General features: G+C 39.8%; 1 protein-coding gene and 1 long non-coding RNA gene across 3 annotated transcripts; one reads left to right on the top strand and one right to left on the bottom strand.

Annotated features, from left to right (window-relative positions):
- The first annotated feature begins 37,990 nt into the window (after positions 1-37,990).
- Snx7 (sorting nexin 7) lies at positions 37,991-125,430 on the top strand. Of its 2 annotated transcripts, NM_029655.3 has the most exons (9): positions 37,991-38,183; positions 60,231-60,413; positions 66,889-66,999; positions 67,943-68,107; positions 69,591-69,789; positions 73,888-74,087; positions 77,264-77,350; positions 105,934-106,086; positions 124,551-125,430. In NM_029655.3, exons 1-9 carry the CDS (start codon positions 38,022-38,024, stop codon positions 124,626-124,628), a joined length of 1,338 nt encoding a protein of 445 aa, NP_083931.2. In that variant the 5' UTR covers positions 37,991-38,021; the 3' UTR covers positions 124,629-125,430. The 2 variants fall into 2 exon arrangements, with proteins under 2 accessions (NP_083931.2, NP_001177085.1); NM_001190156.1 differs by lacking the exon at positions 105,934-106,086.
- Gm52614 lies at positions 44,780-51,082 on the bottom strand. Its single transcript, XR_003954545.1, has 3 exons — positions 50,713-51,082; positions 45,580-45,692; positions 44,780-45,432 (listed from the first exon to the last, which is right to left on the bottom strand). It is a non-coding gene; the product is annotated as a predicted gene, 52614 (long non-coding RNA).
- Positions 125,431-144,179: the final 18,749 nt, after the last annotated feature.

The raw sequence follows: 144,179 nt of genomic DNA, 5'->3' as shown, positions 1-144,179 counted from the left end.
AGTCCCCCAGACCCTCCCCCCCACTCCCCTATGCACCCACTCTCACTTCTTGGCCCTGGCGTTCCCCCGTACTGAGGCATATAAAGTTTGCAAAACCAATGGGCCTATCTTCCCAATGATGGCCAACTAGGTCATCTTCTGATACATATTCAGCTAGAGACACGAGCTCCAGCGGGGTACTGGTTAGTTCATATTGTTTCACCTATAGGGTTGCAGACCCCTTTATCTCCTTGGGTACTTTCTCTAGCTCCTCCATTGGGGGCCCTGTGTTCCATCCAATAGCTGACTGTGAGCATCCACTTCTGTGTTTGCCAGGCCCCGGCATAGTCTCACAAGAGACAGCTATATACTTCTGCTTACTTGTTCTACCTCTTCCTTCTAAACACCTTGGGAACTGTGTATACCTATCTCTATTTTTCAAAACTTGAATCCAGTTGGTTCTGGCTTCCAGAATATTCATTGCTCAGCCCATCCCCTCTGCTGTAACAGACCTCACACTTCCTAAGAGTAACTTGGAAAAGTCTGGGAGAAACATGAATTGGGACCACCCAGTGCTCTCCTGTGGAAGGTGCAGTTTGTCTCCATCCATCCACCTCCTCTCTGGTTTTGGTACTTCCCTCATCTCCTGGCTAGTGGACCACCCTTAAGAAATAAGCCAATTGATGTGTTGCTAAAGCAATGAGATCCTCTCATTTAAGGAATTTGCAATTTAGCACCTTGACTTGCATTAACTTGTTTAATTACCATAAGAATCTTATGGGAAATGTATTATTCCAATCCTCTCTTTACAAATAAAGAAAATGCCATTCAAAGAATTTCACAAGCTTGCACCCTACTGGTGGCTGATGAGGCTGGCCAGCATTCCTGCTTTAAAACCCAAACCCAGATGATAATCAATGGGGCTCTTACAGAGAATGAAATCAGACAAATGGAGCTAATTTCACACAGGCCATGTTCAGAAGTGATGAATATCTGCTGTCTACAGCAGAAACCTTATTCATTTTCCGTGTGATTCTGTGTTCATCTTCCAGGTTACATTGGTTGTTCAATTACTATTCTCTAAATGACAGTGTTTTGCCCTTTGGTTTATCTTTTCTATATTCCACATCTGTTAACATTTTCCTCAGATACCTTTGAAAACATCAATTGGTCTGCAAGTTATTTGATGAAAATGTAGAGCCCATGTTTTCTCTATTTTTAACATACATATGCTTAATTTTAACTAACAAATGAAGTGTGTGTGTGTGTGTGTGTGTATTTGTGTATGTGTGTGTGTGTGTGTGTATTTGTGTGTGTGTGTGTGTGTGTGTAAATACAGCATGGTGCTATGGATATGTGCATATGTACATGTTGTATATGCATGTATGTGTAACTGGTGAGGTATCAAAATAATAAAATAGCTAAAAACAATTCGGAAGAAGGCAAAGATCAAAGAGTCACTATTTGGTGTCTACGCTGATATAAATGTTACAATTACGAAATAATGAAACAGGAAAAGGACCCAACATGAAGATTACACAGATATTTGCGAAACAACAGGAGCCTGAAGATGAACCTAAGTGGCCTCATCAGCTGACCCTGTGCAAAGAGGCAAGGGCACAGCAGAGAAAGCCGTTTTTGCAAAAGTTGTTGGGTTCACCATAAGACCTCACATGAAAAAGTGAATCTAAACAAAGGATTATTAGCAATAGTTAACTCAAAATAGAATCATAGACAGGGTGTATAAACTAAAAACACTAAAGTTGTTAAAAAAAATCACCAGTTTTCAAAAGAATTTTTTAGAATTAGTACAAAGAAAATAGCCTTTAATAGAATGGACATTATCAAGATTAAAATCTTGGGTGTGTTCCGGTAAATGTACCAATATAAATCTCACAATACCATTTTATTACCCAAATGAACTGAAATGCTTTGTTCATACACAAGTGTTTATAAAGTTATTTACAAAAACTTTTTTTCATAATCACAATCATCTAGTACTGGCAACTGCACAACTGACCTCCGGTGGATGTGACAACTGTCACATCACAGGCATGCAGTGGAATGTAGACATGTTACTGGGGAAGGAATGAGCCTCTGGGATATTAGAAGGGTGAACCTGGTGCCACTGAAAACAAAGATTTAAATGGGCAAAAACAAAGCAATAGAGGCTTGCCAAGCAAAAAGAACTGCTAGCATTAATAAAATACTAAAATTAGATTACTACAGAAAATATAACACAGGTAAGAGTTACTAACATAATATGAGATTATAACTTGAAATATGAATAATTACCCAGGAGCTTACATTATACTAGTGAGAAGTGTTAACTAACGGTACGTTTAAATAAACAGTAAACATTCCAAGCACTACTGCAAGATTTGCCATCTTGCTTTGACAGAAACCAAGATTTTATAAAAGTTATGTTTCTTTTCTTCTTTTTTACACAGGCTCTCACTATGTAGCCCGTGTAGACTACAAATCATGATCTGGCCTCAGCCTCCTGAGTTCTGACCTTGCAAAACTAGGATTATATGCATAGACTTCCATGCTTGGCCCAATTCATAGTTTTTACTATTAAATAAATACTCAGTACTCAGAAAATTCATAAACTATTTGAATTGAAACTTTCCTCCAAACATGGAAATCATATGCTCTTGTATTTCTTCTAGATTTGTGAAAGGAATGAAAGAAGGAAAGAAGGAAGGAAGGGACAAACAGAAGAAAAGGCTGAAGGCACAAAAGGGACATATCACATTTCTTTAATTATTTAGAGAAATTTGATAGAGAGCTCCTATTTTCCATTAAATAGTCGGTAGAATTTACTAGAAAAAGAAAACAATTAGATCTGAACTTTCCTTTGTGGGATGGACTTTAACTATAAATCCATTTCCTTTGAAAGTAGGCTGCTGTTCAGTCGACATATTGCTCTCTGTCAGTTATAGACTCCATTTCATCTAGGTTGCTAATTGGCTTAGCAGAGTTTCATAAGGTTTGATTCTAATGTATTTAATAATTAGAGAAACTATAATTCATATCAGGCTACTTCTCCCATTTCTAAGGTTGGTAATTTGTATCCTTTCTGTTCTTTTCTTGGTCAATCAGAACCTCCCCTGACTATATTATTCAATTCACTATTAGCTTGAGTTTCGAATTTTTTCCATTTTTTTTCAACTTTCAAGGTAAGAGCTGACTTTTTTTCCTCTTCCAACGCAAATGTTTAGTGATGTAATTTTCTCTTAAGCACTATATTTTTCCTCATTCCACTAACATAATCTATTAAAAATTAGTCAGCTACAGATTTATACCTGATTTCCCTCACAACTTTGTGACTGAGCAGTAATTCACTTAGATTTGTGTCATGTAGTTCAGATGATGGTTAACTTTCTATCTTCTTCACTTGGACACAGTTTTGAAAAGCATTGTCTGGTCAAACCCTGGTGTATGTGTTTTTCAGATAGAATTGACAGGAAAGAAAACAATGCTTTTGGCATAATGTGAATGGATTTCACCTGGTCAGATGATATCTCTCAAAGTAGAACTCTGACTTCAGATCTCACAGAGGGAGTCTGCTGGAGTTTCAACCTTCACATTGGAAATTGACGTCTTCTATAGCCTATTGGTCATTGCTCTCTCTCTCTCTCTCTCTCTCTCTCCCACTGATTCTCTTTCTCTGCGGAATCGTGAAGGAAGCGGTCTTTAGAGGCTGGGAGAAGAGCAGGCTGACACATGCCTGTAATCCCAGTGCTAGGCGAGCAGAATGGGTGGACACCCAGGACTTGCTGCTCAGCCAGCCCTATCTTCCCTGAACCCCAGGATGATAAGAGTCTGTCTAGAAAATAAGATGGACAATTCTGTAAAAACGACCCTGAAGTCTGACCTCTGCACACAAATGCATGCATGTGTGCATGTTCCCCTTTACAGGTGAACAAACCACGGACAGGAAAAGTTTTTTTTTTTTCAAATATTTAAGGATATTTAAAAGATCGTGGTATTCTGTGGAATAGTTAGTGTGTTCAAACAAAATATTTTAGGTTATTTGATTCCTTTGAAATTTATTAAAACTAGTTGATAAGAATGACCTATGTGAGAAAATATTAAGTGTGCAGTTTTAAAATAGTCCATTCTACTATTTGGGGGTAGAATGTTCCAGAAATGCAACTGATGTCAGCCAATTGAGGTGCTTGGTTCAACTTTATTTGTTTAGTATTCCTTTGGGAAATGCTGAGATTCCAACCATGGATCTGAGCATGCCAGGCAGACAGTACACTTAGCTACATGTTCAGCCAACCATATAAAATGCTTACCTTATTATCTTCTCTTTTTGAAATAGGAGCATGAACGTGCAGTACAACAATTGTACATTTGGCTGGCTATTTCTCCAGTTTTATTAATTTCCCTTTATTATTTTCACATTGTTATGGATAAATAAAATGTTTAGGGATGTGATGTCAGACTTCGACTTAGCATCCTTATGACTATAAAACGACTTTCTTTTCCCATGATAATGTTTTTATTCAACTGAGTTTTACATTTTTCAAATTAAAATAGCCCTTCCAGCTTTCTTTGGATTAGTGTAGCATTGGCTTTATATTTGCTCCTTCTGTTCTCCTTATTCTCCCAGTTTGCCTTTTCTCCGAGTGTTTCTAGTTCAAGAATTATGAATATTTTATTCTACTTGGGGTATGTTAACATATTATCTATAAGTTGTCCGTGTGCATGTGTGTGTGCATGTGTATGTGTATGCTTGTGCAGGTACATGTGTGCAAATGCATTTGTGTGCCTGTGTATGTGTGTGATTGATATACGGATATATAGGTGCTCGTGAGAGTGCATACGCATCTGTGCACTTGGATTTGGAGGCCACAGAACATCCTTGAGTGGCATTTTTTTAGGTGCCATATACATAATCTTATTATTTTATGAAATAAAGATTCTCATTGGTCAGGGGCGTTCCAAATAGACTAGGATGGATGGCCAGCCAGAGAGCTTTGCCTATTTGCATCTTGTATCTTCCAGCCCTGGGATTTCAAGAACTCAGTACTATGTGCTAGGAATCAGATCCCTCCTCATGCCTACAAGACATTCTCTGTACTGACTGGGCTAAGTCTTCAGCCCCTTTGGGTCTGCTTATTGCTAATTGTAATGATCCATTTAGCACTGGCAGAATATATCTACTCATCACAGCTTTATTCGGATAACATTAAATCCACCATAACTTGAGCATGATTTTCTTATACCAGTTTCCTTTCATTTTCTTCTCCCAATATTTGTACATGCTGAAATTTCCTTTGCCTGTTTTAAGCTCCCACACACAAAGAACTCAGTCCTCAACATGGTACATTTTGTTCTGAAGCAGATTTTCATGGCAAGATACTGTACTGATGGTCAAACTGGATCTCCCCCCTTTAGATAGGAAAAGATGACCTCTCCTTATTCATACCTAAATAAACTCCCCACCAGAAGAGACAAACTGAGGTTCCCAATGCTGTTAGCAAATGATCTTCCACTTGAACATAACTATTAAGTTAATGTAGAGTTTGATCTGTTTTGACAACCTTCAGCTGAGGGGTTTTCCTTTTCTTTTTTTTCTTTCAATGATAGTAATCAATACACACACTTGCATATAGTGACCTTGTACTTTACTTGACATTTTGTGTGTTATCACTAATAATTAGTAGGTGATTGCTATGAGCATGCAATCCTTGTCTTTTAATATTAAAATCTCTATATTATGGAGCACTTAACATGTCACCTCCTTTGCATCTTAATGCAATCCACATGATGGTTATGGAAATCGTGGGAACACCAGAATCTCTTGGCCCAGACACTTGATAAATTAGTTCATGTCCTCTGGAAAAAAAATGGATATAATCACTGGCAAGTACATGGCATAGCTCAAGTAATGAATCATTGGGCTCATTAATTATTATATGAAAAGACAATGAAATACATGAGTAAGTGAATAAATCATTCCAGTATCTTAGCAAATTAAAATGTAACTGAGTGACATATGCTGTACCACAAAAGGCAATTTGAACAAGGAAAATGCACACTTATTATTGAAAACCATAGAATTTTATTGCAACATATGACCCAAATAAAGGTTAAAATGACCCATGGTCAGCTGTTATTTGATCCAATGTCTTTAAAGTAGCAATCCTTTACAAATTTATATATTTTTGTGTACACCCATATAGATAATGGTGTCAAATTACATGGAATGTGCTTGGTAAAATAAATTTTTAATTGCACAAAATCATAGAAAATTCATAGGAAAGAACAAATGTATGACGATTTTTAAGGGATTGGCTTACTAAGAAGAATTAAGTAGATCTAGATAATAACTTGGGAAGACAAATGGGCTGTATTTGATTGAACACTTTATATTCACACCTATATATTCATATACCAGTAATAGCATATTCCTCATTGAAAATGGATATGTGTTTGGCTGCATCTGTTTATGCTAGAGAAAACTTGGAAAGGTTATAGATCAAATTATCTTCAGCAATACATACTGATGATCTATATGGCAAGGCTTGGTGAGATATTTAAATCACTGCTTCATTAAATCCTTGGAAACATTTGCTGGCGTTGCAGTGAGTGGCTGTTCCTACGGTCCAGGTTCAAACTCCTGCCATAAAGGATGAACCAGCAAGCAGCGATGCTTCCAAAATAACTTCTTGTCCTTAATTTGCCTTTCTTGAAAACTGTGAAGGGGAAATGTAGCTCAAAAATCACACTCCCTGCAGTCCGTATGTTCCACTTCCTCACACACAGACTACTCCTTCAGTATTCACTTCTTTGAACCTCTCCCAGACCGAAGCCTAAATGCACAAATCTTGGCCTCTCGATCGTACGCACTTCCCACACCATTCTGTTTCACCAAACCAAAACAGGAAAACTCTGAAAACTGTTTAATCAAATGTAACATACTGAAACCAATTTCCTCACTCAAAAATTTCATAGGGGATATGTGTTTGTCTCATGTATTGACATTATGCCTCTCCAGCAACACATTATGACCAGTGACCATGTACCTTCTAACACATTCCATGTTCAACAGCAATACAACAGAGAGACAGCCATAAAGCATAGCAGACCACCTACCAGGAGGCTTTAACAAAGCTTTGAGACTTGAAGTGATGGCCCTCTGCCCAGGGATGACACCACCTACAGTGGGCTGGGTCTTCCCACATCAATCATTAATAGAGAAGATACCCCTACAGATATGACCACAGGCCAATATAATGGAGGCAATTTATCCAATGGGAGTCTCTCTTTCCAGGTGATTCTAGTTTCTATTAAGCTAACAAAAAATGAACTAGCACAGAACATTTCCCAGAAAACAAACGAAAAAAAAAATCAGATGTTTAAATATTTTGTAATTGCTTTCTTACTTATGAAGAGATACAGAACAAAAGCAGCTCTGCCCACTCATCTATTACTTCAGGAATGGACATAAATGTTCTACAAACTGCATTGCTAGAGAAAGGGGTGCTCCGACACTACCGGCGGGGCTGTCAATTGACTGGATAAAATTCTCAATAAGAATGCCTCTATTTTAATGAATGTGTCACTTTATCACAGGGAGGCAGGAGAGAAAGGGAGACACAGGCAGGACACTGTACGACCACCTGCAGAAGACAGAGGCATTCTAAACAGAGACATCTACTTGACAGGAATCACAACTGAGCGACAGGAAAGAATTTCAGGATGAACTGGTATAAAGCAGACTTGGAGTTTCTTACACAAAAGATTTTTACACAGATTTAAGTGTGGGAGTTAGTAGGAAGAGAAGCACACTGAAAATGAGGGGTGTGTAGGGGCATGTGTGTGTGTGTGTGTGTGTGTGTGTGTGTGTGTGTGTGTGTGAGAGAGAGAGAGAGAGAGAGAGAGAGAGAGAATCAGATGCCATAACAATAGCCATATGTATGGTTTTGTGGCTTCTAAAGTTATATACCAAAAGGTATATAACTAAGCAAAAATGGTTTTAAAAATCCTCCCAAAAAAATGAGATAATAGGGTGATTTGGGAGGTGCTCCAGCTAGGATTACAATCTAATGAGGTGAAACTTTCACTCATAAAAGTTCCAAAACAGGGCTTAAACATGACTTTTGCTGTAGTTAAAGCCTGACTTCCCATTTCCTGTGATTCCTAGAGAATTCTAGCCCCGAAGCACAAAGGCCATGCACCTTCTCTCTGAGACTTCAAAATCTAAATTTTAAAATGTTCTTTATCTTTTCTTGTTTTACTCTGAGCTTTCCTCCTGAATTCATGTCTTATTTTGTCCTGTCTGTGTGTCCTTCTGTGTCCTGTCAGTCCTTCACCTCCCTGCTAAGGCCCCACTCTAGTTATACCCTGATCTGTCAATTTGATATGGCCATGTGAGATCATCTGTGGGTTTGTGTATATTGTCTAATTTTTGTCTTACTTTCAATCAGAAAATTCTTTCATTTTCTAGGATTTTTATTCCTGTATCATTTTAGCATCAGAGATGTATAAGCACATTGAAGCTAATGAGGGGTCAGGGTGATGCCCGCTTCTCCTAGAGATTTATATTTGCTTATCTATCCCTCTGCTTGGGAGGTAATTTTCTTTATCCTCTTTTACAGTGAAGTTGGAAACCTGTTTTAAGTTTGGGGGAGCAATAACTAACTTACTTTGTATCGTTATTCCTTGGGATCCCAGCTGAATATCTTGGTGGAAAGTTCCAGGCTCCTCATCCCTTGCAAATTTTGAGTTACTCTTGCTCTCTCTCTTTCTGAAAGTTCTGATAGATTCCTCACACACTCACCTGGTGCTTTCTGCCTGACTTCTTACTCTTTGCTGCAGCTTCCAAAGCTGTGCAAGAAGAGCAGTGCAGCCACACGTGCAGTTGGCTCCACCACTGCATGTCTTTTAAGAAGTTATAGACACCCACATCCTGGATGCCTTGCCAGTCTATAATGGATATGGATAATTTTAATGTTTTCTTCTATAAATCTTTCTGAGTATTCATTTTAGAAATATTGTTCTAACACACTTAGCTGCTGATAGGCCAATTAGAAATATCAAATCATTATAGCTTTAAAATAGGTATTTCTCTTTTTATTCTTTTTGTTTTAATATATTTGAGAGTCAGGGCATCATGTCGGTCAAGTTAGCCTCAAACTCACAATATAGCCAAGATTGACTTCACACCCCTTATAAGCATGTATGACCACACTAAGTTTCTTTGGTACTGAGGACTGAATCTGGTATCTCTTTCATACTAGATTAGCACTCAACCATCTGAGCCACATCCTCAATCTCCAGTACATGTTTCATAGATACATATTTTTTACCACTATCCTCAAGTAACACTAATACATTAAATTCCTTGATTGTATACACTATAAAAATCCATCTAAAACTTATCTCTCTGAGGAATGACAAGAATTACATGCAAAACTAAAAAGAAAACATAAGAGAATAAAGAGCAATGAAAATCAAGAGGCAAATGATATTCAAGAATATATAGATATTGAAAAAAGAATAGGGATGAGATTTATTTGTTGACAGATTCTGAGAAGTTAGGTAAGGGAAAGAAAGGAACTTGCACAATCGCAGTGATGACTGTAGTTACTGAAATACTAATTACTGAGCCATTTTTACTGCAAGGTTGATTACAGTGTGAAGTTTCTAAAATAAACAAAATAAATAAAAAAATAATGAAAGCCCATAATTAGACATGGAAGCCATACAGCCTCAAGTTTCATCATTTTATTCAAATAAGCTGGCATAAGCCATTGAAACAATGAATTAAATAACTTAGTGAAATCATAACCATTAATTAATTAATTAATTAATTAGCTTCTGAAACCTCTCTGCTGCTTCAATAATCAGGTGGTTCCTCCTTTAGCTCTTCTCCAGGACCACCAAGGAAGACTATTGATGAAAGCCTTACTGAAGGATGGAAAGTTACCTGTGGTGAGAAAGGAAGGCATTAGCAAAGACCATGACAGTACCAAGCTTACTATTGATAATTCCATATTGATAACTTGAGTTTGCATAATACTATAAACATGTATTTTCCCAAGTGAAGAGTGACTTATTTGAAGTTTTCCACCTTTATTTTTTTTATATATTTATGCCAACACACTATCCATTTGGAAGAGATGAAGAGAATCTATTTTCCAAACACAAGCCAATTTTCTCTCATAAACAATGACTTCACATACATCCAAGTTTCAAATAGGTATAATTACTAACTAAAAACTGAAAAAAAATAGAGGTGGTTGACTCAGAAACAGAATGGGCAGAGTGGATGACAAAGGATTCCGTCTGGTGTGTATCACAGGATGGCTAAGTCTTAAGATAAGGACGCTCCCTAGCACCCAGGGATCTTCCCGCCCTGCCATCAAAGTGCACACTAATTATGCTTTCATTTAGGAGATGAAATGGTTCTGTTTGAGCTCTAATGAGAAACCTGCATCCATGCTTGTAAGTGGACAATCCAAACCTAATTGCCTTTCTGTGGGATGTAATCAGGCTTCCTTTGTTTTGTCTACTGCCACTCTGATAATACTTCTAGGTAAAAATTGGCTTTCAAAAGCTAAGAACTGAAGTGCTCAGCCACATCTCCGAGGGAACACTTTACAGCACATACGATTCTACTAAGAGAGGAGACTTTGGAAGTCTTTGCTGATTTTCAGGCTAATATTATTTCATCAGAAAAACTTTTAGATTTACTTTCCAACTCATTTTAGATTCTTAGACTAAATATTTTAATCTTAGTTCATCAACAGCCAATTAAATGTCCATCAAAATGCTGAGTACATTTTTCTATTGACAATTAACATTTCTGCTTTTAAATTTTAGGCAGATATGCAGAATATATAAGTTTTTCTTTGGTTGTAACTAAAGACATGTTTTCCTACTGATTTAACTTTTTAAAAAATTTTTTATTAGGTATTTTCCTCATTTACATTTCCAATGCTATCCCAAAAGTCCCCCATACCCACCCACCCCCACTCCCCTACCCACTCACTCCCCCTTTTTGGCCCTGGCGTTCCCCTGTACTGGGGCATATAAAGTTTGCAAGTCCAATGGGCCTCTCTTTCCAGTGATGGCCAACTAGGCCATCTTCTGATACATATACAGCTAGAGACACGAGCTCCGGGGGTTACTGGTTAGTTCATATTGTTGTTCCACCTATAGGGTTGCAGATCCCTTTAGCTCCTTGGGTACTTTCTCCATCTCCTTCATTGGGGGCCCTGTGATCCATCCAATAGCTGACTGTGAGCATCTACTTCTGTGTTTGCTAGGCTCCGGCATAGTCTCACAAGAATCAGCTCCCAAACGCTGACACCATTGCATACATTAGCAAGATTTTGCTGAAAGGACCCAGATATAGCTGTCTCTGATTTAACTTTTAATGATCCCACAGTCTTAGCACAATGATGGGCTAGTCACAGATGCAAATTGATTGTCTAGGGGTTGAAGATGTCCCCTAGATGTCATGTCTTCAAAACTTAGCCTCAAAGTAATTTTACTGGCATTTGAATGTGAGGGTCTAAAGGGTAACTAGAGGATGGTATCCATGATAGAATTAAAGGTCTGATCTAACATTCTAGGCAATGCTGACTCAAGGTGAATAACACAATGTAAAAATGTCATCAGACCTTTAAGGTTTGGTATTTTAATATGCATTACACGTCAGAGTTAACAATTTAACATATTATTTTATTTCTTACCCACTAAACTAATTAAAGTTTATGGGTTTTGTTTTGTCTTGTTTTATCTTTTGCAGTAGTTGCTGAGTTTCCTATTACTTGGAACTGAAGGTGCTATTTTAAGCTTTTTAATTCCTGCTAGCAACATGGACAAATTCTAAGGCAGTGTCTGTAGGTCTTGACTTTGCTTTTTTTGCTTGTTTGGTTTTTTTTTTTCCTAGAGAAAAACAAATGTTCTAATTATCCACCCAAGTTTCAATATAATATCATAATTCTCTCAAGAATGCTATCATTAAAATTAAAATAAAAAATCCAAAGTCTCTCATAAATGCACATAAAACCAGTTTGAGTGGAAGCACAAATCTAAAACTTTTGGCTATTCTACTCCAGATTTAGGTTTTTAAACTAATAGAAATTAAGCTAACCGGAAATTAAACTAATAGAAAAAACAATGTAATAGCCATAAGGTTATTTTTGTTTGTTTGTTTATATTTTTGGTTTTTTTTAGTTCCTAGGTGACAACGTGCTCTAAGGAAACAATTGTTACCACTCCCTCTACTTCTTAGAGGATAGTTCTAAAAAAGAGGTCAGAAAGAATGTGAGAGCCACAACACAGAGACAGGCAGTTAAATCACACCTTCTGGGCATTACACAACCAAGCAGTCAGGAACTTTTAACAGATATGGTGACTATACAGGGTCTGTACCAGCATGGCCTTTCTACACTTAGGGGTGAATGGACAGATGAGGTACTCAGTCCATATATCCTCTGGAGAATGGGCTTGCAGGAAGAAGGTAGAGCTGATAGGGAGGAAGGGAGACAAATAGGGTAGAAAGTGATATAGACAGAGTATACTCTCTCTCTCTCTCTCTCTGTCTCTGTCTCTGTGTGTGTGTGGTGTGGTGTGTGTGTGTGTGTGTGTGTGTGTGTGTGTGTGTGTGTGTGTGTGTAAATGTCAAAAGGGATACTTGATTAACTAAAATTCCTTAAACCCTTAACTGCACTTGTTCATTCCACAGATATCTATTGCATACCCCCAATTAATCAGTCCCTGCATCAGATAGAACAAATGAAATGTGTCCTTGTGGACCCCTCTTTAGATTCAGGGATGGCAAACAGTAAGTATGCATTGCTGTGGCTAAACAACTATATGGTTTTGATAAGAGCTAAACAGAAAAAGAAGCCCCCCAAAAGGGGGGATAATGGGTGACGAAATGCAAAGGATGAACTCAGATGTGTGAATGGAGTTACTTTCATTCAAACCAGCACTGTGCTTAGTTATCAGGAACTGAAGGCCATCGTTGGCACAGTGGAAGGACAGCTGAGATGACTCAGGACTTCACTGAGTAGTCCAGGGAAACAGTTTGCATTATATTAGACACTATCCTCCCCATGTGCCTCCTTAGTTCAATTGCCTCTGCACTGATTTGTCCTGTAATCTATTCTGCCCACAGCCATCAGAGCAGATGTAATTTTCTATATTGGACTATGCTATTCTTTTTCTTTCCTTCTTGAAAGATTCCAAGCTGGCTTCAAACTCACGATCCCCCTCCCTCTGCCTTCCTTCAACAAATTCTACCAGCAAGTGGTCACCACAAACAAAGAGACAAATATGATCAGTGTGTTGCTTGGTCATTAACGGAGAAGCTTTCTCTTGCAGCAGATGGGAATAAATAGAGACTCACAGCTGGCCAATGTGGAGACTGAGTGTCCTTAGAGCACCCAGATGTAACTGAGGTGTCTCTTCCAAACTCCCCTTGAGCCTCGGGGCACTCTGCTCAGATCTTCTAGCAGCAGAAGGACTGACACATGAAGTCACAGAGACTATGGTGTCGTACATGGGGTCTTTACAGGTTCAAGCCAGATGGGATCCTAGTACTGAGATGGGGAAGCATACACAAGCCCTAGTGTCTAACCAAGAATCTATCTCCAACTGATAATTACTCACAAAGGAATAATTAGTTTTTTCCAATGGAGTCTCACAGGGTATAACCACACTCCAGGGCAGGTTCCATGCCCTGCAGTAAACTGGAAACTCAAAATGAATGCAACGTTTTTGAGAAGATATTTTTTGTCCCATACTGCTTTTTTTTTTGTTGTTGTCATTTTTGTTAGTTTTAAAACCTTACAGGTACTTTGCTTACATATGCTAGTTTCTCGTTTTGCGTTTGTATGTGGTGTTTTTGTTTCTCAGCATGTGTATGTGTTTGTGTTTTCCTTTTTCTCGGTTTGTTTGTTTATTTCCACTCTTTTTGTTTTTTGGATCTGGAAGGAGATGACAAAGGGTGGCCAGAATATATTGCATGGGGAAAAATGTATTTTCAATAGGCAAAATAAATAAAAGTTTAAAAGTCCAAAGAACATGAAAATGCTGAAACAAAGTAGATTAGGAATTTTAAAGTTTATATGAATAGTTTTTTTAAATTTCCTATTTAACAAAAAACTAAGCTTATAAACAAGCATTCTTAGGAGAACCCATTGCAGCACTCCCACCCTCCATGCCTCCTGCTCTCCATCTCTCCCTCACTCCATCCCTCCCACACTTCATCCCTCTAATTATTTTTCCTAATCTTCCCAGTGAATAGTGAGAATTTCTGCCCTTTGACTTCAAATATTTCTCTTAAGAGCTTATTTGTCTGTGTGTGAGTGTTTTGTCTGCATGTATGTCTGTGTTACCAGTGTACATGTGTCTCCAGAAGTCAGAGAGGGAGTAGAGTCTCCTAAGACTGAAACTACAGATGTTTGTGAGCTACCTCGGATGCTGAACACCAAACCTAGGTCATATCTGCAAGGTCAAGTGTTCTTAACTGCTGAGTCAACTCCCAGGCCTCTAGATTTCAAGTATTTTAAATTTTAAGGACAAACTAATTCTATGGTGGCTATAAACATGTCCTTTTATAACCAACTAGTTCTTTTTTTTCCTATTACACAGAAAGACCACCTATTATATGTGGATATGACCATATCTTTTTTAGTTTGATGTCAAGAAACAAATTGTTCCTTCAATTCCTTTTTATCCACATCAAATTTCAAATATCACTTTAAAAACAAATTTATTTATTTTTATTTAATATGCATTTCTGTTTTAACTGCATGTATGTCTCTAAGAGGGCATGACATTCCCTGGAGCTGGAGTTTACAGATCATTGTGAGCTGCCATGTGGGTGCTGAGAATTGAACCCAGGTCCTCTGGAAGAACAGCCACTGCTCTTAACCATAGAGCCATATCTCCAGCCCCCTTGAATATCACTTTGACACCCACATTTGGGTGTCAATATGGATGAGGGTGAGGGGGACACAGTGCCTTATCTTCTCTCCCTGTGACAGTGAGATCTTAGATCAGAATATGTGTTTCTCATACCTTCTGTTTTGCCATTGCTTCACTGAAGAAACAGAATGAGATAATAATGCTTAAATGTATATTCCATGTAAAAGGTTAGGAGGAGGGAGTTTATATAGACAATTCCTGATATGTCATTAGTTAGATTGTCAGACCTTCTGCTGTTATCTAGAAATAGGAGTACAATCCTAACTGGGGATAGGTAAGTTAGATTGTCAACTTGACCACATTTAGCATCACTCAAGAGGCAAACACCAAGCATGTTCCTGTGAGGGGATTCTTAGAGAGTTTTAACTGATGTAAGAAGGTACAACCTGAATGTGAGGGGTATCAGATTAGTGAGAAAGGAGAGAGAGTGAACTAAGCCCCCATCTTTCCCTGTTTCCTAGCTGCAAACACAACACTGCAGCTGACTCCAAAAGTGAAACAGAATAAGTTCCTTAATTTGTTTTTGTTGGATATTTTATAACAGCAAAGAGAATAACCAGGGAGGTAAACCACAAATTAAACATCACTATCAAACTGACTCAAAGAAAACTATTCTGATAGGATGCAAAATTTTTGTCTTCTAGGAAGGTGGGAGTAAAAATCATAGTGTTTTATAAAAAGCAAAAATAACTGACAAATTTCTGTCATATTCTTGTAAAGAAAAATTCTACTTTTGTGTTGGGATTTAATACTAGACCTTTGTTGAAAACTCTGATAAATGAACAACAAATCTTAGCTTTGACCTTCAGAAATAAATTCATTTTCTCTAAGGTTTATATAAGCTTTTGTATCCATTTGGTTTTGTTCCATATTCCCCCTTTCGCCTTCTAGAAGAGCCTACCATTTTACTTTGGACAAAAATCAATCTTGTTCTGTAATAGAGAGGCAATCTATACACCTTGTATAAATAATGTATTGTGAATCTGAGGTTTGAGGTTAGCAAAAGATACTGCAGGCTTTTTTTCACTGACATGATATCCAAACAACATAATGGTGGTTGAAATGAAAGTCTGGCAGAGTAAGTTTGTCTTCACCCATTTCTGAGAATACGAGGAGTAGCCAGGCTTCAATGTAGTAAGAAAAAGTGTCAGATGTGGTGATGAGATGGGAAAGATCTTAGGTGTACTGCTTTGAGAACCCCAATTTCCTAAAGAGTCCACTGAAGTTCTTAGTTGTCTTTGATAAAACTTATCTGTTCTGTGTATGGTGGCAGAGGGAGGTGTCCTGTCTATAACAGTCAGAGGGAGTACACCAAGCAGGAGTCAGTTTTCTCCCTCTGTTCTGTAGGCCCCAGGGATAGAAGCCCAGGGATTAGTCATAGACTTAAGAATCCTTACCTACTGACCCATAGCGCCAGGCCAAAAGACGTATCCTTTGAAAAAGACATCAAACTGAGTCTATGACAGGGTGGGTCGTGTTAAATGAGGCCAATGCAGAAGAAGGATAAAATTTTATAGAGTAAGGGCTACCTTTGGGCTAATACAGAGTTACGACTGATAACCAAGGGAATTCCTATGCACAAGCTTTGATTTTCAGGGAGCTTATGAAATTCCCATAACTCCTAGACAAGAAGGTCCTAGAAAAATACTTACAAAGAAGAAATAAATCTATATTTTCATAAATAATAAGAGAAGCATACAGAAATGTGTCCCCAGACTAGATTAGAGTACCCATGACCCATCACAATGATCTTGATGTAGCCAATCAGTAGAGGACGTGCAGGTGTGAGAAGGTAGCATGAATTCCATGCTTACAAGAGCAGGTTCAGGGACACCGTTAAGCTACCCAAAGCGCAGTATTGCTAATGTCAAACAAAAACATCAGTATTTAATGAAGCAAAGAGGTTATTTCAACCGATTCTTGTAAAGATATGACAGGAAATGAGGGTTATAGCAATAATGGGAAGAGATAACTTGATAGGAAGAACATTCACTATGAAAGATCTGCGGTATGTGAATTTAAGCTTTAAAATAATTAGTATTCTACATGAGAAACGGTCTGCAGGCAGATTTGTTAATCTGGGGCTTAAAAAGAAATCTCAAAGTTCAGATTAGTATTTGTTGGCTTGTAGAAGTAACTGAAACGCTGAGTAATTGGCATACTTAGGGGAGAATGTGTAAAAACAGAAGAGGTTTATGGGAGCAGAGGGCATCGTGAGTGATTATGTATTGTTGATGTGGGCACAGCCATGTCAAAGACTCTAATGCCTCAGACTCACAGGAGTGGCAACTCTTCTTGGGGAAGGCTAAAAGGAAGGGCAAAGTCCTCCTCTGCTCCAAATACAAGGGTTTAGGAATGACTGACCAGAAGCCACCATAGTCCTTCTAAATGACTGCAACCTGAGACTGCTCTCTACAGAGACCTCCCACTGACATTAGTCAATACCTCCTCCTTGCTGAATACAATTTATGCACTCAACAGGCATAATTAGCATCCTGGGTTTCTAAATTTTGTAGCAGGTGCCCACCATTAAAGCAAGCACAGCCCTTTTCTGTATGTGTGCCTGAGATTTCTTCAGTGCCTGTAGTTTCTTTTTTTTTCCCTACATCATCCAAATAACCAGGTTAGCCAGGGGAAGTCATTTAATGGCAGAGGGTAAAAAAAATGAAATTCTGAATAGCACCAACATTCAAGGAAAGGGTGAGGATGGAGGGCCTTAAAGAGAGAGCAGCAAGGAGTCACTAAGAAATGAGGACACAAATCTAGATCAGTGTCCACCAATTCCAATTAAACAGGTGCTTTCAGAAAAAAAAAAAAAGAAATGTAGACTTGTAGAATAAGAATAATGAATACAATTGTGACATCAATTAGTAATGAAATGATAATTCAGAATCCCGACTTGACTTGTGCATCTGGGAAACCCCATCGTTGCCGTTCCCCTGGTTGGCCATGTGGAGGTTGAAAGATGCCTGGAGTTAGTGTAAAAGATGTTGAGCAGCAGGAGTTCCTTAGAGTTTTGGCAACCTTCCCCAGAAAGTCCAGAAAATTGAAAGTTTCCCGAATGGGTGGACCCGATCAAGCTGGCCAAACATAAAGAGCTCACCTCCTGTGATGAGAATGGATTCTACAAAGGAGCTGCTTCCACAACAGGGCACCTGTAAGTCTGTGGTGTGCAGGGGTGGGTTCATAACCAAGATCTACATCTTGTGGAGGACAGCAGAGAAACAGTGTCATGCCCAGCCACTTCAGCAGAGGCTCCAGGAGTGTGTCCTGTCTGGTTCTCCGGGCCCTAGAGGACCTGAAAATAGTGGAAAAGGACCAAGATGGGGGCTGCAAGCTAACACTTCAGGGTCAGAGAGATCCGGTAAAGGATCGCTGGACAGATGGCAGCTGTCAACAAGAAGCAGCATTAGAACAACAGATGCTGGGTTAATGAATTGCCTCATTCATTAAAAGAGAAGAAAGGAAAAAGAAAAAGAAAGTAAGAAAAAAGAAAAAAGAAAAAAGAAATTGTAATACAGGTATCATATGAAATAAACTTAGAAAGTAGAAAACTAGGACTATGAACCCAGAAACCCCAGGGAAAGTGGTAGCATGACTAGAAAATACCACAATCTTGCCCACAGTTATGGTCTCAGATGCTGCAAGTCATTGTTTAGGAAGTTTATGAACATGCTGCTCATTCAGCAAATGGTCTCTCACAGTGGCTGCAAGCACATGGTATGTCAGACACTTACGACATGGAATTTTGAATGACCAAAGTCACTTAGCCATATAATGCAGATCACACTATGTTATCTTTGCCTGTTTACCTAGAATGCAGGTACTGTGAGCCCTATACACACACCTATTTTTTGTTCTTTTTCTTTTCTTTTTTTTTCTTTTTTTTTTTCTGAGACAGGGTTTCTCTGTGTAGCACTGGCTGTCCTGGAATTCACTTTGTAGACCAGGCTGGCCTCAAACTCAGAAATCTGACTGCCTCTGCCTCCCAAGTGCTGGGATTACAGGCATGGGCCACCACTGTCCGGCTTTTATATATATATATATATATATATATATATATATATATATATATATATATATTATGTATGGGTACACTGTAGCTGTCTTCAGACACACCAGAGGAGGGCATCAGATCCCATTACAGATGATTGTGAGCCACCATGTGGTTGCTGGGAATTGATCTCAGGACCTCTAGGAAGAGCAGTCAGTGCTCTTAACCTCTGAGCCATCTCTCCAGCCCATCTGTTTTCTTAACATTGTACCCAAAATTAAGAATATTTACACTGAATATTTAAGTGTATATTGAATCTATATGTATGGAATTAATCAATATGCATACATTGGGACATCCATTTAAATACTTGGGGGGGTGTCTTAGACAAACCTTCTGTCTTTATAGAACTCACCACTACACGTCCAAGACACTGGAAGATCATATGAAATACTATTATGGAAAGAAGATACTTTTACACATTTATTCATAGTTTAGAGTTATCACCTTGTATTCTGGAGTAATTCAATTATTTCTATTAAGCCTCTAAATATTAATCATTGTAACGACTAAAAAATGTATGTTTGGGGGGTTCTATGCAGAACAGGCTGCAATGTGTAACTGACTACCATGGCAGGCTCAGAGGAAGGTGGGCTTCCTCCTTTGATCTGTATCTTCTCTCCCCATCAGTCTGTGCAGATATGTTCATGTGCTTCTTTAAAGAAATGATTTAGCTGAGTTGGTATCCTCTACACACACATCCTTTCCATTTTTTTTTACTAAAATTACCAGAGAAATACAATTCTTAAGATGCATAGAAAAGGATAAAAAGAAGTATTTATCTAGAAATTATCCACAAAGAAAGTTTAAAATATGCACATATGGTAAATGTATTATAGTTTAAGTCAAATTTAGTGAGTTTCAATGATTTTCTTAATATATGACAAATGGTACCGATGAATGTTTTGACTGATGAACATATTTTATATCATGACTTGGGCTATGGTTATACAGCTACATATAATTGTCAAAACTCATCAGAATGTACATTTAAAATTGTAGAATATATTGAATATGAGTAATAAGCCATTAAGGCTATTTTAAGCATAAAAGGCTATGACAGCATGGATTTCCAGTAGTATGAGATTGGGTATTTCAGATAGAGTTCTCCACTGGAAAAATAAAGATGAATTAGGTACTCAAAATATATGAGATGTGCATTTGTCTTAAAGTCATGTGACAGCCAAAAATATAGTAATTTTGCCTGTAGAAATAGGCAAAAAAAATGCGTGTGCCAATTAATATTGGTGGCTACTTGGAGAACCCCATCTCATTTACAGCAATAAACTGGGCTTCCAAAATGCTACAAATCTGCTATGCGTGTATCTGAACTGGGATTACCAAATTAGCTAATTCAAAATACCCATAAATTCAGTAGATTTCAGGATAAGCCTAGGTACTGAAAAAAAAAGCAAGGGAAAATAGAAATAACTTAATAGACCCACAGATTATTCATTTCTTCTATACAACTATAGGATTTCTGATATAGACATGCTAAATTAAAACACTAAATACCATCACTGTTAATCCATAGATTTTTTCTCATCTTACATTGACTACCTTCACAATGTCAACTTTCTTTTCAGAATATCTTCCTACAGTTTCAAAGAGGTCCCCAGGGTTCAGATGGCATTTCCAGAACGGGAAACCTTTTAATCTTTATGCTACTTCAAGAAGGCAGAGCCTTACATGTGGGAAGACATGAATTAACCTCTGTGTTTCAAATGGTTGAGCATTACTTTCTTTAGAAAATAGTAGATGAAGTGATTTGGTGGCAGAAGAAAGGTTAGCCATCCAAGGCTATGAAGATATTTTAAATTGGTCATCATAGGGAGTGATAATCAGAGATGAACAAAACCCACAATGGAATGTGCATCAGTAAGGAGGCAAGTGAACCAACCGGCTTATACCATTATCACGTCAACCATCTATCATGATGCCCAGTGACTCTGTTGCTCTAGGAGCTCAGAGCTCCTTGGTTGTGAATAATTACTTGGGTTAGAGAAAACAGAGGGATATGCATCAGAAATGGAGATGAGTGATAGAGTATTAAAATGATGCCCCATAATGAAGAAGTTAGATATGTCAATTGCATGGAGATGTATTAGAGAGATGGGAGGAGAGCCTTGTGCTAAGGGCCCAGTGAATGACAGAGTGGGATCAGAAGGAATACTTGTGAGAATAAATCAAAACAGGACTGGAGATGTAGCTCTGGTGTAAGATGCTTGCTTGAATCAATGATAAAGACACTTGGTTCAAAGCCTGGTACCATACAGAGAAAAAAATTCTAGAGCAATAGGAAACTTTCGTTAGACAACACAATGATTGAATGAGATGAAAACATAAACTTTTAATAATTTAAGATTCTTTATAAATCAAGAAGCATTAATGTGCTCTTTAAAGTTTATAGAAAATTCAAAATTCTTTGATGCATTTGAGAAAAAGCTAGTTTTAAAAATATGCATCACCTTTCTTGCTTCTCTTCTGGAAATCACAAACATATATTTCATGTGCACTAAATATATAGAAAACATTTTATAATTTATATAGATGCTATTCATACATATTCTGAAACTTGGCTTCACTTGTATCCTGTGCATTAATAATCACATTTGATTCATGAATCTACCCTCTGTTCATTTCTTGAACATACCATATCATTTCATCATAGGACTAGCTATGATATCACTAATGAATTTAGTCATTCTTTTCATTGGGAAAATGGTACATTTATGCATCAGCAGTGCCTTTTTGTATGTATCAGGGTTGTGCCCACTCAAGAAGTAAACAACTGTATGAATTGTAATCATTAAGATAAAGTAGAATTGGACTTAAAATACTGGAGAGGCTTGAAATAAAAGCTCTTCACTAGGTTTTTCAGGAATGTCTCTCAAAACAACAACAACAACACTAACTGACCAGTAAAAGCATATACTGTACAGAAGTTACAACACTACAACACCTTCCACTGCTTCTCCCAAAAGTAGTGCTCAGTGTGTAGGAAGCTGGAAAATGGGTCCTGAGAGACTGCTGCTGTGGGAAACATTCAAACAGCAAAACTGCATCATTCCACTAGTTTTCTCAAGCAATGAGAGGATGGTTGGAGAGTTGACTTTAGCTGTTATGGCAGAAGACCTCGAAGGCTCATAACTGTCTGTAACTGCAGACCCACGGGCCCTTGTAGAGGATTAAGTAGGTATGGCCCTATAGACTCGAGTGTTTGAATGCTTGACCCATAGGGAGTGGCACTATTAAGAGTGCCTGCCTTGTTAGAGGAAGTGTGTCACTGTGGGGGCAGACATTGAGGTCTCTTATGCTCAAGCTAAGCCTAATGTGGTACACAGGCTCCTTCTGTAGAACTCTCAAGTCCTCCAGAACCATGTCTTTTTGCACATTTCCATGCTTCCTGCCAGGATGATAATTGAACAGAACCTGTGAAATTGTAAGCTAGCCTCAATAAAACGTTTTTCTTTATAAGAGTTGCCTTGCTCATGGTGTCTCTTCTTGGCAATGGAAACCCTAAAATAGCCCTCTTCTGGTGTTTATGGACATCACACATCTCCACACAAGCACACAAATATATGCAGGCAAAACCATCTATATACATAAAAATAAAAGTAAACAAATCTTTAACATAAATAAATAAAGGAGATGAAAGAGATACCCCCCATTTATGCCTTCCAAATTTAAATGAGTGCACCTTATTGATTAATACTAATTTGTGCCAGAATTCTAGCTGCAACAGTCTATAATAGATTTGCTTTCTGACTTTTAATAAGACATAAAATGACATTCAACTTAATGAATCTCTTTACCATATCAAAAACCACTGGTGTTCATTTGAGTTAGTCTCAATTCTTTCCTTCCAGCTGTAGAAATGTGGTAGGGAGTCACTCTATTTGACCGTGTGTGTGTGTGTGTGTGTGTGTGTGTGTGTGTGTGTGCATGCACATGTGTCTATGTGTGTGATTATGTGTGTGTCTGTGTGTGTGCATGTGTCTCTGCATGTCTGCACGTGTGTGTTTCTGTGTGCATGTTTGTGTGTATGTGTGTGTCTGCATGTGTGTTCCAAAGACGTTTTGCTAAATTATACTATATAGAAAGAATTTTGAAAGCACAAGTTCATGTTTTCTTTTTTGGGTACGTGTATAAATAAAAATTTATTTTGTAAATTTCATCCAAATTTTGTATGTGTTTGAGGAATTTGTATATATTTAATTTTTCCTATAGTTTTTGTGAGCTAAAAAACAAAGTAAATATCTGAATTGGATTAAGACGTAAAATCCAGAGCTGGAGACAAGAATTTAGAGGCCATCATGATTCTTAGATTAATTTAAGAAATAAAGTCTGTCGGATTTGAATCTGAAAGAAAGAAATAATTGTGGAGTTGATAATATAGGTCAATAACAGAGAATTTGCCTAGGGTGTCTGAAAATCTGGATTCCACCTGCAGTGAAGCAAGGAAGGAGGGAAGAGGGAAAGAGAGGGAAGGGAGGGAAAAGGGGAAAGGCAGAGATAAAAAGGAAGGAAGGGAAGGAAAGAAAGTAGAAAGATTGGAAGAAAGGGAAGACCATTAGCTTTATTATAACAATCAAGAAGAAAAACAAAGAAAACAGAGGAGAAGGAGGAGGGAGATGAGGAGGAGGGAGAGGAAGAGGAAGAGGAGGGAGAGAGGAAGAAGAGGAGGAGGGAGAGGAAGAGGAGGAGAGAGAGGAGGAGGAGGAGAAGGTGAAGGAGAAGGAGAAGGAGAAGGAGGAGGAGGAGAAGGAGAAGGAGAAAGAAGGAGAGAAGGAGAAGGAGAAGGAGAAGGAGAAGGAGGAGAAGGAGAAGGAGAATGAAGGAGAGAAGGAGAAGGAGAAAGAATGAGAGAAGGAGATGGTGACAACAGTGAATACTAAGAGGAAGAGTGGAAAAGGAAGAAAGCACTCCCCCAAAACCAGGCAATGCATACTACATCAAAATGGCATTAGCCACAGAGGGATGTGGACATGTGTGGTTACACAGCTCATCAATATCCTTTGAGTTTTTCGGAAAGGCTGTGTGCCAAGTTTGAAATACTTTCTCAGATCACCAGGGTTGCTATAATTATAAAATTTTCGATACAGCTATTCAAAAAAGAGATAAACTTATTTTTTCTTTTACAAGAGAAAACATGAAGGTTTTGCCTTAAAAGACCAAATTCTTTCATAAGAGTCTGTATCAATATTCAACATAAGAACTGCCACTTTTTCCCAGAAGAACAAAGTCAAAGTGAAAACCTTTGCTGATTATTTATGAACATTCAGCCTCGTTGCCTCTGCTCTCCAAATATTTTAGCATTTACTGGACATGGCTTATTTCCCTCAGAAGATTCTAAAAGTGTGAATATATTATCTATGTATGTCTTTCTTCTTATGTATTCCATCTTGGATAAACATTTTTTTTAATTGGTGATGAAAAGACAGTTTGAGGAAAGAATCTACTGGTATCTACAGCATGTACCACTTCCCTCCACCCCAGGTCCTGTCTGGCTTCAGGAGGTGGCCACTTCAGGTTCTATGTCCCTGCTGTTAGGCATCTAGGCTAAGGTCATCTATATTGACTCCTGAGAGCCTCTCCCATCCCAGGTCTCTAGGACTTCCTAGAGACTCTCAACCTCACCCCCTGGCAGCCACATATTTCCATTCACTCTCCTGGACCTATAGGCTTCTTTCCTTTTTCTCCCCATACCTCATCCTGCCTCCCTATTTCCCTCACACTACCCTCTCTCACCCAGATCCCTTCCTCCCTCTGTCTCCATAACTGTTTTGTCCCCCCTTCTAAGTGGGAGTCAGGCATCCTTACTTGGGCCTTCCTTCTTGATTAACTTCTATGGATTGTGGAATGTTTCAGGGGTATTTTGGCTAATATCGCCTACAAAACTTTTGACTCCAAATTTATCCGATATAAAAGAAATACACAGACAAAGATGGAGCAGAGACAAAAATAATGGCTGATTGGCCCAACTTGAGACTCATCCCATGGTCAGGCACCAATCCCTGACTATTAGTGATGTCCTGTTGTGCTTTCAGAAAGGAACTTAGCATTTCTATCCTCTGAGAGGCTCTACCCAGCAGCTAACTGAGACAGATGCAGATACTCACAGCCAAACATTGGATGGAGGTCAGAGACCCCAATGGAAGAATTAGGAGAAGGATTGAAGTCCCTGAAGGGTATGGCAACTCCACAGGAAGACCAACAGTGTCAACTAGTCTGGATCAACCAAAGAGTGTACACAGGCTGATCCAAGGTGCATATGTAGCAGAGGGAGTGGATGCACCTAATTATTCAGAGACTTGATGCACCATGGTGGGGAGATAAATGAGTGAGGCACCCTCGCAGAGGAGAAGGGGGAGGATAAGAGGGGAACTCTGGAAGGAAGGACCAGGATTGGGAATGACACTTAGGATGTAAATTAATTGATTGATTGATTGATTAATTAATAAAAGGGGAAATGTATCATTTCACATATTTAATTAGTGAGCACACAAATGCAATAAAATATTTGCAGGATTTTGCTCAAAAAGAGAGTTTTTTTCCCCCAGACATTATCATCAAATTTCCTGGTCACCAATTTTCTAGTAATTTTCCTGTTAAGTCCTTTGACCATTCAAATGTAACAAGTGAAACTGTATAATTCATATCTGCTATTTTTCCCTTCCCAGACAAGTAAGCTTCTGTTCTAGTCAGCCCTTTAACTGATTAAATGAGGTGTATCTAACTACCAGAGGACAGTGGCAATTTGGTTGACCCAGACTACAACCTACAAGTGTATGAGTACCAGCTAGATTCACATAAAATATTAACAATGACTCATATGCAACTGCCTGGCTGTGATCTCCAATAATGCCGATGAGAAATTAGCACTTTATTCTTGATTTTATCAGAGTGAAATTTTGTTGACTGCTTTTCATCATGAATAAACTGGGATTTTCCCAGATTTTGGTAAACTGATCATGGGGTTTGCCCTCAGAGTGTAGAACTATCCAGTGACTATGTAGTCTGAGAATGACGTGATCCCTAGTATTTTTGCCCAGCTAGATGGCAAATAGGACCACCCATGTATAGAATCTTGGCAAGGTTCTCAAAGAGGGTCTTCATGCATAAAGCCTTGCATATTTAAATTTTGTGTGGTTTCCTATTCCACAAGTAGAATATACCAGTTCGGGGGAGGGGGAGAAACATGTTGGGGAAAAAAAGTGCTATCTTCAGTGATTTGCTGGCAAAATGTTGCTTCTTGGGCTCTTATCTGTCTTGCTAGAAGAAGTCTAAGTTACAGAGGGAGAAATGTTTCTGCCAGGGAACCCAACAATGACTCCATTGAGTTGGGGGTTAAGATTTCTGCATGCTTCTCTTGAACCAGGAGGAAAAGAAAGAAGCTACTGTGTTGACTGCTGAGGTTGATACTGATGAAAACACCAATAAATAGTTAATGGTTCTCTAGAGAGTAACAGTTGAGAAGACTAGAACACTGAAGTGGGAATATGTGCCATAGTAAACCATGGGCATATACAAAGAGTTTATGGCCAAAGGAGCCGTCTAGAGATAAAAATGAGGAGGATTGCGTCAAATGCTTTCAAACAATTCTCTTTGGACACAATCATTAATAAGAACAGTGCTATCAGTTTGAGGTTGAACAGAGAGTTGCAAAGCATGCCATTGTCTAATCATTTTTTATGAGGCTGTGCTAGCTTCTATGCCCACTGGTGGTTTTGATCACCTTTTGTGACAGCTGCTATCATGTAACCAGAACCTCCTGGGATTCAACTCTTTCTATTCTTAGGTATTTACTTATTTAGTTAGAATTGAAACAAATGCCTCAGCTTTGATTTTACTGACTTTCGAGTAAGCAACCAAGAGGAAATTAGACTGTTCCACCATATAATTAAGGAGTAAGAAAAATTATGTCTAGAAGACAAAGGAATCCTTGGGGCATATATTACTAATATACATTAAAGATAATTAAGGTCAATTATGATGGGGAGTAATAGAAAATTACAACTCAATGCTCATAAGACTGCTAATGGTCTAGCCCACTCTGGTGTGAAGACATAGGTCACACACAGAAGTAAAATGATACAACTAGCTGAGGCACTTGCTTAAGGCAAAGGGAAGACAGAGTAGAAAGTGACAGAGGTGTCACAGGGTAATTATGAGTTGCTAGTGACTACAAAGCAATGACAGAAATATGGAATAAAGAATAAAGACAGAAGTGTGGACTACAATTTTCATGAATATTTATTCATTTGTTTTGAATATATTATTATATGTGTCAAATGCAAATATCTTGCCTTTCTTTCCTCTTTTTTTTCTTTTATTATGTGATGCATTGAACTTTATTGCAGCATTTCAAAATCAGTGACTTTTATATCATATTGTATGCACCCATGGATTTTTGCTATGGATTATTTGAGTCTCCTGAAGAACCATGTGTTAAAGCCTTAGTTACTGATATACCATGGTGTTCTATCTTTCCACGAGCAGAAGCACAGATTAAACTATCTGAAACCTTGAAACAAAATAGACCTTTCCTCCTTATAACCTTATTAATTCTGGTATTTTATCATGACAGTTCAAAGCTGCCTAACACAGTCATCAAAGATAATAGCCATCACTACTTTAGCCTGATTGGTCCTTCTTTCAGAGAAAGTCATTTGTGCATTTACAGTTGTATTTGGGGTAGTTGTGGCATGTGAGGGAGAATCATGACTGTATTATTATCTGTATGAATGATGTAAGCATGGGATAAGGATATATTTAAAGATGCCATGAAGGAGAACCCCTGATTTTCTTCCACACTCTCAGTTCTTTACTGTGACACAGAACAGTAATTTCTACTGCACATCAACTCGGTTTAATTCTCTAGACACAATCAAGTGGATACTCCACAACTGAATGTAGTTGTGAAACCCAGAAGAGAGTCAAATCTCAAAGGGTATGGTCTCATACCCACAATACTTCCACTGTCTGCGCAGATGCCCATTGCATGAAGTTCTCCTTCAGATAACCTAAAACATTTGCCAATTAGAAGTTCCCCTAATGCTATTCTTGGTTTAGTCAGTTGGCTAAAATAGCTCACAGAAGTGAGAAAAACAGATTACTTATTGTTGATATTTTATAAAAGGTATGACTTAGAAATAGCTAGGTGGAAGAGGGTAAAGCCAAGGTATGTGAGAACACATGTCATCAGTACCTCAGCCCCAGAAGTGTTGTGCTCACTCTTCCTCTACAAGTTCATTGGTTCAAATACTCTCTGAATCTCACCCTTTAGGGTTTGTGCAAGGCTTCATTATAGAGGTGTGGCCAATTAAATCATTATGCGCTGGTAGTTAGGTGGATCTCTGGGCATTCTTCCCTCTCTAGAGATTGGGAGTCATGGTTCAAAGTTCCAGCCTTCTAATCTTATATCTGGTTCCCCTGGCAACCACACTTCATACATGCAAAAATTACCTTAGAAACTCAAGGGTGGTTGAAAGGAGTTTGTTATGTATGACAAAAGATATTCCTTTCACCCGTCCGTACCACTCACCACTTTCCTGGACATATACAAGGACATTTAAATTTCTAGACAAAAGTCTTGAAGACCAAATACGTCACTGTGAGGCTGACAAAGATGAAATTTATGCTCATCAATTTGACTGGGTCATGAGGTGCCTAGCTATCTCCTCATACAGACCATACCCAAGCTGTCGATGGGCTGAACAGAGTCATAGTCCACCATGAAAAATGGAAATCTTCCTGATTCTCTTTATGCTTGAACATTGTTTTTGGTTAAGTTTCTGCCTTTAAGCCCAAACACTTATAACTGTTGCTGAGTCATAAACTAGAAAATATGACAATAATATTAATTTTTAAAAGCTTTAGTCATCATTAATATTTGTGTGTGTGTGTATGTGGGGGAGGGGGGAGTTTGTGAAGGGTAGATGGGCATATTCATGTTCTACCACACACACATGAAGGTTAGAGGACAACTTTCTAAATTTCTCTGTTTACATCTTTACTGACTGATCCATTTCATTGTCCCCTTATCATTAAATATTTTGTGTTTCTAGCTTGTCAACTGAAGATATTGGGATATATGAGCTTATACAGCCTTAGGAGCCAATACCTTTTTAAAAGAAATCTCTTTATATACATAGATGGCTAGATGGAAGATAGATGAGAGCTAGAAAGATACATACATAGATATATAGATTACACACCAATTCTATTTTTAACCTTATTAAGAAAATTAAATTAAGGCCTTCTTCACTGGAAGATAACAAGTGAAACCATGTTTACAGGTTACCTGACTTTGTAATTGAAAGTCCTAGATTCATTTAGCTATTAGATCTAATAACCTAATAACTGAGGTACTAAAGATTAGAGAAAAGAAAAATCAACATTTTAAACGTCTTACTTATAAATAAATAATAACAGTGAATGAAAAATAAAAGTATGAATGCAATTCCAATTTCATTAATGTCACATGAATAAAATAGCTAGGAATAAGCTCAGTACAAAGACTGAATATATATGGTGCAAGACATCAAAGGTTTTCAAAAGAAATTAAGTAACTAAATTAATGGAACATATTCACTGTTTGAGGAAGGAAAACAATATTAAGATGGCTTTTCCCCTCAGAGTTCAAAAGACTCAAAGCAATCAACCTCAAAGCTTACCCATGTTTGTTTATTTGTTAGAAATTGGCAAGTAATTCCTACTCAGAGGAATTCACTATCATTCAAGCTATAAGACTCAAACCCAGGGACCCTGAAATGCATGATATTCCTATTTTGAAACTGCATTCTTTCTAAAGTGTTAACTCAGTCTAATGCATTCTTTTTAAAGTGTTAACTCAGTCTGGTATCAATGTAAGGGTCTACAGTCTAAAGTTTTGTCTAGCTCAGAGATGAGTGAGAATCAAGGTCTGAGTCATTCCAACACCAAATCTTACTGAACGCTGAACCCGGGAAATCCAATACCTCCTGCACGTCTAAAATACAGAGCATGCACAGCCACTGCCATTTAAAAGAGAGAAGTAAGGAAGAAGAGAAAATTTCCATATAAGTAAACAACAGGGCCAGCGGTGTGGTCCCAGGGCTTGATCAAAACCTTTGATGGGATGCACCAGGTCTTGTTCCTGGGAAATCAGCGCTCAGCAGTCATTGGTTGCAACCATAGCAGCTAATCTCTTAAGCCAGAGTCATAGGCCATTGGTTGGACTAATCTGAGATCATGTAATTGGGCCTCTTTTCATGGCCTCACTGGATATTTTTCTACTTAGAAGATACTGGTTTTGGTTTTGTTTTGTTTTTTAATTAATTAATTAATTTACTTATTTTTTTATTAGATATTTTCTTTATATAAATTTCAAATGTTATCCCAAAAGTTCCCTATACCCTCCCTCCGCCCTGCTCCCCTACCCACCCACGCCCACTTCTTGGCCCCGGCATGCCCCTGTACTGGGGCATATAAAGTTTGCGATACCAAGGGGCCTCTCTTCCCAGTGATGGCAGATTAGACCATGTTCTGCAACATCCTTAATCATCAGGAAAATGCAAATCAAAACAACCCTGAGATTCCACCTCACACCAGTCAGAATGGCTAAGATCAAAAATTCAGGTGACAGCAGATGCTGGTGAAGATGTGGAGAAAGAGGAACACTTCTCCACTGCTGGTGGGATTGCAAGCTTGTACAACCACTCTGGAAGTCAGTCTGGTGGTTCCTCAGAAAATTGGACACCATACTACTGGAAGATCCAGCAATACCTCTCCTGGGCATATACCCAAAAGAAGTTCCAACTGGTAATAAGAACACATGTACCATTATGTTCATAGCAGCCTTATTTATAATAGTCAGAATCTGGAAAGAACCCAGATGTCCCTCGACAGAAGAATGGATACAGAAAATGTGGTACATTTACACAATGGAGTACTACTCAACTATTAAAAACAATGGATTTATGAAATTCTTGGACAAATGGGTGTATCTGGAGGATATCATCCTTAGTGAGGTAAACCAATCACAAAAGAAGTGCACTCACTGATAAGTGGATATTAGCCCAGAAACTTCCCATTTTCTCTGGAAGTTCTTGGCTTTTGTTGTAGTTTTGTTTTGTTTTTGTTTGGGTCTTTGTTTAATAGAAAAGCTAAAATTCTCCGACAATTTTGAGTTCTGCTTTCCTTTTGTGTATCTGTTCTAGGTCATCTTTTTTCCTGCCCTCAAGGATAAAACCACCAGGCCCCATTGATGCTGTCCTTAGCAGTCACCCTTGCCAAACATTCCATTTCATGTCTCATGGGATTTACAAAGCATCGAGCTCTGAACATGATTCAGCCATGGTTTTGCTATTTAATAGTCAGCTTTCTTCTGCTTTCTAACAGCATCTTCTCATTTCTAGCTGAGATCCTGCACCACGCCTGTGTTCACTGTATGTACCTCCTTCCTCTCCTGACCCCTCCCAGCATAATCATTTGGAACTGTTGATTCATAGTATCTTCCTAACTTAGACATCACGTCTCTTTCAGTGTCTGCCTCTTACTCAATTTCAAAGCCATTTCACGTGTTTTATGCATTTCTTACAGCTGCAGCCAACCTTATGAGTAATAATTTTCAGGCTATTATGAGAAAAATATCATGGACTGTGTGGTTAATAAACAACAGAAATTTACTTTTCATAGTTCTAGAGTCCAAATCAAGGTGCAGACGAGTATCTAACAAAGGCCAACTTGTTAATTAATGAACTTTCATGAAAGGGCTATTTTTGGAAATACAGACAGACATATTTACATCTCTGTATAACATAAAAGTTTATTAAATAACAATAAATTCATGAGCTGTAGTATTTTTATGCCTTTAATTCATCAAGTACTTTTAATTTAATGTGGTAAACATGACCATTGGCAGTCTCAGGTTCATTTTTTCTAATATTAATTACTAACATTAACTCTCAGATTTCATGTTACATTTCAGGAGATGCTTATACACATGTACACACACATGTGCACACACATGTACACACATGCATATGTATTATAGAATCAATGTGAAAGAATGAAATAAGTTTCTGTGTTCTAAGAGGGCTGTCCTCAGGCATAGAGCTGATACAATGGCATGGAGAGTCATGGGAGTTGAGCCTTGAAAACATCATGCCAAATGATAGAATTCAGTCACAAAAGACCTACAAATTACTCAAATATATATATTTGGTGAAATGTGCACACTGGGTAAATTTAGAGATTTAAAAATTAGATTATCAGTTCTAAGAGCTGCACCTGGAAGTACATAGGAATGAATATTAATGTAGGCAGAGCCTCCCTTTGGGTGTGATGAAAAAGTCCTATAATTTATGTTGTCAGTGGCTGAACAAACCATGATTGTAAACTACTGAGTTGAGTATTTTAAACAGGCAAATTAAATGCTGTGTAAATTAAACTCCAATAAAGATATTTTTAAAAAGAAGACAGAACTGTCATTAGCCTCAGTTTTATGATATGCTTCCTATCTAAGAACATCTTCCTTCAACACTATCAGCAGACTATAGCAATACCTTGATGACCAGAATATTCTACAGAAGTCATTTTTGCCAACTTTAAGTGAAGAAAATATCTTTAAGGGAACTGCAGATAAGTTTGACTCTGAATAAAATTCTGAGGTAGCAAAGTTCTGATGAATATCTTTGTCAACACAGCAAGACGAAGAGGCCAGAAAAACAACTGGAATTTGTTTTTATTTACAAATAAATCAACACTTTAGAAACAAACTTGACAACAGCAAGCTGTTATAAAAGCATTCCATTCATAAAATCGGGTAACATTTTTTGAACAATGATCAACTATCTCTAGAAGTCAACCTCCCTCTGAGTTTTCCATGGTGTTAAATAATATGTTGGCTTCAAGTTCTGGCTGATGATCAGCCTGAATCCCTGTACTTGATAGCAGGCTTAAAATGGATGTAGGCTACTTTGATCATAGAATTACAAGTGTACTCTATGCTTGTTGAAGTTTCCTAAGTTAAAGATGTTTAAAATGATGCATATTTATTATTTCACTGTGTTTTTATTTGTTGCAAAAAAAGACAATATTTCTCATGCAATTTCCAGCATACTACAACACTAAGGAGCACCTTTTGACAACACACATTTTTAGTGGAAGCTGTATTGCTTGGGACTCTAAATGCAATTACAGGGCAAATGTGGCAGTCTGATACTACTACTTAAGTCAATAACGCTAGCAGTAAAAGCAATAAAACAATTAAGATTTAGATAGATACTCAGTCCATGCATATTACTTTGATCTTCATAACCTTTGATGTATCTATTATTAACTATCCCAACTTTGCTGATGAGAAAATTGAAGTTAATAACTTGAAATACACGCCTGAGTTCTCAAAGCCAGTAAGAAATTTCACGTAAAGAACTGTGTACTTTCAGATAATTGGGTAATAATCACAGCTTTGAGGTCATAGCCCCTGTATTAGCTTGTCTTTGCCTCGTGTTAAGCACCTAGAATTAACTGCTGAAAGGTTACAACTGTCATTTGTGCTATTAAAAACAGTCTTGACTCACTGCCTACTGAACACACAGAGAGACTGTACTTCATCGCTCTCTTTCTATTTAATAGTGCCATGTGATCTGTCCTGGCCAATGATTTGTGACCCAACTAATAATAATAATAGCATAATACTAATGATGATGGGTTACTTCTGAGCCAGAAGGATAGATGGAAACGGAAGCGCATGTTCTGGTGTTATGAGGGATACAGTGACTACATCACTCTTACTTTCATTCATCTATCATGGGCCCATGTGCTCCATCCACATGAAGTCATGCATGCACATGATTTAGCCTATAGCTATGCTTGGTACAAACTACATCTTCTTAGAACCCTGCAAGGAACACGGTTCACTAAGCCAGTCCATATTTCGTTCATTGTAATGTCTAGGCTATGGGAATGTATGATGAGCTGATTTCTTGCCTATGAGCCCATGGTGACTCCCTAGGCTGCAAAATGTGCTTTTTGATCAGATGTAATATTATATGAAATGCTTATATTGAGTATGATTAAGACATCATATGTATGTATCCATTCATGGAGATGCCAGCAGAAATGTTAATGACAAGGAAAGCACATTCGTATCTGGAATGTGTGCATTTTGAGTGAGCATGAATCTCCACCCAATCCTCAAGAACAGAAGTCCAATGTAATCAGTCTGCTGCCGGATGGGGATGCTGGCTATGTCCCACATACCAGCAAGCTGCTCTACAAAGGGTGTCATTATTGGTCTGTGTTGTATACAGGCAGATGAGACATGCAACAGTAGAATCTAGCAGGTCAGCATTGTGAAGAAATTCCTATAATAATGACCTGCATATGAGCTCTTTCTTGGGAGAGTTATCCCGGAGTGCATTACTCTGTCTACCTTATCTTTGAGTCACCTTTTAGGGATATTTCACATACCAAAAGAAAAAAAAAAAAAAAAAACCTTAGGTCGTGAACCTTCCGAAAAGACCATTCCCAGGCTTCCTTTGGATCTCTTCACCAATGAGGCTTTCCATTCATTGACAACTCAACCCAGTCATTTGCAAGTAGCCATGATTTGATATAGATTTAATTTTCTAGGCTTTTCTCTCTCAAGGCAGAGTATACAACCAAATGGCATACTAGAAGAGCAGTTCTCAGCTCGGGGGGTAGTGAACCCTAGCAAAACTATAGTTATGAACTAGCAACATAAATAAATTTACAGCTGGGGCTCACCACGACATGAGGAACTATATTAAAGGGTTGGAGCATATGTACTCACTGATAAGTGGATATTAGCCCAAAACCTAGGATACCCAAGCTATAAGATACAATTTGCTAAACACATGAAACTCAAGAAGAATGAAGTGTGGACACTATGCCCCTCCTTAGAATTGGGAAAAAAAAACACCCATGGAAGGAGTTACAGACACAAAGTTTGGAGCTGAGACGAAAGGATGGATCATGTAGAGACTGCCATATCCAGGGATCCACCCCATAATCAGCATCCAAACGCTGACACCATTGCATACACTAGCAAGATTTTATCGAAAGGACCCAGATGTAGCTGTCTCTTGTGAGACTATGCCGGGGCCTAGCAAACACAGAAGTAGATGCTCACAGTCAGCTATTGGATGGATCACAGGGCTCCCAATGGAGGAGCTAGAGAAAGTACCCAAGGAGCTAAAGGGATCTGCAACCCTATAGGTGGAACAACATTATGAACTAACCAGTACCCCGGAGCTCTTGACTCTAGCTGCATATGTATCAAAAGATGGCCTAGTTGGCCATCACTGGAAAGAGAGGCCCATTGGACACGCAAACTTTATATGCCCCAGTACAGGGGAATGCCAGGGCCAAAAAAAAAAAAAAAAAAAAAAAAATGGGAATGAGTGGGGAGGGAAGTGAGGGGGAGGGTATGGGGGACTTTTGGGATAGCATTGGAAATGTAATTGAGGAAAATATGTAATTAAAAAAAAAGAAAAGAAAAGAACTGCTGTACTAGAAGTGTTACCTCCAAGGAGGGTGCACCTTCATCACTCTCCTCAGGTTTGCCCCTCAGTGGGACTTTTTATCTTTTTCTTCACCATTCTAATTGCTATTAGCCTATTATGAAGACTAGCAATCATGCAAATATTCTGGGAAATAAAATGACAGGACAGAGTTTCATTATGGTACCACTACTCAAAGGTTTGGACCTTGTTAATTTAAAGGCTTTAGTACCAAATAAGAATTCCTCCATTGAAGAATCCTGCAACAGCCCCTTTTAATGGGAAGCAGAGATTTCAGGAGTCTAATAGAGCAGATAGCAGATACTGAGTGATGCACATACTGGACAGGCTTCTCAGAGGCGTTCCCCCTTTTCAGCTAACAACTCAAGTCCTGGGTATCTGAGGCACAGTGGACTTGTATTTTACATTAAGATGGGGTTGAGTATCAGATTTGCCTGTTGGAGACTGAGGAGTGAATTAATTATAGTAGAATTTTCCTATTTCCTCTTATTGTCCTCCCCTTCCCCCCTCCTTTCATCTTTGATGACAAGGATCAGTATGATTTTCTCTGCCTTGTGAAAATTCATGATACCAGATGACTTGAGTCAAGCATGGGGGATAAAGGAATAGAACAATGGGACCATTTTTAATGACAATTGTAGGGATGTTCTTTAAAAAAAAAAAAAGCATAATGCTGATATCAGGGACAAATCAGGGATATCCTTGTCCATAGCAACATGGGAAGGTGGTTTGGCTGTTCAAAACCAGACAATACTCCCCAATGTATTTACATTAATGCACAGGGCATGTTTTAGGCTGTGATTTGAGCTGTGTATCTGCCATTTTTTTCTATTGATCTTTCAGAGTCTCTTTTATTTATTTATTTATTTATTTATTTATTTATTTATTTATTTATTTTTTTATGCTGTCTGGGTAATTCTGTGAGTCACAGTATCATTAAGAGTTTCCTGGTTCAAAGTCTGCCAATTAGAAACTTCAGACGTCTCTCCATAGCGACAGTAAGATCAGAGAGGAAAACATAAATTGTTTTAATAACTTGCATCCTTTGTAGGGCTCAGCAAAGAGTCATTTTGAATGAGTATGTCTCATAATGCGCTTTACTAAGATATTTCATGGTTCTCAACCTAAAACCCATTATGGTTTGTTTACTAAGGAATGTAAGACACACAATCTGTATGATAAAACCAAAGGAGAAACTGGGACCAGACTGTCATTTCACAAGTCTTACTAAAATTGATGGGACTATAGATAATTCCTGGAAGACTGGCAGAACACAGTATTTTGAGGACACCAACCATAAGGCAAAGGAACATTTTGTACATTTAAGTAGCCGGTGACCAGGCTGGATGCTATGTGGGTCATATCCTGAAACACACTGGAGGTCCTTAAATAGTTAAAAGGGGATATATTGAGGAACTGTCTCAACCAGAAATAAAAATATTTAAATTGGGAAGCTTTTTATCTGTTTCCCCTCTCTGTTTTCTTTTTTCAACCTATGTTATAATTAGCTGGCCTCAAAGTGCAAGTCCTCTTGCCTCAGTCTACCCTGTGTTGAAATTACAGTCAAGCATTCCCATATTTGGCTCTTACAGGAATCTTCATTTAGAAATTTAAAGAGAGAGAGAGAGAGAGAAAGAGAGAGAGAAGACCAAAAGGAATAAATAATAAAAATGGAAGCTAGTTCTAACATATATCAATTAGTACTCAATTTTTCATTAACTTTGAATCTATAAAAACCAAGCAATGAACAACTAAATAGTTCCAGCTTTGCACTGGCTGTATGAAAAGGCATGCAAGATTGTTTCTTTCTCCTTGCAATACCCAGGGCTGCTGGCAGACCTTGGAGCTTGGAAACATTCTTGCACATTAACTTCAGGAAGAGTTCCAGGAGAAAGCTATGTTAGAAAGTAGCTGAAAATAATTGTTCAGCCTCAGCTTCCTTAACTCGACAGTAAAAGGACAACAAAATCCAATCGATGGGAAAAAACAAACAAACAAACAATTGAAAACCAGGAGGTTCAGATGTCTTTAATTTTTGCATTAGTCTCTGTAAAGACAGACTTGAGAATGGGAAAAAAAGTCACAACCTGGGAAAAGGGCACTTTTCAGAACAGGAAATCAAGCTGGGTCAGCTGGTTGTGTATATAGATCCTGCCACTTCACGCACAAACCTGGTGGCCCTTGGCTGTGTCAGGGCGAGAACACCACCTCCTGTCCTCTGTATCTCCATGGCCCACCCTGGCGGTGTTCCTAGAGTCAGAATTTAAAAGTCGGGCTGTAGATCTGAGCCAGGTTGTGGCTGGGCAGGCCCCACCGCTCTCCCGCCCCGGCCCGGCCCGGCGCCGCGGGCTCCCGCAGTTCCGCGTCTGCGCACGGCCGAGGGGCAGGAGCTGGGCTGGCCAGGGAGGCGCAGGGCGCCTCGGGAGCCAATGGGCGCGCGCGGGGGAGCCGGGCTGGCAGAGGCGGCCGGCTGGGCGCGCACTGCCGGGATGGACGGCGAGCGCCTGGCGTCGGGCTCCTCGGAGCTGGCGGTCGGGGAGAGCCCGCGGGGCGGCGCCCCGATCCCGAGTGGCAGCGGTTCCTGCAGCCTGCTGCAGGCCGATGTGCTGGATCTGGACGAGGACGAGGACGACCTGGAGGTGTTCAGTAAGGTGAGGGCAGGGGACGTGGCCATGGCCGTGGTGGCGGGGACTGCCTGTCCAGGGAAAGTTCCAGGGTGACTCAACTCTCCAATGGAGCTGGAGCTGGGGACAGTACCTCCAAGGCTGAACTAGTCGTTCCCTCCTCTTCACTTTTATCAGTGGCAGGGCCAAGGCTCATGGAGTCTGAAAAGTTCTGATTTTTTTTTTCTCTCTTCGTCTTTCCATTTTTCCTTGCTTGACAGCGACATTCCTCACCGTGTGCGGGTGGCCTGAAACTGCTTCTCCCTCCCCCCCCCCCAGCTCCTCCCCCTCCCCTAGGCTTCTTGACAATCCTAAAGTCCAGGAGAGCAATTGTGATTGCCTTAGTGCAGGGAGGTGGTTTTTGATTTACTGTTGTTATGTGTAAATGGGAGAGTTGAGTCACATTCTAAGAGAGTCTGGAAACCTGTGACCATTGGGTGTAGAAATCCTTTCAGGATTGAGAAAGCCTAGCCTCTACCACAGGCACAGCTGAAGACTTTAAATTGGGCAGTTATTCTGGTCCAACCCTCAGCTCCAGTCTGCATATTTCCTTCCCATTTGCCTTGGAAATCTAGCCTCAAAGGCGCTCCCTGGCTAGTGATATAATTAGACAGAAATGGACATACCGGCAGTAGTGGTAGACTTGATGCAAACTTGCCCTTCCTGAAAGTTGGAAACAACAACAAAAAAATACCTTTCTTTTGGCACAGTCCCAGTGTCACAGCAGTTTTTCAAAAGTGCTCAGTGGGAACATTGGATCAATGACTATTCAGTAGTGACATGTTGCCTTGAGATGTTACATGAGCCCACCAACTTAAAACTGTTAAACAGAAGTTAGCAAGTAACCAACACCCTTGGACTCCAGTGCGGAGCTCACAAACATCGTTTTGCACCCCTAGAGCATGTGAGATTGGACACCCAGTTGCATTCTAAGTAGATGGTATATCAGTTATGTGTGCTTAGTCTTTCTTTGTATTTGAATTATAAAACTGGGATTATTTCACATTTAGTTTCAATACTATCAAATTTTAATATCAATGTGTGTGTTTATGCACTCATACCTTTGCGTGCATACATACTCTCCTTTGTGCACAATTGGAGATCAGAGCTCAGCCACCATGTGGGGTCCAGGGGATTGAATCCAGGTCAACGGGTCCCATAGCAAGCACCTTACTGAGCCATCCAGAGTCCCAATACTGTTTTTTTTTTCTTTTCTTTTCTTCATTATACACACACTTTATGTTCAGATCAGTGTGAAACGTACAAACGTGAGAATGGAGTGTTGAGATTGGAAGTTGTCTATCAAAATAGTCTGGAATTGCTCTAAACTCTCCAGGTAGCCTCTTTTTTTCTAGGCTTTGTATCCCAGGACTCCCTTGGAAAATCCCCATCTTAGTGAAGCCCTGTGGTTAGAGATGCTTCTGAGGTGGCAGAGCTATTTATTTGCGTGGGTCCACGGGAATGTTGGGGATTGCTGAAGTTATAGATGTTCTCTGTGAGAAGGAAATGACGGATTGAAGCCAGAAGCCGTTTGAGAAGCACATTCTTCTGACATTGCGTAAAGCAGTATCAGAATAGGGGAAATCTCCGCAGGAATCCAGCCGTTCGCCGAGCTTTCTTTTTAAAGGTTATTATTGGAAGGCATACACTCCACAGACAGCTGTACTGGTGGTTTTGTATTCGTCTAAAAAAAAAAATATGGGTTTCCAGACCTTGTATGTTGCAGACATGCACAAATGCTCCCAGCCTTCTCGCTGCTGCTTAGCTTCTTGGGCTTGCTGCCTAGAGACCGTTAAGAACTATGCCCTTAGAAGTTGGAAAGGATGGGTGTAATACTGGTTAAAGTCTACAGAGAACACTATGCTGGAAACCTATTCAGTTACTCCCAGGCTCATTCCAAGTTGTTAAAACTTTCAACCATTAACCACCATTAGACAAGCAAAATGATGAAGGATTCCATTGGACCAATTCTTTCCATATTCCTTCCTCCTCTCCTCCTCTCAGGAGCTCTTCTACCATCCAGCCTACTCCAGGATGGAATCTGTCCAGGAGTTAGAAAGCCAACTCTCACTGCCCCATAGTGCTTTAAGATTGGTGACATTTACTTTGATAAGTCACTTTTTTTTTTCTGTAGACTATTTGTGAAGCCATTCTCTTTCAGATCACTCTAAAGAATAATCACTTTGACTGTTGAAAATATTTTCCTTCCATGGTATAGTCTACACACATGGCAAATACCTGTTCTTCTGTAAAAGGCTCTAAGTATTCTTGGGGAAAACATTCAGTATATATGTTTCTTCCTATCATACTCTCAAAACAAGATGCCAAAATGGACAGACACTAAGCAGCAAAATACCGCAGGGAGAATGGGAAGCAAAGCAACCTGGGTTGAGTTTTCAAAAAGCCACTGGGTAGTAATTGCTATCAAGTCTAAAAGAAGAGGGAAAAAAAGGAAGTGCAGTAAGGTAGTAAGTCTTTAAAAGAATAACTAAAGGAGACCGGAGAATATAGCCAACGGCACAGGGCAATAAGGTAAAAAGAAAATAATATGCAAATAACAGCAATCATGTAAAATTTGTCTTTGAACTTGGCCACTAGGAGATAAAAGAAAAGTTACCTGAAAGAAAAGAGGCTAGTTCCTTACTTTTGGCAGATATAGACATGTGTTATACAGGTGTCTGCTTTGTATACATATTTACATGAGCTTGTGCACTTGAGGACTTGAGGTTGACTTCCAGTATCTTCCTTCCAGTATACTCTCCACCCTGTATATTACAAGGCCACCCAGTGAGGTCAGAGCTGGCATTTTTGCTAGTCTGGACAGGAGAGCCCCTTTATCTTTCTCCTATGTTGGCATTAACAGGCTACTTCCTGTTAACTAATTGGCAGGCTACTTCCAGCCCCACCCTGCCTTTTACTTTGGTTCTGGAGATCAGAACTCTTAATAATTAAGTTGTACAGCTAGGACATTACCTGCTGAGCCACCAGGCAAGTTCAAAGTCTCTTTAGGGACATGTTGAACATTATTTGAAAATTACATATACACACAAAGCTGCCTTTATTTTTATTACACACCATCACATCTACTTACTTTTGAGATGTAGGACTTGTACCTTCAAATACAATAGGTCAATATGCTTCTAAAACATATTAGACCAGGATGCATCAGTGGTAAATAGTGCTTGCTGCTCTTGCAGAGGTCCCCAGCACCCATGTGGCACGGCACGACGTGTAAGCACCCTCAACTCCAGGACACCCTCGTCTCAATAGACACCTCCACATCTACACATGCACACACATTCACACATAGTCATATGAACTAAAAACCAAAAAAGCTCTTAAAAATGGACCATAAAGAAGTTTTGAACTATGAGGACCAGGGGCAGATCTAGTTACAATCTCTATCAAGGCCACAGAATGGGTCACTTTGTATTTTGTTTATAAACTTTGGAAAGAAAGAGCTGATCTATAGAAGCCAATATATCTTCTGTGAATATGGAAACTTTTAGATTATTTTATGGTTAAATAGAAGTTTAATAATAGATATGTTTATTTTGGAGGGGTTTGAAAGAATACCACATTCTTGTATAAAAGGTTATTTTTGAGAGAAAATACAGTATCATTATTGAGACACTCAACCTTTTTATTACTCTAATGGAATACCTAAGACTAAATCACTTTATGAATAAAAGGACTTTACTTATCACAGGGTGCTAGTGGCTCAGGGATATGATTATCAGCTCAGCTGGGGAGAAGGCCTCCTGTACTTCATCTGGGTGGAGTACAGGGAACAAGGGAACTATCACGTTTCCGAAAAGGAAGCCAGAGGGACCAGGAGAGGCCTCAGTATGGTTTTATATAAAAGACTCTCTTGAATGAGCCAAGTCTGTATCCCATGAGTACTCATTTAAGCCTAAGCATCCCTCAGCAAATCTAACCTTCTTCGGGTTCCACCACCTCCAGTAACCACACACTGACACAAAGCTCCTAAGACCATATGAAAACCACAGCAATGACAGAGCGACATACTATATTAGCCAACTAGTCTATCAGGTATATATCGATCTATATAAATATGTAATGTTTATAGCTATAATATAATCCATTATACTATGTATATATTATATATCATATAATAAACATTAATTATATATGTATCATGTATCACATATTTATTATATAGTAATTATATATTATATTATGTATCATATACCATATAGTCTCTATTCTCTTTATTATGTATTTATAATTATACAAATATATACATATATATTTATATATAAAAAGTTTGGAAATCTATATACTTCATGTTTTTTTTTCCCAATCTCTGTTTTGTGTTAGATGCTCTAACAGTAATTACCCTGATAAAAATCAGAATTTTCTTTCATTATTTAAATGATATATTCATGTAGGGACTACTTATAGGATTTATTATCTATATTAAGGTACAAACAAGGTCAAACAAGGTCCAGGGAAGCACTAAGTCTAATAGTAACAGAAATCCATTTGCATTGCTCTGCTGTAAAGGGAGGAGGCATAAAAACTGTTGCAGGCTGGAGTTGTGGAGAAGGGGGCCAACTGTACTTACAGAGCAATTCAGCCACAGCCAGCAGGGTTGTAGGGAGGTAGAGAAACAACATGGAGCATGCTTTCTGAGTTCCCCCTTGACCTTCACTGGGTAACATGCTCATGTTTTTTGCCAGGAAAGCTGCCACAGTGAGATCATTAGAGGGGCAAGCCTTCTAGCATAGAGCACTTAGAGGGAGCCCAAGGTTGAAAATGAAGGCTAGCTTGGTTAGACCATACGGATTTCCAAAAGGCAGAGAGTAGCTTCGGATGAAGCTTACTGCTGTGCATCTCTCAGTTCACCTGCTCATCTGTGATGCAGCCTATCATCCTCTATCAAGCAACACACTCTGTGCCTCTTTCCTGGAATCTCTGGGTGGAGAGGCTGTGACTCTCTTAACCAATACCAATTCTCCTGGTATGATAGAAACAGTGCTTTACTGGTTCTAAGGCCAGTTCATAAAAATGACCACAGAGTCTTCTTTGTCTAGAGGAGCACTGTCTGAAAAGCCCATCCATGTATTTTCTTCAGATCTGCTATCTGGTCAGAAACACTGCAAGAGGCTGTTAATTTATATATATATATATATGTTTCAGACTGCTACATTTTTTATATTACTTACTTATTTTGAGGAACTGGATATTGAATACAGGGCCTTATGCATTCAAGGCAAATATTCTACGACTAAGTGCTATTCATAGCCCCTAACTGATGCAAATGGATGGTTTGTTCCATAACAGTAACAACTATAACAATTACCAAGCCTGTGTAATGTCATCAGCATTCCCATCTTAACAAGTTTTAGTTGTGGCTTTGGGAGCAGAGCTGTGGCATTTAATTGGGCTGAATGTTAATTAATGAGGAAGATTCTGGTAGTCATTGTAAGTGAGAATACAGCCAAGGCATCATCTTAGTGGTTAGGACCAGAGACATCTTCCATTGCCTGTACTTGAAAACCTGGCTCCACTGATTGGACAATTAGAAAATTGTTTCTCTGGGGAAGGCCATTTGATGGCAGTGACTCAGATGAAGACAAACAGTAGATGTGAGAATTCGATGAATGTCTCTGTCCCTCTTTACTTAAAGGCCTGTTTCTGTATTGTGACTCAGAGAGATGAGAGTAGAGGGGAGGTGAAAGAGACAGAGGGAGGGAGCGAGGGAGGGAGGGAGGGCAAATAACTATAGAGCTGATCATTCCTGTTCCACCCACTGAAAATTCCTCTGCAATCACAGCTCTCTTACATGTGAAGTTCTCTTGTATATATATATATCTTTTCCTAAATGAAGGAAGGAAATTATGAAATCCCCATATCCTCAGTTTGAGTTAGCGTATGTGATCAGTTATAATATTAAAGGAGGAAACATCAGGCTACGTTGGATGAGAACTTTTTATAGGACTGTTTTATAGGTAATCATTTCATGTGGATTTTGGTGCCTGGAAGATCAATATATAGAAATTACCACAGTAGTCCGTCTAAACAAATGCCACTTTTTCAAGGTCACAAAGAACATTCACTGTGCTGTAACTTGAGCTGTCTGTGCCTCCTCTGAGGATCTTCCTCCCCCCTGCTTTGACAGGGACTTGGGGAGGCCTTGATAGACTTGTGTCAGAAAAGGCAAAGAACTGCTGTCTCATCTCCAAATGAGGGTGCTCTGTGCATTCTCTGGAAAGCTGTATTAAGGTAGAGCCTGCGAAGCTGCCAAGGTGTATTTCTGAACCAATGCCATCATCTTCCATGGACACTGCAGCTGACAGAAGTTTTGCTACATACACCATTGCTCTGCCTGTGCCCTGCCCCCACCCACTGCATGTGCCCGGAAGGAGAATAAGCAGTGGTACTTGCTAAGGTTGTGTTTGGGCAATGGTAGCTGTAAAGAAAGTCTTCAGGAGAAGCAAAGTACTTTAGCTCAGGAAATACTTGGGTTTATTCTTTACTCTTTATGAAGAGTCATTGTAAGGTGGGCGAGTTAAACATTTACAGTTTGAGGGTCACAGCCAGGACTGTAGAGCAAAAAAAAAAAAAAAAAAAAAAATCAGTCAAGGGTCATTCAGTTCAAGGTTGAGTTTTGTCATTGTTTGCTCCCACGGGAAAGGATTCCCGGATAGAAGTGTTACAACTCCACTCCTGTGGTGCAGGTGTGTGGGTGTGGGAGTGTCCCCCGTGTCACTATTATAGCTCGGAAGGGAAAGATATCCTGCCAGAGCCAAGGAATACCACACAATCACACTGCACAGCACACAATTGAAGATTGTCTACTTGGGTGAAAAGCAGCAGAAGTCTGAGCAGGGTTTATAAAGGGTTTCTTGGAGTGCAGGAGTGAAGCTTCCAGGGTGGCCTGGGATTGAAGGGATGATATGGCCTGATCTTGGGGAAGCTCAGGGATTGATGATTTTTTTTTTCTGTATGGTGGGGTGGGGGCATTCTTCTGCCTTGAGTCTGAGAACATTAGGGAAGTCTGGAGGTTGGGGCATGGCCATTAGAGCTCCTCAGAGACAGAGTCTAGCCACTGGAGCTCCGTAGGGGTGGGGCCCGGTTCCCCATTCATATAATGTATAGGTGGAATCTGATGACTGGAATCTCCAAAGGTGGGACTTGCACACTGCAGAAAAAGATGTCTTCCACTGATTCAGGAGTTGTGCTTAGCCAACAAGTTTTCTTGTTGCAATTTCTGAAATGAGAAAGGTTACACAGTGCCAGTCTGAGTCTTGTCACTAAAAGTGTTAGTGATAGCAGAGGAAAGCAAGGTATGACTTATGAGCTATCCTTCTCTACTTGAAAGAGGGGGTTCCAATGCAGTTTCAACATACCATATTACCTGGAGGGGCAGTGGAAACACATCTTCAGTTGATGGCATGTCGGGGTCCAGCTGTGGCTCTGTGTCCTCAGCTTCCTCTTTCTCAGGGTTTCCTGATGCCACTGCACACCGGGCTGGGAGGATAAAAGGAGTCTGGAATGAGTGGGGTCTGCAGGAGCCAGGTCAGGCTGGGAGTGAGTGGAGGTGGGGGTGGTGAGATTGAAGGCCTCCTCCAAGAATCTTACTGTTCCAGCTCTTTTAGGCTAAGGTCTTCTCCGATGATCTTCAATGAAACAGCTCTTAGATGATCTTAGCTCGTGCTTTACTTCATTGGGATGACAAAGGGCTATATATATATATATATATATACATACATATATACATATATATTAACTTTAGAGAGTAGGAAAAAATTTCAGGGTGAATGAAACAATTGGCTGGAATTTGAAGAACTGGGAATGCCTCATTTGCATAGAGAGGCTTCATCCCAGCTACTTGTTGGACAGATTCTTGTGTGTGGGGGGTGTTGAACTTATGGGTTTGCCAAGGTCTACTCGCCCTTCCAGGTAGAGGATGTGGGTGGGTTAGGCTCCTCAGACAAGGTCAGTACTTACATGCTTTTACATGAGTGTAAGCATACTCATGTGTGTATGTAGAGGCCCCAGGTTGATCCTGGGAGCCATCCTTCTTTGTTCTGCCTTCTTTGTTTTCCTTGAGATAGGATCTCTCAGTCAAACCCAGAACTCACTGACATGGCTACCCCTTGCTAGCCAGTTTGCTTTGGGGATCTACTATTTCTGTTGAGATGACAGTTGGGCATCCATGCCCACCTTGCATTTATGGAGGTTCTGGGCATCTGAACTCCAGTCCTCTCACTTAATCACTGATCCATGTCCCAAACCCAGTTTTATTGTCCTGCCTTTAGAATTAGTGCTGCATTATACTCTCACTGCCCCAATCTGAGCAGTTACTTATGTGCTGTCACAGTTACGCTTTCCATCGCTGTGAACAGACACTATAAGAAAGGCAACTCTTATAAAGGACAACATTTTATTGGGGCTGGTTTACAGGTCTAGCCCATAATCATCAAGGCAGAAAGCATGGCAGTGTCCAGGCAGATACAGTGCTGAAGAAGGAGCTGAGAGTTCTACATCGTGTTCCTAAGGCAAACAGCAGAAGACTGTCTTCTAAGCAGCTAAGAGGAGAGTCTTGAAGCCTACTCCCACAGAGACACACTTCATCCAACCAGGCCACACCTCCCAACAGTGCCACTCCCTATGGGCCAAGCGTATTCAAACCACCACCTTTGAGAATGACTGATAGAGCCTTGGGCTGTTTACTCCCCTCATCTGCCTATCTTGTATTGGGTGTGCTCACACACTCTGGTCATGTTCCTGATGATCAGGACATGAACTAGTTTTGCTCTATTCTCTACCCTGTTCACTCGATATCTTGATGATCAATTGAACATCTTTGGACACTTTGCTCCTTCTTAGAATTGGGAACAAAACACCCATGGAAGGAGTTACACAGACCAAGTTTGGAGCTGAGACAAAAGGATGGACCATCTAGAGATTGCCTTATCCGGGGATCCATCCCATAATCAGCTTTCAAACGCTGACACCATTGCATACACTAGCAAGATTTTGCTGAAAGGACCCAGATATAGCTGTCTCTTGTGAGACTGTGCCGGGGCCTAGCAAACACAGAAGTGGATGCTCACAGTCAGCTATTGGATGGATCACAGGGCCCCCAATGGAGGAGCTAGAGAAAGTACCCCAGGAGCTAAAGGGATCTGCAACCCTATAGGTGGAACAACATTATGAACTAACCAGTACCCAGGAGCTCTTGACTCTAGCTGCATATGTATCAAAAGATGGCCTAGTTGGCCATCACTGGAAAGAGAGGCCCATTGGACTTGCAAACTTTATATGCCCCAGTACAGGGGAACGCCAGGGCCAAAAAGTGGGAATGGGTGGGTAGGGGAGTGGGGGGGGTGGTTATGGGGGACTTTTGGGATAGCATTGGAAATGTAAATGAGGAAAATACCTAATAAAAATTTTAAAAAAATAAATGCATGAATAAAGACATCTTTAAAAAAAAAAACTGTTTTAAAGTACAGTGTCTTAGAACCCATTGCTCAAAGGATGACTCAGACTCCCGCCTCTGCACAAGGTTCTCTGGTGGTGATCTACTTCTACTGCCTTTCCACGGGTGAGCAGGCACTGATTTTTACCTCTGTGTAATTATTGTTGGAGCAAGAAAACAAAATTCTTCTTGCAATTTATGGTGTGACTTAGAGATACATCCTCTCAGAGTTTAACTCTTCTTTCCATACATATTGTTAATTTCTTTCTGTTCTATACTTTCGTTGACACTTTGTGAACGGCCTGATATCAATGAATTCTGCCTTATAAATAGATAATTTTTCTTCTCTGTAATGCTTTTATTGCTTGCATGTTCCCAATAAGCTAAGGTCATTGAAGGTAGGAGAGTAGAACAATTAAATACAGAATGTTTGGTATTTAGTATCCATTTGTATTGGCAAAAGATATAGACCTTGACAGTTTTAGATTTATAGACCCAATTATTAACAATAACTTGCTAAGGATCTAGTTCCAGCAAAGTCAGATTGCCTTTTATTGTTTTTTTTTTTCCTCCAATCCAGATATAAAACTCAGTAGAAGGAAAACAAATTATTCTTAATCAGTGGTAGGTAATGTTATTTCCACATGGCAGAAAGCTAGCTGGGCTGAGCCTGGGTCCAAGATAAAGCTACCTCTTTGTATTGTATGGAAAGAGACAAATACCAAGTGTACAGATGACAGGAGAATCATTAACAAACTCTGTTTTGTAAAAGTATGTCACTAGCACCTGACACAGAGGGCTTGGCTAGAAGGCTGGAAGGCAACTCTGAATGGAAAGAGGTAAAATGGTAAGAGATGGGTAGTTTATAAAGCAAAGTTTAAGGCTGGAAAACCCCGTGCAGAATAGGGCGGAGACCTCTCCAGCAGACCTCTCCTCAGCCCTCCTAATGTTGCAGCCTTTAGTACAGTCCTTCATGTAGTACTGATCCCCAGGCATAAAGTTACTTTTTTATTACTTCATTGCTGTAATTTTTCTACTGATATGAATCATATTGTAAATGCAGGATCATCTTAGGCGACCACTGTGAGTCATTTGAGCCCCAAAGGGTCAGAAACCACTGCTCTATTGGGAAGGGGATAGCAGCTCCTTTAAGTAAACACAAGTGTTTGTTTCTATCTTCTTGCTCTGGAGCAATAGAGAAGGTGGTCACAGATACTTTGGGAGGCTGTTAACAACACTTTTAAGACTTCAGTGTCTAAAAAGGATATCTTATTCTCTGCAGTTCTATGTTTTCATCCTTGAGGGACCTAGTGGTGTCCCCTGGCACATCTCTGTAATAGCAGCCTGTTGCAGATTTTTAAGTAGGTAGAGGAAACTCAGATGCCTGGCTGTTCGGAATCTACCTGCTCCATGTGCCGATTTATTTATACTCTGTGCATTCCGGAGAAGATGTGCAAATAAAGTATTGACATCATCACCTCAGATATATATATATATATATATATATATATATATATATATATATATATATATATATATATTTGAAGGTTTCTCAATTAGTTGTTGGAAAAATCATGTCATAATAGTAAGTTGCCTTTTTTTTGTTTTTTTTTTGGACAAAATGCTTGATTAAGTCTGGTAGTATATCTATCAACCTTGATGGACAGCACAGTGTTAGCTGTAGTGTAGATAAAAGACGGAAATAAAATTATTAGCAGATGCACTGAAATCACTAGAGCACAATAAGATCAGAATAATTAAGCCAGTAGTACTTAAAATTAAAAAGGGTATATTAATCAAGTTTACATCATCATCATCATCATCCTTAGTGTGTGGTGACAAGAAGAAGGTATCAAACTCCATGAAGCTGGCTTTATGACATTTGTGGAGCTGCAAGTCAGTGTGGTGAGCTCATTTGGGTCCTCACATTCCAACCCCCTGCCTCAGCTCTCCACATCTAGTTTTTTTTTTTTTTTTTTTAAATGTGTTCTTAACTGCTAAGCCATGTCTCTTGGTCCTTTATTTTTAATTTTTACGTAGGAAAATACTAATACATGATATGTTCTCTCTTTTGAGGACCAACTGTACTGAGGTACCTTTTACATACATTAAAATTCACCCATTGTTGTGAGGGAGGGAATTTCTTAAGTCAGCTCATTGAGCAAGATGGTGAATGCAAACGAGGCAAAGAACACTTTCGTGTCCCCAATAAGATCCATCATAAATCCAGCCAAATCCACCCACGAATCCACTACCTTTTGTCTTCAGAGACTTATTAATTATGAGTAGAACCATACCTGATATGGAATTTTATATCTGACTTCTTTAATTGGCAAGTTTGGTTTTATTTTCTTTGAGCCAGAGTCCTGTATATGTCTCAGGCTGGCCTCAGCCCCTCAGCCCTCTGTGTTCCTGCCCTGAATGCTGAGATTAAAGGCATGTAGCACCGTGGCCAATGTGCTGTGATATTTTTGAAGTGCATTTTTGTTGTATTTTTAATCATAATTGAAGATTATTCATTCTACTCTCAATTTAAATTGTTGTTAGATTTCGCGTTGTCTGAGGCAAGGTCTCAGGTAGCCCAGCCTGACCTTGAACTCATCATTCTTCTCCCTGGGCCTCTTCCATGCTAGCATTACATGCCTGTAACATTCCTGGCCACATGGGCGGTTTTATTGTTATGAGACGAATGGTAGACACTTAGGTGTTTCAGACGGAAAACAGCTTCATTCTTTAAAATTTGATGAGGACAGTATAAGGTTTGTTTCTAATTAAAATGGAAACCAATGGAAATCATGCTCTTTGTGACCAAAAATGTGTCAGATTCTTAGTAGATGTGTCTTCAAAAGAGAGAGAGAGAGAGAAAGAGAGAGAGAGAGAGAGAGAGAGAGAGAGAGAGAGAGAGAGAGAAACAAAAAAACCTTAATTGTTTTTCTTGTACAAAGACTCAGATAGTTAAAGGTGAGTGCCTGTTTCCACTTTTTGAGCATCTTTTTTTTTTCACTAGAGTATGCCACCGGACAGGGATCCCAAGGTCTCAATGGTTTATTTACAATGAACACTTACTTCTTGCTTGTGACCCAGTTTGCTTGGGCTGAACTGTGCTTCTCTGATAGGCTGTGAGTCTGCTCCACAAGTCCTCTTCATTTTGAGTTCATGCCAAGGAAATAGCTGATAGTTAGGATATGCTGTTCTTTGAACACATACCCTGATGGCAGTGGGCAATGGTTCTGAAATCTTCTGTTCAGATGCATCCTGCTGTCCAAGGCAAATCTCTGGTCAGACCTCCTGACTGATTCTCCTTTATCAAAAAGATATTACAAATTGCCTGGCAGTTAAAAGGTGGCATACTCCTTTTGCAGGAAGAATCCTGCTACCTCTGACCTTGGTCCTGTAGAAAAGCTTTAGGCAGCTAATACACTAGATCTTTCTGAAGAAAGAAAATGAAATTTGTAATCAAGTGTGAAATATTTTTAAAAAGGAAAAACTTTCCGTGAGATAATACATCGTGGAAGCACAGTTGAGGTTAGGTGTGACTGCATTTGGCTTTATGATTAATATCTGCTAACTGCCTAATACCTGAACTTAGTCCCAGTGAGACCAGAAGACACAGCTGCTCATCAGGGTCCTGCTATGTGACAAACACCTGGCTGTTTGATTTCAAGGACTATTCATTCTGGAGTCCTCCCCTCTCACAAGGACCTACCTATCACACAAAGACATGAATACCTAAAAGTCTAACCAACTTAGTACATTTTCAACTGTGTTGATCATTCTTTCATCAAAGCCCATTATCCATCCCTTGATCTCCTGTCTGTACCTTCAGCATTTTCCTCTTTCCTGCCTTGGATTAGTTGATCACTTACTGTACTTCTCTGTCCTCGAGGTTTAACAGTGACTTGTGAGTGTCTCCTTAGCAGAGCCTTAAAGAGCCCTCCCCTTTCAAGGCAGTTTTACAGCACTCTTCCTTCCTGCTCTCTCACCCCTTTTCCCAGCAAGGCTCATGATTCACTAAACCTACTCCTTTCTTCATTGAAACTCACTTCGGTTTTTGCTGTTGTTTGTTTTTTGGCTTTCTTTTGTTTTCTGGTATTTATAGACGGAGTGTGGCTAAGTAATTGAGTTGTACCTCAAACTCGCATGCCATCCTCCTGCCTCAGCTATCCAAGGGCCAGAAATAAAGTTGCATGCAACGGTATCTAATTTTAAAACAACAAACAAACAAACAAACAAACAAAAACAACAAGAACTCCAACGAAATTTGCCATTGCCTCAGAGGCAAATGCTCTTGTTTTTCTAGGGTTTACTTATTGTTTATAAATAAACGTATTACTTCCTTCCCACCTACCCAGCTAATATACAAGCTCCATGAGAGCAGAACTGATCCCAGTACTGAGCCTGCTTGCATCTTGAGCCCAATGCCAGACATAGAGTCTCATAATAGGTATTTGGTGAACATTCATTACATGAAATAAAACAGTAGGTGATTTATTTATTTATTTATTTATTTATTTATTTGTAGTGACAATGGTCATATGTTAGCTCTGTAAATTTTGGTATTCCAATGCAACTTAAAATCTGGATAGCAGTTAAATCACTTACCTGCATTGGGCTGTTGAGTGAATTAAGCAAAATAATGCACACAAATACTGCTCCTGCTTAGGAGACTCAGTGTGCCCCCACAGAGGTTAAGGTGGCTGCTATGTCTTGTACTGTCATCTACTTTAGATTTGTGAGGAGACCTGCATTGTACAAGCATCTTTTTGTCTTTCTGGAGCCTAGGCTTGTTTTAGAGAGTGGCTGTTGTGACAATCTATTGATCGTCTAGGTGGAGATATGAATTGTGACTACTTAGCTCAGTATGGGATATATAGCAAAGCTTTCCATGTGGTGATAAAATATAGGATGTAGTATACTTTTAATTTGGAATAAGTACAACATATATTTCTTAATTATTATTGAGAAAGATACTAAAAAAAATCTATAAATGTATCCTAAATTCTGTACCTCATGCATAATTCCTTTTTTTTTTGAGGGAGTTTTTAAATATTGAATGTGTCTATTTGAATTGTCTGTTGACTTTTCTAGTATGTGATAAGAATATATTAAGTCTTCCCAGAAAGTCTTTCTAGGCCCTTTGCCTGGAAATGTCTATCTAGCTACATCTTTGTTTAAGGGACTGGTTTTAGTTCAATATGTTGTAAGATCCACTTACCTATGACTTAAGAGCCCAGCCTGTGGGCTTGCTAAAAACAGTTCTGCCTACATGTCCCAGTCGAGTGTGCAGCATTGTGTGTCTGTAGGAGTCTTACTGCCAGCCTCTTTAGAAGATCTAGTTAGAGTATTTTTCCTGGCTTATTCTGTTTCCAGTTAGTCATCACCATATCCACAATTGGAAAGTTGGCTGATGTTTCCTGTATGCATCCAATACCCCAGACTGGCTTTTAAACGGCTGCTTTAGAAGGCTTGTTATCGTGTGCAGACTTAGCCTTCCTGGTGTAACTAACTTTGAAACAACAAAGCAGTATCTGTTATTGGGGCACACATGTGGATGCCAGTCATTAAAAAAACAAAATCCTAACTCGTGTCGGTAAATTTCATGAGAATACCACAAAGCAAACTAGTAGATAATTTTTCCTTAATCCTGACTCTACCTTTATTATACTCAAATGTACCTTTTTTAACTTTTAGGATGAGTTTTGTGCTGAGGATATAGCTAGGTGGCTGAGCATTTGTCTACCTAAATCATGCCATGGGTTCAATCTCATCACTACAAAAAGTGAAAAATAAATATGGATCTAATAGAACATTCCGTTGCATTTGAAACATACACAGTTTACCTATCAGGTAGATATCTATCTATAGTGTTTATAAAATAAACAGGGGTAGATATGCTTGGACGTATTTTTGTAAGTAAAGTTTTATTAGAGCAAAAGTTCACATGGTCAATTATATACTGTAACCAATTTCACATTATATTGGCCAAGTAGAAAGTTTTAAACAGAGAACAGATAGCCTAAGAACCTCCAAATATTTACTGTTTGGTCTGTTGGGGACACAGATAATACATATAACACCCACACGTCACATTTATTGTTTATTTATTATTTTCTCCTCTCTGCCCCTCAGTGATTCAAGGTAAAATATGACTTTTCTGAGAGTTTACATCTGACAAATGGAAGGTCAGAAAAGACAAATAACTTGACCAAGTTCACAACCCTGGTTGAACCTTGAGGTTATTAGCCTTTTCCTGAGTGGACAGAGTTTTTTTTTTTTCCTTTTCCTTTTAATGTCCTATGTCAGAAGCTTTTTTTGTGCAGCTATAATATAATATTTGACATTGGCCAATTTATAAAGAAAAAAAAATTGATGTAGTAGCTGGCTATTATTCTAAGATCAGGAAGCTTCATCTAGTGAAGGCTTCTTTATACTTCAGTTGGTGATGTAGATGGAAGGACAGAGCTGGCATGTGGCAATCAAATGCAGTAGGCAAAGAGCTGAGTCTCATCTGTCACCCTGCTCCCCAAAGAACCGGAGGAGCCCTGTGAGAATGGGAAATCTCCCGATAGGGCAGTGTGTGGCCTAATGAGTTAGCTCAATGGATTAAAGACTTTGCTGTTGAAGTCTGATGGTCAGAGAGAACCAACCCCTGAAAGTTGTTCCTTGACCTCCACCCATGGGCTGCAGTGTGTGGCCCCATACCACAACTCTTTTTAACAATATTGTTAGCCAGGCGCGTTGGCGCTCGCCTTTAATCCCAGCACTCGGGAGGCAGAGGCAGGCGGATTTCTGAGTTCGAGGCCAGCCTGGTCTACAAAGTGAGTTCCAGGACAGCCAGGGCTATACAGAGAAACCCTGTCTCAAAAAACCAAAACAAACAAACAAACAAAAAACAAAAAAAAACCGCAATATTGTTAAAAGAGTAGGTATGTTCATGGCTGCCCTATTGTGTAGTCCCAGGTCATACAGAACCTTTCTCAAAGACTGCAAAGGAGAAATTAAACTTCAGAAAACGCAGGATCTTACTGCTTTTCATTATCATTACACTGCTAATTAAATCTCTGCGTGAGCTTGGGTAGAGACAAAGCATGCTGTAATTATAGCATGCCCCCCCCCCCTCCGCCCAAAAATCATGTCAAGTAAAAATTATGCACAAATGTCTTTGTTCAGAATGTTACTGTAGAGTACAAAGCCCCAGGAAATGCAGGCATATCCACCACAGCACTGTTAAGAAATTAACAGATAAAAGAAACCGAGGAATGAAGTGAGGTATATGCATACGAGGATGTATACACTACCGAGAAATAAAAATGATGTCAAACAAGATTAGGATGTTGTGTGCTCCGCTATAGAGAATGGCCGTGCTAGCGTTTCCTCCGATCACGTCTCCGGCGCTCTTCTCGGGTCTGTCTCATTTATTTTTATTATTATTATTATAAGCAGGCAGATTGGAAGGATTTGTAAATCAAAACACAGCTGGCAAGTCTAAATTTAGATCTATCAAGATGAGTGTCCTTCTTTACAAAAGCTTCTTCAAGTCCCAGCTTCTCCAACTCCTTCCACTTGACGCACTTGACGTTGCGTGTTTTTTTGTTTTTTGTTTTTTGTTTTTGTTTTTGTTTGTCTTTTAGCCAGATGTCTCTTGGTGCTCCTGTTTCTCGTGCCTCAGCATTTTCATTCGCATGGCCCTTTCATGCCAGTATTTTGATTTATCACACTTCTCACATTGATTTCTCTTCCCCATCTACTTGTAAAAAGAAAATCGCTGTTTGGGCACAGATGGTAGATGCAATTTAGCATTATCAGAGTATTCATGTTATATTCATGAGTGATCCAGAGTAGCTTGTTAGTAAGGGCTATTAAGAAAGGACACCAACCCCCTCGCCACCAGAGAGGTCATGTCTCATCTTTGGTATTTTATCTTCTGAACATTCAATTACTGACAAGCCCTCCTGGATTTTAAATTTCAGTTGTAGGTTTCATTTATTTCACTTGTAGAATTTAGAAACTAGGAGAGAGACAGGGGCCTGGCCTGGGAACCCAATCAGAGTTGGGGATTAACCTATGAAAAAATTAAAAAACAAACAAACAAATAAAAACAGAGCAAGCAACTTCATCATGTATCTTCCTTCCATGCTTGCCTCCATCCTCCAGTGTTTACTATGTACAAAGGTAAAAGTGGAAACATTGTATTAGTTTGTTAGCGCTGTTGTAACAAATGATGTACAGACTGGGGATGCGGACAAAAGATAATGGTGCATTTCCTAGAGATTGAGGCCAGTAAGTGAAGAGCCTATCCCATGCTCCTCACCTCGGCTTTTTCTATAGCTTTTTCCTTCCTTCCTTCCTTTCTTCCTTTCTTTCTTTCTTCCTTTCTTTCTTTCTTTCTTTCTTTCTTTCTTTCTTTCTTTCTTTCTTTCTTTCTCTCTTTCTCTCTTTCTCTCTCTCTCTCTCTCTTTCTCTCTTTCTCTCTTTCTCTCTTTCTCTCTTTCTCTCTTTCTCTCTCTCTTTCTCTCTTTCTCTCTTTCTCTCTTTCTCTCTTTCTCTCTTTCTTTCTATCTGCTTTTCCCCATTTTACAAAATACCTTTTACAAGAATACCAGTTATATTAAATTAGGTGTCACTTTAATGAACTAATGATTTATTTTTCCTATTGTAATTGTGTGTGGGCTCTTCTGTGTATGGAGGGGTAGGAGGTGTTGGGGGGATGGGGGATGTGGGGTGGGGGTGGGGTGGTTTCCCATGGAAATCAGAGCTTTTGGTTTTCACTGGAGCTAGAGTTACAGGCAGTTGTGAGCCACCTAATGTGGGTACTGGTATCTGGACTCAAATCTACAGGATCACTGCAGGGGCTTGAGGCCAAATGAACACATTTAAACAGGTCTTTAAAGGCCTTGTCAGGGATACTGAGATAGGTAAGGTGTTAAAGTGCATGGATCTTAGTTTGATTCCCCTAAACAAACAAACAAACACCCCAAATAAACAAAACCCAACCAAACAACAACAACAACAAAAACAAACCAAACAAACCATAACCAAAACCAAGATGAAAAGAAACAAACAAAAATCCAGGCTTGGTTACATGCATAGAGCTAGGGAGATAGAGACAGGTAGATACCTAGGCCCCTGGCACTCCCTATTAAACCACCCCCTTTGGGGACCTCTGAGACAAACAGAGATATCTAAAATGAGGTAGACAGCTCCTGAGGGATGACACTTACTCTCCTCTGCTCTCTACATAGTCACACCCTCAAACACATCGGCACCCCCACATAAGTGCATCCACACATATGTGAGCATGCATGAACACACAGAGGCACACAAAGACCTTCAACCTAGGAGTTTAGAGAATTTGGGGGTTTAGGTGGGAGGGCACCGTTGAACTGATAGCAGAAAACAGTTATTGAACCAAGAATAACAACAGGGAAACACGCGTTTTATTTGTAGATGATTTTGCCATTTGTGACATTGATTTCAGAAGTCGCTTGAATGTTTTCTTTAACAGTGGACTGTTGCTTTGGAGTAAATATAGAACACAATGAATTTCTGCAATGTATTTGGCTTTCTTCTTTATTGTATATTCAGATCTTGGTTTTCTTGGTCTTGGGTATGTGTTTTCATTGAATTGGCAGTGAAAAGAGTATTAAATATAATTCAAGTACAGACTTGTCACACAGATCATTTCCCCTCTGCTATCATGTGTGTGTGTGTGGGGGGGGGGATCAAAAAGATGTTTTTTCAATGCTTAAGGGATTAAGGTAGTCTTGAATAACTATAGGTTTCCACATTGGGAGACAAGGAAGAGGAAGAGGGAAGGGGAAAGAGAAGGTGGAGATGAATCCTTTGTTAGAAGAAAACATATGTTAAGGATTCATTTTTCAAACCCACCAACCACAAAAGGTTAAATGGCTTAATTGCTTCTCTGTATCTCATTCCTTTCAGTTATTTATATCAAGGTACATTTTTAAGTAATGTCACCATATTTTCTTTTCTCTTTGTGGGAGAGAACAAATCTAAACCACGTTGGATAGTTGGTTTTATTGAGGTTTTAAGAGTGTTTTTTGAGTGATTCACGGTAATTTAAATCCGTCTACAGAAATCATCCATGCTGCTAAATATTCAGCCTGTAATTTTCTCCCTTTGCTGGATATGGGAGCATATTTTTATGACACTGCGCTGCATGCCTCAGAATTGTGAGCCTTCATAAGCCAGCCCAGATCCTTCCCACGCTACAAAAGGCTGCTTTTGCAGTGGAGAAAATAGAACACAAAATTACTTAGTAGGTAGAAGAAGTGGGCTGTGGTGAGCAGAGCCGTTGGGCACAAGGAAAGCTGGAGCTCAGAATTACATGCAGTGTCAGGGAAATCTCCAGGACACTGGCCTAACCAATTAAACCTCCCCAGTTTAGGAAATTGCTGTTTCCATGGGATGGTTTGTGAGCGAAATTTTTGTATATACCGATGGAATGTTGGCTTGGGAGCTCTGAATTCTCTTCATGGTTTCTTAGGGTTCTGTTGTGTAGCATCCCATATTTTATTTTTAGACAATTATCTTCTTTTTGTCATTGTTGTGAACTTTAAAATTATCTATTTAGCCATCTAACATTGATGAGCTGGAAAATACACACACACACTTCTGTATATGTATATGTGTGTGTGTGTGTGTGTGTGTGTGTGTGTGTATACATACATACATACATACATACATATATATATATATATATATATATATATATGATTAAAATAAAAATAGATGTTAAAAACATACAGAGCATTATTTTGGATCATTTTATTTTTGCACTGGCTGGTTTTGTGTGTCAAATTGACACAGGCTGGAGTTATCACAGAGAAAGGAGCCTCAGTTAAGGAAATGCTTCCACGAGATCCAGCTGTAAGACATTTTCTCAATTAGTGATCAAGGCGGGGTGGAGGGCCTAGCCCATTGTGGGTGGTGCCATCCCTGGCCTGGGAGTCTTGGGTTCTATAAGAAAGCAGGCTGAGCAAGCCAGGGGAAGCAAACCAATAAGTAACATCCCTCCATGGCCTCTATATCAGCTCCTGCTTCCTGCCCTGCTTGAGTTACAGTCCTAACTTCCTTTGGTGATGAACAGCAATGTGGAAGTGTAAGCTGAATAAACCCTTTCCTCCCCAACTTGCTTCTTGGCCATGATGTTTGTGCAGGAATAGAAACCTGTCATCTAGGTACAATTTATTTTATCCTATCATAGAGGTGAAAATTATCTATCTAATTAAACTTTCATTTCAGGGAATTTCTTGTTTCTTTATTTTTGTGTACCCGATTAACCATAAAATGTGAGCCCTTTATTACTTGACTCAAATCATGCCTGGCATGTTTGGTACTTTGGCAGGACTACTCTGCTTCTGTGGTTGTGTTTTGTTTTATTTTAATTTTATATTTTCTATTTCCTCACAGGTGAAAACAAAGTAGAAAAATGGTTAGTTAGTGCCCTCCCTGCCAGTCTCACGATAGCATTGCCAAAGCTAATTATTAAGACTTTAGCTTCATAACTCAATCCTGTTTCTTAATACTATTACATTCAGGAGTAAGGTTCAATTTGTGTTTTAGTAATACTGTATTGAATGTTTGAGAATGCAGATATTCAAAGCAAAGGAATTCTTGAAAGCTTAAGGCATTTTTCATCTTTATTAAGGTAGAATGTATGAGCAATTATGAAAATAAATGTTTAGTATCCATATAAAACTACTTACCAAACAGATCCAACTTCGAGTCCAGAAGTGCTTTTTGGTTTTGCCATATTTTGTTAATATTAATAACATCTCAGAAATCAAGAATTGTTACTGAAGGAGCCCAATGAAGAAGCCAGAGAAATATCCAGGGAGCTGAAGGGAACTGAAGCCCCATAGGAGGAAATCAATATGAACTAACCAGTAACCCCAGAGCTCCTTGGAACTATACCACCAATCAAAGAAAACACATGGTGGAACTTGTGACTCTAGCTATATATGTAGCAGAGGATGGCCTAGTCAGTCATCAATGGGAGGAGAGGCCCTTGGCTCTGTGAAGGCTCTAGGCCCCAGTATAGGGGAATGCCAGGACCAAGAATGGGGAATGGGTGGGTTGGGGATCAGGGGGAGGGGGAGGGGGTAGGGGATTTTCAGAGGGGAAACTAGAAAAGGGGATAACATTTGAAATGTAAATAAAGAAAATATCTAAAAAATTGTTACTGCTTCTTAAGTCATTTTTGTATGAGTGTGTGGGTTATATATTTTTGTGCATATATATGTGTATGTATATATATATATATATGAAAGATTGTGCATTATATGTGTGCATGTGCTTTCACATGGGGGTCAGAGGTCAAAAATGCTTCACTGAACTTGGAATCAATCATTTCAGATAGTATGGCTGGCCAGTAAGCCCAGAGAATCAACTGTGTGTCTGCCTCCCTGGTCCTGAGATTACAGATATGCACCACCACACCTGGTTTTTATGTGGTTCCTGGGGATCTGAACTCACAGCCTTATGCTGTGCAGCAAACCCCTTCCCAACTGAGCAATCTCCCCAGTGTCTGATGTTAACTTTATAAGTGCTTTGTTCCTTAGGATGCCTCCCTGATGGACATGAACTCATTTAGCCCGATGATGCCAACATCCCCTTTGTCGATGATAAACCAGATCAAGTTTGAAGATGGACCAGATTTAAAGGATCTCTTCATTACAGTTGATGCACCTGAGAGCCATGTCACTACAATTGAAACTTTCATCACTTACAGGATCGTAACCAAGGTAACTCCTGAGTGAGCAGAAAGCCATGTGCTCTTTGAGCTTCTGGAAACACTTCTTGATCAGACAGTTCAGTATCACAGAATCTTGTCCATTGACTTTTTTTATGAAAGCCATTTGGGGTAGGAGATTTTGTCTGACATAACTTTACTTGGTTCCTATGAAATTTGATATTTAGATTGACTTTATAAAGTGGCCTTTTTTAGTTGACTTGCTAAGAATAAAAAGATACAGGTTTTTATATAAAAATGACAACTAGCCTGGTGTGGTGGGCCATTCTTTATATCCTAGCACTTGGAGGCTAAGTCAGACAAAACTCTAGTTTAAGGCCACCCTGGCAATGCAGAGTTCAAGGTGAGTCTGGGCTTTGTGAGACACTATCTCAAAAGAAACACTCCAAATAAGTAAATAATTAGATTAATTCCTTTGGACAAGAAGAGTCCTGTGTTCCTAATACAGAGAACAAATCACTAAAACCAGGACAGAGCAACATTTTATACTGATAGTTTTTCTGAGGATTACAAAGTATAACACTGTTTGTTTCTCAGATAGAAGCAAACTGCTGCCACTGTAGTGTGCCTTCGGAATACTTGTTCAACAATACAAAACTGATGTGGAAACCAAGTTTGTCATTCTTTTCACAGAGAAAGCTAATGTCAGAGAAAACAAAACTAAAAATACTCTGTTTCATTAAGTCCACTTTTTTAGGAGTAATTTCTCTCTGCAAGTTAAATGTCTTGTTTTAGGAAGGTTCACCCATCACCAGTGTCACTCTCTATTGCTAGAGAGCATCTCTTCAGATGAGAGGGTTCTGGACTGTGCCACTGCAGTCCCGTCTTTTGGCACAGTTGCCATACTATGGCTCTGTGTTCCTGAAGGTGTGTATATGGAATCTCTTTCCTTGGCTCCTCACTTCCTCCAGTGCAAAGTGCAATCAGTCCCTCTGAGCCAGGTCAAGTGAGCTCAGGTCAGGGCCAGCTCTGCCCACAAGACTCATCGATTCTACCCTTGAGCCCCTTGCCTGTTCAGGTAGAGCTGTTTCTATGCTCTTGATTATTAAAGTTACCTCTTGATCTCATGAATCCGAATATGCATTTCCATCTGTCTGACGTCTCCATCTCCTAAGATGGAATGAGTGCTATTTATTTTTCAAAATGCAAGGTCTGCACTGCCTAAGAAGGCTTCTCTGGCTGCTCACTGCCTCCCAGCATTCCTCTGTTCTTTCAAAGGAACCCTTCAGGAACATAAAGCATCAGGTTGTTACAGAAATGAAACTGAAAATGTATCAATTCTAAGCCACATAGTCCATCTTTAGTAGATGCTAGCTGATTCTGTAACTCAGAGCTAGCCTTGCATTGAGAATCGACTAAGTGAAGCAGTCAATGTAAAACATTTAGCCATTGGTAGTAAGTGGTCAGTAACTGCCATCTACCCACTAGTAAGTAGAAAAGTGCATGTGGACTGGATTTGTATTTATCCAAAGGGAGTCTGAGCTTCTTAAGGAAAGTGTGTGTGTGTGTGTGTGTGTGTGTGTGTGTGTGTGTGTGTGTTTTATTTTCATGTACAGTCATGGTTTGTCTATGTATATGTCTGTGAGGGTATTTGATCCTGGGTTGTGAGCTTCCATGCAGGGGCTAAGAATTGAACCCGGATCCTCTGGAAGAAGTTAAGATGCTGAGCCATCTCTCCAGCCCCTCAAGGAAGGTTTTTCCAAATACAATTCTTGGGATCCACTTAATTAAAAATCTAATCATTTTCTTGAATGAGTGAATGAAGTCTTTGTATTTTTGTGGTATCGAGAGGGGTTTCAGCAAGAGATCGTAGAGTTGAGTAGAGATTTCTTTTCTTGCTATGTGTCTTGGGCATTTTAATCAACCTCTTTTTTAATCAGTTTTTTAATTTTTAAATAAGGTGACAGCAGTAACTTTGAACACTTTTATAGAAACCTGAGTAGATTATTATAAGAATACTGTACAGAGCAGACCCAAGGCTCCTGCGGGTCCTCATCTAAGTGCCTGCCTTCACCCGATCTCTGAAACAGTTATTTCCCCATCATTTGACTCCTCAGAGATACTGGTTTTTGAAATGCCCATGAGATCTGATTTTGATCAGTGACATACCGTGAATCATCCATATTGACATTATATTTTAATCTACTTCATTTAAGTTAATTTAAGGTGGGTGGGCATGAGTGTGTGTGCACGTGTTGCCACCGCACATGTGGACGTTAGAGGGCAACTTGTGGTAGTGTTCCTTTCCTTCTTCCATGTGAGTCCGGGGATTGCACTCAGGTTGTGTGAGTTGGTGGCAGGGGTCTTTTCCTGCTTAAGCATCTTACTGTCTTCCTCCATCCTAGTTAAATGGGCCGCTTTTATAGTAGTGATGATAAGGATGCCATTAGGTGGCATCAGTGGGGGGACTCTGAGTGCACACTGTGTGTACCACAGTTTACACTGATGAATGACAATGACATTGGAATGTTTTCTTAACCAGCTGACATCAGTGGTGACTACACTTAGTGGCAATGCTTTAAACACATTCTACATACCTGGAAACAATTTAAGATTGTTCACATTATTACTTGTTCTCATTTTCTTCCATCATAAAATGAAACTCAGGAACTCTGCAACAGTTGTACAGCATAGTCATCAGCAGAGCCGCACTTAAGCATAAACTGTTTCCTTCCATACGTCTTTTTCCATTACAGTTTTACCTGCCTGCGTATGGATGTGGCAATTTGTCCTGTACATTATTATAAACTAAGTGACCTTTTCTATTATTACTTTTATCCTAGTATTTAAACTGTACACATATGCAGTAATATACATTACATATATAATTCTATAAACATCTACTATATATAGGATATATATCAAAATTATTTGTTGTTTGCTTATTATCAATCATGCAAGGATTTGTTCTATAAAGTATTTTTTTTTTTGTGAGTGCTAGTGTTGTTCAGATTCCTACATACTCAAGACTCTATCTCTGGCCAGGCCACACTTGATGGACAGAGATTTCTGCTTTCAAAATATAGATGATGATGGAGAATACAATGATGTTAATTACTGAATACTTGCTTAATTTTAAATTGTATGAAGGAAGAAACAAACTTGTCACAAACATGGGACATGTATGGATGGCTTCTCTGAGAAAGCCTTGCTTGATTTTATATAGAATCTCTAGCCCAGGCTGGCCATGAAATCACTAGCCAGCTAGGATGAGTTGAACATATGAGCCTATTGTGTGCACTTCTTGAGTGCTGCGATGACTTGTGTGCCCAAGCCTACCTGGTCTGTGCAATGCTGAGTATCATATCTCATGCAAGCTAGACATGAATTGAAATTCATCCTCAGCTCCAGTTTCAGCTTTATAATATTGCCATTCATGCATACTGAGGTCTATAAAGATGTAGACTATATATATGTATGTGTGTGTGTGTGTGTGTGTGTGTGTGTGTGTGTGTGTGTAGTCACCTGTACACACCAATTACCCTAGCTTGGAATCATTTAACAGTAATCCAGCTATAGAAGGGTGAGCCCCAGGACTCCCACATTCAAACATCTGTTTCATGAGAAAAGGACCTTTGTTACTGAGCCTGACATTCTTTTTCTTAACTTACTCTACATACTGCTCATTGCCCTCCTCTGAGTCATCTCCTCCCACCCTCATCCTGATTTCCCTCTCCTTCTTCTCTGAGAGGGTGGCCCATCCCTGGTATCTCTCTACCCTGGCACGTCAAGTCTCTGTGGGTCTGGGTGCATCCTTTCCCACTGAAGCCAGACAAGGCAGTCCAGCTAAAAGAACATTTCCCATAGACATGCAACAGCTTTTGGGATATCTCCCACTCCAGTTGTTCAGGACCCACATGAAGACCAAGCTGCACATCTGCTACATATGTGTGGAGGTCCTCAGTCTAGCCCATGTGTGCTCTTTGATTGGTAGTTCAGTCTCTGAGAGCACCAGTGGTCCAGGGTAGTTGACTCTGTTGGTATCCCTGTGGAGTTTCTATCCCTCTCTGGGCCCAAAATCCTTCCGTCAGTTCTTTTATAAAGTTCTGAGTTGATTGCTTGGACAAACTGCTTTGCCCTTTGGGCACATAGAGATTACGTTCCTTTAGGAATTGTGGAAATACATCTAAGAGAAGGTCTTTTCTCCCATATTATCATCGCGGAGCATATATACTGCCAGCTAGTATGCAGGCAGTAGCTGTTGTCCTCTACTAATGAATTGATTATTAAGATTCATTTATCCCAAAAGCAGTTTTGTAAATCTTCTGAGCTTAGCATACCTGCATTTGATGAGCAAATGCATATATAAATACATTTGCATATGCAAATGCTCCCATAGACACTTGCATTCCAGTTAGAAGCATTATTGATACTTGAAGCACATACTTTAGAACAGGCGTTCTTTCTGTCAGGCTCTGTCATCAAATTCAGTTCATCATATGGCTATAAGTGACCAAATATGACTACTCTATGTGGGATGGTGATTCCAAAGTCTACTGTAGGGAAATTACTCATTCTCTAAGCTGAAGTGACTCTATCTGCTTTGCTATTTGTATCCCACGCAGGAGGAGTATAAGGTCCTGAAGTAGAAAGAAAGAATATTCTTAGATTTGAACTCATTTTCTATTGTCTTCAATTGTTGTTATATGCCAAAAAATCCCTTTAAACCAGTGACAGAGTGAGGAGGACAGAATTAACTGATTCTTTGATTCGGTTTGGCATCTTCATGCTGGCATTTTCAACAGATTGCTTTGTGTTTACTAAAGACTTGGAGCGGGGCGTGGTGGTGCACTCCATTAATCCCAGCACTCGGGAGGCAGAGGCAGGCAGATTTCTGAGTTCAAGGCCTGCCTGGTCTACAAAATGAGTTCCAGGATAGCCAGGGATATACAGAGAAACCCTGTCTTGAAAAAAACCAAAAAAGAAAAAAAAAAAACTTGGAAGTGACTGAGAACGTACACAGCTGAATCACATTCTCGCTGACCATTGCTCGAAAGCTTCATTGGTGTTCATGGTCATACCAGTTTATTGCTGTGGAAGTGGTTCATGAACCTGTTTGTAGTGCCTGGTGCTCCGTCCGATAGAGAGTGACTAACTGATGATTTGTGTGTGTATATGCAAGAGTGATGCATATGCATACGTACATCCACATATCAGTCAGTGTGTATATATATTGTTCAACATGTTTTTACTGGATGTAGATCTTCTGTTCTTACTGTTTCCATATCATGTGTCATTTTGCAAAATGACTACATTTTTGAAGTGTTTTGTGAACATTTAGATCCCTAGGCTGCTGCAGCTGATGAACCCCCACCTTTTCCAACTGCAAAGAGAACGTTTACTAAGATAAACTGTATGATATTGTAAATATCAACTCTGTAGGGTGGTGTAATTCCACAAGCTTCTTAGCAATTTCTAAGCCATTAAAACTGTACCCTGTGACAGCTTAATTTTCAAGTGGTTCGCCCATGTCGGTAGTTGTTATTTTCTGGGATGGGAGCTATGTTTGCAATATTTTTTATTTTATTCCATCTTCACTCCTGCAGGAAAATCTCAACCTAAATATTACAGTATATAATTTTTAGCATGCAAAAAATCCAGTTAAGTGGTTATTTTCTCAGGAGATGTCATAGATGAATTCGAGGAGTGCTACTTTTCTTTTGGCCTGTGGTTTAAGCAGTAACTGTGAGGTCGATATGGAACCCATGGCCTTGCCACATGAGTTGGCACAGATTTTTGGTTCGCCAGGAAGAGCGGACCTAATATATTTGCTAAAATTTTAAGACTTTAAGCATAGAGCTCAAAATAAAATAAAATAAAATAAAACCCTCCCCCTGAGAAATAACAGGAATAAAAGATTTTTACATTAAATATCCATTAATTATATTCTTTTGGAAAAAGTGGCAAAATCACTCCAAAAAAAAATGTTGGAATTTTTACATACCAACAGCAGATTTTAGTGAAAGCAGCTCACTTGAACACGTTCCAAGAAAACAGTCTTCTCAGTTATATTCAGGTTATTTTCCAGATTTTTAAAAATAGAACTTTCCTCAAATTCTGAATTCTAATCATGTCAAGAAAAGAATAATGTTTGAAACCTACATTCAGAGCACACTTTCTAAGCGAGAAAAGCCACGCCAGAGCAATAGTACTCAAAAGCCTGCGGGAGCCAGATGGCTGTTGGAAGACAGATTTTTCAGTTTCGACTTTAGATTTAAGCATGGTGTTTGCTTTCTTTGTGGGAAAAAAAAAAAAAAAAAAAAAAAAAAAACCGGAAAGTTCGCTTAATTTCATCTGCTGCATGAATAGATGACTGGAAAAAGAAAATACAGGCTGACAAACACTGAATAATTAAGATTCAAGTTTTCTTAGAGACCTATTTTTTTTTCATAATATCTAAAATAGAATTAGGCAAATGTCTTCTGTCTTCCACTGCACGGGCTGCTATGTTTTCCTTCTTCTCTCAGACATCTCGTGGGGAGTTTGATTCCAGTGAATTTGAAGTCAGGCGACGTTATCAAGATTTCCTGTGGTTGAAGGGCAAACTTGAAGAAGCACACCCCACTCTCATTATTCCCGTGAGTTTATAAGGGTTTGTGGAGCTTGTTGTTTGTAATATAGCCATTGTGTTTTCTTGAGTATTTTAGAGTGTCTAAAACATAGTACCAAACATAATACTTTTAAATCCAATGATTTTTACTTAGGAACATTTATTTCTAAACTCTTTGATTTAACTGTAGCTTTTTAAATTATTATAACACGGAATGATATTTTATTTTTCCTGACTAGTTTTATGTTTTTAAATATATTGTACTTACTCGTTTGTTTATTGTGGAGGTAGCCTAAGGATGCTGTCATATATAAGAAAGGTCCCAAACTACTGGAGGGAGGGGGAATTCTCCTTCCACCAAGTGTATCCCCAAAGTTTGAGCTCTGGTCATCACCCTGATCAACAGGAATATTATTTTCTTGGGAAGTCATATTCCCAGCCTGGATTTCTTTTAAACTTATTTTTATAATAAATGATGAGGTGGTGTTCAACTGGTCTTCAGAATTTTTTGCAACCTGGTGTGCCATGTTATAGGCAAGATTCTGGGTTTTTTGGTTGTTTTTGTTTTGTTTTAATATAATTGCTATTTGTGTGTAAGCAAGCTCGTGTACGCAGGTCAGAGTACCACTTGTCGGATTCGTTTCTCTCCTTCCACCTTGTGGATTCTTGAGATCAACCTCAGGCTGTCAGAATTGATAGCATGTGCCTTTAGGTGCTGGGCCATCTCAAAGCTTTCTGATAGATGCTTTAAATAAATTTTATTTTATTTTTAAGTTGGTACAGAGAGCAGCAGGGTTCCTAGGAGCATTTGTATACATACATGGTGGTTCCCCACCACTCCTCTGTGACCTCTGTCCCCATACACCTTGTATCTGTCTCTGTCTCTCCTCTCCATCTTCCATCCTCCATTCTGAATCTGCTGCCATGGGCATGTGTTCTCACATAGTTGTTGCTTTTGTTTTTGGTCTCAGCCATTGCCAGAAAAGTTTATCGTCAAAGGCATGGTGGAACGTTTCAATGATGACTTCATTGAGACCCGCAGGAAGGCGCTGCACAAGTTTCTGAACAGGATCGCTGACCATCCCACTTTAACATTTAATGAGGATTTCAAGGTTTTCCTCACTGCACAGGCCGAGGTAAATGGTTCTGTTTTAAATTCAGCAGGCCCTTTAGTATCCATGTGTACCGCAGACTGCAGGCTCCCTCTTTCTCACCTTCACAAAGCAGGCAATGGTGTCCTGCCAGTGTTCTAGTGAAATGTTTTAGAAAATATTTGAGAATATTAGAAAATATTTTAGGTATAACCCTGATGGGTGGGTTGTCTGGTCAGTGAGGGTTACTCTTTGGTCACAAATGTGTTTTCATAAGACTTTTTGGAAAGAAAACCTGTGGGAAGACAGACAATAGCTTATTTCATGTTTGGATAAATGATGCATTGCTTATAAACCTGCACATCAGGAATTATTTTTATTCACAGACTATTTATCTCTTTCCCATGTGTTTTGCTCTCTAACTTTATTTGCTTAAGCACACTGTATTTCTCAAGGGATGATTTTCATGGCTGAATATCTGTTTTCTTTTTCATTTTTTTTCAATCTGTAGCTGTCTCTCCCATGTTAACTATGAAATAACTGGGTGCATGTCTTCTGAAAGAGCTCTCTGCAGACAGCCAGTCAGGGGAGGAGGTGTCCCAGCTTACTCACTCCAGACGACTTAAGAGTCTGGTTATAAACTAGAATGAGAACATGACGGAAGCAGGGTGTGCCCTGTGCAGAGCAGCGTGTGCCCTGTGCAGCAATGGAACCTCAGAAATGAGCTTGCTGTGATTCCCCACCCCATTGCTTAATTGCTCTCAGACCTTGAACAACTTATTCTCCTTACCATTGCCCCCATTTTCCTTTGTAAAGTAAGGAAAATAGTAGAAGTTATTGTGGGTTTATTGTCAGTTGTGTGTGTAAGACGGCACGGGTAGATACAGGAACACACCAAACTGTCAGTAAATATCATCTAGTATACTTGAAGAATTAATTAAGGTTTCCACTCTTATCAGTAGTAATGTGAGTCCCAAGAAATCCTCTCTGGATCATTTGTATATGGAATCTCTTTGCTAAAATGTAGATTGGGAACTGCACAGATGACTCAACGGTTAAGACCCTTGATATTCTTACAGAGGACCTGAGTCAGGACACTGGCAAGTGTCTCTAACTTTAGTTTCAGGGGACCCAACACCTTCTTTGACCTCTGAGGGCACTGCATGTCTGTGTACTATGCATACATACAGGCAAACACACACACATGCACATAAAATAAAAATAAATGGAAAAGATAGAGATTGCTTATTACAATCTTCTTAATCGCTGATCCCAGTGTTTTGTTTTAAAGATTTACGCTCTGTGGAAACACTGTCCACATGAGCACTTTGAAATGAACTATTATACAGTCGAATGGGGGTGTAAGAGGATGATACCCCCCCCACCACCACCAAATTCAGATGTTTCAAAAGTGAACGTTTTTAAAGACACACATGGAAGTGCGTTGTCTTTGTCTCTGTCGTTGCTTTGCTGCAGCTGGGAACGCTGCCGCTTGACTCGCAGCACTTATTTCACTTTCTGCTTCTAGGAACTGTCTTCCTATAAGAAGCAAGGCCCTGGCTTGCTGAGCAGGATGGGACAGACAGTCCGAGCAGTGGCATCTTCCATGCGAGGAGTGAAGAACCGGCCGGAGGAGTTCATGGAGATGAATAACTTCATTGAAACCTTCAGCCAGAAAATAAACTTAATAGATAAAATATCTCAGCGGATTTACAAGGAAGAAAGGGGTAGGTCATTAAAGGCTGAGCATACGATGTTCAGCCTCTTTCTCATCTGCACTTTGGTGTGTTGACACTGTTCGGATTTCACTTCCAAAAACTGTCTCATGCCCTGACATCCATTGACAACGGTTGAGGAACTGAGGAGTTGGCTCAGGCTGTAAGGTGCTTGGCCTTCTCTCAGATAGGAGGACTTGAGTCGGGTCTCCATCACCCATATAGAAACCTGGGTATCATGGCAGGTGTATGCATGCCCTGTGCTGGAGAGACAGAGGCAGGTAGCTCGCTGGGGTTCCTGGTTCAACAAGTCAGTTTGAATCCCTGAGCCTAATGTCACACTGAAGGACCCTTCTCCTAAAACCAAGTGGGTAGCTCCAGAGGGACAACACCCAAGGTTGTCTTCTGACTCCACCCCACACCTACACATGCATGCCTGAGCACCCGCTCACACAGAGAGACATATGTATACCCTTGCACACATACACACCCCTCCCACACATACATACTTTTTTTTATTTAAGGCATTTTTATTAGATATTTTCTTCATTTACATTTCAAATGCTATTCCCCAAAGCCCCCTATACCCTTCCCACACCCTGCTCCCCAACCCACCCACTCCCACTTCCTGGCCCTGGCATTCCCCTGTACTGGGGCATATGGTCTTCATAATACCAAGGGCCTCTCTTCCCATTGATGGCCAACTAGGCTATCCTCTGCTACATAAGCAACTATAGACACAGCTCTGGGTGGGGGGTGGTACTGGTTAGTTCATATTGTTGTTCATCCTATAAGGTTGCAGACCCCTTTAGCTCCTTAGGTGCTTTCTCTAGCTTCTGTGTTCCATCCAATAGACACACTGTTGTCCTTAGTGATGGTGCTTATGTAGTCATGGCCAGTCTCCATTTGGTTTTATGGAGTTCTAGGTGTTCTAGCTTCTATGTGTCGATCATGACATGACTGCAGTGCCAGTCCTAAGCTGGAGATTTAGTTTATGAAGTTGGTGTCATTCAACATGGATTGTTTCTCAAAAAATCAAAGAATGGCATTTCAGGAATTGAATTCCAATATTTTACTGCAATATTTTACTGGTGGTTGGGAGAGGGATGTGTTAAGTCATGAAGACTTACATCTTGAAAAAAATGGTGGTCTTTCCTGTTCTCTATCTGCCTTTAAAAACAATCATGCTAATCCTTAGTCTTTAATGATTCTACTCCAATTGCTTATTGATATTTATTTTCTAATTTCAAAATTATAAAGAGATGGGAGAGCCAGCAAACATGTTTTAAATATTTGTTGGTACTGAGGAGGCCCCACTTATAAGCAGAAGTCACTCTGCTGGCGCCTCATTTGTAAATCTGTAACTTTTCTATACTCATCACTGAACTGGACATTTTATTTTATTTCTAGTGTATACTATGTAGTTAGCAGCCATATGATAGAAAAAGAGACCGACTCCATGAAGGTGTCCTCTGACCTCCATGTACAAACTGTAGTCCATCTGCTACGCTTCTCCCCAAATCTATACAGAAATGCATGTAGAAGGGAAAAAAGGGAGATTGGAAGTAGGAGAGGGCTCAGTGGTTAAAGTACATGCTGTGGAGCCATGAAAAATAGAGTTGGAATCTCCAGGAATCGTGTCAATTCTGGGCCCAAGGCATGCGTCTGTTACCCCACAGCTGAGCAGTAGAGGGGTGATCCCAGAGGCTCCCTGGCCAGTCAGCCTATACCAGAAATAGGGGAGCTCTAGCATCACATGCCTAAAAATAAAAGGTGAAAAGCTAAAGAAAGAGACACCAAAGGTAAACCACTAGCCTCCATGTGCAGACACATGGATGAACACACTCATATACATGATTGTATGCATACATACAAGCATACATACATACATAAACATACAGAGAATTAATAATGAAAAATAATTTAAATATAAAACAGAAATGTTTGTTTTCTTAAAACCACAGAATTATTTTCCTAAATGTAATACAGTCTTTGCTTTGTAGTGTCTCAATGCAGTGTAATGATTGGGTTTGATCCTCCTTACAGTTGTTATTTTCCCTCCCTTCCTCCCTTCCTCCCTCCCTCCCTCCCTCCCTCCCTCCCTCCCTCCCTCCCTCCCTCCCTCCCTCTTTCTTTCTTTCTTTCTTTCTTTCTTTCTTTCTTTCTTTCTTTCTTTCTTTCTTTTTTTCTTTCTTTCTTTCTTTCTTCCTCTCTTTCTCCCTTTCTCCCTTTCTCCCTTTCCTTCTCCTTTTTGCTTTCCTTTTCCTTTTGTGGCCTCTCCCTTTTTTCTCTTTGCATGGAGTCTCAATATGAACTCCATCTAGCCTCCCACATGCTAGAATGTCAAGTGTGCACCAACACCACTGCCTTACGGTTTTCCTTATTCTCGGGAAGCTAATTAGTTAAGTAGGTTCTGGGACTCCAGTTCTGTGAAGCAGATTCCTTATGCCCAGTTAGACTGGGCAGCAATTCAAAGCATGCTATGGAAACTGCTGGCCCCCTAAGAGCCACAAAGATGCCCATAAGCTTTGAAAACAAGAGCTCAGATTTAGCAAGTCTGTAAGATCTGAGCTTTCTATACAAAGAGTGAAGCCGTTAAAGACCTTCTTGCCCAACCTCGGAGACTTCTCATTATATAAGATCAGGAGGATATCAGAGAAATTGGGGAAGGGGAAATCATGATTAAGCTATGCTGCATGAGAAACACTAAAAAAAAAAAATAAAGAAGATGCTAAGCATCCTTAACAGAGCTGGAGACAGGATTCCATTCAACATATTAGAGATTCCATTGGGAATTTTGAAATCTAACCGGTGCAGGGCATACAGATCCATATCAGGAAACTAGTTTGAGAGTGGTAACTTGTGAGCCCTTTTGATCATTTTCATTCTAAATCATTTCATTTTGATCATTTAAAAAATAAAGCTTGGTTTCCTTTTCTTTTCTGTTTCCCAATTTATTAAATTTATTCTTCAAATTTCTGCTGATTGCATGTTGTGTTGTTTCTCTGTGCTATAGACTAAAGAGATTACAGCTGTACCTGCCCCTGACCTCACAGTATACTTGATACCTATATTTTAGCAAGGGCACTTACTAAATGTTGATGTGTAGGTATGGTTTGAAAGCTGTGTAATTTTAAGAAGGCTCTGTAGTAAATAGTTAACTGCCTAATGAGAACCATCAATGTGCACACATATTGAGAACAGAACTCTTAACATTTTTTACTTCCTATTTTTGGGGTCATTAGTCTTCAATACAGATGGACTTTACTCTGAAAAGTGAAGTTAAGAACTCAGATTAAAACTTACATCTTCATGAGATAATCTTAACTTCTGGAGTTCACTTGATCATAGGAAAACTTGGTGCTAGTTGTAGCTTGGAGTGGCAGGATATTTTCCAGTGAATTGTACTGGGTGGAAAGAAGGTGAACTCAAGAGAATATCACTGTGTGCATGGTGATTCCTGTAGAGGGAAGGAAGAAAGCCTATAGTTTTGCTTAGGTTAGTGCGTAGTAATTACCGTTGAAGTGTTTGTATAGATAAAAGAATGGAATAAAGACACATTTTGCTTAGAACTTTGGCTGTGTATACTTAGATACAATATCTATATGTAATTATATGATAGGTGGAATTTTAAAATAGCTAGGATAGTTGTATAATATAATTTTCCAAGCTAGGATAATAGAATAGACATCTAGTTTTGATTATACTTAGTAGCACTTCAAAAACTGACTTGTACAATCTGCAATGGCTGGTTAGTTAATGAAGGATAATATAAGCATTTGCTCATATCTAAACATAAGAACTTGGAGAGAATAAGACAACGTCCTTTCATACTATCTATGATATGGGGATTTTCAAAAACTTTTTTATAGAAGCTGGAGAGATGGCTCATCAGTTAAGATTTTTATTGATCGACCAGAGGATGTGGATTCAGAAGCCAGCAAATCAAGCTTCAAGGGTCCCAGCACCCCCCTTTCTGCTCTCTGTGGGCACCTGAACATGAGGCATACACTCACGTACCCAACCAAACAAATACAAATAAAACGTAAATCTTTCAAAAATGTAAACTGACAATGACACTTTTTTTCTCTTTTTTTTTTTCTTTTTTAGACTATTTTGATGAAATGAAAGAATACGGCCCTATTCATATTCTATGGTCAGCCTCAGAGGAAGAGCTGGTCGACACGTTGAAAGGCATGGCCGGCTGCATTGAGCAGTGTTGTAAGGCCACGGAGAAGCGGATGGCTGGCCTGTCAGAGGCCTTGCTCCCTGTCGTCCACGAGTATGTGCTTTACAGTGAGATGTTAGTGGTAAGACCCTGAACTAGAGTCTCAGCGCTGTTCTCTTCATGATGCTGTCTCTGTGTGTCCACCACTCTTTCCTGTCCTAGTTGGATGTTGTACGTGTAGATGCCCAAGAGATATCTAACCACTGTAGCCAGGCATCAATGGCTAAGTGACCACATAGACAACAGCTGGGCTGCTCAATAGGAATAATTTATGTGATTGGCTTCGATCCAAAGCATCCTTAATCAGGACTGACTTAAGGAGCAGTTTTCTAACACCCAGTTTTACTTTAAAACATGTCATTGTTTTATGCTTTATAGATTTAATTCCTTGAGAGTTACTTTCCTGTATCATTTATGATTTTGAACATATGTCCTATGTATTGTGTATATATATCATGAAGAATATAATTGATTGAGTAGTAGGGTCTTGATATATGCATGCCGTGCCTTCAGGCTGCTTCCGAAGAGAAATCTTCCAAGTTAAAATGTTCCCTTACACCCTGTAAAAAAGCCTTTTGTTCGTTATATAGTCATCTTACATTCTTCTTCCTCAGTTCAACTTAGGATTTCCAGATACTTGTGTTTGTTTGGAAACGGTGATGTTTTTGTCCTCTATTGTCCTGTGTTCTCAGCATGCTGGCTCCTTCTGGTGTCGAGTCTTTCAGGGGGATGTTGGAGGATAACATTGGAGATGTATAAGCATATATTCCAACATAGCCCCTTCTGCTTGAAATTGGAGCCATGACTGATTTCAGATGGAATGCACCTTGATTCCTAGTAATTTTAAAAATTGTCTCTATCTTGGTAAGAAAGGGTTGCAGAGCTGTGAAAACATGAGTTATTTCTCTTGTGTCTCGTGTTTAGGCTTTACTTGAGAGTCACTAGATCTTGCATGAACTTTGCAGACTTTTGACGTTACCTGGATTCTGAGGAGTTGTCTATAAACAACACTCCTTGCTTCTCAGAGACTCCATGCTTTGCGGCTGAGAGATCTTCCTCTCCGTCTATTGCCTCAGCTGCGTCTCCTGGTTTTCTCTCATTAGTTACTTCTCCTTGTGATCCTTCTTGGAAATATGGTTTATCTGTTTCATCCATCAGTTCGGTAGTACTTATCCCTCTTGTTAAGTCAAGCTAGACACCATGAAAGCAAAATCTTATGCAATTAAAGTTTGCAAAAAATCATAATAGCCACTAGAAACATCCATTATAAAGCTCCTTGGTGGATTGAATTATTTTATAGAGACCTAGGATATAATCACTAGTTTTTGTATTACATTTTTGCTCCTGTTTCATATAGGATATTTTCATCTGAGTTAAAATAATCACTAGTGATACCTTAATAGATAATGATTAAAATTATATGATATTTACTGATTATCCTATAAAATATATATTTATATTAAAATATGTTTATAAATTAATGCACAGTACAGAAGTAGAACTTGAGTATGTGGGACTTGCTGATAGTATGAATTATTTAGATTGGAGGAAAGAAAACCTGCCTTGACATTAATCAAAGTAAATGATATAAAGGAATTTGTGACAATTAGTTGAATTTTCTATTGTTTTTCCTGAGATTTGTCTTACGTACCATACCTTAGTTATGCAAAATTGGTTTCATTATGACATCTTCATATATGTATATATTTTCATTTTGCCCCCTTCCACTCCGGATGATACTTTTTCTTCCCAACTTCTTTCATGCCTTGTTTATTGATTAACTGGATGCTCTACTAAATTTCACGGGGCTGCTTACAAGATAAGGGTGGGGTGGTTATAGAAACAGGAACAGTTTACCAGTGGTAACACCACTGAGGAAAAGGTATCTCCCTTCCCTAGCAACTGTTAACAGCCTATGGATTCTCATAGACAGAGAATTCCTTATGTCTAGCAGAGTTCTTTAAGTCTAGCAGATCCTAAGCCCATAGAGGTTACCAGAGAGAGGTAGTTCTGCTAGGAGAAAAACTTGATCCATGGACACACTTTTAACCCACTGTTCCCCAGTTCTCCTTGGAATGCTTCAGAGCCTTGCTGTTTGATTTCTCCATGCACCTTGAGTCTGGCTGCTTCCTTCTATAAAAGCATTTCTTCAAGTGCTGCATCTCTTCTGTCACTGGCTGAGTTCCTTTCTTACTCAGAGTCAGCTTTAATATTTCCCTAATTCACATTATAAAGCCCACTGTAAGAGGACTACAGGGGACGAGTGTCATGCCTCTGATGTTAAATCTAAATCTTGGAAGACAATTGCCTAAACAAAGGCAATGTGAAAAACAGGGAAAATGTCTTTAAGGTCTAAATGGGTGCTACATTTCCACTGATTCTCAAGGGTGTTTTAGGTATAAGAACATTGAGCCATGAAGTTATAATTATTCAAGAAGACAACATTGGACCGTCAGCTAACCCAAGGAGCCATGACTTCTTATCAAACCTTAGCTAATGGACGATATTTATACATTTTTGGGTCATGGTGAAATTCTTTTTTTTTTTTTTTTTTTTTTTTTTCTGTCAAGACAGGGTTTCTCTGTGTAGCCCTGGCTGTCCTGGAACTCACTCTGGTGAGTTGGTCACACTTGGTCCTGGAGACCAAGCTGGCCTCAAACTCAGACATCTGCCTGTCTCTGTCTCCCAAGTGCTGGGATTAAAGACGTGTGCCACCACTCAAAGGTGTGTGCCACCATGGTGAAATTCTTAAGGTATAAACTTATGTCCCAGCTCTCTGACTTTGTGTTGTAATTACTGGTTTGATTAACTGTCCTTTTTGAGTCAAAGAAGATGCTCCACTAATTATAGATATTTTCAGGTTAGTGACTCAGGTGACCTCTCAGGTGCACCAGTGGATGATGGGACATATGTTTCTATTGCTCTCAATGACTTTATTGCTTATTTGTTCTGCTCTATGCTCTCTTTGAAGACTTTGCCATCAAATATTAAGCATGCATGTAATGCTTGAACTGATAAAATGTGCCCAGGGAAGCCTAATACAAGATTTATAAACATGATTTTAAATGCTTGATTACGGTAGAGATTTTAAAGAGTAAAGAAACCTACTCTATACAAATATTTATAATTCCAAATGACTGATTACATCAGAAATATATTCCTGATGATTATTTATATTCTAAAATATAAACAGGTGTTATGGGCAATGATAATTACAGCAAACCCCAACTTGATTTCTCCTTTTGTTTTGATATGAAGGGTGTTATGAAAAGAAGAGATCAAATACAAACTGAACTGGATTCCAAAGTTGAAGCCTTGACCTACAAAAAAGCTGACATTGACCTGGTATGTCCTTGTGTTTGTTAACAGAGTCTTTTAGAAGCCACTGTCTGGGAAAAAAAAAATGTATTAACTATTTAGAGCTTAGCTGTATGGGCACTTCTAACTATTCAATAAGTGATAATACTCCAAGCTCTTCTAAAAACCCACAGAATGCTATTCTTTAACTCTTTAAGCTTCGCATTCTTCGTTTTCTGCCTTGCATTTACTTGAGCTGTAAGGAAACATGAATCTGACGGTTTCTCAAAAGAACAAAGTGTTTAAAGTGTTTGTAGAAAGTACTTAACATCCCATCAGGTCAATACTCAGCTAAAAACTTCACACTCTGCACATGTCTTGGCAGATAAACTCCTTTTTAAAGTTTAATCCTTTCCTTAAATGTATGAGAGATTTCAGTCATGAAGTTGGATATTTTAATGAATTCCTATGTTTTGCCACTATGGGAAAATATCATCAATTGTCAGTTTTGATTGATTTTTTTTTTCTTTTATGTAGCACCTCCCTTTTTTTTTTGGTTTTTGGTTTTTGGTTTTTGGTTTTTGGTTTTTTTTTCGAGACAGGGTTTCTCTGTATAGCCCTGGCTGTCCTGGAACTCACTTTGTAGACCAGCCTGGCCTCGAACTCAGAAATCCGCCTGCCTCTGCCTCTACTTCCCAAGTGCTGGGATTAAAGGTGTGCGCCGCCACCGCCCAGCTTTTGCTGGAGTACTCAAACTTAATTGAATTTCAGACATTACATCATTGGGTTCACAACAATGTAGTATTTATAGTTTGTTTTGTTTGAATATTCCAGCACAGCCTGACCAGAGTAGAATTTCTATTTAACATTTACAAGTGAAGAAGACCTGGAGGGGAGAGGTTGCCTAAGCCTAATTGCTGTTAAAACACAGTTGGGCTAGTGGGGATGCTGTTGTCTGTCACAGCCCACATTGCTTCACAGTGAAAATATAGGAAGAGCAATTGACTCATCTGTATCCTTTACTCAAGGAAGAATACTTTCTTAGTTTAAAGAGATAATCAAATTATCGTTGATTAGCTATTGAGTAAACTTGATCAAGTTGGTGGCAGGGGACTCCTTGACGCCCCCTGTAAAACTGTAGTATTGCAGCCTCCTCAACTTGACCAGGTAGTGGTTTTTGATTCCTTCTCCTTGCATTAAGAACTTTATAATCTAAAATTTTATTTCTTAATTCCTTCAAAATCTCCTACATCCTCTTCAACCCCTAGCCCAGCTTTGGCTCCTCTCCAAATCTCCCTGTCCATACAAGGTTTAAGGGGCAGGAACTGGTGAATTGTTCACTGAGTGTTCCAGCCTATACTGTGTGGACTATGCTAGTCACTCAGTAGATACTTAATGAAACAATAAAAATCATGATGACCACTCTGATCCAGGAGAACTTGCTGAAGGCTAAAATCAAGAGGTGTCTACAAACTCAGCTCTGTGTAGAACAGACACTTCATTCCAATCTGACCGGGAACTTGACTCATATGTCTTATTCTATACATTTTCCGAACTGAAATTCCGTTGTCTGAGTGGAATGTGTGTGGGGAGAGGTGGGCTGTGGTGGGCAGAGCTGGAGAAAGGCATTCATAAAGGAGGATGATGGGAAATATATGTGGCCGAGCTTAGTGATCAAAGGAAGAGTTGTATTTTTCTTTCTATAACAATGAAGAGAAATGGAAAAAAAAACCCAGCATTTTGTATTTGGGCTTGTATGTGCTGTTCATTTTAGAGTCTGCTCGAAGGAAAGAAAGAGCGGACACTTATACAGAAATTTTAAGTACATCATTTGAACGTTAGAATTCATTTTCCATTTAAAATGTTTAAAAATTTTAGCAATTATTAAGACTAGTGGCTTAACAACATTTTCTTCCTGAGTAAATACTAGAGACTTTAACATTTCCAGGGAATAATAACATGGTATATGGAAGCAGCATTTGTTCAGAATAGCCCACCCTCCTATATTATGTTTTTATTTTAAAATTTTAAATAATTTGATTGATTTGTGAGCATCTGAGAGTGTGTGTGCGCATATGCACATGTGTGTGCGTTTGTGTGTGTGTCTGCAAGTTTGATGTCTGTTATATCAAAATCATGTCTGTTATATCAAAAGATTGTTATGAGATTGTTGAAATTTTAAAATTTAATTATTCCATTATATCATGTAACATTTGAAATTAATGTTTGAAGCAGTCATAGTTAATGGAAGCATTGCAAGTGTTCTTTTTAAATTAATGTATTATCATGACATGTTTTAAACTTTTATTTTTTTATTGCTTTTACTCATCAAAACAGACCTGTCTTATAATTCACAGATTAGCATCATGATTTGTAAAATTCTCCATTTTCAAAGAATGGGTTTACATGTTCTTTCAGTCATCACATAGATATGCCCACCACCATCATGTGTTTTATACAAACTAAAATCCCTCTGTGCCATGATGCATTGTTAGTAACCTTGCAGAATCACCCACAAAATGGGTCTGTCGTGATTGGTCGCTGAACAACCAAAAAAGATGTTGCTTGGAAATATGCAAGATGGGTGTCACCATGGAAACCTGCCCTTGTGAGGTCCTTCTAAGGAGCAGGGCTTTGCAGTCACCATGGCGACCCTGGCAGAGAACTGAATATAGCAATCTGCCTTGTTGTTTACCATGGCAACTGAGACAGGGCCACTTTGTAGATAGCATTGGGGCCATTTCTATGGAGACCTCCTGAGGCTGCCTTTGGCAGTCTTATCAAACCCACATTGGGATAGGATATCACATGCACACCCAATAAGCAACAGTGGGCAATTTCTTATGATAAGCAGAGTAAAATGATGCTCCTACCAAGTAGTCAAAAATTAGGGGGATAGTAGTGACTCCATAGAAAGACAACCACAGAGTAACACGGATTGGATCAGGCGACCTTTAGTGGGCTTGCATGATACACAATACCAGGCTCTAGTCATTTTACATCACTTGTAACCATATCTGTAGGCTAACTAATAATGAGAGTGTGCTTTTGCACTTACCACCCAAGTTATTGTAAAGCAGCTGCAATTTTGAGTTTGTGGTCTGTAGTTCTCTCGAGGAAGCCAATGAATGGTTTCAAAATGGTCTCTGCTTCCTAGAGGAAGAATACTCTTTTCAAATTCAGGTCAGCTGTTTACTGAAAGTTTTGTTGTTTATGCTTTGGAGTTAGATAGCCTTACATACAGATGCTAGCTCACCTACTTATTAACTACGTCATAGGACACATTTACAGCTTCTTATAGCCTCCTTTTACACTGGGTATATTTGCAGAAATTATTAGCAGCTTTGTAATAGGCTTGCTAAAGACTGATGATACGATGCTAGTAAATTGCTTATATTGTAGCACACACACAGTATTTTTTGCCTGATGTTATTTTGATGCCATGTAGAGAAGAGATATTTATGTTAGGTCCTGAATAATGACAAATACGTTATTCATTGTTGTGCAAGGAGAATGCTTTTTTTTTCTTTTGAAAACCAGATCATATAACTTTTTATATTATTCATTTTATTTATTTACATTTTAATGATACCCCCTTCCCCATTTCTCCTCCACAAATCCCCCATCCCATCCCCCTTCCCTTTGCCTCTTTAAGGGTGCTCCTCCTCCCACTCACCCACTCCCCCCTCACTGCTCTAGCATCCCCCTTTGCTGGAGCATCAAACTTTCACAGGACCATGGGCCTCCCCTGCCACTGATATCAGATAAGGCCATCCTCTCTACATATGTAGCTGGAGCCATGGGTCCTTCCATGTGTACCTTTTGGTTAGTGGTTTAGTCCCTGAGAGCTTGGAGGGATTTGGTTGGTTGATATTGTTGTTCTTCCTATGGGGTTGCAACCCCCTTCAGTTTCTTCATTGCTTCCCTTAACTCTTCCACTGGGGACCCAGGGCTCAGTCTGATGGTTGGCTGTAAGCATCTACATCTGTATTAGTCAGCTGCTGGCAGAGCCTCCCAGGGGACATATATACTAGGTTCCTGTCAGCAAGCACTTCTTGATGTCAGGTGTGGTGGAATCCCAAGAAGAGGTGGTCTCTGGATGGCCTTTCCTTCAGTTTCTGCTCCATTTTTTTGTCCCTGCCTTTCCTTTAGACGGGGACAATTCTGAGAGAATACATTTTTACAAAATGGGTATTAGTAAAGGTGGCATAAGTTCAGAAAGCATACCAAATTGGGGAGCTAGGTGGATATGTAGAGTCCTCAGAGAAAGGAAACTCCATAGTGGCAGCTGTGGGTTGAGGAGAAGGGTTTACTGGAGAGAGATGGATGGAGAAGATTCCTTCTTCCCTCATGGATGAGAAGACACACTATTCCCTTTCACATTTCTAGCTGGCGAGAGGCAAGTGGTGGGCATCAACACTGAGAAATAAAATATAAGTCAATTTGAACAACACTTCAAATCACAGTAAGGTGACCATTTCAGAAGAGATACATTCAACAAAATTCTGACCAACTTTTTATTCAGTACCTGTTGTGAGAGTGTCTGTTCCAGGCAGGAGAGACAAGAAGGGAGGTCAAAAATGATATGTCCTCATCTATCTTACATGTTAGAGGGTAAGGAAAGAACAAAACACAAAAATACTTACTTAAAAAATTATCATTTCTGCTGATGGGAAGGAGAAATACAGTTGGTCATATTTGGACTGTGTTTGGTAGCAAGAGCTCTTTGTTAGTTGATGGGTGATATACAGTGAAATGAGGAAAGGTAAGAAATATTCTGAAATTTGGGGGCTGAATAAGTGGAAGGAAATAATTAACATTAATTGGGAAAGAAAAGGCCCTGGGAAGAGGGGATTTAACAGGGAGTATGAAGAAACCAGAATTGTACGTATAAAATTAATGTGTCTATCAGGCATGAAGGTGGATACCTCTAGTGGAGAATTATACCAACAGAAGTTCCATAGGTTAGAGAGCTGGGGTAAATGATTAGCAAGGAGATGGCATTCAAAGTCATGGGATGAGCTGTGGTCACTAAGGGGAGGGAAACTAGTGAAGGAAAAATCCTGGCCTTGCCTTTGACATACTCGAACTTCAAAAGGTCAATGTGAATGGAAAAGCCAAATAATGAATAGGAAGTGAGAAGGAAGAGAGGAAATTGATATAGCTTGACTTCTGGTAGGCAATTCAGTGGATGAATGAAATACACAAAGCAAATTAGTACTATTCAACATTTTAACCAGTTTTTGGTTGAGATAGTCAAACAATTTTTTTTTGTATTCACTACTTCTTTTATTTGATATCTCCATTTGTTTTAGCTATTCTTTTTTTAATTAGGTATTTATTTCATTTACATTTCCAATGCTATCCCAAAAGCCCCCCACACGCTCCCCCACCCACTCCCCCACCCACCCACTCCCACTTCTTGGCCCTGGCATTCCCCTGTACTGAGGCATATAAAGTTAGCACGACTAATGGGCCTCCCTTTCCACTGATGGCCGACTAGGCCATTTTCTGATTCATATGCAGCTAGAGACACGAGCTCCAGGAGGGTACTGGATAATTCATACTTTGCCCCTTCTTAGAATTGGGAACAAAACACCCATGGAAGGAGTTACAGAGACAAAGTTTGTAGCTGTGACGAAAGGATGGACGATCTAGAGACTGCCATATCCGGGGATCCATCCCATAATCAGCTTCCAAACGCTGACACCATTGCATACACTAGCAAGATTTTGCTGAAAGGACCCAGATAGAGCTGTCTCTTGTGAGACTATGCTCACAGTCAGCTATTGGATGGATCACAGGGCCCCCAATGGAGGAGCTAGAGAAAGTATCCAAGGAGCTAAAGGGATCTGCAGTCCTATAGGTGGAACAAACAATTTGATAGAGAATAATTTGCATGGATATAGACAGGTCATTCCATGATGCTCTGAGTAGTGTTCTGTGCTCTGATGGAGAAGAACAGAACGTTACTGGAAGCGAGACTTCACATTGAGGAATAAGAGTGAGAGGAAGAGAACAACTGATATTAGGAGGAGAGATGAAGCTGTGTGGGAGCTAGTGTAGTTTGCAGCTTGGTTCAGTTTTCAGTTGGAGCTTCTGTTTGAAAATGCTTATTCACTTCCACACCTAACTGTAAAATAAATAAAGTTCATCTGTGGTGCTAAATACGGCTGCATATCCTTTTTATTTTTATTTTTATTTTGGAATGAATGATTTATAGTTTTCCACTCAATGCAGCATTCGGATATAAATGAATATGAATACATTTGACATTTAGCAATATGTGCATAGACTGAAATTTGGATCTAGATATAATGCCATAGCTGTTTAGCACTATATTTATGTGAGCAAAAAAAAAATTACATTTTCATAAGATCATTATAATACGAATTTGCATATAGCCATTTTCAGTAGCTCCAAGCAGATACGGAATTAATTCAGACTGCTCCTTGCTCTGTGTGACTTGCTATTTTTGAAACAATGTTTTACTCTCATCCTCAAATGGTGGTTATTAATTTCCAAATGTTCTTAGTGGTGTGCTAAATCTGCACAAAGGAAGATTGCCCGCTCTCTGATTCTAGAAAGCCAAGGAGATATGAATATTGATCTAGTAAGCTATTATTCAGGACAGGAGCAAGAAAGGCTGCACCTTCTTGGATATTTGCTGGCTCACTTCTCTTCCCTGACCGTTGTTCTATATGTGTGTGTTTCAGTATAGAATGCTCGCATGCATGGAGGTTCCCGTGTGTAGGTGTACATGTATGAGTGGAGGCAGGAGGATGATGACCATTGTCTTCATTGACTGCTCTTTATCGTATATATTAAGTCAGGGTCTCTTAGTGATCCTAGAACTTACCAATCAAACTAACTAGCTTGCCTTGGAATCACCCATATCTGTCTCCCGAGTGCTGGACTTATAGATCCGATCTCCCACCATTCTTGTGGAAGATGGAATCTGACCTCTGGTCTTCACACTTAGGTTCCAAGTACTTTATACACTGAGCCATATCCCCAGTGTAATTTCTTTTTTTAACTTTTTTCATACTGGTGTGTGTTCTGAAAGATCCACAGGCAATGTGTACACACATGCTCACATGGTCACAAAGCACATGAATGTCAGCTGGATGGGAAGGAAGTTTCTTCCTTCTATATTTATCAATTTGTCCTAAGTGGCATACCACACACTTTCTTTCAGGATTCGGTATTATAAAAAGTCAGTATTATAAAAAGAAATTTTATTCTCAACCGCAGAGTGGGGATATGGCTTCCAAAATTGACTTACTTCAGCCACCATACATTCCACAAACAAAGCAGTCTTCTCAGAAAGCATGGACAGAATCGTATGAATGCTGACTCAAAACTAAAACCGACTAGGGTGGCAGCAGCTTGAATCCACACATGCATAGCTAGGTGGGAATGTGGAAAGGATGAGAGTGATGCTGTAACAAAAAGGTCCTCATCAGCCTTCTCCCGGAAGGACGGACCAGGGGATGCTTGGATTCCTCTTCCTTTCAATGATCTTTCGCTAGACTTCGCATTCATGGATTCATTGGATTTTCTTAAATGTGTGTGTGTGTGGGGGGGCTATTTATAGAAACTCATCAAAGACAGTTTTAGAGAAAATACTAATGAATATTTGATAAAAAGATAGTGAAACTAATCCACACACAGGAGGCTGTTGAGCATAAAATTCTTACATGGACATTTTTTTTTTTTCTTAATGATTTCTTGTTGTGGCTCTAGCACTTCTAATACAGCAGTCCTGTAAAGTATTTTAAGATAAGTCCTTGATTCCAGCCCGAGGATTGCCTTTGCTGGTTGAGAGCACAGCATTTCCTGGCAGAGGTCATGGACCAATTTTATAGTTTAGGGCAAGTTCCTTACACTCTGTTGCATTTCCCTCAGCTACCAGAGAAGCAAGGGAGAAGTATATTAAAACCCTTAGCCAGTACTGAGCCAAAGTTGGCTAGCAAAATTTAAAATGTATTAGCCCTTCTTTGGAGGGTACAATATGCATTTTCATTCTTCAGTCGCAAAATGTGGAGACCGTGGGAGTTGTATGTTTGCTTTTTAAACTTTCACATCACTCCATCCCCAAAACAGAAGAAGAAAGAGGCTTGGGGGTTAGCTCCATGGTACAAAACTTATCCAGCATCAATTTTTTAATTGATTTGTTTTTAAGGAAGGGAGGCAGAATTCAAAGTACTAAAAGGTATTATTAGGTACTCTATCCAGTGGAATCATATACTAATGAATATTTTAATGCATTTGGATTTATACAGACAATTTAAAAATTGTGTTTGAGGAGCATGGAAATTCCCTTGGCTAAGCCGCACTTGGTCCCGTGTCATTCATTAATGTACAATGAAGGCCATTTGAAGGTGTGCCACGATTCCACTTGAGCTGAGCACTTTATCGTTTTTTTCCTTTCTGAGGACCCAGGAGAAAGCTTCCATTTCCTCTTGGCAGCAGCAGTTGAGCTTCCTGGGTTTTGAGAAGTGTCTTCAGGTTTCTCGTGTCTTGGCTTGGCCACCTGATCTGAGCTCTCCTCTCAGCCTACTTGTCATACTTTGTCAGGTGTTGATCCATCCATCCTGATGTGCTGCTGTCTGGCACGTGTTTCCTTTGCAGAAGAGATGGCCACACAGCTGGCTTTATCTTGTCTTAGTTCCATGCTTAACGCCTTCTCCACTATTGTTGTTTTAAAAAGGTTTTTTTTTTTTCTTTTTTGCATTATGTGTGGTTAGGTGTCTGCACAGGTCAGAAGAGAGCATTAGGTCCCCTGGGGCTGGAGTTACACATGGTTGTGAGCCACCTCATGTGGGTACTGGGAACGGCACTTGCGACCCCTGTAAGAGCAACATGTGCCCTTAAGGGTGAGCTATCCCTTCAGCCCCATTCCTTTTGTCTCTCTCCACTTACTGTTTTTGTTTTTAAATCAGTGAAGCCTAATGTGGGAAATGATGCTAAATCCAACATGGAGCATGAGAGAGACATGGAACATGTGAGACACATATTAACAGGAACTAGAGGTAAAACTCCAACCTCTTCCACAAGACCAGCCAGATTTATATAGTATATTCTAGACCAGTTTTTTTAAAGTTATTTTTTTTGAATGAGCAGAAATCAGCATGTCATCTGCAAATATAAACATAAGCCCTAAATGACTCTTATCATTTTGACCCAGAAAACAGCAGATACTTTAGGGGGAAAAAAAAGTAGTCCTAAGATGTTGCTGATGAAATTATGTATGGAAGTAACTGTTTCTACTCTGGCAGTAGTGGTGGTGGAGGACCTAGTAGTGTCCCAAGGGCCTCTGTGTGTTTGTGGTGGGAGAGGGCAGGAAAATGGAGAAGACCAGCATGTACTGAAATGGTTGGTGGTGGTGGTGATTCTTCTTCTTCTTCTTCTTCTTCTTCTTCTTCTTCTTCTTCTTCTTCTTCTTCTTCTTCTTCTTCTTCTTCTTCTTCTTCTTCTTCTTCCTCCTCCTCCTCCTCCTCCTCCTCCTCCTCCTTCTCCTCCTCCTCCTCCTCCTCCTCCTGCTCCTGCTCCTCCTCCTCCTCCTGCTCCTCCTCCTCCTCCTCCTCCTTCTCCTCCTCCTCCTCCTTTTCCTCCTTTTCTTCTTTGTCTTCTTCTTGTCATCATTATAGCTCATTTTCTTAGGGATGTGCTTAAGTTCTGCCTTTCTCCAGGCTTTTTTTCCTTTCCTGTCTTCACTGTACCAAGAAAAGTAACAGATGGGTAAGTAAAAAGAGAAGTTGGAAATTCTAGCCTTTTTTTTTTTTCAGTATTTAAAACACCCTTCTCTGTCTGGTATTTGGATTTGTGATTTTCTTTGTGGGGGTCCTCCTGCCATGAGGATAGGAGTTTAAACAGCTGTCCTATCCAGACATTCAACAGAGATTCCATTTTTTTTATTTAAACATTTTGTTAATAAAGAATGTGCCCTGAGGGTCTGTCTTACATATCTCTTTCACTTCCAGCTCTGCTTGGACACTCAATAAATATTTGATTATGCTTCCAGCAATAACACACAGGGAGCCAGTAGCCTGCAGAGGGCTTTGATTCACTCGCCCTCAACTTGTAACCTTAATTAGACATTAGCCATTCTTTATCCGTGAACACCCAGAAATAATGCTTCTTTTAAAGAAAGTTTACTTTTAAAGAAATCATTTTTGAAACCTACAACTTTGGGTAATGAACATTTGCTAGGTTATAGTAAGTACAAACATGTAAAAATATTAGATAATGCGTAATAATATCCTCACATATATCTTTTGAACTGGGAACAACTTTATTATTTATTACTTCTGAAAACTGTTAAAGAATAATACCAAGTTGAGCAGAGTAGTAGTATACACTCACAGACTTAGCACTGGTGACAGTAGCTCAGGAAACACAGAAGTTCAAGGTTTGATTTGTGCTTCATGTGGTGAGATCTTATCTCAATGGAAGAAAATTGCTAATAGCATTTGTTAGTTTGCTAGCATATTTAAGTTATTCTTATAGTAAATGCATCTTGATTTATTATGAATTTGTAGGCTTTGGGTAGTAAGCCTTTATTTCTACTAGATCATTAGTTAGCTGGAAAAGCAACTGGGTAGAAATTTGCAGACACCTCACCATCCAAGTGTGAAACTACACACAGAAGGCTAACGGGATGGCTCAGTGGTTAAGAGCACGCATTATCCTGCATACATTTATATAGTGTATAAATGGGTTCAGTTCCCCACATTTCACTTGGCATCTCACAGCTGTCCGTAATGTAAGTTCTAGGGAATCTGAAATTCTCCTCTGGCCTCCTTGGGAACAAGATAGTCACATGGTGCACATACATATTCTTAAAAAAGAATACAGAGTATGTTGTAGGCCCAAACTGGGACTTTCCTTTTGTAACCATGTTCAATATTTGTTGGTTGCATATTGCATGCCAAGCACTGTATTATTAGTCCTTTGCTTTCATCATCCACTGAATATTCCTATGAGGTATACAGTAGCTATAGTCACAAACCCCTGTTTTAAGAATTATTCTGTTTTTTTAATTACACATATATGGAGTTGTCCATGTGTGGGGTCTGTGCATATGAATGTGGGTGTCCTCAGAAACCAGAAAAGGAAGTTGAATGCCCTAGATCTGCAGCTGTAGAGGTTTTTGACCTTCCTGAAGAGGTTGGGTACCAAATTCTAGTCCTATACAGGAGTAGCAAGTGCTATTAACTGCTCAGCTGTCTCTCTAGCCTCAAATTCCATTTTTATATAGAGAAAACTGAGGTCTAGAAACTCAATCGATAGATACAGTTACATGTACATATAATTAAAACCAAATAGGGTGCAGCAATACTTAATAGCTTTTTTTTTTAATATCCAGGCATATATGGAATACAATCCACGACAAATAAGACTGAGAACATTTCTGTCCTAAGGAACATATAATCTACCAGAAAGGCCTTGAGAACAAGTAGAACAAGATACTGAATGGCTGTTGTAATCTTAGACAGATATTTGTGCTTTGAAAACAATAAAGCAAGGTGATGTGATAAGAAACTCTATCTATATTGATAAGAGTGTGTGTTCCTAGAAAAAAAAATAAATAAAAGATTAAATTAAAAAAAGAAGGAGGAGATAAGCAATGGTAGGAGATATTTGGTTCAAAATCTGGAGCACAGCATTCAGTATTTTTTTTAAAAAAGGTGGGATCCATGACTCCCTGAAGGGAATAGGCTCAGCAGGTATCAGGAGCTTGGCTGAAGCACTTGAAGCTAGAGGTTAAGACAGAGGGCTGCTGGCTGTGCCAGAAAGAAGAGGAGGAAGTAATCTACTCTGCAGGCCTTGGAGTTAGCCCTCCATTTGACGCATTCATTACCTTGGCATTGTGTTAAGACAGGAAACTAGAAGCCTTTTGTATCTCCAACAGACAGACTTCCAAACATTTCTAAGTACAGCTCTTTGGTTTTCTCCTTGAATAATTGAAGAGAAAGGTGCAAACCTTATTATAGACATGACCCCAGGATAGTTGTGCCTTATGAACATGGCCATTCTCCCCCATAGCCATGAGATTCTTGGAAATATCATTGGGTTCCCATTGATCCATTCTGACCATCTAATGTTCAGATGCCATGCAGTTTCCCATAGTTCACTACTGCTAGAAACAGCACCTAGAGGCTGCTACCTCCTCTTCCTCCTCCTCCTCCTCCTCTTCCCTCCTTCTCCCCTCCCCCCTCCTTCTCCTTCTCCCCTCTCCTCTCCCCGTCCTGAAATAATCTCTTCTTTCCTTAACTTTCATGATCATCAGGCCATCAAAGACCACAGGGCAGCTGTTTTGTGGAAGTCTAAATATTTACTTATTGGATATTTCATCTTGATTAAATTATAATTATTAGTATGTGAGATTTCATTGAATGAAATCTCTGTGATCATCTCATCAGCTCCTGTTGGGCAGTATATGGTCCTGTGTGTATCTTATGAATGATGATGATGCCGCCCTCTGTAGTCACTGGTGAGGGGGTTTACCAAGCTTCTCTAGCGAATCACTCCTTTTCTTTTAGCCATTCAGAAATAATGTGGGGACATCTTCAAAATGAAACTTTCTCATTGCCTGTATGTGCAATATGTTGGACTGACTTGTCAGGCCGGGGGCGGGGGGGGGGGGGGAGAGGATGGCACCTAGCCTCCGTGATGTGTCAGGGTGGGGAGGGGTGGGAGGGGAAGGATTGTGGGAGGGGCTGGCTAGGAGGTTGGCAGTGAGCAGGAGGTAAAGTAAATAAGTAAAAAAATATAATTAATAACAATAACAAAGATTTTAAAAATGAAACTTTCTCAGCTTGTTGTATAGCCGTCTTACTGAGGGACCGCCACACTGATTTCCATAGCTAAGGTTACTTTTTATGGTTGAATATTTGAGGTGCTTAGAAATACTTCTGGTTACAATTTTTAGGTTTTAATTGAAATGTCTGTCTACATATCTAGTTGTTCCTCAATTCATCTATCAATTACCTATATCTATTTTTGGATAACCATCCAGATTTGCCAGAGCAGCCTATGGCCTAATATTTTCGCTAGTAATTTTTAATGCTGTCTATGAAATATACCTGAGGGTTTTTTTTATTCAACTTTGTGTGTGTATGTGTGTGTGTGTGTGTGTGTGTGTGTGTGTGAGAGAGAGAGAGAGAGAGAGAGAGAATGCGCATGTGCGTTTATGTGGAGACCAGAAATGAACATCAGATTTCATTTCTCAGAAGCCATCTACCTAGATTGTTTGAGAGACTCTCTCTGGACTCCCAGACTCCCTGATTGGCTGATGGGCTTTTGAGCCAGGGCTCTAGCAACAAAGTGATGATGTCACTTAATTGCACCACCTACCTAGCTTTTAACATGTCTGGCAAACACTTTCCTGACCAAGCCATTTTCCTCAGCTCCCTACTTTAAATGCAACTCCTTTAAGACCTTGCTCTCCGGGATACCGCAACAGTGACAAACAGCACACTTGCAATTTCTGCAAATTACCTTGTAATTCAGGTATTTGAATATAAACTACTATTGAAACCTGAAAATATTCTTATTAGAATTTTGATCTTGATGGTTGTCTCTTTCAGAATAGTCTTCCATCATACAGAGTGAGGTGATTGAGATACCCAATAATAACAGAGACTTTTTAGGAAGCCAATAAAAGCAGTGCTCTTTAAGGATGCTTTTGGGATGGAATTCTTCCTTCTGAGTGACCTGACATATAAACTATTGAATATGGGTGCTTATGACCTTCTAGAGCTATACTGTGCGGTATGACATACAAGACACAGGTGCCATTTACCTAAAAGTTGAGTAAACTAAAATGAAATACAAAACTCAGATTCCTCCCTTTCACTAGCTACATTGCCATAGTTGCATGTGGTCACTGCTACCACACTGTGTGGTTCAGAGCAGAGAATTGCTCCCTGTAGGGGGGCCTATGGACTAGTCCTGTTTTGGAGTGTGCAGTAATTTTAACAACTGAATTTATTCAAATAGCAGTCATTCTCATGAAACGTTAGCTCTGATAATGATTCAAATAGGGGTGATGGATGTCTAAAGACACATCAGGGGAATTTGTTTAATTGAAGTATAATTTATATGCAATACCAAAGCAATCAATCATGACAATCAATCACCAGATTTTTTCTTGCTTGCTACACTAGCTTCCCATCACTATGACAAAATATCTAAGTTGCATGGCATTTAAGGAAAAAAGGCTTATTTGGCGGCTTTAGAACTTTCAATCAGAGGTCAGTAGTCCTGATTATTTTATTTTAGGGCCTCTGGTGAGTCATTGCATTATGGTGGTAACATGACAAAGTGTGCTGCTTGCCTCATGGGCCATGGAAATAGAACAAGGAAGAGATGAGCATCCTATGGTTCAGATTTGGGCATATCTCCAGTGATGTAATAACTTAAAGATTCTACTGATTGTCTATGGTGGAGACCAAGGAGTCACTGTGTGGCTCTTTGGAAAATGCATCCAGACGTGTCCCATGCACTGTATCACCTAAATACCTTTGACCATCCCATCCCATACATGTACATTTTAAACCTATGTTTATTTATCTATACTTCTCTAATCATGTATTCAGCCTCTTTCATAAGCAGTAAATTAATAATACTAAGAGTTCTGATTAAGCTAAATGAAAATGGAAATTCCTCCGTGCAGCATGCAAACTTTCCTATACATACACCTGCCCCATCAGAGGTTAGGGAACCTGGAGTCTGGGCAGAAGTTGACTTCTTTTAAAGGGTTTTATAAATAAATGGACTGCTGGAAACCTTAGAAAGAGAAGAATTCTTGGTGTCTCTGTGCATGTTTGCCATACTTGCCTGTGTTGAAGATTCAAGGGGGACCTCATCATTTCTTAGAATGGTGCTATTTAAGTAATTGGCTTTCTGTGCCTACAGTGTCCCGAGAAGCCATAATTGCTATCTGAAGGATGCTAATGCTGATGGAGATGCTGGCTTCAATAGTGATTCAGCAACAGCATTTGTGGGTGTTTCCAGAGTCAAGTTGTCATTTTTAGAGAATCCATTGTGCACTATTGCAAATATTACATTTAGATAATGAATCTGCAGTAGATTTCAAGGAGAGAGGTTTCTACTTCTTGAGAACAGTGTGAATTATAAAGTATGTTAAGAAAGGTACTGCTTAGCAACCACGTGTATGCTTGAACAGAATTGTATAATCAAGCATTTAATTTCTTCAGACACATCTTACCTCTCGTATGAATCAGAAAATAATACAATTTTATTGTTAAGAGCCCTCTTCTCTCCTGCAATTTAATTAGTGCTTGTTAAGGAGAGGTAGCTGTCAGATTAGAATTTAATTTTTGAGTTATCTATTGTCTTCTGATAGAGTGGCAATCTAAATCTTTTTATTTAGGTATGTTATTTTTCAAGAACTTTTCCAAATGATAATTTCCTCGGCTTGTCTTATTGTGAGGAGAGGGTTTTAACATTTGAATAAGTTGAGTGTCTGGGCTTTTCCTTTTCCATAAAAGGAAATCATACAGAAGTCATTTAGAAAAGAAAACAGAGATATTTTGAGTTAAGAATAATAATTCTCAAATTATATTATTTTATTGAAAATTTGGTGTTATGTGCTCTTATGGATAGGATCATTCACACTTTAAGTTTTTATGGTAATTTTGGGTATTAAGAAATTCTTAGAGACATAATAGGGAAGCAAGGCAGGCATTTCCCTTCTCAAGATTAATCCTTCAATCTACAGTTTCCTGTAATTCCCATGTAACAAAGGGAAGATGGTGGAGGTCAGAATGTATCAGACCTGTGTGCTGAGCACAGAGATGGGAAGCGAACTGGTCCACTGTTGTTCCCTTCCCAGTAATGGACAAGCTTCCTAGGACGTTGACATAGCTTTGAGTTTTCATGTCAAGCTTGTCCGTGAGTTGTAAGACTGTCACCGGGGATGGTGAGAGAAGCTGGGTTCTTTTACTCATATTTTTCCCCCAAACTGTAAATAATCTTCTCTTACAGTTTCTATTCCAATTCCCTTGGGAATAAAGGGAAACTAAGCAATGGGTCTCCCCTAACTTGATGGCCACAGCGGACTGAAGGTTGTGGCTCAAAAGGAAGGCAGCCACCCCTGGGCAGAGCTTACATAAGGAAAGGAAAGGACACGTCAAAGAAAGGAATGGTTATTAGCAACAGAAAACTCTTGTATTGCCCCTGGTTCTAAAGTAAATGCTTTCGAGCCGTTTTCCTTCATAAGTTTGATCCCTATACATCTTGGTTACTTTCCTATTACTATGAGAAGATGCCATGACCATCGTGGTGGAGCGGCAGGCAGGCATACATGGCATTGGTGCAGTAGCTGAGAGCTCATATCCTGAGATAACAACTGTGGGTAGAGAATGGATGAAGGGAGGGAGAGTGAAAGAAAGAGCATAGTCTATGTGAGTATATGTGTGTGTGTCTGTCTGTCTGTCTGTATGTATGTATGTGTATATACATATATTCCTAAGTACAACATGCTTGGTCTGTATAATGTTACTTTGTTTCAAGGTGGCCCTTTTATTATTGGATAGCCAGAAGACTCTCTCCCATCCTCAGTATTCCTTAGTTACCTGTGGTCCCTTGTGTAGCATTGTAGCCATAGGCTTTCCCCAACCATGTTAGTGTGTCTCTGAGTCAATGATGTAATGAAGATAAGTTATGTTTACTTTTAATATAGGACATTATAAAATCAGGAATCATGTGTTAAAGGTTTGATGATTTAATAGGCAATACTAATGCTTCTCTCTCTGAGAAGCAGGTATAATTTCCCCTACATTATTATTTTTTCTTTTTCTTTTTTAATTGAGACTAGAATCTTCTCTTGTCCATTACAGCTTGACCAGTTTCCCCACCGTCCACCCCTCCCAGCTCCTCTCCACCACCCTCTCCCCAAGATCCTTAAGGCTTTAATTTCCCTTCAAAAAAGGGCAAGCTTCCAAAAGACAACAATCAAACATGACAAAACAAGATAGAGTATGACAAGGCAAAAGCCCTTGTGCTGAGGCAAGGCAGCCTTCTGGAAGGAAAAAGGTCCCAAGAACAGGCAAAAGAATATATTTTTTTAAAAACAATGATAGACCATAGGTATTGAAGAAAGGTAATCTGTGGACATAAACTGTAGGGAAGCACCCCCCATCCCCTGCCCCAGAGCACAAGCATGCTATTATACACTTGCGATCCACCTGTGCTTCAGAGGACAACCTAAGTCAATAGATTCTTTATTCCCACCATGTGGGTCATGAGGACTGAGCTTAGCCCATTGGCCTCCGCAGCACGTGCTTTCCTGAGGCACCGTCTCACTGGCCCATCTACTCATATTTATATAACAGATGTTTTGATAGCACTGGAGTCAGTCAAGGCAATTAACTCCTCTAGAATTGTAATGCTGAAGTATATAAATTATTTATTAAAGTTATAACTCAGGAAACACATGTTCTTCTGACACATGGTTTAATGTTACATATAGTTCAAAGTTTTTAGGTTGTCAGAACAGTTTAATTTCTGTCATGTAAAGGATCCAGAACGCACCCCCTTCCCCCAGTAAACCTCAGGCACACCAGTGTTGAATGCAAGCTTTGCATTTCTTAAAAGCTCTCCAGCTTCACACATTTGTTTTTCTAATTCAGTATGTATTAGTATTTGTGCTAGGTGTATGTATACATGTACACAGGCCTGGATACAGAGACTAGGACCTTCGGGTGTTCTGCTCTATTAGTCTCTGTAGGGTCTCTCATGGAACCTATAGTGAGGCTGGCAGCCTTCAGTCTCTACCACCTACAATATGAGCTTGTCTGGCCAATCTCTGCTTTTTATGTGGATGCTGAGATCTGAACCCTCGCCCTGTGTTTTCACAGCCAGCCCTTGAGAACTTGGTTTTTGAGTTTCACATGAGTGTCTCCACTCAATCCAAGGTGTCCACAGAAGGAAAAAACTGAAAGAAAATTCTAACTTTAATTTTTTTTCAAACCCTAATTTTTAATGATGGTTCTTAAATGCTTTAACCTCCCCTTTAGTCCACCACCCACTAAAGGTAATGGAAAAGAAAGGATATGGGGGGAGGGGTGTTGGGGGGTGGACCTGTTTAGCAAGGTTCTTTGGAGCAGTTCCCATCTGTACTGTCTGGAAATCAGCAGTTCTCTTCACAGGTCAAAAGCAGCTGCTCGATCTGATCTACTCACAAACACTCACAGATATATCAGCAGTCCTGTTCAGCAGAGTCAGGTTAGCAGCATCTATGACCCAACCTAGAAGAGACAGCCAGGCCTCAGCACTAGTCAGCAGGAGGAACCAGCAGGAACCCAAGGAGAAGTTCTCACCTGTGCTTCTCTCAGTGAAGGGAAGATCAGCAAAGATGCGAGACGAACAAGCATTCGCAGCTAGCTGTACCAGCAAGCCAAGCTCCTAGGCAGCCAACACTGTCTGTTGAATCCCTTTTTATATTCCTCCAAACATCCCCATCCACGGGTCGTGACTCAGCTGGTACATCTGTCTCAGCTGATGCCCTTTCTCCTGTGTCTGCTTCAGCAAAATATTTCTTCATGAGTCTGCCTTAGCCTTTCACCTGTGTCCAGTTCAGGAAAATATCCCTTCAAGTGTTTGTCCCAGCAAATCACTATCCAACCCAACTGCCTTTCCAAAGAACCTGTAAGTTTCCATTTCAGAAAGGGCAAGTGGAAGCTTTTATCCGCTTTGTAAGTTATACATTGGAAATCTGCAGACCCGAGTAGAGAGTGGTTCAGCCTCTACAAGTACCTATCTCAGTACCCAGAGGATGCCCTTTCATAGTCTCTTCTGTGGGTATCTAACACTAACATGTGTAGTAAGGAACAGCTTGGTGTGGGTAGCCTATGATGCTACCTGAGACCATGGTGGGGTCCTAGCCAGTGCTGTTACTGGGGACCATGTCTGGGTTTGTGCATGGCCCTGCAGCAGCAGGAGTCTGTTACCACCAAAGGACAGGTGGATGTCCTTGGTCTGGACTGATGTCAGTTGACATGTTTAGGGGAGATGAGTAGATTGGGGTGCATGAGTTAAAACACACACACACACACACACACACACACACACACACACACACAGACATACACACATACTAAAAAGTTAGAAAAGGGAAAGAAAAAAAAAAAAAGCTTGGGTCCCAGGCATGTTGCTAGCATATTCCATAAGATCCTGTGGAGTAAGTACTGCTTTCTTATTTTATAGATTATAGATTAGGAAATTTACCCTGTGAAGTTTTTAGTCAGGACTGGACTCCTAGAACCTCAGAGCCTTGTAGTTTAAATCATTAGTATCTCTTGTGTGACTATGCAGTTTTAAATTTTAGACAAAAACTTGGGAGAATGAAGCAAAACTAACTTGTTAACATGCTAAGCAAGTCAGCCAAGGGAAGTGGACACTAAATGAGGAATGTCAGTCCTGTAGCCAATCGCATGTCCTCGAGGGTGGAGATATTATCAACTAGGCAGGTGCTTCACCTGCCCAGCACACAGACACCTTTCTCCCTCACCCTTGGGAGAACCCTGAGCATGAAGAAGCATTATGCTAATGATGTCATCACCTCTGAGTTTGATTACCTTTGATTGTTTACTACTTATGTGTTTTCATGTGCCTTAATTTCATCACATGGCAATTTGGAGCCATATTGAATATCTTTGGGAAGTAAAGGTATAATATGGATATTAAGTCTCTCCTAGAAAGCTGGCTCCCAATGACAAGGACCCTCCTTTTTCCTTACATTTGTTCTTGATCCCTTGATGTGGGTGGACCTATGCCTAACTCACAGTAGGCATTTTAAAATAAAGATCTGTATAGGAAGGAGCATTTCCTGCTAAAACCAATATTTAATTTCTTGTTTTTAAATAGAGTAAGAGCCTGCATTTTAGCAGCAAAAATGTTCTAAAAGAGTGTGGATAAAAGATCTATATCCATTAGTTGTACTTGCATGGATATATGTTTTGTAAATCTTTTTAAAAATGTAACAGAATTAAAAGTTATAAAAGTCGTTAGTGAAAAGGAGTCAGATTCTGTAGACTTCTGAGTTAGTTCCACTTCAAATCAGGGTTTGGGGTTTAAGGAAAAAAGACTCAGGGTGCTTTAGGACTTGGGAGACAAAGTGCTGAAAACATTAATAACTGTTAAAACAACTTAAGAGACCACAGTTGTGTAAAAGCTCCCATGAGGCCATGCAAAGGGGAGGCCGGTGTTGTGTTTTAGTAAATGTGACTAATGCGCTAGGATTTAGCCACTTTCTTCTCTCCACTGCACTGTATTTGTGGCACAAATCTTATGCCACAATGAGCAGAAGACGATACTGTGCCGGGGTCTGGGGAGCAGTGCTTCCTTAGTCACTGGAATTGTAGAATAATCCTCCAGACAATCTTAGGCTGATTGAAGGAAATAAACAATAATGTCCACTCCGACAAGCTAGTGAAGGGACTTTCCAGCTCCTCCTGGGACTCATACAAATGATGGAATAGAACACAAACCCCAAGCTTGTTTTATTTTCTCCATAATGGCTTCCTCTTACATCATTTAAAAATAACTAAATTTAGTCATCAAATAAACCTTAATTGGCAATAGGGTGATAAAAGTGGTTGACTTATCTTGGTGTCTAATTCCCCGCCCCCATTATTTTATTTGGTTTTTTTCTCTGTGATGTTGTAAATTCTCAGGCCTCACCAGACTTTAGTTTTGCTTTTCAAGAATAATAATTATCAGAAAGTATGTTCCAAGTTTGCTACAGTTTGTTCATATTCTCCTGTCAGAAAAAAAAATTCTTGAGTGAAAAATGCAGTTTATTCCCTCTTTATTATCCCGGTACAAAGAACTCCACAATTGAGAAATCCTATTTTAATAGTATCTCTTATGTGCCTCGAGAAACTTTGTGGTTATTGTATTGGTTTTATTTCTTATAACATCTACCATGTGCCCTGATCATTGTATAGTGTATTTATTAACAAAGTGAACAGAGACCATTACATCTTTTTCAGTATATGCTTTTCTTTTTTAAATATTTTATTTTATGTGTAAGGATGATTTCCCAAATGTATACCTCTGTACTAACTGTATCTGCTCCTGGAGTTCCCAGGGGCCCTCCCTAGGGCCTGGGATTCCCTGGCACTGGGATGACAGAAGGTTGTGAGCTGCCATTTGGGGTTCTAGCAATCAAACCCAGGTCCTCTGGAAGAGCAGACATGGCTCTCAATGATCGAGCATCTCTCCAGCCCCTTATCTGTATCCCTTAAGTTGATGAAGTGAGCTGCTTCTGAATTCTCTAATCACACACACACACACACACACACACACACACACACACACACTTTCCTTTGGAGTTTTGGTATGAAAGAAGGTCTCTCACTGTGTAGCCAGGACCTCAATGTGTAATCCAGGGCAGCTTGGAACTGGTGTCAGTCCTCTGGTGTCAGGTCTCTTAAGTGCCTATAAGGGAAGGACGCAGCAAGATCTATGAACTAGACGACTCTACAGGTAGAAAGAAATGTGTATTGGGAGAGCAAATTGCCAGGCTGCCTCAGAGAACAGAGGACAACAACTAGTGGGGAAAGCCTTGTGAGTGTCATGGGAGAGGTGGCATGGGCGGTAGGGGGAGAGCAGGGCAGCCTGAGGGTTAGCATAGGACTCTTGATCTGTCACAGGTTGTTAGGCTTAACCAGGAACTGGATGCCCTTCCCCAGGTCGTTGACTCTAGATAAGGGGTAGGTAAGGGAAGTAGCAGCTTTCCTGGGGGAACAAAACCAGCCTTTCTAGTACTATTCGTTTATCTTGTAAGAATCCTGTCTGAGATCAGTCCAGGCCTTCATCTAAGACACATGCTTAGCAGCACTGCCATTTGTGTTGCTTGGCCCTAACAGTGCTGAGATTGCAGGTGTATACCACCATGGAAGGCTTCTTTGGGGGCTTTGAATAGACAAAATTAAAGTTACTCTCATATCATATTTCCTATAACCTAGTCACTGTGCGTAGAAGGTTTTTCTGACCTTGTTTACATTTCTGAAATGGGTTCGATTCTAAGTTTACCAGATTTAATGATTCTATTTCATTAAGCATGAATATTGTTCAGACTACTTAGAAAAGGTAAAATGTTTACAATTTTCATATAACCCTGATATTGTAACAACTCAAAACAAATGATTATATCAGAGGTTATAATCAACAAATAGATGCAGTTTTATCTACTTGTGAATTGTAATGATATGAGCATTTATTTTATAGAACCCGTGTTTTGATTATGTACAAATGTACTAGCACTGTGTATATGTTGTTGTTAATTCTAGAAGAAATTAAAACAGCATTCAAGAGTAAAAATAGAAAGTGAAAAACCATGGGTAGTGGCCAGTTTCCAGCACTCCTCCAGAAACTTTTAGCTATAGTCATGTGGCCTTTTTGCTTTGGGACTATGGTGAGACAGAACACCATGTCCTGGGGAGGGCTATTCACCTTATGGCAATCAAGAAGGAAGGGGAGAAGCAGGGACAGAGGTCCCAACATCTGCCTCAAGGGTATGTCTCCATTGACTTAATTTCTCAATAGCCCCCTACCCCAAGGTTCCGCCACCTGCTAGTAGCACTAGAACAGGCAGCAACCTCAACCCATGGATCTCTGGGGGATGGTTCCCTTCCAAATGATAGCTTTTCTGAGAGGGTGAGAAGTCTCTTGAGAGTGAAGTGGTATCACTGCTGCTCTGCCATGCAAAGCCCTTCTCTGGGTGGGTCCTATGTTGTTTCCTCTCTTTCTTAAACTCTGTTATTTACTGACATATTTGGCTGTGCTAAAATACAATCAAGATGGCAGTTCACGCAACCTGGCACTTGTCAGCTTGACAAAAGCTACAGAATTAGTACCCGGAGTCGGGCTGGAGATTTCTACCTATCAGTGTCGCCTTGAGGTCTCCTATCTTGAGCTCTCTTGCCTTAGCAGCATTGAGCTTTACCATCCTTTTGTAAATGAATGGGTTTTAATAGCTATCCAACACTGTGACACTGGGGCAAGAGGGGCAGTTTGCAAGAATGGTCACATCACTACTGTTGCCTTGCCTTGGTTCTTACCCCACCCCGCACCCCCTCACCTACCCCCAACTCCCTGCACCTCCATTTCAAATTCTAAGCCACTCTGACTTTTCTCTGGGTGTCCATACCTAGATGGTCCCACTTCTGCCTTCCGGCCGTCAGTCTCTACTTTCCCTGTGATCTGTTGATTGAATGCTTTCAGGAACTCTTTGTTACACTCAAACCTCCCCATCAATCTTCCTTAAGATTGTAGAGCCACCCACCTGCTCATCCACCACTCTGCTGCTCCTAGTCTAGGTCCCAACGATAAAGAGCCACCCTCAGTTCTTATGATGCTCCAGAGTAAGGGAGTGTCTGGGAACCTGTGCCTTGCAGTACACTTCACATGAACTGTTCCTCACATTGTCTTTAACCGGTTGCTTTGTAGTCCTCCTGTCAGCAAGGGGTTTGTGAGGACTACTGCTATTCCCCATCTTTTAACGCCTCAGATAGACTACATATAGCTGACTGAAAACCACAGAGCGGGTGAGTGGGTGACTGAGTGAACGAGAGCACATGCCACACCTACCTTGTTCTTTTGCTGAATAATTTTCTGAGTTCCTACTTCCAACCCACTGTTTTCCTGTCTTCTCTCCTCCCTCCTGTCTCTTTTGGCCACCGAGTCTATTCTAGTCAACACACAATCTTGTCTGCTCTAGACAAAGCCTCCAGTGTTTACCCCTGCAGCTTCCATTCCACATGCAGCCCATGCTACCTCCCCTACTGCATCTCGTACCTTTCTACTTGTCCACTGCAAACTCTGCCACCATCTCTCCCTTCTGTGGCCCAGTGAAACAGTGTCTGTGCTCATCCTGGGTCCTGCCCTAGGTCCGAGGCCCTGATGGTTAACCTTCTGTCCTGTATCTGTAAATTCATTTGAAGACTTCCCTCCATGATGCAGTGTGTTCTTTCTTTTGGTCATAGCTCTTGGCTTTGCTTTATTCTGCATGCAGGTATCATTATAGATATAATCTTTGAGAGCTGAATTAGTTTATCTTTGATCATCACAGACATGCGAGGGCAGTTCATGGTCACATGCTCTTGGCGTACAGAGAACACATACCTGGCAGATATTGATTTGAAACCCTGTTATGTCTTAGGTCATTGTAGTCTTTGTTAGTTCTTATTCCCAGGCTCCCAGCTTCTAATAGAAAGATAATAAAACCCAATTTATAGTACTTTGATGCAGATTAAATATGATAATATATGCAAAGCATATAACAAAATCACAGCCTATGGCATAAATAGTAATTGTCCATTAGTGCTATTGTTACTATTGCTATAGCTATGTACTGTTAGAAGATCTTGTTTTGTTTCCTGGTATTAATGAGTTTCATTTAACGCTATGGCTAATTTCTAGCAGAACAAAACTGAAACTAGAAGTTACCCATTAGCTTTACTATTAAATATAAACCTTTTCTCATTACCCTCCAATATTCTATTAGTACTTTTTTTTTGGCCTTAGAACATTTTGCAGGTAATTGCTTGCTTTTTAAGGTTTCACCTGACAGAGGACCAATTACTGCGAGTGTTTGTGAAAAGAAAAGTTAGGAGCATATTCAATTCTCTCCACCCAGCCATTTCTGCACTATTTTGCAATCAAGAATTCATATTAAATGAATTCCAAATGATTACAGCTAGCAGAGCCTGCTACTTGTTAGTGCCCAATAGACCAGGACACTGGAAGGGTTTTTTTTTTTTTTTTTTTTTTTTTTTTGGCCTCACGGGTCTAACACATTCTATTTTCTTAAATTTGTTAACTTTTGTTAGACTTCCATATTCTGTCAGAATTCAGACAGATAGACGACTCAGAATACCTAGTCTTTGTAACAAAGCAAGGAACAGGGGGCTGGGATCGAAGCTCAGTTTGTACAGTGCTTGCCCCATAAAGCCCCGCATTAGATCCTCTGAACCTAGGTGTGAGGATACAGATTGTGAAGGCCGTGGGAGGATCACGAGTTCAAGGGCATCCTCTGCTTTGAATTGAGTTTGAGGCCGGCAAAGACAACGTGAAGACTTAGTCTCAAGAAGCAAGTGAGGAATTCCAAATCCACTGAGCATCTTAGGAGAAGAGCATCTCATTAGGCTCTGCTTTCATGGAGCATTACCGTGATGCAGTGCATACCATTCTTTGACTTGCCTGTCTTGTGCTTCTTCTTAAGCAATGTTCTTTTGAAATTAAAGTCACAAGAAGATGATTCATTGTGCAGAAATATTCTCACTTTCCCCTTTTCCAACTGAAATAATGAACTCATCAAGAATAACAACAACAGCAGCAAACTGCAGCAAGGAAAACATCAAGAATTGATCATAGTTATTCAAAGTATATGTGTCATCTTCCATACTGGTCATGACAGAGTGAGAAATAGCACTGGTGACTGAAGTAAGACCCGGGCATTGACAGAAGAACCACACAGTGCCAGAGACCAAAGTAGCAGAAGAGGACCGGATGCTCCGTGTCTCCTGTAGCAGTCAATACTAATGGTGTGATATTCTTGGTAATGATGGTCAAGGACCAACATCTAATATGCAAATTGTTAGACACTATGTGAGTCAGTGTTTTGCATTTCATGTGGTTTTTTTTGAATCTCTATGAAAGGAATGCTATTATTTTTATGTTTGTTTTATGGATGGAAGACTTAGGGCTTCAATCAGGAGCATTACAATATCACATAGGTTATAAAAGGTAGTAGCAGGACTCAACTGGAAGTCAAACCCACTCCCAACCCTCTTTGTCCTGATGCTACATGTTGAGACTCCTGAATTTGTCCCTGAGTTTAGAAGACAACTTCTCTTTATAACTGCAGCATCCCTTGGACAGAGCTAACCATCATCAACCCAACTCTGTTTAAAGGGTTTTAATGCAACAGTGTACAGAGTTACAAAGGGTGATTTTGCTGAAACTTGATCATAGCAGTGGTAACATTTTAACCTTCATAGGAAGGCAAGAAGACAAAATCTAAGAGTGAGATACTGTGTCTCCTCAAGTCAGTTTCTGGAGAGCCCTAAGGCCAGCCATTCCATGCAAGTATATAGTACTGCATAAACTGAAAAGCTAAGCAGAAGAGAGTATGCTCACAGTTGGTGGGTAGACCAATGGACCCTAAATATTTGTTTAAAATCTGTACCCCGGAGCTCTTGACTCTAGCTGCATATGTATCAAAAGATGGCCTAGTCGGCCATCACTGGAAAGAGAGGCCCATTGGACACGCAAACTTTATATGCCCCAGTACAGGGGAACTCCAGGGCCAAAAAGTGGAAGTGGGTGGGTAGGGGATTGGGGGGAAGGGTATGGGGGACTTTTGGGATAGCATTGGAAATCTAAATGAGGAAAATACCTAATAAAAATATTTAAAAAAAAAAAATCTGTAATGGCTCCGCAGCTGGGAAGACTCTAGCCAGCAACTCAGAGGAGTAAGGCTAACAACCTGAAAGCACTTTTTCTCTGGCATGGGTCTTGCTTGAGTTTGGTCTTTTAACAGCTTCACTTAAGGCTCTGGCTGTTAGCACCACTGCCTGTCATTATTAGCTATTCAGTTAGCACTCTGCTGGACATTCTTCCTAAAAGAACACAGTGACTCACAATGTGATTCTTGATGTCCCTAAGATAGTTATTCCTAGGGAAGCAAACAAGAAAAAAAGAACACACGGGGAATCTTAGCACTAAAAAGTGTAAATCTCCCAGTAAGGATAGAGGAGATGTGTGTGTGTGTGTGTGTGTGTGTGTGTGTGTGTGTATGTGTAAAATCTGTTCTTTAGGAAAATAAAGTATAAAATCAAAACACAAATAAAATTTTCTGTTAAAAGAAAAACTCAAGCATCAGTAAAAATATTCCTTACTGGCTTTTCAGCCTTTGAATGTTTTTCACATCATCATTTCTTTGAAAGAAATGCTTCTGAAATGATGTCCCTTTATAAGTCAGTCAGGCCACAAATGATGTACCTTTTAAAACGAGAAAGCGGTGGTGTCATTAACCTGAGAGAGAGGCCATTCCTGCTCATGGCTCCTGACTTAGCTCTGGTTCAGGGAACTCCAGAGCTGCTGCTTCTCTCACCACCTCCAGGGACCTCCTCTGCTTTATAAACCCACCCCAGCGCCTTGCTCGAGTGATGCCAGCCACATGTCCACCTCCAGGTCCGTGCCTTACCCATGCCCTCTGCCCAGACAGCTTTAACCAAGAGAACCCCATGTTTCACTCTCAGATGTCAGCTCTCAACTCTAATGGTATTTTCTTACTTAGATTTCCTTTGGTCACTGTGTCTAAAATTTCAGTAACATTTTTCTCTCTAGCATCTGGACTTCATTTTCTACTTTAGCTTGTATTACAAGTTGATGGTTCATATTTTATTTATTTTGCATATAGTCTGTCTCTCCCCAAGAGAGAATAAACTCTAGGAAAAGCAAGAATTTTTGTCTTATATCTTCAGTGCTGAATCTTCCAGCCCCAGAGGCATGCCTGGTGCAGACGAGACACTTAATAAATTATTCTGAGTATATTAACAAACACATACATATGTGAAATATGTCTCAATGTGCTGAAGGTAAAGACTAAAACAGTGGACAGCATGCTCAAACTTGGTGCGGATGAGGAGGAAAAATGGGAATATTGCACTAAGCCTGTGTAATGGAGGATGGACTGGACGTCAGCCAGGTTGAGATGGTGGACTTGCTTGTGTTCAGTGTGCTGAGTAGTTTTATTTCATTTTGACATGAGATTCAGCTGAAAGGCATCTTTTAATTAGTGCTTGGCATGTGAGAGCCCAGCCCAGCTGGTGGCCCTGGGTTCTATAAGAAAGCAGGCTGAGCAAGCTACGTGGAGCAAGCCAGTAAGCAGTACCCCTCCAGGGCGTCTGCATCAGCTCCTGCCTCCAGGTTTCTGCCCTGACAGCTATCAGTGATGAACGACTGCTGTGTGGCAGTGTAAGCCACATAAGCCTACTCTTCTCCAACTTGCTTTATGGTCATAGCGTTTCATCACGGAAACGGTAACCCCAAACTAAGAAGCAAAACTGTCTAAGTTAATCCTCTGGGCCATCATATTTGAAAACATAATCTCAGTGGCTATGCATGTAGTTCATTTAGCTTCTGGTTTAAAAGAAAATAATTGAAATTGGGAACTGTGATTGAAGCTAAAGTGAAGAACATCCCATATCTACCTAACATAAATATAAATATCATCACCATTAATGATAGTGATGGTGAGAACAATAGAATTAATTCTTTTCCAGATGTGTGCTGCTCAGTTCACTTTGTTTTTTAAATAGTGCAATTGAAGCATAGAGTTTGAGATCTTATCCAAACTGAAGTCCTCATGTGGCAAGACTCTAGAACTGTGCAGCAGAACCTACGGAATACAGCAGTGTGCTTTCTTCTTGTAACTACTGTGTCAAGTCAGCACGTCTGACTTGCACACCGGAAACAGGAGGAGCTACTCTTAACCTTAATATACTAGTGAGACTACATGGACTCAATGAATCCTCCGCACGGCCGGACCACACACATCGACTTACCTTTCTCTGTGGTGTCTTCAGCTTACAGAGGAAATCGGAAAACTTGAAGATAAAGTGGAATGTGCTAATAATGCCCTGAAAGCAGACTGGGAGCGGTGGAAGCAGAACATGAAAAATGACCTCAGGTCAGCATTTACAGACACGGCAGAGCAGAACATCCGCTACTATGAGCAGGTAAGCCCGCGATTCTCGAAAGCACTTCCTGGTTCCGCGGTCCGCTCTTGACTGTCCACCTGCTCTGTTGAAAGAGTCAGGAAAAGAGTCCGAAGTCATAGCCTCCTTGGTGACTCCATTCTGGTGTGGTTCCCCCTCTGTTGATTGCTCTGGAAGGATTACAGTCCTCAACAGAGGGTTGCATGCTCCTGATGGTGCCCTTACTTTCCTCTTTTCTATGTCTATCTTACAAAGAATTTGCAAAGAAAGAAAAACAGCAGATGTTTGACGGAGCACAGAATCAATCCACAGCTGTCCCTGAACCCCGTGTTTTTTCGATCCCACAGCTACCTAAGAAGCAACAGGGAAGAGCAGCTGATCTATAGATCTATCTGTACAAAACTAACAAGCATTTGGGGGAAAACAGGTCATGCTTTGTTAGCACTTTTCTTTTTGAGTAGTCATTTTGAATTTTGCAACTAACAGTCTTCAAAGAGGTTACTTTCTCAAATGAATTCTGCAATGTTATTGTTTTTTCCACCCAGCATAGTCTAAATATGCTTCCCTGGAAGACTATTTAAAATACATGTCTCTAATACTGCCTCTGGCAAAAAAATAAATAAATAAATATATGAAATTGGTAAATTAGGGAATTTATACTATATAGCTAAAATAATTATGACCGTATATGTAGCTTAAATTTAGTAGTTATTTCTTTTGAAAGATGGACTAATATGGACATATTCATAAAATAAAAATTAATTGTGCATTTACTGTAACCATACATTATGCAGTAACCTGAAGAGGGAGCATAGCATGTATGACCACAACCCTTTTCTTCATAGAGCGATACCCAGTAGAGGAAACAGTTAAAACAAGGCATCCTAAAAACTGTGATGCCCGTTCTAGTATAGAAATACATTGCACAGAATCTAACCTAATATAAAAGAGATGCAGTGATCCTCAGAGAATAGGTCGAGGCTGAAATCTGAATGTTGAATAAGACATCTCTACTTGAAGATGTGAGAAACCAAAATCCAGGTACCAAAACCTCATGGGCAAGAACAGAGAAGTGAGGGCCATGTTCAAACCATTTAGCTGTGTTGCAGGAAGAAGCTGAGGAAGTGTTGAGACTGTCCCACCTGGGGATCCATTCCATAAACAACCACCAAACCCAGACACTATTGTGGATGCCAATAAGAGCTTGCTGGCAGGAGCCTGATAGCTGTCTCCTAAGAGGCTCTGCCAGTGCCTGACAAATACAGAAGTGGATGCTCACAGTCATCCATTGGATGTAGCACAAGGTCCCCAATGAAGGATCTAGAGAAAGAACCCAAGGAGCTGAAGGGGTTTGCAGCCCCATAGGAGGAACAACAATATGAACTAACCAGTACCCCCAGAGCTCCCTGGGACTTAACCACCAACCAAAGAAAACACATGGTGGGACTCATGGCTCTAGCTGCATATGTAGCAGAGGATGGCCTAGTTGGTCATCAGTGGGAGGAGAGCCCTTGGTACTGTAAAGGTTCTATGCCCAATTATAGGGGATTGTCAGGGCCAGGAAGCAGGGGTGGGTGTGTTGATGATCAGGGAGAGGGGGAAAGGGACAGGGGGTTTTCAGAGGCAAAACTGGGAAAGGGGATAACATTTGAAATGTAAATAAAGAAAATATCTAATAAAAAAGAAAAATATAAGAACAGTTAAAAAAAAAGATTAGGCTGATGAACACAGTTATCAGTTTAATTTCATCACTCCTTCTAAGAAGGCCAATGAGTTGTCATCTGATGATGCTCATTCTCTGTCCTTACTGTGGATCCTGTGTTCATACCCTTTAAGTCATCCAAGCAGCTCAATCTGTCTGTAAACCTCAGGTTTAAATGATCGCAAATGTTTGGATCTATAGTGAACACTACTCCTCCTTTGTGGTCCAGCCTGGGCATATTTATATTCTGGCATCTTAGTAAGAGTCAGCTGAGAGATGGCCATGAGCAATCTTTGTAGAGTTGGACAGGTGCGCAGCAGTCAGGGGCCCTTTTCCTGCAGAGAACCTGAGTATGGCCCCAGCACTTATGTCACATGTCACACCACACACAGCTGACTGACGGTGGCTTCAGGTCCAGAATATCCAAAATGAGAATATATAATATACATGTTTATTATCATGAAGCATAATTTCATTAAGATATTAAAAAATTATATGATAAATACTATCGATTTTTTTTTTAATGTAACACCTGATGACTTTTCTAGTTTTGGGCTCTTTTGCTTGGTTGCATTTTCTTTTCTTTATTTGCTTCTATTTTGAGAAGGAGTCATGCTGTGCAGCCCTGGCTGACCTAGAACTTGCTGTATAAACCAGGCTGGCCATGAACTCATTAGACATCTGCCTGCATCTGCCTCTCTCCTTCTCTCTGCCTTTCTGCCTCTCTCTCTCTCTCTCTGCCTCTCTGCCTCTCTCTCTGCCTCTCTGCCTCTCTCTCTCTCTGCCTCTCTCTCTCTCTGCCTCTCTGCCTCTCTCTCTGCCTCTCTGCCTCTCTCTCTCTGCCTCTCTCTCTCTGCCTCTCTCTCTCTGCCTCTCTCTCTCTCTGCCTCTCTCTCTCTGCCTCTCTCTCTCTGCCTCTCTGCCTCTCTCTCTGCCTCTCTGCCTCTCTCTCTCTGCCTCTCTCTCTGCCTCTCTCTCTCTGCCTCTCTCTCTCTCTGCCTCTGCCTCTCTGCCTCTCTGCCTCTCTGCCTCTCTGCCTCTCTGCCTCTCTGCCTCTCTGCCTCTCTGCCTCTCTCTCTGCCTCTCTGCCTCTCTGCCTCTCTGCCTCTCTCTCTGCCTCTCTGCCTCTCTCTCTCTGCCTCTCTCTCTCTCTGCCTCTCTCTCTCTGCCTCTCTCTCTCTCTGCCTCTCTGCCTCTCTGCCTCTCTGCCTCTGCAGTGCTGGGTTAAAGGCGTGTGCCACCACACTGAGCTTGAGATTGAGCTTAAAAAAACAACTGTGGAGGTGAATGTTCTTATTAATTCAGTTGAACCTATCTAAAATGTTTGGGATTTGGCAGGCCATCTTACCTAAATGTGTATTCGTGTCATTCTTGTGCTAAAACTTGCTTTACGCACAAGCATCACACCCTTGAAAACAGTTAAATTAACACTAACATGCCTAGGCACTACAAACTTCTTTCATAGCAGTTCACGTCACTGGGGTGTGGTTCTAACTCTGCCCCAAAGCGACCTGTATTTCTGTTACTGAAGATACATCTGTGCACTGCATCTTGGACTTGTTGTTTGGAAGAACAATTGATTTTTCTGTGATTTTAACTTAAAAAGACCCTGCTCCAGTTATCCCTTGTTTCCTTGGTGATAAATTTTTAACATCTCTGACAGATCAGTCCACCAAGGCAAGATAAGGAAGTTGGCACCCTTGAGTGATCAAGAAGTCTTAATTAGTAGAAAAGCTGTAGGAGCCTAAAGATCAGCAGTGTGTTGGCATCTGCTAACTTCAGACTGTCTCAGACACAGGGAAAAATGAAGGGCTTCATGATCTTCTGTCCCCCGTTTAAGTTAATTGTATTATCCCAGAAATGTGTCCTTTTTCCTCAACATTCACACAGATAAATCCCCAAAGGGTCTATTCCTATTGCAAAAGATAAAATAGAGTTCGCACATCTGCCTTTGAATTTACTTGTAGGAAGGGAAATGATCACAGCTTGTATAATTTCAAATTTAAATATCAGAATGACAGAGGAAAATGAGATTACACATATTCAGAGTGGATCTGAGTCAGATGCTAAGGATGGACCTTCTGAAATGTCATGCTTAGATTCCTGACTCTGTGGCTGACCTTTGACTCTGGCTAAAGGATGAATGTAAAATGTTACTCCATTATTTTCTACATGAAACCCACACCCAGCTTGGATAGTCCCTCATGCGTCTGTTTTCGTAGGGAACTAGTCTGCACACTGTGTCTGCAAGCAATTTCACTGTTCTGAAAACATTGTGAAGTTCACACAAACTAAGATGACTAGGACATCGCTAGGAGATGGGATATTATGGGAATGCCATTATGTGGGTGCTGTGACTTTGACTGAACCAATATGGAACAGGACATGATTGTACAACAGCATATAAACAAATTCTTGCTGATGTGGTCATGTGACAGGGATGTTGAAACAGTGTAAAATGGCATGTGGATTTAAGTGAGTGGATTTTTTCATTGTTTTTGATTATTCTCGATGCTTATGGTGATGGAGAAAGCTTCAAAGACTGTTGATCCTCTAGAGAAGCGGTGGATTATGAGAGTGCATTCTTGTGAAAGCTTTATTTGGGCACTACTGATGCTACTCAGCTATCCTACCTCCTCATATACATGAGCGCTGGGTACCTCCTTGGACTTCGAGTCAGGGTAGCTTTAGAATGGCTCTAGGTTTGACCAAAACCATCAAAGAGAACAGTGACCTTTTTCCCTAGTAGAAAACTTGTCTCGTGACATCACTGTGAATTTTAAGGCTGTTACAAACAGCCCTGATTTCTCTATAGTGGAAGGCCCTTTGCTCACAGAAATGTCTTTGCACTCTTTGTGTGCTAATACACCAAGGGAGCCAGACAGGAATAAAAAGGGTAGGGAATTGAGCAGAGGTAACTGGCAGTTGTGTTGAAGGGTGGAGTTAGTAAAGGGAACTGTATTCGAGGACATCTGTAGTTCACAGACTCTTATGTTGTTTGGTCTTTCACGCTTTTGTTTGTTTGTTGTTTTATTTTGTTTTGTTTTTATTTAGTATTACTAGTAGTTATATAAAATTCATGACTTTGTAGCCTCGTGTTCTATTTAAAAGAAAAGGCATACATAGGTACTGCAAACTACCACATAGAAATTAAGTACTTATCCTAAAGTAAAGAAGACATAAAAGTTAATAATCCCATCTCCTACAGAAAAGTAGATATTAGTATAATTATAGAAAAATAATTTGCTAGCCCAAGATTATCATAATGATTAAATATGTGCTTTCATGGCCCCCTTTGAAAGTGCCACATGAAGTATATTACTTTTTTATTCGGGGTCAAGATGATTAAAATGAATACATTTGGGAGGGTTTTTTTTCATATTTTTCAGTGTTTTCCAAATAGTCATAATTGTCATGTATTTATAGATCACCATACAGTTAGATATTTACTAATACTTAAAATTTGTGTATTTTTTTTTCTATCTTAAAAAACACTGTTAAGCCAGCTGTGCTGGTGTGTGTGTGTGAGGGGCAAAGTGAAGGTATGTACTTGTGAGTAGGGAGTGAGAAGAGGCAGGAGGCCAGCATGGACTCACTCAGACATGCTGAGACGCCCCAGACAGAGGTCAGTGGAGAGCCATGTGTCTGCTTTGCCAGAGGTAAGAAAAGTGACTCTTATTTGCATACAAGAACTGGTTTCAGTTTCTTGAATAGTCAGAAATCCTTCTATAGTCCAACTTTGCAAGGACCAGCCTCAGCTTGGAGCGGGGTTCTGAGAGTAGGGGGGTCTGGGATCAGGAAAAGAATGACTCCAAGTCAAGTCTCGGATCCAAGCTGACGGATGACCTGTGTTCTGCTTGCTGTTCTAAGAGATCTCTTTGTCCACATCCTGCTTGCTTGTTTGTCTGTCAGTTCTCCAAGCAGTTCTCTCTTTTGATCCTATAAAAAAATTCTCTGGATAGCTTATATCCTGCAGAACACAGGTCCAGTCTTTTATTTTACATCTCAATCCAGTCATTTACTGCAGGTTTCCTTTTGAATCTCTCATGGATCTGCATTCTATGTCCCAGCCCTTTTATTCTTAGGAGATAGAAACATACATTTTTTTTTTTCCTTAACACTACAAAAGAATTCAGAGATGTCTGCCTTTGGGAAGCACAGAAGATAAGATAGTTGGGTGGGGCCCTAGAAATTACCTTTTCTACCACACCTGGGCCTAACCTCATTCTGTCCTGGGCTGACCTTGAATTTAGGAATTTGCCTGCCTTCTTATCTTTCTGACAAATTGGCTCATAGTATGCTTGCCTTTGTTCCTTTAGGTTCATGAAGCCCCTCATAATTCACATCACATCCTTATGTTTGGCATAGTTAAACTCATGTGCTTGGAGCTCTTTCCCACAGCCTTAAGGGCTGTTCTGAAGGTCCCAGTGTTTACCATTTTGCTGAGACATAGCCACACCCTCAGTTCTTGGACTCCTGCTGTTTGTATTTCTTGTGGAGTCATTAACATTAACAGGGAAGACATTCCTCAGAGGATGTGAAAATATTTACATTTTTACACAAACTGGCCTTACAGCCACAGCAGCAATCAATACTCATGGAGGTTCATACCAAGGCCCTGTCCCAGGGCCAGGAACTTTGTCACTCTGTCCCCACCAGGGACATGCCCAGCTTAGCACAGCTTGAATTGAGTCTATATTCAGTTTTGGAAGTAGTGGACCTACCCTTGTGGAGAAAAACCGGTGTATATTTTGGACCTGACACTAATAATCCAAAGTATTTGCAATGCCGAGACAGAAATACTTAAGCACTTGTCTAAATATCTCTTTTTAAGTCTTAAGGTAATTATGAATATTAGCTATTTAAAATTTGGATAATATGAATTTTAAATAACCAGAAGTACTGGTTACTGAATTTCAAATGCACACAGGAAACCTGAGGAAGGGCCTTAGGGAATTGAATAAATTAGAAATACAATGGGAAATAAAATATACAAAGAAAATGCTATCAGGAAACCCATTGTTTTGTATAGTAACCTTAAAATAAATAAAAAGAAACAGTTCTACAATTATCAATGAAATATGTACAAAAATGCCACAATTAAATCCAGTACTTTGTATTTTGACTTTAAAATTAGTTTTAAAAAAGGACTATTACCAAACCCATGTGTGAGGCACTGTGGCAGATCCAACTTTAAGTTTAAATCTTTCTCACATAGGTAAAGCTTATTATGGAAAAAATAATATACATATTCACTCGATTGTTGCTTCTTTATAGTTTCTTTCTTTCTTTTTTTTTTTTTTGAAACTGTGTCTTCCCGTGTAGCCCAGAATGGCTTAGAACTCACTCTGTAATCCAAACTTGTTTTAGGATTATGGCAATCCTCCTGCCTCAACCTCTGAGTGACAGAATCATTGCAGTTTGTGCTGATATTTTTAATGGGCAATTGTTTAAATTGATCAGTTGCTTGTAGTTGACAGACCTATAGAAGGCTTGTGGGCATACTGGGCACCGCAGATATTTGAGTCCACATGGGCAGCTGAGAAGTAGGGAAGCATTTATGGTGAAATGCTTTTTCTGGTAGGTAAAGGAAAATGGGAAAAAAAAATTCTTAACAAGGGCAAATCTCTATCCAAATGGGTACTACTGCTGAAGATTTTCTGAAATTCAAATCTAGTTATTTGTGAGCCATTAAAACCTTCCATGCATGTACAAACAGATAGCTTAGGTCTTCTTCTTCAAACTAAGAAATGGACAGATGGACTCCAAGGGTTCTGAATATTCTCCAAACACAATTGCCTTTATTCGGAAATGCAATGCATCCCTTGTTATGTTTGGGAAATGGGAGCCTGCAAAGGGTTGCTTTAACGTCAGTTTTACACTACAGACTTGACACATTTTTCTGATGTGGGGAAAAAAAAATGCTGAAAACCAGCTTGGCCCAAGATAGACTAGCTCCCAAGAATTCTGATAGAGGTAAAAGTGTATTGATTATAATTATAAAATTGCTACCTAGGAGAGACCCCGATCCAGATTTCTGTCAGAAATTTCCTTCTTTTAGAAGCTGAAAAATCAGAAAAATGACTCCAGTAAAAGGAGCAAGGAGGGCAGCCTCCCAAAATGTTATTCTCACCAGCAGAGGAGGATGTCACCTCCACCTGCCGTCAGCCTAAGGAGAAAGTGCTTTTAAATCCAGAAGGAGAAAGCAAAGGAGGGAAACTCTAGCCATTTTCATAGTCCCTAGAATTTAGTAAAGTGGCTTGAAAATGTATAGAAAAGTTAGTTACACTTCCAAAGTCACAGATTTGAAAGAGGTTGTGACTTAAGAAGAGTGAGCAGTTCGCAAGAGAGAAACGTGAATCCTACGAAGAATCAAACGTGATTGCACCACGGACCGCGGACCATGAAACGGGAAGATAAAAGCACAGTACATTTAAGGATGAGTCCGGGAAAGAATGGGGAGCATCAGGGGTCACGTTTCAGGAGAGAGTGGGGTTTGAGGAGGGGGAGTTGAGAAACTTCCAAATAGTACCAGAGTCAAGTACACGGAGCCTCTTTGAACTACAGAAAGGAAGATCTAATATGCTCATAAAATTATTACAATGAATCGCTGATGGAGACAGTCTGGGAGAGAGAACATGGCTGCTTGGTTTCTGTTCCGCCTCTGTGCTCTCAATCAAGGAAGGAAATGGAAATCAAATGGATTTGCCCACCAGAAAACCAAACCAAAACAAAACAAAAAAGCGGTGTATTTGAAGAGATTAAAAGAAAACTGCCCATTCCTCAGAAAGAGAAGGCTGGTTATTTTATTTTCCTGCCGGGTGTTGTAAAAACCCTTTACCAGCTAGAGCACCAACCGTTTACCCGAGTTGCAGCCTCAACTGAAGCTTTTAATTCTAAACTGACTCTTAGTAGGGAGATTGACAGATCTTCTACCCACCCCCTTCCCCCCTTCTAGATGACTGTGAAAGTTAACTCCAGAAACTTGGAACTCTGGCACCAGTTTCTAATTAATGTCCTCTGCCATTTGGATGAGTGTCATACATAGTTGCCAGCTCTATTCAGTTCTCTGTATGAATCACCTTGGGAAGACAAGGGTGGACATGGGAGAAACTTTACTTATGCAGGTTTTTCCTGTGATCCTGAGCCTAGAGAATGCCGGCAGTGTTTGGATTTCCTTTTAACATCTTGGGACAGAGATTTAGTATAGTATATTAATGTAGATTTAGTGGTGTATATTAAATCATTAAGTTTCTTAACATACTGGCTCTCTCTCAGGCTGAATCTGAATAAAGAGGCACTTTTGTTTTTTTATAATTAACCTCACTCTTATTACTGCAAAATCAAAGAGGAGCTATAGGGAATGGGAAAACAAAAAACAAACAAACAAACAAAAAAAAAAAACAAGAGTGACTGTGGATTGCCCACATGGGTGTGTTCCTAACAAAGAATCAAAGGCCTCAACCTCATGGAAGTACCAAAGCCTTCCCCAGGTGAGACTCAACAGGAATAGCAAAGCTTTCTTGGTGTCGTAGTCCAGTGTTGAGTTCAAACAAATGTCCTGTGTGTACAAAACCTAGCAACAGCAGCTACCTCTCCCAGATGTTTCCAACCTGAGTCTGCTGGCTGCAGACATGTCCTATTGAGACTAGTAACCCTTTCCCCTCTGCCCTACATAACATACATGCAAAGGACTCAAGTTGCTATGGCAGCCATGTCCTTCCATCAGAGTGAGCAAACTGCCCCACCAAGCTTTTCTCTGTGTGTTTGTCATTCCGTGGTTTACTCATTGTCCCTAGTCAGGCTTCCAGGACAAAGCTCTAGAGCTAGAAGACTCTAGAATGGTCTAGAACTGGGAAGTTGGAGGCCATATCAAAGTGGGTTTTCATTTGTTTGTTCTTTTTTTAAAAAAAAAATACAAAAATTCTAACAGTTTCTAACATCTGACACATAAGAAGACAAATTTCTTATTGGTATCAAAACAATTCCTCAAGGAAACAACTCTCAGTGTCTTGGTCACTGTGAGAAGACTATCAGAGTATCATTATACACTATAGGATTGGAGTGCGTGCGTGTGTGTGTGTGTGTGTGTGTGTGTGTGTGTGTGTAAAGGAAGGGAGGATATTGTTAAGTACACATACCTACTTAGGTTAATAGGCTCAGAAGATTACAACTTTACTCAACCTAGTCATTGTTATCCCAGTTAAAATGTTTTAACCCATTTCCTGTGCCTTTGTAATTTTCTCTCTTAGGCACTGGAAGACACTACTAGAAGCCAAACCATCTCAGGGATAGGAAATTCAGGCTCACTCTAGAGTTTCTGTATGAGCATCCAACTCACATGAGTGCGGTCACCATCACCAAATAGAAAACAGCCACCTCTTTTTATCTCGGTGCCATGTGAAGGTCATCTATTAAATAGCTAGAAGCTCCTTCCTCGCTTTTAAAGCCAGAGCAACATTATTGATTGCTTAGTGATTCACTCTGTCAGCCTTTATGTCGTCTATGTCATAGAAAAATATTTCTTGTGAGCAATTAGTTCTTATTTCAAATAAAACCAGAGGTATTCAATAAGAATGAATGAAGCAAGAGAAGAGGAAATCCTATGGCCTTAGGATGTTAATATTTCTGTTCTTATTGACTATAGACCCCAATTCACAATGAATGGTTTCTTTTGATTTTTTAATTATTTTGGACTGCTCACTAGGGTCAATTCCCATGGTATGCTCTCCCTTCACCAGAAGAAAGATGGCAGGGAACAAAGCTTTTGTAGATACTAGAAAGCTACTTTAACAGGTGGGAAAATGGTCACTAGAAATTTTGTATAAACAAAGAGAAAAGAATTGGAAACTGAACTCAAAGAAATGTACGTTTAATATTAAAGCATGGCCAGGTGTGGTAGTGTATGCCTATAATTGCAGTACTTTGGAAAGGTGACGCCAAAGAATTACCATGACTTTCAGGGCAGCCTGTGCTACATCAGGGCATCCTGTGCTACATGTTACCTTCCCGGGTAGACTCTGAAATTAACCAAAAACAAACAAACAAACAAAAACAAAAACAAAATAGTGGTGATGATTGCTATCCAAATTAGACATTCAAAAGTAGTAATCCACGTCACTATTCTACATAATTGTGCCTTTTAAAAAAATTTTGGCTCTTATAATTAGTAAACATTTTTGGTATTTTGGAGTTTTCTGCTGTCTCTAAGCTTCTATTAAAATAGTCTCCTCGCCACTTTATGTCCTGTAATATAATCATTTCTCAATTATCCATGCTAACGAGAATGAGTTCATATATACCATGAGGGGGGGAAACATAAGCATCTGCCTTTGTTAGACTTTGAACAAGGCTTGCATTTCTGAGACTTAGCTCTTTAGAGATTTAGTAGGAAGAGGCTAGGATGGATTCAATACTTTAGAAAATACAGAGGATATATACAAGGGTATCACATCTTAAAAGGGGTGAGTCAGCTAATGAAAAATTTAGAATTGGCTGTCAGCATTGCTACATACCTATTAGAAAATGCTAATCATGTTCCGATGATGTTCATTGGCTCATAGGTAAGTGCAAAATAACGTGCAAAATAACGATCTTCTCCTATGTCCCACCAGACACTCGTGCTTACATATATACACACCCCCATGCACACACACACTCACACACATACACACCCCCATGCACGCACACGCTCACATACATACACACGCACCATAAGCCTTTAGCAGAACGAAAGAAGAAAGCATGGGAGATGCTTTAAAATGAAGTACCAAAATAGTATTGCTGTGCTTTGATCAATTATTTAATGAGAAGAAAGGTGAATGTTTTCACTATCATTATCTGTAGGTCAATATATGGTTAAACAAAAATAAGCTTGAGAAAGTAAACTTGGAAATGGCCACTTCTAAGCTGATGAGCCTCGTGTAATTGGCCGATTACATCAAAAGCCAATTTTGGAGTGAGGAGAATACAGGAGTTGACAGACTGTGAATGCAAATTCAGGCCCTTGGATTGGTTTCTCCAAGAAATATTTGTAATATTTCACTGCCCCAGTAACCCATGTGCAGAAGTGAGAAAGATCAAATAAATAGTACCTGAGCCACCTCTGCCTTTGTCTGCCTTTGAGTTAGGCATACACAGAAGACTACGGAATAATAAATAAGTGGGCCACGAGATGGCGTCTGTAGCTAATGAGTCTTTTTACTTTAACCCTTGCAGCTGCTGAGCTGCGCACACACAGCTTACATTGTAATTGCAGAAAAGCAGTGTTTAAGTCCTGTTATTTTAAAGTTGCTCATATTTCTCAGGTTAAAACTTGCAAGATAGCTCTCAGAATCTGCATTTAGACTTTTACAAAAGTGAGGTTCCTCTTCCCAGTTCTCTTCCTGTTTGTATGGTTTGGTTTGGTTTGATTTGGTTGTTTCTGCTGTGTGTTTGTTTGTTCTTCTTTTCAGCAGTACAGGGAATTGAACTCTGGGCCTTTCGAAGGCCAGCAAGTTTTCTGCCACTGAGCAACATGCAGAATATTTGAATATTAGCACATTTTTGTTTTGAAGCAGAGACTCACTGGCTTGCCCAGCCTGGCCTTGAACACTCTGTGGTCTATCCATGCTTTGAAGTTGCAATTCTCCTGCCTATCTGATATTAGGTTTTGTGCCACCAGGCCTGATTACTTGTTTTACTTGAGTCTGAAACTGCAGTATAGAAAACAGGCTTCAAAGCTCCTAAATGAAAGAAAAGCTGCAGACTGAACGTCTACCACTTAAGAAGCAGTCATTCAGTGTAGGCTAAGAGTAGTAACTATGGTGATGACTGAAATGATGTCTCATGTGCCTCTGGGTGTTGCTTTTGGAAACCATATGATGGTAATTATCCTGCAAATACCAAATACTTGGGGGAGTGCTTAAAAATTTATGGTCACTATATTTTATAATGTCTCTAGGTAAGCAGAACTAGACAAAATTGTAAATCTTATGTAATTCCGTTCACCAATTTCTTGTTAGCCTCAGTCAGACTCTGGAACCTTCCTTTTTAGTGTAAACCCATTTATTCTACAAGTGGGTAAAAACGCCAAGCAAGACAGATAGTCACAGTGTGGCATAGACCTCCTTACATTCCACAAGGTGACACAAGTTCGATACCAACTCCTAGATGTGGACACTTCTGAGGAAAGCTGTTGCATCTACGGGAACATTCCTGTCAGCACTGAATCTTTATAAAGCTTGATCACATCTGCTTGTGGGATTACCGTGCACCTGGGAACTAAGGAGACATTTGCCTGTTCTGGTAGCAAAATGTCATCACCTCTGCCGAAGCAGCAAGGGACTTACTCTAAAACTAAAAGTTAGTTTTGGAATTAAAGCTCACCTTTCGTAGCATCTTGTGTTCGTACTTTGGGTCTGTTTCCCAGCTACTGTCTCAGAGTTCTCTGCTCTCGGAGAGTTTTAGTGTTTGCCCTTTGGCTATAGAACACAGTCACCTTGGGAGAATACTTGCTGGATTTTCGCTTACAGAGGATTTGTGGTGAACCTTGTTTTCAGTTCCGCCCCATCCTGGCTAGCACACATCTACCACCTTACTTAGCCTCCCATAGTGTGGAGCATTCCCTGTGTGTCCTTGGGAAGAAACAGCACAGTATTCTGTGAATCGGTTTTAACATGTATTATTTCACTTGGGTGGAGGTGTGTGTGCACCAGGGCATGCCTGGGAGGTCAAAGGACAGCATTGTGAGGCCAGTTCTCTCCTTCTGCCTTTGATCTGAGGATCCAACTCAGCGGTCAGCGGGCTGGCATGGAAAATGCCTTCACGCTCTGAGCCATGTGGCTCCCAAAGTCATTTTCTTAACTAAAATGGAACTAGCTGATTACATCAGAAGCCACTTAGAGGGGGAAAAAATGTGACACGTTATTCAAAAAAAGGAGAGCCCTGTGTTGTTATCAGTTGTCCCACAGTTGTATAAGAAACTAAACTTGGTAAATCTAGCTGAAACTACAAAGACTGGGCCAGAGAGGATGTTTGTGATTAATATCATTTTAAAATTTATTTTGTCCTCCTTCTGGCATATACAAATACTAACGAGCTTGATCGATAGTGGTGACTTAAAAATAGGAAAAACTAAATGCTACCTCTCAATTTAAAGCCAAATAACACCTTATTTAAAAAAAAAATAAGCTAACTTACAAAGCAAGTGCCACTGGGTTTTGAGAGATTGGTGGCGTTCCCCTTCATGTTTTTCAGCTGTCACAATGCTGATCTCAGGTCTTGGTACTGACCTGCTTAACCGTGCTGTGGGAGCTGCCTGATGCTTGAAGTCTTCCCTAGTTCAAAACGAAGTAAGAAAGAATAGCAAGAAATGAGACATGTTAGGCATTAGCTTTTGTATAGTCTTATTACATTTATTTCTTTGTTTAGAGTTTGGTTGTGTGCATGTAGAAATGGGGGCACAACCTGTGGGAGTTGGTTATCTCCTTCTGCCATGTGGATCTGAGGTCGCGATTCGCAACTAATGGGTGGAGACTTCTACCTCTTTAGGAAACTTCTGTTTCCAAAAACATTTACATTATGATCCACGACAACAGCAAAATTACACTTATGAAGTAGCATTGGAAATAATGTTATGTTTGGGGCTCACTACAGCACAAGGAACTGTAGTAAAGGGTCGCCGCATTAAGAAGTTTGATACTCCTGATTTAGGGGAACAAACTCAGGTTGCCAGGCTCAGCAGCAAGCAGCTTTATCAACTCAGCCATCTTGCCCCCCTTTTTAATTGATTTTAAGAAGAGATTTATAGATTGACATGGTTTATGTACCAGTTACCAGATAACTCAGCTGACTGTTACCCCCACATGAGTGGGAAGGAACAGTTAACTAAATATATTCACTTAAAGTAAGCTAATAGTAGTAGTAGTAGTAGTAGTAGTAGTAGTAGTAGTAGTAGTAATAGTAGTAATGATAATAATAATTTGAAAAGAGAACCAGAAAAATGACTTAATACCTAAAAGCACTTGCCACCAAGCCAGGACCCGGATAGTATAAAGAGAGATCCAGTTCTCTCAACTTCCATATACACAGATTTAGTATATATTACTTTTCTTAAAAATTGATCACCCTGACTTCTATATTTTCTTCCTATCTCTGCTCCCAAATAGTCTTTTTACTGTGTAAAAGACATCTTGTCATGTTTGCCAGTGTCTTGTATACTCTAGCGGTGACATGGAAGATCTATCATTCTCCATGTGTTGATGAATAAACACTAGCTATGGTCTTCAGAATATTTGCAATGCTTTAAATATATCTAGGTTATTTGAGCCTCAGCTTTCTCATTTGTAAAATGGAAATTATGATAGTAATATGCACTCAAAGAAAGTATGATATAAAAACAACCGTTGTAATGTCTGTTGAATATTCATAGCAATTTATGCAATGTTGATTATACTCTTACTCTACTGGAGTTGTTATGTGATTTTTAAGTAATCAAAATCCATAAAACCATTTCTCTGCCTCAAGTTGAGAATGGCAAGGAAGTCACTCAGTAGCTCATGTCTCTTTACCATGTGTCAATAGCCTTAGTGCTTACATTATAAATAAATGGTATACCACTTTGCACAGATGGTGATTAGCATGTCATGGCCAGTATTAGATTGGCTTAGTTGAAGTACAAATGGACAGTGATGGAAGAAAGACTGTTTGAAGGCCAGTGTCATTCTCAATACAATTCCGAGTCTTTTTTATTTATTTTTTTAACATGAATTCTAAACAAAGATAGCTGCTAGAAATTTCATGTTGACTTTTAACTGTGGGGTGGTCAGTTTATTTAAGTGGTAGTTTGACAGAGTTGACTAAGATGTGCTATGTACCTGAGAGCAGCAGATGCTTTGAATGCTCTGCATGGTTAGCAGTTGCTGGTTATGGGTGACCTCACTGAGGAGAGACAAGGGCTCCACAGAAAGCGCTTCCAGGAACATGGTCTCTCCCACTGTGGGGATAAGAGTGTGGATCGGGTTTCTGGTTGTATTCTCTTTTGATTTTTATACCTAAATTTGCTGAAGAATATCTGAAACTGAATTTAAGCTGGAGAGAAAAACTTATTCCTGCATAACCAATATTTATTGCATATCTGCATAGAAGGTAAATAGTAGGAATTTTTTTCTTACAGATTTTCTTTCTCAGATATATCTATGTTCACATCTATTCTTAACTTATTGAGATGTTTTTTATTTAATTAGGAGTAGATAGACTTTGAAATTTGGCAAATGCTCTTGAGTATTGCTGAGATGGAGATGACACGTTTGATTTTTCAGTGATGTTGAGGATTGATCAAATCTTGTATTTCATGATAAAATCCATTTGCATATTGCCTATAGTTCTTTCTATGGATCACTGGCTCTTCCTTGCTAAATTTTTTTAGAGATTTTGCATCTGAAAAATCAGTCTATAGTTGTTCATTTCTCCTACAATATCATTCACTTGAGTTGGCTAGAAAGCTCACCTGTGTCTTCAGTCTTCTGTTTGTACTACTTTGCTTTGCTGATCTTTGCCTTTTGAGTAACTGACCATGGTTCCATTTCATCTGGACTGTGACGTATGTTTTATACCCACATACACAATTCTTTTTCATTTTTCATTTTGCAATTATATTTAAAGTAGGTAATAAATTTAAACATACTATAGGTGGGTATCAGTTTTCTGTTCCGTGTTATTGAGATGTGTGCTTTGTAGACATTTGGTTTGTACAAATGCACATGCATGGCACATGCTGCTGCTTACTTTGCCTTTAATATTGTTTGCTATGAGCTATTTATTTGGCTTTTGCTCTTTTGGTTTTTAAAGTAGAAATTAAATGTATGAATTAGAGTCCTTTTCTTCTTCTCTAATGTAGGCAATTAGTCATTTTCTGTTTGCTCCCTTAGTGGTATTTAGTGGTACATAGGAGTTTTTGATATATTGTGATTTCTTTTTCATTCTGTTAAAAGTACTTCATTATTTCACTTTTGGTTTTCTCTGTGGTCCAGGGCTATTTAAAATTCTCCTATTTATATTACAGATACTCGGGTTTTCATGGTTTTCTCTAATTGTTTTTCTTTTTTAACTTAATTCTACATCATTCAGAGGCTGTAGTTCATGTGGCTTACATCTTGTATATACTAATGTTTTCGTTTGTTTGTTTGTTTGCTTTATGACAGTGCCTTATTCCATATCCTAGTCTGGTCTGAAACTCACAATGTAGCCACAACAAATGTACTAACAATGAGAACTGCTCAAGCTTCAGTTTCCCGTGTGTTGGAATTACAGCTGTGGGCCACCACACCAGACTGTTGAGACCTCTCCTGTGGTCCAGAGTATAGTGCATGAGCGATGTCTTTCTGGTTTTGTAGACATATGCATAAGGTCAGCTTAATCTATCATATGCTTCAAATCGATATCATTGTTTTTCTGTCCATATGTTAAGCATAAAAGGACCTGAAAACCAATCACAAATAGATTTACCCTTTTCTTTTTGTTCAAAATATCTTGAACCAGCTTCTACTGTTATAAAAGATCTTTATCTTGATAAGGGTCTTTGTTCTGTAGGCTTTAATACTAATATAATATTATTATTCAATCTTTTCTTTGACATATGTTTTATACAGACATACACAATTTTTTTTCATTTTTCCATTATATTTAAAACACATAATACATTTAAACATACTACAGGTGTGTAATAGTTTTCTGTTCAGTAGACAATCTCCCCATTTTATTGAGATGTGTGCCTTGTAGACATCTGTATTGACTATTAATAGGATTAGCTTTGAGTGTGTTGTCTTGCAGTTATTTTTTATTCATCTTGTTTCCGTTTTCTTTATGGCTTTGGGAAATTAATATATACTTCTTTATGATTTTTTCCACCTGTTAGCATACTGTGTGTGTATGTCATTGCTATCTCAATTTAGCAATGCTTTAGCCATTAAATATTTAGTCTCAACACCCAGCCCTAGCACATAATAAAACAACTGATAGCATTCTCAGAACTCTTGTAGCCAGACAGGCTGCATGAAGTATATATCGAGTTACAAACATATAGACCTCATACCTAATGTAATGAGATCCTAAGGCATCTGAGCCTGTTTGCATCAGCACTGAGTCTAGATGCCAATGTGCACCTTTTAAGGTCCAGATGAGTAACTCTGAGCCTTCTTTTCTCTCCTGTCAATGGGATAGCAATGCATTGTCTTAGCAAAAACTTCTTTCAGCCTCTAATAGGGTTTCCTCTTATTTGTCAATAGTATCTCTCCTTAAGGATTAGAATACTAAAGCAGAGAGATGGTTCAGCTGGCAAAGTGCTTGCTGCACAAGCTTGCGTACCTAAAACTCTCCATGTAAAAAGCCTGGAGTGGAGACACAAATCTGTCATCCCAGTGCTAGGCAGGTGGAAAGAGAAATATACCCGGTACTTGCTGGCCTGACAGTCAAGCTGAGACAGTGAAGACCATATCCAATGAAAGACCCTGTCACTAAAAGCGATTTACAGAGCAGTTACAGAAGACACCCAATGGCCTCTGAGAACACACAAAGAAAATGTGTACACCCATGCAAAACACACACACACACACACACACACACACACACACAATGAGAGAGGTGGGAAGGATATTAAAATATCTGAGAGGTGATAAATACTCTCAAGCTGATGGAAGAAATGGGGCAGATTGCTATATGAGTGTATCTGCTGGGTTGCACTATGAATTGTTTTAGCACTGATCATCCACTACAGCTAATCCTTCTCAATGTTCCCATTACACAGTGCCTTGCAACATGGGAATCATTCCTCACATCACAGACTGACCTCCCCTCGGAAGAAGATTCCGAAGAGAAACTTTAATCCCGTGGAAGACTCCTGTTTGATCTTTGAGAGACAGCATCCATCAACCAAAGTTATTTTTTTTTTCTGGATTGGCTGTGCCCTTTACAAAGAGGATGACAAATGATTTTTGCACTGTCTGGAAAACCAACAACTAAAAGCTCAGGTATTCCAGGTCATCAACGTGAATTTGTGATATAAATCTATCTATCTAGATATATAGGTCTATTATGTGATATATATTATATAGATCTGTTATACGGATAGATATTTATCTATGTCTATGTGGATAGAAAGATATTTAGTGTAATTTTAATTATGTTCTTAAATTTATGTGTCATTAATTACAAATAGAGGGGTTTTTTTCTTACATATTCTACTGTGGAATATTAAATTTTTCAATATGTTGCAAAGACTTGGTTTTAATAAAATCTTTAATAAGAAATGGGTGTCTATGATGTGTTCATTTCTATCAGAGGTAAATCTTCTGAAATGGTTTTAATGTTAATTCATTATGTATTATCAAGCATATTATGCATGTACTTTAATGTCATCATAATTTACTTTGATATTAAGAATTTGAAGTAAGTGTACAAAATTATTCAACATGAAAAACAATTGTTTAAAATTTTATTAAATAAAGTGGTTGTTTTCAACAATGTAAAAATTTTCCAAAGTAGGTTTAAGTTATTATTTGTTTTATTATACAAACATTGTCATACAACCTATTCACGGTAATAGATTCTCTTTTTTGTAAATTTTTGCCTATCTTTACAACTTACACCAGCTTTTATTTTCAATGCATACAGTATCTTGAGTCTCCATATTACAAAGCTGTTCTGTGAGTGCTTGTGGTCCCCACTGATGAAGAATGTTCATATGTGGGTCTGTATTTTGCATGCCACTGAGGTATCAGGACACCACTCAGGGAAGCTAGGCTATAGTTTTTCTTTGCCACCATCTGGGTATCAGGCTCAAGGGACATGCAGACACAATGTTCAGGGGAAGTGTAAAGCAGCCTAAGATTGGGGCCCCAGCCCGTTTCTCTGGGTGAGAAACAGAACAGGCTGGTGCTGAGGCTGTGGTTCTCAAACTCCTGGGTCCCCAGATGCTGCTGGGAAACTCAAGGAGTTGAGGAGGCAGCCCAAAGGCCTGAAAAGAACCCACCGGTAGAAGAAATCTGCTTAGTTCAGAACGAGCATCAGGAGCTCAGCGGGGCCTTCTGCAGGAGACTTGGGCAGCCCAGCTCAGGAACGAAGGCTTACTACGCCTGCAGTGGTCCTTGATGAGAGAGACAGTCCTTGCTTGTCCAAACCGTTTATTCATGGCGGAAAGGTTCTATACAACTTCCTCAGGGTGGACCAGAGATTAAATACCTTTGGCAGGAAGAAATGTCCAGGAAGGGAAGCTTACTGGCTAAACCCTCAGGGCCAGCTCATATAGATACCTCATTAGCATGGAGAACACCAGGCTCTATGCTCTGACCAGTTGTGTGGCCCTCTTAACGGGGTGTAGTGGTCATGTACTCCAGGACAGGAAAGTGGTCAGGAGCAGATTCAATGCCCTACCATTCTCAATTATAAAAATCGCTGGGGTTCCTTAATCTGCTCAACCTTCCAGTTTTCCTGTGGTGGCGTGGTTCCACTTGCCTAGTATTCATGTGTACTTTACAGTTAGAACATGCCATCTTTCAGGAACAAGCTGCTGAAGGACATGTTTTATTTACTTTCCTCAAAGTTTTATAGAAAAGCCAACCATGGTTTGAGGGTTCATTCCAGTAGCTATTACATAGAATCAATGAAAATCATAATATATATTTTTAAAAAACAGCTGTTTTTAAACCTTTCCAATACATATAATTGCTTAGAGGCAGGGAGTCCAGTTCTATCCACTCCCTCCTTTCTTTTCAGCTCCCTGGAGGTAAACTAAAAACATTTTACCTTAACTGACTGATCAGTCAAAGCAGAAGATCTCACTATGTCATCCTGGCTGACCTGGGACTTGCTTTGGGTGTCTGTATTCGGGGAAATCCACCTGCCTCTGCCTCCCAAGAACTGGGTTACACTGTTGGTAGGATGCTTGTCTTCCACTCACAGAGCCCCAATTCAACCATCAGCACCGCATAAACTTGTAAGGTGGCAAAAGTTATTCTAGTGCTCAGGGTAGAGGCAAGAGAATTAAGGTTTTCTTCAAAGGTAACCAGTGTTGGCTACATAGCAAGTTTGAAAATAGCCTTTGCTACATAAAAAAAATAAATAAATAAATATATATATATATATATATATATATATATATATATACATATATATATATATATATATGTGTGTGTGTGTGTGTGTGTGTATATACATATATATATATAATATGTGTGTATGTATATAATTATAATATATGTATATAATATAATTATATATAATTTATATAGTATAAAATTATATAAATAATAATGGATAAATAAAATCAAATAAAGTCTATGTGTATATATATATATATATATGTATATATGATACATATATGTATAAACTTATTTGTGGGAATGAAGTTGCTTGGCAGGCTGGGGCATGGTGGGAAGACAAGGCCAAGGGGGATAACTGGGAGGTTTAACTTGGAAGTACTACTTGGTCTGTTCTGTTCACAGATACAGAACCCTACGTTCAATCGTTTATACTTCTCTTTTCTATTTATTTTACGTTAGTTTTTCAGGCAAGGTCTCACCTTGTAGCCAAGGATAGTCTGGAACTCAAAATTGAGTGAGTAAGAAATATTATTTGCTATATTTTTTCCAAAACCTGACAAACACAAAGTTATATCCCAGTGTAACGTAAACTGAGATTCACAATCTTGGTTTAAAGTGTAGTAATAGCTTCCTGCTCACTGGTCCCCACTCTGCACAAGGAAGGAGGTTGTCCCTTCCAGTATCAAGTCAGTTAAAAAAATCCCCAGGTACAAACTGGTTTGGGGGAAATAGCCAAGCCCCTTGTCATGTCCACCATCCATAAACGTCACAGGTCATTTCTTGTGGATAGGAACCAAGGTCAATTCATCCTTCTAACTAAACACATCAGATAGGAGTATTATGGTTAAATTATAGGAGTGTTATGGCTAAAAAAAAAAATGTATGGGTTTCAGTCGGACTACATGGCAAGTATTCATCATCTAAAATAAAGGGCATCCTGGCCCACAGGAAAGAAGAATCCGGGCCTGCAGCAATGGCTCAGCACTTGGCAGCATTTGGTGCTTTTGCAGAGGTCCGGAGTTAGGCTCTCAGCACAATAACCCGTGACTGCAGTTCCAGGGGACCCAACACCCACATCTTGACACCAAGGGCACTAGAAACACACCTGCTGCTCTTGCACAGACTATGGCAAATAACTCAAGAAATTTGAAAATTAAAACAGAAAGATAAAAGGATAAAGAAATGACATCAAAGGTCCACAATACAATTTTAAACGAATGTGACCCTTGTAGAATTTCATTACATTTACTTAATTAGCACTGTTCTCATGCATGCAGTTCTTCAGCAAGCTAGGACTAATGTAACAATGGCTCTTCAGAGCACAGGAATGAGAGATTGCAAGTGTGAATAAGCCACTAGTACAGTACCTGTAGTTACATGGAAGGTCAGTCATAATTTTGTTGGTTAAGAATAGTTGGGAGTGTGAAATTAGAGCTGTGAGTGTGTTCATCTATATTAAGAATAACCTTTACATTAGATCTGAATGAACGTGAGCACAGTATCTGAAATGCATGCCTATATTAACCACTGAACTGAGAATCCACTGCGACACATCCCTGTGGAGAAGATAATGAAAGACAAGGCTGTGATCTCTTTAACAAGGAGGTTGAGCTGTGATTATGTTACCATGAATGGAATAAATAGGCACAGCTATACCCACCCTTCCCTAAAGATCAAGGCCGAGCTAGTATTTACAGAAGGTTCAAAGTCATGACATTTTCTGTGGCTCAGAGATTTCTTTCTCAGAGTATCTTAAACCAGGCTACCGCCTAGCAATTTAAGGTCATATTCAGGTAAGTGTCTACACAATGGTAACATGGATCCGATAAGGAAATAATCAATTGCTGAACCCCATAATCATATGATGATTTGATCCCTTTTATGGTTCATTCAAGAGATGTGAGACAGAGCTGGGCTCCGTTTTGGATTTTGGAAGCAATCAATTTTAACACATCACAAGTGAAAACTTCACAAATACTGTATTGCACAGAAACATATCATGGCTAAAGCAGCAGTATTGTACTCATTTATATCCTTATATGTGACTATTCCCTAAGGACTGAATGTAGCATCTTCTTCTGATTTATTTTTAAGTAGGGGGTCATCTTATTTCCATTTCTTCTAAGGACAAGGGGGACAATCAAAGATTTCTGACAACAATCCTCGTATGCCTTCCAAAGTATCTGTTCACAGTTCCACCCCTCAGCTGGGCCTGAGGGTTAAGCACAGGAAGAAATATTTGAATTTTGTCTTTTCACTTGTCTGCTTATTTGGATCATCCATCCTAGAATCCTGATCTTTAAGAGCCAGGACCTGATATTATTTCTGTCAACCTTTAACAGATGAGAGAAATTCCAAAGGTATAAGGACTCTGCCAATTGTCTTTATATCTCAGTCCTTGTTCATTCTCCAGCATTGCCAGAAAAAAAGGCCCCTCCTCACCACAGCCTTTGAAAGGCTTTCTGACATTTAGACTAGTGGTTATCCAACCATAAGGCTCTAATTCATTTCACCCAGGCAGTTTTCCATGGTCCATCACAGAAAAAATTTAAGAGTGATGTACTATGGTATTCATACAGCCAAGCCTAACTGTATGTGTGAGCTGTTTTGAATTTTTTCCTTTTAAAGTCCTCAGTTACACTGATTATAGAGCACAGTAAAAACTGTTGTAGAATATTTACGTGAAAGAACAAGAAGTGCATGTTATAGAGCGACTTTGACAAGACCATAGAATCCTCAGATACTTTAGTCAGTTCTTCGGTGAGTGTGTGTGCAAAAGAATTTATGACTGCTTCTTTTATAAATTTTATTTATCTTTTTTAATCATTACCTTTACATCCCACTCACTGCCTCTCTCCTGGTCGCCCCTCCCATAATCCTTCCCCCATCACCATTCCATTCTCTTCTGAACTGGTAAGGGCCCCTGGGACTTCAAGTCCTATCCCCCTATCCTGGCACTTCAACTTTCTGCAAGACTAGGCACTTCCTCTCCAACTGAGGCTAGACAGGGCGACCAGCTAGAAGAACATATCCCACATACAGGCAACATCTTTTGGAATAGCCCCCATTCCAGTTATCTGGGACCCACATGAAGACCAAACTACACCTCGGCTACCTATGTGGGGGGAGATCTAGGTCAAGTCTCTGAGAGCCCCAAGGGTCCAGGTTAGTTAACTCTGTTGGTTTTCATGTAGAGTTCCTATCCCCTTCGGGGCCTGCAATCCTTCTCCCTACTCTTCCATAGCAGTCCCCAAGCTACATCTACTGGTTGGCTGTGGTTGTTGGTCTCTGTATTTTTCAGCTGCTGGGTGGAGTGTCTCAGAGGACAACATGCCCTTGTCTGTAAGTATAACGGTGTATCAATAATAGTGTCAGGGATTGGTGCTTGCCCATGGGATGGTGTGAGGAGTGGGTGTGGCAGCAGTCCCAAGATGGCGCCCGGGACTGCAGCTAAGTCTTATGACTTGCACCTGACTTCCTCATACACCTGAAAATAAGCCACGACCATCTTGAGAGCTGCGCAGGTGCACCATGATGCTGGCAGTGTAAACAAGTCCATATGTGGTGGAGACATGCCCCTGCCGCCCTGATTGGCCGAAGCTGCGTGCCTGGTGAGGTGACGTGGCCTGCTGTGAGTGGATGGGGGCTGAGAGTATATAAGAGTGAGAGGCCCGGGGTTTGGGGGAGAAAAAGAATCGAGAGAGATGAAGACTGATGCTTGCTGAATAAACTGCTGTTAGAAGAACTGGTGGCCATGTCGTTCTTGCTGGTTGAGAGCAATGGTCTCAAGTTTGGCTTATTATTGGTTGTCCATTCTCTCAGTCATTGCTCCATTCTCAGTCATTGACCCATGCCTGCATTTCTTGTAGACAGGATGAATTTCGGATTGAAAGTTTTGTGGATAGGTTAGTGTCTCTATTGCTCCACGGAGGTTTCTCCCAGGCCACAGGAGGTGAGCCATCAAAGCTGTGAGTCACAGCTAAGGTCACGGCCATTATTCTTGAGCACCTTCCTGATCCCAGGTCTCTGTCTCCTCCTGGAGGTGCTCCCCACCTCCTCACTCCCATCAGTTGCAGATTTCAATTCATTTTCATGGCCATCAGGCCATCTCTCCTGTCCTTCCCAACCCCTGATCCTGAATCTCCAACCCCCCTTCCCATCTTCTCTTACTCCTAGTTCCCTCCCTCCATCTGAATAACTATTTTACTCTCCCTTCTCAGTGAGATTGAAGCATCCTCACTGTGCCTTCTTTCTTGTTTAGCTTCTTTGGGTCTGTGGAGTGTAACATGACACCTGTACTTTATAGCTAACACCAACTTCTAAGTCAGAAAATACTATGCATGTCCTTTGAGACTAGGTTACCTCACTCAGGATAATGTTCTCTAGTTCCATCTATTTGCCTGAAAAACTCATGATGTCTTTGTCTTTAATAGCTGAATAGTATTCCATTGTGAAATGCACCACTTTTTCTTTATCCATTCTTCAGTTGAGGGATATCAAGGTTGTTTCCAGTTTCTGGCTATTACAAATAAAGCAGCTATGAACATAGTTGAGCAAGTGACTTTGTGGGATGTTGGAACATCTTTTGGGTACATGCCCAGGAGTGGTACAGCTGGGGATCTTAAGGTAGAACTATCACCAGTTTTTTTTGAGAATATGGCAAATTGATTTCCAATGTGATTGTACAAGTTTGCACTCCCACCAGCAAAGGAAAAGTGTTCCCTGTACTCCACATCCTCAAGAGCATGTGCTTTCTCTTGAGTTTTTGATCTTAGTCATTCTGATGAGTGTAAGATGGAACCTCAGAGTTGTTTTGGTTTGCATTTCCCTCATGAATGAGGACTTTGAACACTTCTTTAAGTGCTTCTTAGTCATTTGAGAGTCCTCTGTTGAGAATTTTCTGTTTAGCTCTAAACCCCATTTTTAGATTGGGTTATTTGGGTTATTAGCCAATCGAAGCTGGTTCAGTAAGGCATTTGGTAACTTTGCATTAAGATATTCTCCTTTTACTTGAAGTATCATCATGACTGGTTTTAAGAATAAAGTGTCATTTGTCTATTTGAACAATTTGGAATTCCAAATCATCAGAAGCACTTCACATTAAAATATTACCATTTATGCATCCAATAATTTAATAATTCACTAGTTCCATAAATATCCCTCCACTAATGGGTCCTAAATTTTTTCATCAGTGCTGCTGCAAACAATAATGGTTAATGAAGCAGTCTTGAACAGCTCCAGCAAAGCCAAACATCTAATGAGGACACAAACATCTAGCAAGATGTAATGAATGAGACTCAATTAATGTGATAATTTGTCTCAAAGTTTGCCTTTTAAAGTGTCAAGAATGGGGTGGCTTAAGACAACAATCATATAACATTTGGAGTGCAGAAGTGCAGGGCATGAGATCAAAGTACATGGAGAGACATGCCCTCGCTTATGATTCTGATGATGATCTAGTTTGTGATGTCCATTATCCCTTAGCTTATAGGTGCATCTCTCCAGCACACGACCTTCCTTCTATGTGTCTCCACACCATCCTTCCTCTCTAAATCTCCCTGTTTCTAAATTTCCTGATAATGAGGGCAGTGATAATTCTGGATGAAAGTCTGTTTTTAATGACCATACATCAGCTTGATCGTTTGCTGAAATAAATTCATCCTGAAGCATTAGAAGTTGGAACTTCAACATATTTTTGTTTAGAAGCACACATTTTGGCCTGTAATGATACATCATTACTTGATGAATGTTTTGGGCTCAGTGAGGGCACTAAAAGTAACCTGGAGCATCGGTTTCACACTAAGTGAATGGGGAAGTTCTAGTAAAGGAGCCACAGAGTAAGAACCAAGGACCAAGAGGAAAGAAGCAAGCAGTAGAGGGCAGAAACATTACATGCAAAGGCTCTGTAGTGGGGGGAATCCTGATGGTCAGAAAGAAAAGGAAAAATGAATAAAGCAACAACAACCACAAAAACAAGCAAGCAAACAATAACAACAACAAGCCATAGTGATGAATTGGAGAACAGGAACCCAAAATAAACTATTTGCTCTTGCCAGACTTTGTTCAGGAATTTTCACAATTGCCAAAACTTAACTAAAGATACTATGTCTACAAAGGACTCAATCAGAATCGGTTTTATTAGTTCACATCAGCAGTAAAATAGGTATGGCACAGAACAGTGGTTCTCAGTCTCTGAATCACACACCCTTTGGAGAGGTCAAACAACCTTTTCACAGAGGTCTCCTAAGACCATCAAGAAGTATAGATACTTACATTATGATTCATACCAATAACAAAAATATAGCTATGAAGTAACAATGAAAATAATTTTTGTGGTTGGGTGTCACCACAGCATGAAGGACTACATTAAAGGACTGCAGCATTAGGAAGGTTGGGAACCACTGCCATGGAAGGAAATAACTAAGCTAGAAACAACAATAGGGAGAGAAAGCCAGTATAAATGTGAACACCAGTAACATCGCAGGCAGCTCAGAGGATCATTACCTCTGCTCATAGTCAGAATGGTTTGTACTAGCACCACCAGACTGATCATTAAAGTGTCTGATTACTTCAACAGTAGTTGGTGGGCAGTCACTGTCATAGATAGACCTTGAACATACTAGTGAAACCTTCCCTAGAAGACCCCAAGGTTTCAGAAATAAAGAGTATCTTATGATTATGATTGTGATTATGAGCCCAGAATATGTTACATCAACTCTACCACATGCTTTTCTGTATTATGATCTGTGATGTGCACTTCACAGTAAGGTTTCAGATATGATGGACAGATATAAAATTAAAGAGACATGCCATGTTTATATTATTGCATGCATATACACATGTATGCAATAAAATATGACTTTATGTTCACAGCAATATTTTAAATGTAATTAGAGTAAGATCAAACTCTAATTACCTCATGAAGCTGTCTTCAACATAATCTCTGACACCTTAAACTCTACTGAAAAGTTAAAAACATGGAGTGATAGAGGATGATTTGGGAGGATAAAGACCAGTGTAGCAGGGAATTTGTTTTAAGTAGAAAGAAAAGAAAGAGAGAGAGAGAGAGAGAGAGAGAGAGAGAGAGAGAGAGAGAGAGAAAGGAAGGAAGGAAGGAAGGAAGAAAGAAAGAAAGAAAGAAAGAAAGAAAGAAAGAAAGAAAGAAAGAAAGAAAGAAAGAAAGAAAGAAAGGAAGAAAGGAAGGGTGGGAAGAAGGGAGGAGGGAAGGCAGAAGGAAGAAGAAAAAAGACAGAAGAAAGAAGTCAGACAGACATACAAATAGACAGACAGATAGGTAGACAGGCAGTCAGGCAGAAACACAGGCAGGCAGGCTGGCATGCAGGCAGGCAGGCAGGCAGGCAGGCAGGCAGGCAGAAGCATTCCCAGACAATGCTGCAGTTAGCCAAGATGAAGGCTGGACAACCTGCACGCATGTGCATTTTCATTCTTCTGAAAATTTCTTGCCATTGTTGAAGTCTTCTGTCTATCAGACTGTCCTCAGTCTTAGATCAGTTCTCCTGCCTCTGCCCTTGACATCCCAGTACACAGACTTCCTTGTCACTTTCTAACTTCATTACATTTGGAAATTTTCCTTGAATTTCTTTGGCTTGATAAATTGTTCCCCCTGCCTTTAGACTCTATACATTCTCATGTCTTACCTGATTGTACCTGATTTTTGAAATGTCCTGCTTCGGAGAAGTTCTGTTTCTCCCATTCCACATGGCATGCCATAGCTGGGTCTATATGTGATGATGTGTCTCCCTATAGCTCAATTTTGCTTGTGGAGGTGATCATAGGAATAAAAGGCTTATTATAATAACAATAATTACTCTCTAATTCTTGGCCTCATATTTTCTTTTTTTTAATTGGATATTTTCTTTATTTAAATTTCAAATGTTATCTCCTTTCCCAGTTTCCCCTTCTCCCAGAAACCCCCTATCCCATCCTCCCTCCCCCTGCTTCTATGAGGGTATGCCTCCATCCATCCACCCACTCCCATCTCCCCAGCCTCGATTCCCCTACACCGGGGCATCAATCCAGCCTTCATAGGACCAAGGACCTCTCTTCCCTTTGATGCCTGACAAGGCCATCCTCTGCTACATATGCAGCTGGAGCCACAAGTACTCCTTGGTTGACTGCTTAGTCCCTGGAAACTCTGGGGGATCTGGTTGGTTGATATTGTTGTTCTTCACATGGGGTTGCAAACCCCTTCAGCTTCTTCAGTTCTTTCTCTAACTCCTCTGTTGGGGACTCCATGCTCAATGCAATCGTTGTCTGTGAGCATCACCTCTGTATTTGTAAGGCTCTGCCAAGGGCTCTCAGGAGGCAGCCATATTAGGCTCCTTTGAGCATGCACTTCTTGACATCCACAATAGTGTCTCGGTTTGGAGATGACTGAAATTGTAGCTAAGGGCCAACAGAGAATAACAGAAAGGACTTGCTGAAGTGTAATATAAACAAACAAGTAATATAATATAATATAATATAATATAATATATAATATAAGGAAAGTATTGTTTTGAAAATGAAGGAATAAGTCTTGGAAAGATGGCACCATAATTAAGAGTCTTGGCTGCTCTTCCAGAGGACCTGGGTTAGATTCCTAGTACCCATATAGTGGCTTAAAAACATCTGTACCTCCAATTCTGGGGAATCCAATGCTTTCTTCTGGTCTCTTTGGGCACTACATGCATAGGAGATATATGTGTGTGTGTGTGTGTGTGTGTGTGTGTGTGTGTGTGTATATACGTATATATATATATATATATATATATATATATATATATATATATAGGCAAAAACCCCATACACATAAATAATTAAAGAATTTTTTTAATAAAATGAAGAAATAAGAAGAGGTTAGGAGGGACATAAACAGAGTAAACCACTGCATAAGGAGCACACAATAGGCTTGCTGAACTTAGAAAGTAGGAAAGGAACCTCCTTTCCTACATAGTAGCTTTGTTTTCAACTTCATGGCAAGGATTTGCCACAGTTCAGTGACTAGTCTATAACACATTTAGATTCAAGTGTGGGTGGAGAACTCAATACATATGTGTTTGTACATACAACTTCCATTGAATAAAAACAGAACCCTGGAACTCAGGGAGAACTGTTTAAGCATGAGGTGGATGTGTGCTCATTTAAAAACAAGATGGATGGTTGACAGTGTATCAGACTCCATGGTGACAGTCCACAGATGCCATTCCTCACCCCTGTGTGTGACCTGCACATTGAAAAACTGAGTATTTTAATACTTCAGCCCAGTCACTTACTGATTCCCCCCCCCCATTTTCCAGTTCATTAAAATTGTCATAGGAGTCACTCAGTTTTGCTTTAATAAAGGGCTTAATGGAAATGACCCACAGAGTGACAGCAACATAGATGACACTTGTTCCTTTCACCATGTTTGTCTTACTTTTCCCCTTTCATGTCTTCCTTTTGCTGTTGAATGTGCACATGTATTTCAGTCGTCCTGTAGAGCATTCTGCCAAAATAAAGCCAAATGCTAACATGACATGAAGGGGTAAATCCTGTTAAAAAGCAATAGGCTTTTTTTGAGGGTGAACTATTTTTGTTTAATTATTATATTACAAAAACATAAAAATCTCACAATGGCTTGATGGTATAATTTCCTTCCTTTGGTGAACTGTTAAGGTGCTAAAATAGAAAATACAGCCGACAAGCTCTACTTACCCACTTCTAAACTCTAAGCCTGAACTTAATGGCTGCATTTTTCTTTATTCCCACAAAGTTTTACTCTGATCTTTTCTTTTCTAGCAGGTGAGATTCTCTGAGCTTTTCTTCAGAAATACTGACAATCAGCACATGTTCTACTTAGAAGGTAGAATTTTTCTCCTTCCAGGCAAAGACAGTAAAAATACTAGAAGATCCTTTGCTGAGTAATTCAGTTTTAAAGGCTAAAAAAAGTAATAAAATTCTCCTAAAACAAGAGAACATTATAAACTTTTGGATCTGAGAAACATAAGGTTTCAGTTGTGACACAAAATTCTAAACGCTACAGGGAGCCATGAGAAAGAACAATTTCAGGGACTGAATTTTCAACTAACTTTATTTGCAGGGTCACAGCCAAGCTTCCCCACTGGAGCACTGGGGAGTCACACAGTATCCTGTACTTGCCATGTCTCAGAGATTGCTTTACATGTTCTGCTCTCACTGTCTTAAAAGTTCAATTGAGTTTTCCACAAAAGGCCTTTGTGTTTTCATATTAGAACAGGTTTCACACATTATCTACTGCATCTTGTTTTCCTGTATTAGAGAGCAGAGTTGGACTTTGAAATATTCATCTCATCCTTGTATGCTATCATCTGCTCTGCCAAAGGGGTTTTAAATGAATCATCCCTCTCCTGACAACTTCCTAACATACCATATATGACCTGACACCTCTGCTAATATCGCACAAACTTTTGGATGCCAGACTCCTTCATCACCTCAAAGATGGACAGATAGATATTTTGTTCAAAGTTCTCTGATACACAGGGGGAGACACCATGCTCCTGTCTCTCAGTACAGTTCTGTACAAAGTAGCTATATAGAAATTCAAATTAAAGGACACCTATTTGACAGAACACAGGAACATGAATCCAACACAAGGGTTACTATTCCTTTATATTTTTATGAGAAATTTTGACATGCTATTTTGAAATACATACATAGGTGGAGGTCTAATTCATAATACTTTACAAATCTTTGGTATATGTGAAGAAGATCTGTACACAGTTGTACACATTAAGTAGTAATTACAGAAGTACAATGTTTAATTAACTTTTTTCTAATATAAAATTTCCCTTGTAGGATTGGGAAATGGCATGGGGTAAAAAACACAAAGACATGAGTTCAAGTGCCTAGACCCATCATAAAAATCCAGGCATGACTACATGCATGTCTATAAACCCAACACTGCTAGGAAAAAGAACAGAGAAATTGCTGAAGCCTGGTGCCCACCAGCCTATCTCCAGGTTCAGTGTGGCATCTTCTCTCAAGAAAACAGAGCAGAGTATGATTGAACAGGACATTCAGAGTCCTTCCCTGGTCCAACCTTCACTCTTCCATGGACACAGACACTCTTAGTTCTCTCCTGTCTATAACTAGCCATATTCTTCATAGCTTAATTTTTCACTATTCAAATAGTGAAATGTTCACTTCCTCTTCAATTGTTATCTTCATTTTGAATAAAATATAACTCCAGTCATTACTGCTAAAGGCTTCTCCAAAGAAACATTTGCAAAGATTTCTAAATCAAGCCTGTCCTCAGAGGACATATGGAGAGAAGCATCTCTGGACAAGATGAGAACTTTGATCCTCCTGACGTGGTCCAGGACCCCAATGCTCATCCCAACCTCACATTTTTACACCTTGGTCAGGAGTAAAATCTTACTGTATACAAGCCAGTTTGGACTTCCACCTTACTGGGAGCTTTCAGAATTTACCTCATTAAGTAAAATTTTCAAGAGAGAGAGAGAGAGAGAGAGAGAGAGAGAGAGAGAGAGCGAGAGAGAGAGCAGAGAAGGAAAAAGGGTAAAGTAAAAGAAAAGAAACCTTTCAATATATTGCTATTGAAAAATAACTGCCTGGTGGGACTGCCAAGATGATTCAACAGTTACAAATATTAGCTGCTCTTGCAGGCGCTTTGGTTTGAGTCCCAGCATCCTCTTAGCATCTCATAATTGCATGTGACATCAATTTCAGGGCACTCATTGTCCTCTTCAGCTCTCCAAAGACTCTCTATGGACATGCATATAACCACACACAGGTGCACACACACAGAATTAAAAAGAAAAATCTTTTAAAACGTTTAAATCATTGCCCATGTTTATCTTCCTTTTAAAGACATGACAGTTTTCACCTTCAGCTCAACATCTCCTAAGGTTAGACAATCACCAAAGAGATTGACTGGCAAATTAATTACCAATTATTGAACACCAATAGTGCTGATGAGCATGATCAAAAATGACAGAAGACCCTAACATCTGGTTTTACATGACATCCAAGCACTTCCTTAATTAGTGTCTAAGAATGAGGTTGAGTTGTAGATTAATTTTTAACATCTATGTGAACTTAGGCAGCTTTATTAACCTCTCTGAGTCTTAATGTTTTAGAACCATTTTCTTTTTTAAATATGATTTTATTACTTTTATTTAATATATTTTTTACAGTCCAGTCATTGCCCCTCTTCTGGTTCACCCACCCACAGTTCCTCATCTCATTCCTCCTCCTCCTTGTCTCCAAGAGGATGCTCCTCCCACTCCACCAGACACCCCCACTTCTTAGGGCCTCAAGTCTCTCGAGGGTTAGGGTTAGGCAAACTTTCTCCCACTGAGGTCAGACCAGGTAGTCCTCTGCTGTATATGTGTCAGGGGCCTTGAACCAGCTAGTATATGCTGCCTGGTTGGTGGCTCAGTGTCAGAGAGATCTCATAGAGCTCTGGTTCAGATTAGTTGAGACAGCTTGTTTTGCTATGGGGTCTCCCTCCTCCTCAGCTTCTTGCAGCCTTTACTTAATTCAAACACAGGAGTTTCCCAACTCAGTCCAGTGGTTGGGTGTACATTTTCTATGAAAATATTTCATGAGTCTGCCATGGCTTCTGTAACAAAATATAAAAGATCTGCATGGCAGAAGTCCAAGATCAGGTGACAACAGTTTTGGAGTCCTATAGACTTCACTGATTGACCTCAAGAATGACTATCTTCTCATTGTGATATCACATGACCATTGGTTCTCAATTATAGAGAATCTTGTTTAATAGAACAATGTGAACAAACTCAGTGGGTTTACCTTCAAGCGCTTGCCCGGGGTCTCTGGGAGGCTATAGCATATACCCAGAGTTACTGAATATAGAAGATGACATTTCTTCCATGGGCTCAAAGTTCAATGGGGTGAAAAAAGGACTATCACCCCCCATTGTTTCCTGTCCCTGTGTCTTTTTCTCTGTTTCAAATCACGAAAGGTTCCACTGGCACATAATACTCTTAGTTTCGAATCAAGAAGCATTCTGCTGGCCATTATACAATGGTTCCATTGAACCAGAGATGGGGACTGCTTTCTAGACACTTTGGACTTTTTACATTTCTGAACTCATACACAGAGGAGTTACTGAATATATGGGGGTGAGTAATCCCAGTACCCAGGAGAGATTGAATTGTTGCTGCACATTGACTGAATGACTGGAATACATGGGCTTCCTAGAGCATTTCTTACTCTCTCCATGGCCAGTGACCAAGTTCAATATAGAACTCTAACAACCCAATGCAAGAAGGACTCTTAATGACCTAAAACTTCCAGGTAGAGTGACCATTTGTGTCACTCTACCAATGACAGAATAGCACCAGCTTATCAGGGTTTCCTGAAGTCACAGGGAATAGTAATTCATAGAAGAAAATAAGTAAACAAGCATCAACATCATCAGCATATAAATATAGACTGCAATTGCTGTGAATATTTCTATTACATGTCTACCAATATATATATCCCCAAGTTTGTGTGTGTGTGTGTGTGTGTGTGTGTGTGTGTGTATGTGTGTGTGTGTGTGTGTGTATACATATATATATATGTATACATGTATATATATATATGAATATATATATATATATCCTATAATACATGCTATACATAGGGCAAGCAAGATGGCTCAGTGGGTAATGGTATGCATGGGCTAGCTTTTTATCAACTTATCACATTGGAATTTGGGAAGAAAGAACCTCAACTGAGAAACTCCATCAGATTTGCATGTGAGCAAATTTGTGGAGAATTCTTCTTGATTAATGATTGATGTAGGAGCTCCCAGCCCATTGTGAGTGGCACCATTCCTGAGCAGGTGGTTCAGAGTTGAATAAGAAAGCAGACTGAGTATGTCACAGAGAGCAAGCCAGTAAGCATCCTTCTCCATGTCTGCTTCAGTGACATCTCCAGGTTCCTGGCTTGAACTCCTACACTGACCTTCTTTCAGAGTATTCTGTAAGCTGCAGGATTAAATTTTTTCTCTCTAAGTTGTTTTTGGTTGTGGTGTTTATCACAGCAATAGGAAGCAAGTGAGAACAAGGTGCTTGCTGCAAAGCTTGGCAATCAGAAATTGATCCCCAGGAAACACATGGTAGAAGGAGAGAACAGATGTCTACAAGTTGCCCTCTAATTTCCGTACATGAACGCAAACACATAAATACACAGATAAATGTAATATATAATGTTATGATTTTTTCTTTCCTCTTAGCACCTTATGGAATGTAAGATAGCTTGAGTAATAATATATGAATATTATTAACTGTACTAGGAGTACACAGGTTATAATGTATCAAGATGCATAGAGGAATGAGGCTCATTCAGAGTCTATGTGACACAGATGAGATAAAGATGCTGTGTTTGATAAGTAGATGCATGAGTAATGCTTTGATACCACAGTGCTCATACAGTAAATGATAATGCTCTCGCAAAATTCTCAGCTATGATTTTAAGAACAATGAAGTGGCCTGGGGTTGGAGTAGACATGAGTGGTCACTAGTAATAAGTCAGATAATATGCCTTCTGACTTCTTACAAAAATTATGTTAAATATATTTTTGGGTTTAAAATATGGGAGTAGAATATGTTTTAAAAGTCCATTTATACTCAAAATGCTTGTGAAAACACATTTCAGATGCTTAGAACTTTTGAAACATGCAATGTATGTTGAAACATCTCAGTGTATGAAGGCAACTAAAATATGTAGCAATTGTTTTTTATTATTTGTTTTTAATTAGTTTTTTATTTTTTAATTAATTAATTAATTAATTAATTTGTCTTACACTCCATATTTTACTCCTCCCTCCCATCTACCCTCCTACTGCTCCACATCCCATACCTCCTCCCCACCCCACCCCCCATGCCACCTGACCTCTAAACTCCTTGGGGCCTCCAGTCTCTTGAGGGTTAGGTGCATCATCTCTGAATGAACACAGACCTGGAAGTCCTTTATTGTATGTGTGTTGGGGACCTCATATCAGCTGGTGTATACTGCCTATTTGGTGGTCCAGTCTTTGAGAGATCTCAGGGGTTCAGATTAATTGAGACTGCTAGTTCTCCTACAGGATTGCTCTTCTCCTCAGCTTCTTTTACTTTTTCCAAAATTCAACCACAGGGGTCAGCTGCTTCTGTCCAATGGTTGGGTGCAACTATCTGCCTCTGACTCTTTCAGCTGCTTGTTGGGTCTTCCTAAGTGCAGTCATGCTAGGCCCCTTTTTGTGAGTGCTCCATAGCCTCAGTAATAGTGTCAGGCTTTAGGACCTCCTCTTGATCTGGATTCCTCTTTGGGCCTGTTGCTGGACCTTCTTTTCCTCAGGCTTCTCTCAATTTCCATCCCTGTAATTCTTTCAGACAGGAACAATTATGGGTCAGAGTTTTGACTGTGGAGTGGCAATTCCCTCCCTCATTTGATGCCCTGTCTTCATGCTGGAGGTGGGCTCTATAAGTGCCCTCTCCCTACTGTTGGGCATTTCATTTATGGTCCCTGCCTTTGACTCCTGAGAGTCTCTCACCTCCCAGGTCTCTGGTGCATTCTGGAGGGTCACCCAACCTCCTACCTCTGAGGTTGCCTGTTTCCATTCTTTCTGCTGGCCCTCAGGGCTTCAGTCCTTTTCCCTCACCCAATAAAAGATCAGGTTCCTCCCTACCCTCCAACCCTATCCACTTTCCCTCCTGAGTCCCCCCAATCCCCACTTGTGATTGCTTTCTTCCCTCTCCCAAGTGGGAATGTGGGACACTATTGATTTGTTTAAGATGTATATTTGCCTCTATATCCCACAGTTCTGTATCAATGTACTATTTTATTGACTATTATACAAAAAAGCTGTGAGTATGTGTTTCTGTCAGCCACTCTTATTAATGAAAACGTTAATGGCAGAAAAAGGACACATTCATTCTCAGGCATTCACCAACTTACAAACTTTGGCCAAGCATAGGTCAAGAAGTAAGTACATTAAACCAATGCTCAGAAGAAAACAGGTGCCAGGGGCTTAAAGCCCGAACATTTTAAATATAAAGGCAAGTATGCGATTTCACATTCCTGACTCATATTTATATTATATTTGAGAGGGCTTATTCTAATCGGTATTTTTATAACTTGCTTTTAGACAACTGTTATAACAGTGAGTCTAGACAAGGGATGTACAGTTCCATGTGTCGAGTGTCAATGGTATAATATACAGTGTCCTTCACTTATAGTGATGTGAATGTTTTTGTCCTTGTTGGGAATTATTGTATAATCACGACAATATTAACAATTGTGGGCAGACTCGGCCTTGTTACAGTTAATTATTCTGTTTAGCACTCAGAAATCTTCCTTGGAAGTAGACAACAATGAGTCTACTGTATAATCTTGTTGTGAGTGGGGGGATATACATCCAGAGCACTGACACCTAGTTGTTAGAAGATCAGGGAAATGCAAAGCTCATTGAAAGGCTAATTGCACTTTGTGTCACATATGGCACAGAAATGGAAGAGAGGGCCACTGTGTGGAGGGCACTCCTGGAGGATAGGAGCTAAGTGTTTTTGCCACATAGCCAAGTAGATATGATAGAAAAGAAGGAACTTCTGTCTGTCTTCTTCACCTTCATTCCTTCATACAACTATCCATTCACCAAAAGATCTTTAAGAAGGAGTGAGAGGAAAATAAATTTATATTCATACCAATCCTTGGTTCTAGCAGGAAAAGACACCTCAAAAGTTGTTTTTATTTCTGGTGTATGTGTGCATGAGCATGTGTGTGTGTGTGTGTGTGTGTGTGTGTGTGTGTGTGTGTGTGTCTGTCTGTCTGTCTGTCTGTCTGTCTGTCTTTCCATCTGTGTGTGTCTGTGTGTGTCTGTGTGTGTGTGTGTGTGTCTGTGTGTGTGTGTCTGTGTGTGTGTGTGTGTGTCTGTGTGTGTGTGTGTCTGTGTGTGTGTGAGATGAATGTGCAGTTGCCTGTAGAGGTCAGGAGCTGGAGTTCCATGCAGTTGTAAGTGACTCACCATGGAAACTGAGGTTCAAACTCTGGTTCTCTGCAAGATGGCCAAGGGCTTTAAACTGTTGAGCTTCCTCTGTAGCACACAAGGACACATTTGACACTGAGGCGATAAGTTCATTCTCAGTTTCCTCTCATAACACTTCATTTCCCCCATTCAACTGCTACACTGAGTTTTTAGAGAATGCAATCTCACCCATTCGCAGATACCCCTGGGTCACTGTCATCCCTACCAAACTGATTCGAGCAAGCCAATGATGCTATTTTCAAGCCCATAATCCTTTAGGAATCCTGTGGCCCTGAATACATCTAAAAGAAACTTGGGAGTGATGTAGTATTGATTGCTG

This window comes from Mus musculus, chromosome 3 (assembly GCF_000001635.26).
Source record: "Mus musculus strain C57BL/6J chromosome 3, GRCm38.p6 C57BL/6J".
NCBI lineage: Eukaryota > Metazoa > Chordata > Mammalia > Rodentia > Muridae > Mus > Mus musculus.
This window is presented reverse-complemented; position numbering and strand designations above follow the sequence as displayed.

Excerpts from the sequence above, each read along its gene's own strand:
- Snx7 (NM_029655.3), top strand. The coding sequence starts at position 38,022 with ATGGACGGCGAGCGCCTGGCGTCGGGCTCCTCGGAGCTGGCGGTCGGG. Across the intron at positions 38,184-60,230 it reads ACCTGGAGGTGTTCAGTAAG|GATGCCTCCCTGATGGACAT; the intron begins GTGAGGGCAGGG and ends TTTGTTCCTTAG. Across the intron at positions 106,087-124,550 it reads ACATCCGCTACTATGAGCAG|TGCCTTGCAACATGGGAATC; the intron begins GTAAGCCCGCGA and ends CCCATTACACAG.